This window comes from Brachyistius frenatus, unplaced genomic scaffold, assembly GCF_029030835.1.
Source record: "Brachyistius frenatus isolate BFR_SWC_R1_liver_20210118 unplaced genomic scaffold, ASM2903083v1 Contig_172, whole genome shotgun sequence".
In the NCBI taxonomy this organism is placed as follows: domain Eukaryota; kingdom Metazoa; phylum Chordata; class Actinopteri; family Embiotocidae; genus Brachyistius; species Brachyistius frenatus.
In genome coordinates, this window is record NW_027210771.1 from 1 (window position 1) to 140,000 (window position 140,000).

The 140,000-nt window shown below is 43.4% G+C and overlaps 7 protein-coding genes across 8 annotated transcripts in view; 6 read left to right on the forward strand and 1 right to left on the reverse strand.

Moving 5' to 3' along the window:
• The first annotated feature begins 346 nt into the window (after positions 1-346).
• Positions 347-8,513, forward strand: sptlc1 (serine palmitoyltransferase, long chain base subunit 1). The gene is made up of 15 exons (XM_069717298.1): positions 347-449; positions 1,420-1,527; positions 1,621-1,715; positions 3,568-3,661; positions 3,746-3,818; positions 4,454-4,586; positions 4,803-4,932; positions 5,027-5,116; positions 5,424-5,531; positions 5,660-5,755; positions 5,873-5,969; positions 6,062-6,116; positions 6,674-6,791; positions 6,961-7,034; positions 7,859-8,513. The coding sequence occupies exons 1-15, from the start codon at positions 396-398 to the stop codon at positions 7,950-7,952; spliced, it is 1,419 nt and encodes a 472-aa protein (XP_069573399.1). The 5' UTR covers positions 347-395; the 3' UTR covers positions 7,953-8,513.
• A 2,600-nt stretch (positions 8,514-11,113) lies between these two features.
• Positions 11,114-22,316, forward strand: LOC138632060 (rab9 effector protein with kelch motifs). The gene is made up of 18 exons (XM_069717333.1): positions 11,114-12,452; positions 13,339-13,408; positions 13,527-13,569; positions 14,030-14,108; positions 14,490-14,578; positions 15,332-15,478; positions 15,615-15,666; positions 15,913-16,013; positions 16,892-16,977; positions 17,827-17,908; positions 18,049-18,134; positions 18,223-18,310; positions 18,841-18,889; positions 19,036-19,126; positions 20,249-20,349; positions 20,554-20,638; positions 20,858-21,054; positions 22,229-22,316. The coding sequence occupies exons 1-18, from the start codon at positions 12,391-12,393 to the stop codon at positions 22,314-22,316; spliced, it is 1,596 nt and encodes a 531-aa protein (XP_069573434.1). The 5' UTR covers positions 11,114-12,390.
• A 985-nt stretch (positions 22,317-23,301) lies between these two features.
• On the forward strand, positions 23,302-35,204 carry LOC138632068 (spindlin-Z-like). Its single transcript, XM_069717343.1, has 7 exons — positions 23,302-23,480; positions 24,877-24,925; positions 25,147-25,282; positions 26,441-26,558; positions 27,015-27,248; positions 27,981-30,765; positions 34,568-35,204. The coding sequence occupies exons 2-6, from the start codon at positions 24,900-24,902 to the stop codon at positions 28,178-28,180; spliced, it is 714 nt and encodes a 237-aa protein (XP_069573444.1). The 5' UTR covers positions 23,302-23,480; positions 24,877-24,899; the 3' UTR covers positions 28,181-30,765; positions 34,568-35,204.
• Positions 35,205-36,830: 1,626 nt separating this feature from the next.
• slc27a6 (solute carrier family 27 member 6) lies at positions 36,831-66,430 on the forward strand. Its single transcript, XM_069717297.1, has 10 exons — positions 36,831-37,423; positions 42,306-42,515; positions 43,892-44,050; positions 49,829-49,953; positions 52,822-53,016; positions 56,708-56,798; positions 58,040-58,238; positions 59,850-59,947; positions 62,211-62,341; positions 66,042-66,430. The coding sequence occupies exons 1-10, from the start codon at positions 36,937-36,939 to the stop codon at positions 66,216-66,218; spliced, it is 1,872 nt and encodes a 623-aa protein (XP_069573398.1). The 5' UTR covers positions 36,831-36,936; the 3' UTR covers positions 66,219-66,430.
• An 18,876-nt stretch (positions 66,431-85,306) lies between these two features.
• On the forward strand, positions 85,307-130,980 carry LOC138632033 (solute carrier family 12 member 2-like). Of its 2 annotated transcripts, XM_069717293.1 has the most exons (27): positions 85,307-86,212; positions 102,222-102,341; positions 103,209-103,284; positions 104,400-104,495; positions 108,042-108,181; positions 108,277-108,387; positions 108,505-108,613; positions 108,695-108,819; positions 109,015-109,099; positions 109,184-109,332; positions 109,406-109,513; positions 109,602-109,725; positions 111,084-111,185; positions 114,340-114,495; positions 114,913-115,012; positions 116,682-116,793; positions 117,777-117,917; positions 118,225-118,331; positions 118,762-118,841; positions 119,561-119,704; positions 121,090-121,137; positions 121,936-122,058; positions 123,669-123,780; positions 125,289-125,375; positions 126,264-126,399; positions 126,683-126,750; positions 127,684-130,980. In XM_069717293.1, exons 1-27 carry the CDS (start codon positions 85,661-85,663, stop codon positions 127,817-127,819), a joined length of 3,447 nt encoding a protein of 1,148 aa, XP_069573394.1. In that variant the 5' UTR covers positions 85,307-85,660; the 3' UTR covers positions 127,820-130,980. The 2 variants fall into 2 exon arrangements, with proteins under 2 accessions (XP_069573394.1, XP_069573395.1); XM_069717294.1 differs by lacking the exon at positions 121,090-121,137.
• A 1,651-nt stretch (positions 130,981-132,631) lies between these two features.
• Positions 132,632-135,984, reverse strand: LOC138632040 (major intrinsically disordered NOTCH2-binding receptor 1-like). The gene is made up of 3 exons (XM_069717306.1): positions 135,792-135,984; positions 133,032-133,271; positions 132,632-132,937 (listed from the first exon to the last, which is right to left on the reverse strand). Exons 1-3 carry the CDS (start codon positions 135,936-135,938, stop codon positions 132,737-132,739), a joined length of 588 nt encoding a protein of 195 aa, XP_069573407.1. The 5' UTR covers positions 135,939-135,984; the 3' UTR covers positions 132,632-132,736.
• Positions 135,985-139,894: 3,910 nt separating this feature from the next.
• ajm1 (apical junction component 1 homolog) overlaps positions 139,895-140,000 on the forward strand; it is a 17,202-nt gene continuing 17,096 nt past the window's right edge. Inside the window, exon 1 of the mRNA XM_069717295.1 lies at positions 139,895-140,000. This exon is cut by the window's right edge and continues 120 nt beyond it. The gene's annotated coding sequence lies outside the window, so the exon portion shown is untranslated.

Sequence of the window (140,000 nt, forward strand, 5' to 3'; positions counted from 1 at the left end):
TGAATCTAACATGTTAGTCATCATATAAACACTGAATCTAACACGTTAGTCATCATATAAACACTGAATCTAACATGTTAGTCATCATATAAACACTGAATCTAACACGTTAGTCATCATATAAACACTGAATCTAACATGTTAGTCATCATATAAACACTGAATCTAACACATTAGTCATCACATAAATCGCTGCGGGGTCTCTTCCCGCCTCTCGGACGATCCTCCCGGTTGTTGACGGTCCACTGCTGCGGACGTACTTCTACTCGGAGGAGATACCTGGAGGAGATGGGCAGGGCCTGCTCACACAGCTGATGGTAGACACTGAGGTGTCCTACTTCTGTCGTCGACCGTGAATGCAGCACAGCTGATGACGTCGCAGCAGGGAGACAAACATGGCGTCCGGACAGCAGTGGGTGTTGGTGGAGATGGTGCAAGCCTTCTACGAGGTACGTGTTTCTCCTCCGAGGCTCTGTCGGCGGGAAATATGTCCCGACGAGTTCAGGCTCCTCGTGTGTTTACCTGCGTAGTGGTGTCGTCAGAGGTGTCCTGGGAAAGCTGTCCGGTGTGTCGGCGCTGAGGAGGAAGAACCCGGAAGTTGTCTGATTCCTGGACTTATTTGACACATTATAGGAGCTCCGCCAGTGTAATTAATCTGTAAAGTGTATTTTAATCCAGAGTCCTGCTGACGGATAAAACCACCGAAACACCAACATCAGGCTTTTATTTACCTTCAACATTACGTTATGTTCCGGGGAGCTGCCGGCAGGGGGCGCTCGGACCGCTCCGTCTGTTCACCGCTGACAGTAGAGCACTATGGAGCTCAGCACAGGTCCATCAGATCAGAACCAGGTTCCAGTGATCAGAACCTCCTGATTGATGGACAGGTGAACCGGTCTGATTGACACCTCTGCTCCTCTGTGCTACTGAAGTTGTGATGTCAGTGAGTCTGTCAGAGATTTTTAAAATATCTCCTGATAATTAAATAAATAAATAGTTAAACGATAAATAAATAGATAAATGATAGATAAATAGTTAAACGATAGATAAATAAATAAATAGATACATGATAAATAAATGATCCAGTGAGATGAACATCATCAGTAGATTCAGACGCTGTGATGCTCAAAGAGTCTGAAGAAGACAAACGTTGATCTGAGCTGCTGGGAGACAGGAAACAGACTTTCAAAATAAAACTGTCTGTCCATGATCATCCAAAAAAAAAAGGGGGGGGGGGTTATGTTATGACACTAACAGCTGTCAGACAGCGAGAGAACACCTGACAGGTGACAGGAAGTGTGCTCCTCACCTTCACCTGTGACTGCAGGTGTATTTGTAGACAGGAGTTCTACGTATGTTTCCGTTATATGTATATATGTTATATATTATATATAATTTGTGATCTGAACTCTTGGTCAGGCTCCTGCCTACCACCTGATCCTGGAGGGCATCCTCATTCTGTGGATCATCAGACTTCTGTTCTCCAAGACCTACAAACTCCACGAGACCTACCGACTGACCGAGAAGGTAGCGTCACACACAGCAGGGTGTGTGTGTGCATGCGTGTGCGTGTGTATGTGTGTGTCACTAATCAGCTGTCACATGGATCTATACTTACAGGAGAAGGAGGACCTGATAGAGGAGTGGCAGCCCGAGCCTCTGGTCCCCCCCGCCTCCAGAGACCACCCCCCCCTCAGCTATGATGTCGTTTCAGGGTAAAACACACAGGACATGTTTTTATATACAGTGGGTACAGAAAGTATTCAGACCCCTTTAAATTTTTCACTCTTTGTTTCATTGCAGCCATTTGCTAAAATCAAAAAAGTTCATTTTATTTCTCATTAATGTACACTCAGCACCCCATCTTGACAGAAAACAACAGAAATGTAGAAATTTGTGCAAATTTATTAAAAAAGAAAAACTGAAATATCACATGGTCATAAGTATTCAGACCCTTTGCTCAGTATTGAGTAGAAGCACCCTTTTGAGCTCGTACAGCCATGAGTCTTCTTGGGAATGATGCAACAAGCTTTTCACACCTGGATTTGGGGATCCTCTGCCATTCTTCCTTGCAGATCCTCTCCAGTTCCGTCAGGTTGGATGGTGAACGTTGGTGGACAGCCATTTTCAGGTCTCTCCAGAGATGCTCAATTGGGTTTAGGTCAGGGCTCTGGCTGGGCCGGTCAAGAATGGTCACAGAGTTGTTCTGAAGCCACGCCTTTGTTATTTTAGCTGTGTGCTTCGGGTCATTGTCTTGTTGGAAGGTGAACCTTCGGCCCAGTCTGAGGTCCAGAGCACTCTGGAAGAGGTTTTCTTCCAGGATATCTCTGTACTTGGCCGCATTCATCTTTCCTTCAATTGCAACCAGTCGTCCTGTCCCTGCAGCTGAAAAACACCCCCATAGCATGATGCTGCCACCACCATGTTTCACTGTTGGGATTGTATTGGGCAGGTGATGAGCAGTGCCTGGTTTTCTCCACACATACCGCTTAGAACTAATGCCAAAAAGTTCAATCTTGGTCACATCAGACCAGAGAATCTTATTTCTCATAGTCTGGGAGTCCTTCATGTGTTTTTTGTCAAACTCTATGCGGGCTTTCATATGTCTTGCACTGAGGAGAGGCTTCCGTCGGGCCACTCTGCCATAAAGCCCCGACTGGTGGAGGGCTGCAGTGATAGTTGACTTTGTGGAACGTTCTCCCATCTCCCTACTGCATCTCTGGAGCTCAGCCACAGTGATCTTTGGGTTCTTCTTTACCTCTCTCACCAAGGCTCTTCTCCCACGATTGCTCAGTTTGGCTGGACGGCCAGGTCTAGGAAGAGTTCTGGTCGTCCCAAACTTCTTCCATTTAAGGATTATGGAGGCCACTGTGCTCTTAGGAACCTTGAGTGCTGCAGAAATTATTTTGTAACCTTGGCCAGATCTGTGCCTTGCCACAACTCTGTCTCTGAGCTCCTTGGACAGTTCCTTCGACCTCATGATTCTCATTTGCTCTGACATGCACTGTGAGCTGTAAGGTCTTATATAGACAGGTGTGTGCCTTTCCTAATCAAGTCCAATCAGTTTAATTAAACACAGCTGGACTCCAATGAAGGAGTAGAACCATCTCAAGGAGGATCAGAAGAAATGGACAGCATGTGAGTTAAATATGAGTGTCACAGCAAAGGGTCTGAATACTTATGACCATGTGATATTTCAGTTTTTCCTTTTTAATAAATTTGCACAAATTTCTACATTCCTGTTTTTTTTCTGTCAACATGGGGTGCTGAGTGTACATTAATGAGAAATAAAATGAACTTTTTTGATTTTAGCAAATGGCTGCAACGAAACAGAGTGAAAAATTTAAAGGGGTCTGAATACTTTCCGTACCCACTGTACATATATATATATATATATATATACAGCTCAGTATATATACATAGACTTAAAACTGCTCTGTGTGTGTGTGTGTGTGTGTGTGTGTGTGTGTGTGTGTGTGTGTGTGTGTGTGTGTGTGTGTGTGTCTGTGTTTTATTAGACTGAAGCTCTACAGTAAAAACACACTGTTTCCATGGTTTCCATTGCAGACCTCCGAGCCACAAAATCATCATCAACGGAAAAGAGTGTGTCAACTTTGCATCGTTTAACTTCCTGGGTCTCCTTGACAACGAGCGGGTGAAGGTCAGGTGTTCGTCCAGCTGCTCTCTTAAGTGAATCGCTCTTCGATCGGACCTTTGACTGAATATTTCTTCTCTCCTCCTTCAGCAAAAGGCCCTGGCGTCGCTGAAGAAATACGGAGTGGGCACATGTGGACCGCGAGGGTTTTACGGGACGTTTGGTGGGTCAAAAGTTCAGCTTCTGATCTCCTACTAACGCTCCAGGTCCGGTTCTATTAACGCTCCAGGTCCGGTTCTATTAACGTTCCAGGTCCGGTTTCATTAACGCTCCAGGTCCGGTTCCACTAGCACTCCAGGTCCGGTTCTAAAAACGCTCCAGGTCCGATTCTATTAACGCTCCAGGTCCGAATCTACTAACGCTCCAGATCCGGTTCTACTAACGCTCCAGGTCCGGTTCTATTTGCGCTCCAGGTCCAGTTTTATTAACGCTTCAGGTCCGGTTCTATTAGCACTCCAGGTCCAGTTTTATTAACGCTCCAGGTCCGTATCTACTAACGCTCCAGATCCGGTTCTACTAACGCTCCAGGTCCGGTTCTATTAGCGCTCCAGGTCCAGTTTTATTAACGCTTCAGGTCCGGTTCTATTAGCGCTCCAGGTCCAGTTTTATTAACGCTCCAGGTCCGGTTCTATTAGCGCTCCAGGTCCAGTTTTATTAACGCTCCAGGTCCGTATCTACTAACGCTCCAGATCCGGTTCTACTAACGCTCCAGGTCCGGTTCTATTAGCGCTGTCTGGTTCCTCCAGAGATGGAGTCTCAGTCATGTTACGGCGGACTTACCGTCTGGTTCCTCCACAGATGTTCACCTGGAGCTCGAGAGTCGTCTGGCCAAATTCATGAAGACAGAAGAGGCCATCATCTACTCGTACGGCTTTGCGACCATCGCGAGCGCCATCCCGGCGTACTCCAAGAGGGGCGACATCATCTTTGTGTAAGAAACCCACATACATGTTGCATATGAACACATATGTTTACATAGAAGATGAACACACACACACACACACACACACACACACACACACACACACACACACACACACACACACACACACACACACACACACACACCGTCTGCAGCCTGCTGTTGTGAAACTGCTGGATGTGTGGTTCTGGCTCTGACGTCCGTGGTTCTGGTTCTGGTGTCCAGGGATGAAGCGGCCTGTTTCTCCATCCAGAAAGGCCTCCAGGCGTCCCGCAGCTTCATCAAGTACTTCAAACACAACGACCTGGAGGATCTGGAGCGGCTGCTGAAGGAGCAGCAGCAGGAGGACCAGAAGGTTAGTAGGAGCTGTTGGCTCTTCACCTGTTCAGGTAACCTCAGCGTTGTTGGAGAAACGCCACACGGACTCACACGCTGTGTCTCTGCCGCAGAATCCTCGTAAAGCTCGAGTGACCCGCAAGTTCATTGTGGTGGAGGGGCTGTACATGAACACGGCCGACATCTGTCCTCTGCCCGAGCTGGTACGTACAACGTGGTGGACTCCTCCTGGTGTCCAGCCGGCGGCGCTGTGGAGGTGGTCTGGGTGTACTGGTGATGTCCAGGCCTGTCTGTAACGGTTCTGACTGTGTTAGCAGAGTAAACATGAACACCACAGTGTGACGAACAGCCTCAGCTACTGATCTGAGAGACTGAAGCTGCTGTCAATCAAACACCTTTGACCTCAGTGTCTCTCTGTGACCTCAGTGTCTCTCTGTGACCTCAGTATCTCTGTGACCTCAGTGTCTCTCTGCTGTATTTGTTCACGTCCTGAGTGTTTGTGATCGGCAGGTGAAGCTCAAGTACAAGTACAAGGTGCGGATCTTCCTGGAGGAGAGCATGTCGTTCGGTGTGTTGGGAGATCATGGCCGCGGAGTCACAGAACACTTTGGAGTCAGTGTGAGTACGTTCGGCTTTAAAACCCACAGACGGTACCGACCAGTCTGCACATCCACGTAAAGAATAAATCCATGAGTGTGTGGCTCTGACCTGTACTCATGATGATCATGTATGAATCATACGTGCAGATCGATGACATCGACCTGATCAGTGCCAACATGGAGAACGCGGTGGCCTCCATCGGGGGCTTCTGCTGTGGACGCTCCTTCGTCATCGACCACCAGGTGAGAACAACCAACATCGGCTGTGGTTGGTCCCCACAGAGACAGGTGTCTCCGTCCACTCAGTGTCTCTCATCGGAGGACATCGGCTGATCCGGTAAACGGTCCTGTGTGTTTCAGCGCCTGTCGGGACAGGGCTACTGTTTCTCCGCCTCGCTGCCTCCCATGCTGGCTGCTGCTGCCATCGAGGCTCTGAACATCATGGAGGAGGATCCAGGTACGCCGTCTGTCTCCCTGCACACCTCTACACACCTGTCCAGGTGCACAGGGCTTTTTCATTTCTGACTCCTGCTGTCTTGTGTTCTGCAGATATTTTCACCGTGCTGAGAGAAAAGTGCCAACATGTCTACAAGGCCTTACAGGGGTGAGTTCATAAGCACCCTGTTGTTTTTTCCGTGGTTGGACTGTTTCTTTGTAACGACCTCATTTACCTGTGACTTTACCTGGAGGGTTGGATTTCACTGTGGAGGTACTGACTGAGGATGTGAGGTCCTTCTACTGAACACACGAACATCCTTTATTTCCTGAAGGACACAGAGAATGACAGTTTGGTGTCTCAGGTGTTTCTGGTACAGGTGCAAAATGAGAATCAATACGAACCTCCACTGGACCTGAATCAGTAAACAGCTGCTTTATAGACACAGTTCAGTCTGCAGTGAGTCTCTACTTCCTGTCCAGTTCAGTCTGCATTTTAGCTGAGCTCCAGGTGGGACAGACCACACCCACTTCATGAGGTAGACCCTGCTGATACCGGGTCGGACCTCCAGCACTCCTCAGATTGTGATCCACCTTCACACACAGCTGCTGCAGATGAGTTGTGTGTCCAGATTGTGTTGTTGAATGTGTGTGTGTGTGTGTGTGTGTGTGTGTGTGTGTGTGTGTGCGTGTGCGTGTGTGTGTGTGTGCGTGTGTGTGTGACAGAACTGCGGGTCTGAAGCTGGTGGGGGAACCGTTCGCTCCGGCTCTTCACCTGCAGCTGCAGAAAGGTTCAGGCTGCAGAGACGCCGACATGCAGCTGCTGCGCTCCGTCGTAGATTACGTAAGTCCACATCACATCCACACACATGTTGTTGGAGACACGCGTGTTCAGATGAGGAGACATGTTCAGAGAGGCAGGTCAGACTACAAAGAGGAAACAGCTGTTTGTCTCCTCCAGTTCACTGGTTGGTTGTTGCTCCGGGTCTCATCCACTCTGTGATGTGTTTCAGTGTTTGGAGAGACACGTGGCTCTGACCCTCGCACGCTACCTGGAGAAGGAGGAGCGCTTCCTCCCCCCGCCCAGGTAACGGACGAAAATAGTCCCAACAGGAACTCTGTTCTTCTGTTTAATGTTGACCAACTGTTTCAGGAACTAACTGCTCTGTAAAGATAAAAACCCTGCATCTGTGAGACATGTTGAATATTTTTTTATATTTCAGATGCAGTGTTGGTTGGACAATAAGACAAATAGAAATGAATACAAGACTTACGGTCCAACGGGGACAGTTAACTGTTTTATACTTAATCTGCATTTAAAGATGTAATTTCAAATGAAAGTTTTCTGTCTGGTCATAGTCTGATGATTACATTTAAACATCTGGAAGACTAGGAACTGAAGAGAGGAGTGGGAACTAAAGAGAGGAGAGTGGGAACTAAAGAGAGAAGGGTGGGAACTAAAAAGAGGAGAGTGGGAACTAAAGAGAAGAGGATGAGAACTAAAGATAGAAGGGTGGGAACTAAAGCGAGGAGGGTAGCAACTAAAGAGAGGAGGGTGGCAACTAAAGAGAGGAGGGTGGCAACTGATGAGAAAAGTGGGAACTAGAGAGAGGAGAGTGGGAACTAAAGAGAAGAGAGAGGGAACTAAAGCAAGGAGGGTGGGAACTAAAGAGACTAGGATGGGACCTAAAGCGAGTAGAGTGGGAACTAAAGAGAGGAGAGTGGGAACTGATGGTTTCCAGTTTATTAAATAGCAAACTGGGTGCAGAGCGACTTAGTGAACGTTGGTAGAACCTCATCAGAATGCAGGTGGACATGTGAAGTGAGAGGACTCCAGATGTTTGAATGGAGTTGCATGTGGAGAAGACGTCAGCCTTGACACTGTCCTGCTGCGTCTGTCTGTGTCCTCAGCGTCCGAGTGGTGGTGACCATCGAGCAAACTGCAGAGGACATCCAGAAGGCGGTGTCCTGCATCAGAGAGGCAGCTGCAGCCTTCCTGCAGTGACAGCAGCATCTGAGTCTCCACCACCGAGCAGCTGCTCTCCTCCAGACTGACCTCTGCTCTCACCGTCTCATCCAGCAGCCTGCTGCCATCTCAGTAACCCTCTGACGTCTTCTCGTGTCATACGACGGACATCTTCTCATGTGTCATACGACGTGGCGGACGTCTTCTCATGAATCATACGACGTGTGGACCTCCAGCAGGACTGTCAGCAGCCAATAAAAGGCCTCCTAACACGAACACAGAAGAAGTTGTAGATGTCCCGACCAATAGACTTTTCATGAACCGACCAAAGAAGACAGTTTGATTTAAGAAGCTGTCGTTCCTCAACTGAACTGATGGAGGGTTTTTATACGGCTTGGATTTTTACACCTGATTCTGTTCCAATGTTTTTGCTGTGTTCGAAGTCTCTGAGCTCGCTCACTGAACATTAATCAATCTTATTCAACTGAACATTAATCAATCTGATTCAACTGAACATTAATCAATCTTATTCAACTGAACATTAATCAATCTGATTCAACTGAACATCAATAAATCTGATTCAACTTAACATTATAGTTAGCTATATTTAGTCATAGTCATGGTTATTGTTATTGTTACATTTATAGTCATAGTTATAGTTGTAGTTATATTTATATTTATAGTCATAGTTGTGTATATAGTTATAGTTATAAACATAGTTATAGTATAACCTGTAACAGGCCAAGAAAAAAATATGTCTACAGACCCTCCTCCTCCTCTGTCTCCTCCACCATCTACAGACCCTCCTCCTCTGTCTCCTCCACCATCTACAGACCCTCCTCTGTTTCCTCCACCATCTACAGACCCTCCTCCTCCTGTCTTCTCCACCATCTACAGACCCTCCTCCTCCTCTGTCTCCTCCACCATCTACAGACCCTCCTCCTCTGTCTCCTCCACCATCTACAGACCCTCCTCCTCTGTCTCCTCCACCATCTACAGACCAGCCTCCTGTTTCCTCCACCATGTACAGATCCTCCTCCTCTGTCTCCTCCACCATCTACAGACCCTCCTCTTCCTCTGTCTCCTCTACCATCTACAGACCCTCCTCCTCCTCTACCTCCTCCACCATCTACAGACTCTCCTCCTCCTCTGTCTCCTCCACCATCTACAGACCCTCCTCCTCCGCTGTTTCCTCCACCATCTACAGACTCCTCCTCCACCATCTACAGACCCTCCTCCTCCTCTGTCTCCTCCACCATCTACAGACCCTCCTCCTCCTCTGTCTCCTCCACCATCCACAGACCCTCCTCCTCCTCTGTCTCCTCCACCATATACAGACCCTCCTCCTCCTCCTCTATCTCCTCCACCATCTACAGACCCTCCTCCTGTTTCCTCCACCATCTACAGACCCTCCTCCTCTGTCTCCTCCACCATCTACAGACCCTCCTCCTCCTCTGTCTCCTCCGCCATCTACATACCCTCCTTCTCTGTCTCCTCCGCCATCTACAGACCCTCCTTCTCTAACTCCTCCACCATCTACAGACCCTCCTCCTTTATCTCCTCCACCATCTACAGACCCTCCTCCTCTGTCTCCTCCACCATCTACAGACCCTCCTCCTCCTCTGTCTCCTCCACCATCTACAGACCCTCCTCCTCCTGTCTTCTCCACCATCTATAGACCCTCCTCCTCCTCTGTCTCCTCCACCATCTACAGACCCTCCTCCTCTGTCTCCTCCACCATCTACAGACCAGCCTCCTGTTTCCTCCACCATGTACAGATCCTCCTCCTCTGTCTCCTCCACCATCTACAGACCCTCTTCTTCCTCTGTCTCCTCTACCATCTACAGACCCTCCTCCTCCTCTACCTCCTCCACCATCTACAGACTCTCCTCCTCCTCTGTCTCCTCCACCATCTACAGACCCTCCTCCTCCGCTGTTTCCTCCACCATCTACAGACTCCTCCTCCACCATCTACAGACCCTCCTCCTCCTCTGTCTCCTCCACCATCTACAGACCCTCCTCCTCCTCTGTCTCCTCCACCATCCACAGACCCTCCTCCTCCTCTGTCTCCTCCACCATATACAGACCCTCCTCCTCCTCCTCTATCTCCTCCACCATCTACAGACCCTCCTCCTGTTTCCTCCACCATCTACAGACCCTCCTCCTCTGTCTCCTCCACCATCTACAGACCCTCCTCCTCCTCTGTCTCCTCCACCATCCACAGACCCTCCTCCTCCTCTGTCTCCTCCACCATATACAGACCCTCCTCCTCCTCCTCTATCTCCTCCACCATCTACAGACCCTCCTCCTGTTTCCTCCACCATCTACAGACCCTCCTCCTCTGTCTCCTCCACCATCTACAGACCCTCCTCCTCCTCTGTCTCCTCCGCCATCTACAGACCCTCCTTCTCTAACTCCTCCACCATCTACAGACCCTCCTCCTCCTCTGTCTCCTCCACCATCTACAGACCCTCCTCCTCCTCTGTCTCCTCCACCATCTAAAGACCCTCCTCCTTTATCTCCTCCACCATCTACAGACCCTCCTCCTCTGTCTCCTCCACCATCTACAGACCCTCCTCCTCCTCTGTCTCCTCCACCATCTACAGACCCTCCTCCTGTTTCCTCCACCATCTACAGACCCTCCTCCTCCTCTGTCTCCTCCACCATCTACAGACCCTCCTCCTCCTCTGTTTCCTCCACCATCTACAGACCCTCCTCCTCCTCTGTGTCCTCCACCATCTACAGACCCTCCTCCTCCTCTGTCTCCTCCACCATCTACAGACCCTCCTCCTGTTTCCTCCACCATCTATAGACCCTCCTCCTCCTCTGTCTCCTCCACCATCTACAGACCCTCCTCCTCCTCTGTCTCCTCCACCATCTAAAGACCCTCCTCCTTTATCTCCTCCACCATCTACAGACCCTCCTCCTCCTCTGTTTCCTCCACCATCTACAGACCCTCCTCCTCCTCTGTCTCCTCCACCATCTACAGACCCTCCTCCTGTTTCCTCCACCATCTACAGACCCTCCTCCTCCTCTGTCTCCTCCACCATCTACAGACCCTCCTCCTCCTCTCTCTCCTCCACCATCTACAGACCCTCCTCCTCCTCTCTCTCCTCCACCATCTACAGACCCTCCTCATCTTCTGTTTCCTCTACCATCTACAGACCCTCCTCCTGTTTCCTCCACCATCTACAGACCCTCCTCCTCCTCTCTCTCCTCCACCATCTACAGACCCTCCTCATCTTCTGTTTCCTCTACCATCTACAGACCCTCCTCCTCCTCTGTGTCCTCCACCATCTACAGACCCTCCTCATCTTCTGTTTCCTTCACCATCTACAGCACCATCTTTGAGTTTGTCGCCCTCTGTCTGTGTTGCTTTCAACTGCACCTCCTTTTCATGAAGTATCTCCATCCCAGCAGACTCTTTCATCCAACTCAAATACAAATTTAACAGCGAGGGATTATTTGAGGCTTTTTGATGAGAATTCCAGAAAACATGGTACTTATTCAGGAGTCTCTGCTACCTGTGAGGTCTTTCCTGAGTGACCCCAAAGTAAACACAAGAAAATGATGACTCATTATTATTATTAATATTTAATAATAGGAGAGATCCACGTGAAACTGTTGGAGCCCAGTCCCAGTTCGTCAGGGATGAGGCTTTTTGTTTGTTCCCACGATGTCTCCGGAGAAATGGACCACCTGGTGCTGCTGATACTGATCCTTCTTCTTTTCAATAGTTCTCACCGCTTCCTGATGCTGACTGGCTGCTCTGCAGCGTGTTTGGAGGCGTCGCTAAGCAACAGTGTACCTGCAGAGGGAAGGGTAGCTTACCTGTAAGGTGAGACTCAGTGGACATTTGTTGGACTGTGAGCTGAGGTGACTGCAGAAACCTGCACAGGTAGGTTTCACCCTGCTGATGTTGTTTGTTAAATGGAAGAGAACGTGTCCTTTATGGCCACACTTTCCTCTGCATTTCAACCTTTGTTATGTTTATAAGCCTGCTGTAGTGCCACCTACAGGGGAAAAATGGCATTCTGAAAGACGACCTCACTCTGGGGTTGAGATCTGTCTTCAGTTCCTGTTGCACAGAGTTGAGTTGCGGTAGATTATGTGCAACAGGTTGTCACTCCTACCAGACTTGAGCAACGAGAACAGCAGAAAAATCTAAAGAAAAAAAAAACTCGACTCCAAAACACAAAGCAGAAAGGATGAAATGTGTAGCAAGACATTTTCTTTATTTCTGGGTAAAATAATTAATGCTGCAGATGTGTTGGAGGGTGATGTGTTCACATGATGAGGTCATTTCCTGTCAGTGTGTCTATATTAAAGTACTGCACAGTAAGAGTCCTCACATGTACGAGTACTATGTGTTAGTGTACTGATGGAAGGATGTCATCTGGAACACAAACCCACAAAATATAATGTGCGTGTGTGCGTGTGTGTGTGATAGAGATAGAGAGAGACAGTAAATGTGAAGATGGCATTAGCCAGCGGTCACTGGCTGGAGAAAGAGGTGAGGGGAGAAACTCCAAGTCCCAGGTGAGTCCTCTGACCTAAATATATATGCATAAATATAAATTATATAAAATATGAAATAAATACTTTGGTAAAGTTAGAGGTCCTTTGTCTCATGGTTACAATAATTAACAGGCAATTAAGTTTATGGAGGAAACCTGATTAAAAGAAACAGGAAAAAAGCAGCAGTCTCACATTTTTATTTAGTGTTACACAACTTTTCCAGTCTTCTGTTGATCCTGTCCCAACGTTTTTGAGACGTGTTGCTGCCATCAAATTAAAAATGAACATATATTTTTAACGGTGAACGGTGGAGTGTGACTGACATTCCTGCATCAGTGTGCAGACGCTTTACATACACCTCCCTCTTCCGTTACCTCCTCATACATACATTTCAGTATTCACCGGTAATTTTCAGGTGTATTTGCAGGCGCTGCTGCTCGTCAAAAGATGTATTATGTTGAGATCAGAGATCCCGTCACCTCCTCTTCCTGTTACCCTCTCTTCCATCACCTCCTCTTTCTGTCACCTCCTCTTCCTGTCACCTCCTCTTCCTGTTACCCTCTCTTCCATCACCTCCTCTTTCTGTCACCTCCTCTTCCTGTCACCTCCTTTTCCCGTTACCTCCTCTTCCTGTTACCCTCTCTTCCATCACCTCCTCTTTCTGTCACCTCCTCTTCCCGTTACCTCCTCTTCCTGTTACCCTCTCTTCCATCACCTCCTCTTTCTGTCACCTCCTCTTCCCGTTACCTCCTCTTCCTGTTACCCTCTCTTCCATCACCTCCTCTTCCCGTCACCTCCTCTTCCCCTTACCTCCTCTTCCTGTCACCGCCTCTTCCCGTTCCCTCCTCTTTCTGTTACCCTCTCTTCCATCACCTCCTCTTCCCGTCACCTGTCTCCTCTTCCACAGACACGGCCACGCGTTAGCTGTGGCAGGAAACGTTGCCTTTGTCTTCGGAGGATCCGGCAGCATCGAGCAGGTGATGCTGCAGTTCGTTTTTCTCTCCGTGAGACATTTTGCTTTCAGCTGCAGTCCAACTGAAACGTGGAAGCTGGAGCTCCATGTTTCTGTTAACGTGTCTCTTCTGTTTGCTTCAGGACTCCCGTCCTGTTTACTTCAATGACTTCTACATGCTGACAGGTACAAATTAAAGTCGTACTCTGTGGAGGTTCGCTGGTGCTCTGGATGTTTTTTTAGAGTCATCCCATGTAAACATTGCGATTTAAAATGTATTCAAACATTTTATGAGACAGGAAATACATTGAACACGTTTTTTAGGGCTTAAGTTTACCCACAATGCAACTTGGTTGGAAGTAATGAATGAAAATAGAAATTAGTTTTCTACAGAGTGCCTTAAAATTCTGCCCCTAAAAACAACAAAAACAGTTTAAAAACAAGAAAAGTTCTCATTACTTTTAACTAAATATTTCCTATATTATTATTAAAAATAATTATATAATAATAATATTATCTGGAGAAAGCCAGGAGTCAGATGGTTTGGAATAATCCTCATGTTAATCATATAGGCTAATAATAATAATAATAATGATGATGATGATAATAATTGAATAATTTGAATATAAATGGTTGTTCTCTGTAGTTACTCCTGATGATGTGATGTGGGAGGAGATTCCTCAGAGTGGGGAAGTTCCCTCCACCAGACAAGGACACACTCTGTGGTAAGCTCCACAGCCCACTTCTAACACTTATCATACACCTATAATACATTTTAAAAATACTTATATTATAATACACAACATTTACTTATCATACACCTATAATACATTTTAAATACTTATATTATAATACACAACATTTACTTATCATACACCTATAATACATTTTAAATGTATTTGTATTATAATACACTTTGAATTTCAAAACCTGAAGCGGCTGAAGTTTATGATTTAAGACATGAGGCTCCAGAGATTCTTCTCTGAATGTGAATTAGTTTCATGTGAAGCATCGGTTCTTGTTCTGTTGAGACCCAGTTTCGGGTCCAGGTGTTGGTTCTGAGTGGGACCAGCAGGATGAACGGAGACTTTGTTTTGTCCTCTCAGTGTCGTCAAAGGGAGGCTGTATCTGTTTGGAGGAGCGTCCAGCCCTGATGCAGCTGAATGTCTCCCAGGGGTCCACAGCTTCGATATAGGTGAGCGTGTTGAACAGCAGGTGGCGCCCTTCAGCCCGCTTTGTGTTCATAGTTTCCTTTCATGAAGGTTAACAGTGCTGTGATGGAGTTTCCCTCCTCTAGTGTCTCTGACCTGGGAGTGTTTACCTGTCGGAGGTGTTTCCTTCCTCTAGTGTCTCTGACCTGGGAGTGTTTACCTGTCGAAGGTGTTTCCTTCCTCTAGTGTCTCTGACCTGGGAGTGTTTACCTGTCGGAGGTGTTTCCTCTCCTCTAGTGTCTCTGACCTGGGAGTGTTTACCTGTCGGAGGTGTTTCCTTCCTCTAGTGTCTCTGACCTGGGAGTGTTTACCTGTCGGAGGTGTTTCCTTCCTCTAGTGTCTCTGACCTGGGAGTGTTTACCTGTCGAAGGTGTTTCCTTCCTCTAGTGTCTCTGACCTGGGAGTGTTTACCTGTCGGAGGTGTTTCCTTCCTCTAGTGTCTCTGACCTGGGAGTGTTTACCTGTCGGAGGTGTTTCCTTCCTCTAGTGTCTCTGACCTGGGAGTGTTTACCTGTCGGAGGTGTTTCCTTCCTCTAGTGTCTCTGACCTGGGAGTGTTTACCTGTCGAAGGTGTTTCCTTCCTCTAGTGTCTCTGACCTGGGAGTGTTTACCTGTCGGAGGTGTTTCCTTCCTCTAGTGTCTCTGACCTGGGAGTGTTTACCTGTCGAAGGTGTTTCCTTCCTCTAGTGTCTCTGACCTGGGAGTGTTTACCTGTCGGAGGTGTTTCCTTCCTCTAGTGTCTCTGACCTGGGAGTGTTTACCTGTCGGAGGTGTTTCCCTCAGAGCCCTCAGACACAGCTCTGCTGTCATTGGAGACAACATCTATGTCTACGGAGGCCTTCTGGGACAAAATCCAACAGACGACCTCATGGTCTTCAACACAAGTAAAACAAACAAACAAACAAACAAACAAACAGAGAAACAAATCCGGTCATCAATACGTCAGTCAACATTTCTTTTTTAAGTGAAATAACTGGTGTTGGTTTGTAGAGATCAGATTTAGATCTTACTCTGTTTCAGTGTCCTTCACCTGGACGCCGGTCAGAACAGGTGGATCACCGCCTCCAGCCCTGTGAGACTTCTGTCTTCTTCTTAATAATGCAACTATATCATAGTTTCTGAAAAAGTAGTGACACTGTGTAAAATGTTTTTGTTTACATTTTACAGTTTCTCAACTCGGAAACGGGGTTGTAATTATTTGATTATTCTGTGTTTGAGACTCCTGTCTCCTTCTTAAAAATATAATAATATAATGCTTCTGTGTGTGTGTGTGTGTGTGTGTGTGTGTGTGTGTGTGTGTGTGTGTGTGTGTGTGTAGCTGGGGTCAGAGTGCTACTCTGGTTGGTGATCAGATGTTCCTGGTTGGAGGTTTTGGAGCAGGAGGAGACTTCAGTAAACACCTGTATGTTCTCAGCACAGGTGAATGCTGATTCAGTACATCAGTGAATAATCTGTTCTGGTTCCACTTCACCTGAACAAACTTCAGTCATCTGCATACAGGTGAAACAGGTAAACTGGTAAAACAAACATTAGGTGAGATCAATGATTAAATGTGGGGAAGTTGTTTTACTTGTTACAAAGTTGAAGTGTTGAGTTTAAAATTGCAACATTAACTGAACTTCAACGTCACGTGAAACAACAGCGTATCAATAGAATAAAAATGATCAAATAAATAAAATAATTATTATTTGTAACTTTGGAGGACCTTTACTTCTAATGGTCAGAAAACTCCATATCTAACCGTTACGAGCAAGTTAGAGCAAATTGACGTAATAAATACAGTGAAATGAATAGTGTTGAAAAATAGATACAAAATAATTAAATGCGCTTCAGAACTTTTTTCTGAATGTTATTTAAAACACTGGTAATACAGCCGTCAGTCCACTAGAGGACACTGTGCCGCTGTCGCATTCTGCCTGGTCAGAGCATGAAAAGACCAAGCTGGTATGTTCAGGGTCAAAGAAGGAGGTCATGTGAAGGAGGTGATTCAAAGTACAATAGGGACGACATCTTCGTGATGTGGATTTCGTCCCAAACTGAAGCGTGTGCTTTTTGGTGGCTAACCCAGAGACAGCTTACTGTTCACACCTGGGTGAGGTGAAACGTGACACTGACATGCCGAGCCGTGGTGGACTGACAGGTGTTTAGTTTTGTTGGTGTGATACCAGGTTGTATCTACAGCTTCAGAAAGTTGAATTAAATGTTGAATTAAACAAACTGTGACATCAGACCGGTTCCACCTCTGATTAAGTATTTATTAGCCTCTGACCTCTGACCTTTGACCTCTGTGTTTGAAGAAAACCTACTGTGGCAGAAATTTGAGGTGAAAGGAGAATCACCTGCCGCCTGCAGCGGACACACACTGACTGCACACCATGACAAGGTACACACATGCGCACACACAACTTCATCTGCAGTTGAAGTTTTCTTTTGTTATAGTTGTAAAAATACAAATAATGTATTAATATATTATACCATATATTGATAAACAAGTTGCTACCCTCTGATATGACTCGTAACATTTCTTGAATCAGTGGTCGTAATGGTAGAATAAAATACAGCACCTTAGTTGGTCAGGGTTCAGATTCAGGGAAAGATCGGGGTTTGGGTAGAAGAGGGGACCTTCGTTGTCATGGTTACTTTTATTTAAAAAAAACAATTTTTTTTTTATACACTTTATTAATCCCCGAGGGAAATTTCTTCGCTACAGCAGGGGGGCTCTCAGGGGGGAGATGCTGCAGCAGGCTGCCACTCGCGCGGCGCCAGGTAACCTGACCTGAGGTGCATGTTTGTGGATGATGGGAGGAAGCCGGAGAACCCGGAGAGAACCCACGCAAGCACAGGGAGAACATGCAAACTCCGCACAGAAAGGCCCAGGACCAGATTCGAACCCTGAACCTTTTAGCTGTGAAGTGACAGTGCTAACCACTGCACCACCGTGCCGCCGCTGGCCATGGTTGAAAGAAACCATGATTTTCGTTGTCTTAAGGTCCGATGTTTTGTGGACCACTCCGTCCGCCCTGACCTCCTCCCTACGATTTTGTGACTCGTGTTATTGCACGTCCTCTTTTTTCTGTCATATTTTTAATATTTGATATAGAATTTAATATTTGACAAATAAAATAAGGTAACGAATTATTTTTAAATTAGAAGACATGAAGAGTAGATGAGTAAAAGTAGTTTTAAAAAAAACAGAACAATGTTGTCTTCCTGTTTCCTGTGTTAAATGTAGGATATCTACCTGTTGGGTGGCAAAAGCACAAATGAGGATGGCATGGTGACATCATCCAATGAGATTCATAAACTTAGTATTGGTGAGTGAGATGCATTAAATTCACTCTGATGCATTATAAAGAACTTTAAGGGAGTTATTGTCTTTTCTTTAAAGGAGTTTTTGTCTTTTCTTTAAAGGAGTTATTCTCTTTTCTTTGTACTCTCCCATAATTCCCTCCAGGTAAGATGAAGTGGAAGGTCCCGCTGTATGTTGGGATTCCTCCGGCTCGTCGTCACGGACACACTGCCTTCATCCTCCACAGCCATGTCAGCAGGCCGCTCAATATTTAATTTTATTTATCTTCATCATCATTATTGTCATAAAATATGCTCTGTGTGTTTGTTTGATTGACAGCTGCATGTGTTCGGAGGGCAGAATGAAGAGCAGGACTTTAATGACCTGAAGGTTATGAAACTCATCAACCCGTCAGAGAGACAACCAGGTACACTGTGAACATGTACATTATTCTACTTGTGATTTTTCGAGCTGCTTTACCCAGCAGTAATAGAGCTACAGTGTAAAGTTTGTCCTGAAGGTGGCGCTAGAGGAGCGCTCAAAGGAAAAGACCAATGAATGAAATGAATTCAGAAAGGATTCAGACTCACTCACACTTTATTATTTTGTATATTTGTTTGAATGGATAAAATTGACTTTTTTTCCCCAACAATCTCAACACTCAATAATTCACAATGACAAAGAGAAGATGTGCTTTTAGAATTTCTGAAAATGTATTGAACTGAAACGTTCACTGTAGTGTTCACTTTGTCATTATGGGTTATTGAGTGTAAATGAATGGAAAACTGACGGTTTTATCCCTTTAAAATGAAAATACAATGGAATAAAGTGAACGGGTACTTTTCTGAATACTTGTCAATATCTGGACAGTTAGTTTCGTTCACAAGAACAGTTTTAACCTGAAGGCCACGTATGTCGCTGCACTGTGATGTAAACATGACACGACTGTCTCCACAGTGATGAAGGAGATTCTGTCAGAGTTCGGTCTCCAGGGAGTGAGTCACAGGTCAGCAGCTGCTGCACACACCTAGTTCTGGTTCAGGTTTCTATCTGGTTCAGGTTTCTATCTGGTTCAGGTTTCCGTCATGCTCAGTTTGACTCTCACTCTCAGTTTGAACACTCTGGTTTCATTCTTGTTCTGACTGTTAACAGCTTCACTCCAACAAAAGTTCCCAACGTGCGCTATGAGCTGAGTGAGTCGACTCCATCCAGCCAGCAGAGGAACACTGCAGCTAATGCACAGGTGATGACACACACACTCACACAAAAACATACACATAGAAACATAGAGAAATACACACACACACACACACACACACTGTGAAAGACAATCAGTGCAACAATCTAAGAATATTGTTCCTCAACGTAAAACTCCAAAGAATTAGTGGATTTCATCGTCTACGGTTCATAATATCATTAAAAGATTCAGAGAATCTGGAGAAATCTCTGAACACAAGGGACAAGGCTGGAAACTATTATTGGATGGTGGTGATCTTCGGCCCTCAGGCAGCACTGCATTAAAAACACACTATTCTGGAGTGGAAATCACTGCATGGGCTCAGGAACACTTGTGAAAACCATCGTCTGTGAACACAGTTCATTGCTGCGTCCACAAATGAAGGTTAAAACTCTCCAAAGAAGAAACCAGATAGAAACATGATCAGAAACACCGCCGCCTTCTCTGGACCTGAGATCATTGAAGATGGACTGAGGTGAAGTGGAAAACTGTCCTGAGGTCTGATGGATCACAATCTGAGATTCTGTTTGGAAATCATGGACGCTGCATCCTCCAGGCTAAAGAGGAGAGGGACCATCCAGCTTGTTATCAGCGCTCAGTTATATTACAACAGCATGGCTCTGTAGTAGAAGAGTCCGCTGATAAACTGGCCTCCTGCAGTCCAGACCTGTTAATCATTGAAAACATCTGGAGCATCATGACATGAAAAATACAACAAAGGAGACGCTGAACTGTTGAGCAGCTGAAATCCTACATCAGCCAAGAACGGGACCACATTTCACTTTCAAAACTCCAGAAACTGGTCTCCTCAGTTCCCAAATGTTTACGTTAACGTTGTTAAAAGGAGAGGTGATGCAGCTCAGTGGTGAACATGAACCTGGAAGAACTTTATAGAGACATGTTGCTGCCTTCAACTCAAAATGAGCATATATTCATATAAAACAAGATAAATGTTGTGTTTGGTCTATTTTCAACCAAATATGAGTTTAAGGGATTTTCAAATCATCACATTCTGTTTTTATCTACATTTTCCACAGTGTCACCACTATTTTAGAAACATGGTTGTACATCATATTAGCAGTCCTGGTTGCTACGTACTAACACAGATAACCTTATTTCCTGTTGCAGGTGTTGGTCCACAGAGACTTCAGTGCAGTACGAGATCAGGCCATGAAAATGATCCAGACAGCCTTCAGTCTGCTGGACCAGGAGTTCCAGAAACTGGACCAGTACATGACCATGTTTCACATCTTTATATCAGATCACAAGTTAATGCACAGAATATCGATGTGTCACCACCATTTGTAACTTCAGTAGAAAACGCATGGAGTCTCTGAAGAGATCACCATGGCAACAGATCAGATGCTCAACTCTGTTAGCATCGGTATATAAACGTTCACAAATGATCATTTTACTGTTGATTTTTTTTCCAGAGAGAAGTCAGAGTTGTCCAAAGCTGCTGCTGCTCTGCAAAGAGACAAAGATGCTCATGAAGCTCACAGACAAACACAGCAACAGGTTTACTATTAATCTAATCTAATCTAATCGGATCTGATCCGATTTGATCTCATCTCATCAAATCAAATCGAATCTGGTCTGATCTGATCTGAATTTAAAAACAATTAAAAAAAAGGAATCTAGCCTAATATTATGTCATGTCATACATTTACCTAATCTGATATATATGTGTGTGTGTGTGTGTGTGTGTGTGTGTGTGCGTGTGTGCGTGCGTGTCAGGAGGTCCAGGAGATGCTCGACAGGCATCGTTCTCAGAATGAGGCGTGGCTTCGTGCACGAGCTGAAGAGAACGACCGAGAGAGGAGGGAACTCTGCAGACTGAGAGTACACACACACACACACACACACACACACACACACACACACACACACACACACACACACACACACACACACACACACACACACACACACACACACACACACACACACACACACACACACACACGTGACACACACACACACACACACACACACACACACACACACACACACACACACACACACACACACACACACACACACACACACACACACACACACACACACACACACACACACACACACATACATACACACACATACACACACACATACAGGGGCTACACACACACAGGAGAGACACACACAGGACACACACACACACACACACACACAGCGAACACCTCCTGTCAATCATGCAGCAGTTCAAAGGGATGTGAGATGGACAGAGACAGACGGATGGACAGAGACAGACGGACGGACGGACAGACAGGCAGACGGACAGAGAGACGGACAGACAGGCAGACAGACAGGCAGACAGACAGGAGGAATCTCTGTTCTACAACCTTCCCATGCTGCTCGGCTCCAGTGGTTTCCGAGGATCCTCCTGACCGCTGGCCGGGAGTCCAGGTGTGTTCAGTGTGTTCTCCTCCCAGAGGCAGCTGGAGGTCCCGGTACAAACCTCCCATAGAGGAACACAGAGTGCTTCGTGAGGCTGTAGAAATGAACATCTGGCTCACGAGAAAGATCGAAATGAAGAGAAGCGGTCGGTGGAGGAGGAAGTCATGTTTCGTAAGATGGAGGATCTGCATGTGTTTTATGTTGATCAGGGTTCACTTGTAACTCTGTTATTAATCTTTTATTGTTGATGAGTTCAGTGACACCGTGGAAGGATGAGATGTAAATATATTCATCTCTTATAAAGACGAGAAGGGCTGGTTACAGGTCAAAGGTCTTCTCCTATCTCCTCCTCTGTCTCCTCCTCTGTCTCCTCCTGTCTCTTGCGCCTGTCTCCTCCTGTCTCCTCTTGTCCCCTTCTGTCTCCTCCTGCCTCCACCTGTCTCCGACTGTCTCCTGTCTCCTCTTGTCTCCTCCTCTGCCTCTTCCTGTCTCCTGCTCCTGTCTCCTCCTGTCTCTTCCTGTCTCCTGCTCCTATCTCCTCCTCTTGTCTCCTCCTCCTATCTCCTCTTGTCTCCTCCTGCCTCGTCCCGTCTCCTCCCGTCTCCTCCTGTCTCCTCCTTTGTCTCCTCCTCTGTCGCATTCAACAGAAGGAATGATCACTTTTCTGCAGCGTAATGTGTCTGTCGGTGTGCTTGTATTTCCTCTCAGTTGCACTATTTGGCAGAGCGAGGTAGGGGCGGAGGGAGCGTCAGGGCTGCGGCAACCACACCGGAAGTGTGGCAATAAAACAAAATAAAAGCCTCATCTTAATATGTTATAATCCTGTTTTATAACCCATATTTCTACTTTTTAAAATGATATTTGTCATAAATCTCATGCTACTTTTAAAATGAATGAATGTATAATACAATAGTTTACATTATCATGTGAATAAAAAGTTAATTATGAAGTTAAATATAAATAAATGAACAACTGAGGCACTCCAGAGGACAATCATTTAAAAAGCCTTTAATAACTTACGGCTGTTGGCTCACAGTAAATTAACAAACATTAAAGAAGGTTTATACCTTTTTAAAAATCAAAACGAATTTACATTTGGAGAATTTATACAATAGAATGACTGTAAAGTATCTTTTACACACCGTGTGTTTCCAAAGTAAAAGTTTTTACAGCGTCTCTGTCTCATTAAGCTGTGACAAAACGAGCCGTACATGCACTTTCTACCTCCCTGGAGAAGGTGGAGACAGGTGGAGGGAAGAGACAGGTGGACGGAGGAGACAGGTGAAGGGAGGAGACACAGGTAGCAGGAGGAGACTGGTGGAGGGAGGAGAAAGATGGAGGAGTGGACAGGTGGAGGGAGGAGACACAGGTGGAGGAGCAGACAGGTGGAGGGAGGAGAAAGGAGGAGGGAGAAGACAGGTGGAGGGAGGAGACACAGGTGGAGGGAGGAGACAGATGGAGGAGCAGACAGGTGGATGGAGGAGACAGGGGGAGGGAGGAGACACCTGGTTATAAACCATTAAACATTATATTTTCACTGTAACAGACTGAACTAACAGTTTTAAAACGTTCTCCTTATCTGGATGGAGAAAACCAGATGATTTCAGTAGATATTCCTGTTGTTAAACTTTAAAGGAAGTAGCTGACACAGCTTCCTCCTCTTCTTTCATAAAGTTTCATTTATTTTGTTACGAAGATTGTTATCGATCGTCTCCTCGCAGACACACGTGCTTTTATTTTGAAAGGCCGGACCGGACAGGTGTAGTCTCGTCGCGTGCAGCTTAACAAGTGGTGGCTAGATGTTCGTGGAGTGTCTGTGGTTCCTGTGAAGTCGGAACTGGTTCCGTGGACGGACAGCTGTAGGCCAGAACGCGCCTCGAACCTCCTCTTTTAAAAAATAAAAAACGGTCCGACAGAACCCGACGCTCACCTGTCCACTCGCGAGCCCGTCTTCCTGCAGGTAAACAAGAGAAAACACACTGAGTGTTCGTTTTGTTGGTGGTGATCTCCCGCCGAGGGGGAGGGGCGGGGGAGGCAGCAGACAGCCGGAGACCTGAGACCCAGTCTGACTGTCTGTCTGTCTGTCCCCCCATCTCCACCCCCACCCCAATCTGGACCTGTAAATAATAAAACACAGAGATTAACATGGCTGACTGTTATAATACATTATTATATATTATTTCAATACAGTCAGTTAGATGATGTTCACACTGATCCACTGACACCAGATCAGAACCAGCCGAGCATACATGGTGTAGACTGACACCAGAACAGAACCGGCCCAGCAGGTGCAGACTGAAGGTGTGGTTCTAGTAGGTGTGGTTATTGTGGGTGTGGTTACAGTAGGTGTTCGTTATTGTGGGTGTGGTTACAGTAGGTGTGGTTATTGTGGGTGTGGTTACAGTGGGTGTGTAGATAATAGGTTATAGATAACAAATTATAGATCATATATTATAGATAAAAAAATAACAGCTAATAGGTTATAGATAATAGGTTATATATTATAGATAATAGATAACATATAATAGGTTATAGATAATAGATTATATATTATAGATAATAGATAACAGGTAATAGGTTATAGATAATAGATTATATATTATAGATAATAGGTTATAGATAATAGATAATATCCTCCTCACAGCCTCAACCCATCAATAATGAAACAGTCATGTTCAGGACATTAAACCTTCAGAACCATCATCTGAACTGACTGTGATCTGTTCATCCACCAACAAACCACATCAGTTTGGTTTGTATGTGTTTTCATGTTTCACTTTGAAATATAAGATTCAGTGTTATAATATCTAAAGAAATATGTCAGATATTCAGAGTAAGGCAGAGAAAGGTGCCAGTGAGCAGGGCAGTCAGCCTCTGACTGGTTGTTGGGCCAATACCTAAACTGATGTACTGTGTCCTCCTCCGTCAGATTAAAAAGAGACTCGGGTTGAATAATGCAGCGTGCAGTCAGAGTTCAGGGCAGAACACACCACTGTCACCCAGAGGGGCTGTAGAGTCCAAAGCCATCAGACACCTTCACTGTCTCAGCAGACAGCACTCTGACGCCCCCTGCTGTTCACAACCAGGAACAGGGATCAGATTATTAGGCGTGTAAATACCTATAATTATGTTTGTGTAAATACATATAGATTATTATGTGTAAATACATATAATTATTATGTGTGTATAGTATGTATAGATAATAGATTATTACTAGACTTAGTTCACTGATCAGAACCAGAACACTGTGGATCTGATGTAGGCCAGAACCAGAACATTGTGGATCTGATGGAGACTATAACCAGAACCACTGATTCTGTCTTCGTATTCACTAAATGTTTTCTGACTGTTTTCAGGGTTTCCGGCTGTTTCTGTAAATATGATGAAGAAAAAAAATCCACACAAGTGAGTGAAGACACTGTATGTCTCTTTGTGTCTCTTTATGTCTTACATATGTCTCATTGTGTCTCTTTGTGTCTCATTATGTCTCTTTATGTCTCTTTATCTATCATTGTGTCTCTTTGTGTCTCTTTATGTATCATTGTGTCTCATTGTCCCTGGTTCCCCTTTAGGATGTCTAACAGATCCTATATAAGTACAGATGGTTCTTCTCTGTCTCCATATAGAAAACATAAGAGCAGTCTGGGCCCGACCTCTAAAGTTCTGACCCAGCCTCGACGCAACATTGTGGGCTGCAGGATCCAACATGTGTGGAAGGACGGAGCCGGACATGTGGTCTGGAAAGGAACTGTGCTGGACCAGGTAACCAGGGGCAACCAACTCCAGCTGACACCAAACCTGTTGTCACATGTTGATCCACTGTCCAATCATATGACGGCTCACTCTGTCTGTGGACACCTGCACTGATCTGAGTCAGCACTCATGTTCTGGTCCATCAGTCTGGTACTGGGGAACTGGACTGATCCTCAACGGGTTCACACTCACACTTTACCTCAGGAGCACACACACACACACACACACACACACACACACACACACACACACACACACACACACACACACACACACACACACACACACACACACACACACACACACACACACACACACACACACAAACACAAAAACATATCTATATATTTACACACACACACACACACTAACACAAAAACATCTATATATTTACATATACACACACACACATACACACTAACACAAAAACATATCTATATATTTACATATACACACACACATACACACTAACAAAAATATATCTATATATTTACATATACACACACACATACACACTAACAAAAACATATCTATATATTTACATATACACACACACATACACACTAACACAAAAACATATCTATATATTTACATATACACACACACATACACACTAACACATATATATTTACATATACACACACACATACACACTAACATCTATATATTTACATATACACACACACATACACACTAACACAAAAACATATCTATATATTTACATATACACACACACATACACACTAACAAAAATATATCTATATATTTACATATACACACACACATACACACTAACACATATATATTTACATATACACACAAACACACCAACACATATATATCTATATATTTACATATACGCACACACATACACACTAACACATACATCTATATATTTACATATATACATATACACCAACACATATATATCTATACATTTACATATACACCCATATATATATAATCACATACACACACATCCATTCTAGACGTATACGAGCATCATTAATTAATCGTGTCATCAGTCTTTCTGTCTCCTGCAACGTTTCCCTTCATGACCTGCAGCTTCCTGCTGCTTTCTGTCTAATACTGTTTATTTTAAATATTTTCTGTGATTCATATTTTCCATTTTTAACCTGTGTCCTCCCGTCCATCCTGATTGTCCAGGTGCCCGTCAACCCGTCTCTCTACCTGATCAAGTACGATGGCTTTGACTGTGTTTATGGTCTGGAGCTCCATCAGGATGAGAGGGTTCAGGGCCTGGAGGTGCTGCCGGACCGCCGAGGTGAGTCCTCAGCTAGTATTCAGTTTATTATATGTTCATGTTGGTACCACCGCCATCCCTTTAAACATGGCAGCATGACATGCTAATGTTTTACACATGTATGTATCATAGTATAAGCTAACAACTCGCTAACATGTTGCAGGTTAGTTACTTGTCAAGGTTTAGTTTATTTATAAATTAACACTAACATTTAGCATAGCGTAACATGTTAATGTTTGTATACTAATAACATTTACGTTTGTGAGGCGTTCACGTCTACGGTTAGCATACTTAGAGGAGCAGTTAGCACAGACAGCTGAAACCTAAACCTCTTAATTCAGATCTTCTTCTTTCAGGTGAAACAAGAACTCTCTTCTACTTTGTTTTCTAGTCATTTTATTTGTGGCTGCTAACCTGCTAACATTTAGCTAATGCTGACACAGCAAAGTGACGTGAACTGAAGCGTTTCCTCCGCAGCGAAGTCCCGTCTGGCGGACGTCCATCTGGCGGACACCATGATCGGGAAGGCGGTGGAGCACATGTTTGAGACGGAGGAGGGTCCGAAGGAGGAGTGGAGGGGGATGGTTCTGGCCCGGGCCCCCATCATGACCACCTGGTTCTACATCACCTACGAGAAGGACCCGGTCCTCTACATGTACCAGCTGCTGGACGACTACAAGGAGGGAGACCTGCGTGTCATGGCCGACTCCAGTTAGTTCTTCATTTCTTTTGAACGGAGAGTTTTATGATGTGATAGCTTGGAGGTTACTACTGTTAGAAATGGAACTGTTTCAATCACTTCAACACATCACATGTAATCAAATGTAATAAGTTAGATTAACTTATTGCATTTGATTACTTGATTATTTTTCTCACAGATGGTAACTAGTTTGTGTGAATTTTGCAGCAGAACTTTAACTTTAATTCAGACTTCTTCAGAACACCTTAAATTGAGTTTTATTTTTAAAGAAAATAACTTTTCATATTTTTGAATTTACTTTGGTATTATTCGAGGACGTGGTTGTTCAGAGCTGCATGCGCTGTTTTGATTGGCAGACGAGAGGCGGAGCGAATTCAGACAAGAGAACCAATCAGAAACCAGGATGAAGATGTCTGTACGTAGAGCGACGCGTCCTGCGCAGCGAGAAGATGCAAAGCAACAGAATACTTTTTTATTCTAAATATGAACATTTTACAAAGTATATATATTTTATGATCTCTGACTATAACTGTAATTTAATTACATATTTTTTATTGTAACTGTGGCCACATTTACTTTGTGTTACTCCCCAACACGCGATCTGAACACTGTTTGTTAAATAGTATATTTTGTGTCTTTCATCAAACATCTGCTTTAATTCTGTCTGTCGGTACGGACCCGATAGAGCAGAGGACATGTCCGTAGCAGCCAGTGCTAACGTCCGTCCTACTGTGTCTCCGTAGACGACGGTGTCCCGGCGGAGCGGGAGCCCGGCGAGGTAGTGGACAGCCTGGTGGGGAAACAGGTGGAGTACGCCAAGGAGGACGGCGGCAAACGAACAGGCATGGTCATCCACCAGGTGGAGGCCAAGCCCTCTGTCTACTTCATCAAGTTCGACGACGACTTCCTCATTTACGTGTACGATCTGGTGAAGACTTCGTAAGACTCTGGACGTCCTGAGGCCCGGCCGCGGGACGGGAGACAAAACGCAGCACATGTTGAGACATCTGAAGCACTTGTTCCTCAGACCATCACAGACTGTAGAAACGAGGACAGGAGAGGCAGCTCTGGTCTCTGGGAATCATCGAGAAGGAAAACAAACACCTTCTTTAAAGCCTTAAGACAGAAACAAAGAACTGTCCATGCTTTTATTTGACCTTGAACGAATCTTTGAGGTCCTTTGATACTTTTGTGAATGAATCCGAGGTGTCTGAAAAATAGAAAAGATTTTGAAGGAAACCAGAAGGAGGTTTTGTGATGTGACTTTCTAAACAGAACCGGATGCGTAGGATCCAGCTGATTACTGAATACGTCATCGAACAGATCAGCAGGAGCCACGTCTTTACAAAGGGAAGGAAATGTGCTCATTGTGATCGCAGAACATTTCTGGATTGGTGAATTCGACTTGGACTGAAACATGTGAGACACGATCAGACTCCCCTTGAAGACATGTGGCCCGGAGACGAGGGAGGACGCCGCTGCATTTAAAATGAGCAAATCAGAAAAAGAGTTGAGGAAGAGGAGGATTGTTAAAGTGGAACTTTTACTCCCACGATGAAGAAGCAGCTGGTGTTTGGTGGTAATCACTTCTGTTTCTGTCACTTCAAATGTATGGAAATCCATTTCTGCTAAACAAAGACCAATAATGATGAATAGTTTTGCAATGATAAAAAAACAGAAATACTCACATATTTGACTTTATGTTTAGTCCTAATGTTGACTGAAGTAAACCTCAGAATTTATGAATTAATGAGTCAAACATTTTACTTCTATCATGTTTTAAGTCAATTAATTTTATTTATTTATTACATCACTGTTTAATTCGGAGTATTTTGCCTCAGTAAGTCTTTATATCCACTTTTATCATAACTTATAAACAGGGTCATGTCTCATAATTCTGACAAATGTGGTTTTCCATTCTTAACATGTGATCTATTTTTTTTCTCAGTGTAAATAGGCTTCCATAAACAGAAAATTAGCTGGTCCCAGTTTACCACAGAAACATCCCAGTTTACCACTGAAACATCCCAGTTTACCACTGAAACGTCTCAGTTTACTAAAACGTCCCAGTTTACCACTGAAACGTCCCAGTTGGACAGAACAACCCTTTAACCAGCCGGATGGTTTGGTCTCATCTCTGGAAGAAGGACGAACATAAAATATGAAGAATATCTTTGTAAATGTCCAGAAACCTGAGCGACTGATTGTTGGTGACTGAAGTTCTTCACCATCATGAGTCAGAGACAGATTTTAAAAAGACATGCTGGTTTTACACCTTTCTTCTTTCTCTCGTCCTGTTGTGACGATCTTTGATGTTAAAGATGAGCGGACACCTTCTTTGGATTTATACTGTGTTGTCTTTTCTAAGTGGTCAGTGAATACTAATGGGACAGACAACCGAACTGAAACCTGGCCAAAGCCTTTCTGTCCTTCGACCGTTTGTTTTAAAACCTGGTTACAGAAGGAGGACGAACTCCTGGATGCACCGATGGTCAGAGAGCGGGAGGCGTGGCTTAATTCTCCTAAAATCCTGCGGGACAGACCAGAAGAAGAGTCTCTGGACAGTTTGTGAGCTTGTTGGACGTTAAAGTCTCCAGAACTTCGACTGTGTGGTGAAACAGTCAGGTGTCTGTCTCCAAGACACCTGTGAGACACTTTGTCAAGAAGCCTGTCAGTGGTTCACTTCCACGTTAAATTATAACTCGGACAGAAATATACCAACACAAAAGATCCCAGACTGCTGGAGGGGACGGTCAGGTGTCCTTCTTGACATCCGAAGAGGCGCTGGTTTGTGTCCATGAGATGACGCGGTCTGTCCCTCAGCATGAATGCAGTAAGACAGAACGCGGTCTGTCCCTCAACGTGAATGCAGTAAGACAGAACGCAGTCTGTCCCTCAGTATGTATGCAGTAAGACAGGAGATGTCCTGTGTTGGTTAAAGAGATTAAAACACAGTGAAGGGTTATACTTCCTGTTTCATTAATGTACTTTTTATATTTTCTGTGGATTTACTTCAGACTGACTGAGACATCTGTCCTCTGACTGAGACATCTGTCCAACGTCCACCATGATGGCAGCCAGGTGACGGTTTCCTGAATTTAAATTCTGTTTTGGGAGTTTTCGGCACTTATTTTGACTCTTTTTCCTCCCAAACAAATACAAATTAAAATTAAAAAAAGAAACCAGTAAAAGGTTTTCGGGCTATTTTTTTATGTCTTTAACCAATCAGATGCTTTGGCTGAATGGACCTACAGAACACAGTCACGTATGTAAAACCTTCAGTGTGTGTACTTCCTGTGATGTACTTAGTTGCCGGGCATATTACAAAGCTTATTATAACCACTCTTAAAAAGAAAAGAGGGACTCTGAGATCTGCAGGTCTCTTGTGCCCTTTGTGGAGTGAGACAGTCCTCTGTGGAGTGAGACAGTCCTCTGTGGAGTGAGACGGTCCTTTGTGGAGTGAGAGAGTGAGGCGGTCCTCTGTGGAGTGAGACAGTGAGACAGTCCTCTGTGGAGTGAGAGTTCTCTGTGGAGTGAGACAGTCCTCTGGAATGAGACAGTCAATATAAGAATCTACGAAATATTCTGAGTTTATTTGCACTGAAACTATCTTTTCGAGTATCTTACTAATAAATGGAAGGTTGGATATTTGGCCTGTAGCTGGTCAACGCGTTGACATCGAGGTTGAGTTTCTTTAGTAACGGTTTCACAACAGCTTTTTAAGGCATCTGGGAAAATGCCGTTTTGAAGAGATCTGTTTATAATCTGAAGGACATGACTTGAAATGCTGTTGAATACCTGCTTAAAAAAATGCTGTTGGTATCGGGTCAATACAGGAAGTGGAGGAGTTACATCCAGTGACAGTCTTACAAAGCTCAGTTCATGGGATGGAGGGGAATGTTTCCATGGTTGCATCTGTGTTACAAGATTTTTGGAGTTCATCTGTGTTAAGATAAGCAGCAACACTGGCTCTGATTGAAATGCCTTCGTCTCTGAAGGACAGTGCCAGTCCTCTTTCATCAAGGACTCTCTTTTGAACCAGAATCTCCCTTTTAGTCTTTGGCGTGGTTACAATCACATCATCAAATATGCACTGATGGTCAGAGGTACTGAAACATGATCCATGTGTAACCCTCTTGTTATCACCAAGTCCAGGGTTTTACCCTGCTGGTGGGCGGCTTCCTTTACATGTTGGGTCACTTCAAAGCTGTCAAGTAAATTCATCAGCTCTGTAGCTTTGTGGTCGTTCTTGTTATTTACATGGATATTAAAGTCTCCATTCAGAATGAACCTGTCATATCTGGTGATACCTGGTGAGATCGACTCTGAGAGTTCCTGCAGAAATAATGCCGAGTACGTTGGTGGCCGATAAACTGTGATGATCAGTACTGTTGATTTACCTTTCAGCTCAAGAGCAAGATGTTCAAATGATGTAAATTCACCTCGGTCGATGTCATTACACCCAAACTGTGGTGAAGATGACTGCGATCCTCCTCCTCTCTTGTTTTGTCTGACTGACTGATAGAATTCATAGTTAGGAGGAGAAGCCTCTATCAGTGCTGCTTCACCAGTAGTGTTGTTCAGCCATGTTTCAAATATACAGTTCAAACTCGTATTAATTATTAGATCATTAACCAGAAAAGATTTCTTGACATCAAGATGTGACATTGAAAGGAGCTCATTTCAACTGCAGGGACTCTGAGACAGGAGAAGAGGCCGGTTGTGGCTGAACATGACTGAAACAGGTACCAGATGGTCTGTGATTATGATGAGTGCAACTGGCTGTTTAAAATCACCGGTATGTTGGAAGAAGTGGCATCTGAATCCTTTCTGTCATAAGATGGGCGGGTGATGTTCCCGTTTCTTGTGTCTGATAAGGTCGAAATTTCATTGAGCTTCTGTGTTGCAATTTTAACCAACTCCTTGATAGGTAATGGGTGGAGGGAGGGGTGTAGGCTGTGTGCATGTAAGAGGGGAATGGGGGGGAGGAGTGGTGTGTGCTGCCATGGTTGTTACTCCGTCCTGTGGGTGCTTCGTGGGGGGAGAGATCAAGCTGTCCTTTGCCCTTATCTTGTTTTGGTCAGGCACTCCGAGGGCACGACGTAGGTCGGCGCCGAGGAGTCTGGATCCAGTGAAGTTCAGATGAACACCATCAGGTTGAAACACTGTTCACAGCTCCAGAAAGGGTTCAAATTGTCGATAAAACGTATCCCAAGCTGAGACATGATGATGTCAGCACGTATTCAGGATCAGGAGTCGACTGGATGATTCATTTCTCTTTCACATCTCTTTCGCAGGATGTCAGAAGAACCTGTGTGGATCAGAACCCTCAGACTTCTTGGACGAGTCCAGAGGATAACTGGGAGTAGCTCCGTTAACTCCTCGACAGTTGTATTATCCAAGCACAGATTTTAGGTCGTAGCAATTTCAACATGCTTGGTTATGGCGCCCCCTATCAGAATACTGCTGCTTCCTGTGTGACTGTACCCATGTCTCTTCTGGCTCTCCAACCAGCAGCGATTTGTTTTTCCTGCTTCGATGAGCCTTATTGCTGGTAATGTAATGTCCAGTTTCCACATACTTAGTGTTATCACATTCACTGTGAGTCAGTGGCTCGTCCCTGTTGTTCAGGAAGAGTTCCAGTGGTGGAGGGAGCGTTGGAGCTGTTCCTCATCATCACACTGAGCCCTGACTGGAGTTGATGTTTTGGGCCTCGCTCCGGTACGATGTGTCACCAGGGCGGCACGGTGGTGCAGTGGTTAGCATTGTCGCCTCACAGCAAAAAGGTTCTGGGTTCGAATCCGGTCCTGGGCCTTTCTGTGCGGAGTTTGCATGTTCTGCCTGTGCTTGCGTGGGTTCTCTCCGGCTTCTCCGGCTTCCTCCCATCACCCAAAAAACATGCACCTTAGATTAGTTGGCGCCGCGGTCGTGGCAGCCTGTTGATGCAGCTCCCCCTCAGGATGCTGCTGTAGCGAAAGAATTTCCCCTCGGGGATTAATAGAGTACAATAAAAAAATAAAAATAAAACAGCTGCACCAGCCTTGGCTGCTAACCCAGAGTTTCGGACAAAGTCAGAATAAGTCCTGGGAGCCGGCCCAGCTTCTCCAGAGACATGAGGACGTGTCCAGTCAGCCAGATCTGTGGCAGGAAGCTCCAACTATAAAAATCTGTCTTCGTTTTGTATGTCGGCTGCTACGAGCTGATGAATCGCTCCCTCTCAAGTATGTGATGCATCTTGTCATGCAGTCGTTTACATTCCATCCGGCGTACCGGTTCTGTGTTTCCTTCAGTGTCAGCCGGCTCGTCTCAGCTCCACTCAACACGAAAAAATGATTCAAAATCCTGTTGGTAGCGAGAAAAGTTTCTCTCCCCCTGTGCTTGATAATAACTCTTAGAAGCAATATTTTAAAACTAGCAGATTGGACAAAAAACGCAAAGCAGAGCTGAAGACAACATGTCTGCACTGCAGCGCTGCCGGAAGTTTCTTTTCTTTTATACAGAATATAATGGTCCACTTGCTCTGTGGATTCACTATCAATTCTCAAACACCACAATAATAATCAAGACACGTCTGTCTGTAAGTACTTATGCGAGATTTTACCGGTTTACACCTTGATTAACTCTGTAATTCCTGATAACAGCACTATCAGTCACTTCTCACTGGTTCTTTTCCTCAAATTCCAGGATAGAGTGAAGACCAGGACTCCGTCTGAGGACGGCGTCTGACCCGCAGGGAGGAATCCTCTCTGGATGCCGGCTTCTGTTCTCCAACTGAGTCCAGGATCAAACGTCCATCTTGCCGACGCCAAACTGTTGTGGAAATGATGTGTTTCACAATGATACAACAAGCTCTCGTTTGTCAATGTAACAAAACAAGATGATATAAGAGCTGATATAAGAATCAATAAGAATCATTAAGAAATATTCTGATGATGATCACCAAGAATTACTAAGTATTAATAAGAATTATTAAGAAGTACAGAGTCAATCTATTTCATGTGAAGGGACAGACTCGTGCACACAGAGCCTTCATGGAGTCTGACAGAACTTACAGATACAGACACGCATTCATAGGAAACATGTAGTGAAAACAAAGCAGGAGGACATCTTCCACCGTGACATGGAATGTTTCCCTCTTCACTAGACAGCTAAGCTCCTCCTACACTGGTAGAAGGGCTGGAGGTCAGCTGGAAAATTACTGGCAATCATAATAGCACATAGGTTATTAAATACATAAGGTAATGTTTCATTTTGCTCTGACAATGGTCCTCTGTGGAGTGAGACGGTGAGACATTCCTCTGTGGAGTGACACAGTTCTCTGTGGAGTGAGATGGTCTTCTGTGGAGTGAGACAGTCCTCTGTGGAGAGAGACAGTGAGACAGTCTTCTGTGGGGTGATACAGTCCTTTGCAGAGGGAGATGGTCCTCTGTGGAGTGAGACAGTCTTCTGTGGGGTGAGACAGTCCTCTGTGAAGTGAGACTGTGAGACATTCCTCTGTGGAGTGAGATGGTCCTCTGTGGAGTGAGACAGTGAGACAGTCTTCTGTGGGGTGATACAGTCCTTTGCAGAGGGAGATGGTCCTCTGTGGAGTGAGACAGTCTTCTGTGGGGTGAGACAGTCCTCTGTGAAGTGAGACTGTGAGACATTCCTCTGTGGAGTGAGATGGTCCTCTGTGGAGGTAGACGGTGCTCTGTGGAGTGAGACAGTACTCTGTGGAGTGAGACGGTCCTCTGTGGAGTGAGACAGTTCTCTGTGGAGTGAGACGGTCCTCTGTGGAGTGAGACAGTTCTCTGTTGAGTGAGACAGTTCTCTGTGGAGTGAGACGGTCCTCTGTGGAGTGAGACAGCGAAACAGTTCTCTGTGGAGTGAGACGGTTCTCTGTGGAGTGAGACTGGAGACTGTCCAGATTTAACACGGCTTTGACTCAAGTAATAATATAACTAAGTGTGTGTGTGTGGGTGGGGGTGTGGGTGGGGGTGTGGGTGGGGGTGGGGGGGTCGTAGTAACCACGGTAAGAGTTTGATCTTGTGAGAAGTTTATTGTGTTGAAGGAAAATAATAAATACAGAAATACAGAAAATAATCACATTATTAATTATCCAAATCCAATTTATGTAAGTTATGAGTATATATTTACATTCACAGTGAGTTAATAGGATTATTATTAATATTAATACATATTATTATTATTATTGTTAATATATATGACTAATATATAATAATCATATTTTACTTTGTAACTTTATTTATTTATTTTACAGCTAGTTCCATTCATCCTCCTCCATCTTTCACTTTTTATTTTTACTCCTGAAATATTTGTTCTTAAGAAACAACAAATGTGTAACACAAACAACAACAAACAACAACAAACAAAATCCCCCCCCCGCCCCCCCACACACACACACACTCTCTTTCTTTTCCAGAACAGCCACCTTGTTGTCTGAAGTTTGAAATGAGAGGGGCCTCTTCCTCCAGCCCTCCTCATCTCAACTGTCACGAGTTCACTTCACGTGTCAAGGTGCCCTCAGGAAGTCATACAGGAAATGAAGAGAGTTTTACTTTCAAAATAAAATAAGTTGCTTTTAAAGCAGTAATATCTGTGGAAGTTTCTCTCCCTGTGAGATGACTTCATAATTTCAGGACATATAAACTACTTTAATCTCAACTATCTAAAAAGATAATTTTTTTATTTATTTTGTACCGACTGTGATCGTGTTGTCGTGACGATGACTGAAACTTGTCCTGTTTACATCCCAGTGGAGGAGACATGTTGTCTTCATCAGTCTTCTCTGAGGTTACAGTTTTATTTCTAATGACCACAGATGGTTAAGGTCAGTATGTTTTGACAGTGACATTGATATTCTGTCTAATAATCTGCTCAGTATTATTAAACTGTGATTTCTGATGTGATTCATTTGTGTAACAGTTGGATTCTGGGATCTGTAGATAAAACATCACATCAGGAGGGATCTCGGAGTAGAGCCACTATTCCTTCACATCAAAAGGAGTCAGCTGAGGTGGTTCAGCATCTGATCAGGATCCTCCTGGCCCCTCCCACTGGAGGTTTTACAGCACGCCCACCTGGAAGGAGACCTCGGGGAAGACCCCGAACATCTGGAGGGATTATATATCCCAGGTGGCCTGGGAACGCTTCGGGATCCTCCAGGATGAGCTGGAAGATGTTGCAGGAGAGAGGGAAGTCTGGGTCAACCTGCTCGGCCTGCTGCCACCGCGACCCGATCCCAGATAAGGGGAAGAAGAAGAAATTTCCCCTCGGGGATTAATAAAGTGAATAAAATTTAAAAAAAATTAAAAAAAAAAAAAAAGAAGATGGATGGATGGATGGATGGATAAAACATCCACAGAATAAATCAGATAAATCTGAATAAATCAGATCAATCAGGAACAGTTCCCTAAAAAAAATTTTTTAATCTCTCCTATTCTGTCATTACTTCATTTTTATGTCTGTTTTCATCATACCTCTCAGGGTGTCTCCTTTTATTTTGAAGGCAGCCTTCGTCACGCTCCACTCTTATTTTTGTGATTTGACGTTTGTGGGATCGTGTTTATCTGACGTCACTTAACTGGTTGACTTTAATTATCAGCAGCATGCAGCCGTGTGTGCAGTGGACAGCTCCTCCCGGTCCTTGGTGGTGTCCGTTGTCGCGCTGTGTCCTCGCGCTGTGTCCCGGCCGCAGACATGCTGGTGTCTCTGGGATGTGTCTCCGCTCTGGCTGCAGGTATCCTTGCCCTCCATGTCCTGCAGAGACTCTGGTTCCCATACTTCTGGGGGGACGTGGGCTTCATGCTGAGGGTCCTCTCTTACGGCTCCAAGCTACAGGTGTTCAAGTGGACGTCCCGCGTGCGCTCGGTCCTGGACCGGTTCGTCCAGCAGGCGCAGCTGCAGCCCGACAAGCCGTTCGTCATCTACGACGGAACCGTCCACACGTACCGGGACATCGACCGACGCAGCAACCGGTTGGCCAACGTCTTCCTCCGGGACGTGGGGCTGCAGAAGGGAGACTGTGTGGCGCTGCTCATGAACAACGAGCCCGACTTCGTGAGCGTCTGGTTCGGGTTGACGAAGGTGGGCTGCTCGGTGGCGTTCCTCAACACCAACATCAAGTCCCGGTCCCTGCTGCACTGCGTGGAGTCCTGCGGAGCCAGAACCCTCATCGTCGGGTCAGGTACGCAGCTTCCCTCACTCTGGTCTACTTACACCGACCAATACAAGAGAATATAGCTTTAATTAATCTATAGTATTTCATGTTAATGTTTCCAGAAATGATCATGATAATTGACTTTTATTTTGAAGTTGAATTTAATTCAATAGTTCTGTGTGATGTCATCAACAAGTTTATTCTCAATGAGCAGCTGTCATGATTCTGGTAGCTCACCTCACTGGGTCTGCTTCACACCGCAGAATCTATATAATATAACATCAATGAATTCATCATTTATTTAAATGTTTCTAGAAAGTAGGGTATCATTATAATTGAAGACTTTTGAATTCTCTCGGTGAGCAGCAGTCATGGTTCCGGTACACAGCTCACCTCTCTGGTCTCGTTACTCTTCCGAGGCTTCAGGGAGGTACTACTTTACCCCCCACACACCTGTGCAGCTCACCTGTGCTGATTAGACTGAACTTTAATTTCAAATATCAAATCATTTCACGTTTTCAACTGTTGAGTAGAAACTAGAACTAGAATTTAGATTTAAACATGAATGTAACAATACAAATATTTATTCAGATGTCAAACAGGCTCTTATCATGAACCATAAGAGCCTAACATTAAACATTAAACCACATTTAACAACGTGCTGTATTAAAAATCTCACTGTTGAAGGTATGACTGACAGACAGACAGTCTTCCTGTTTTCACATCATTCAGTTACATTGAGTTTCTGCAGTTAATAAAAGATACCAGGAAATATTATAAAATCCATTTAATTAATTAGAGGTACAACTTTAAACTATCAAAGTAATGTGAATATTTCACAATAAATGTTTGTCTGGGCTGTATGAAACATTAAAGGGCTTTTAACTTGAAGGGAGGGCTTTTATTTTGACAGCCAATGATGGGATGCAGCAGTGTTCTCATATTTAGGTTGTATCATGATTGCACATTTGATGGAGGCTTTAATTCAGCCTGCTGGAGACATTATTAATGAATCTGATGTTTACATCCAGTCTGAACACTAAACAGATGTTTTAAACCAACGTTAGCCTGCTGCTCCTGACTCCATCCAGATGTTAGCTGTGATAACGTTAGCCTGCTGCTCTTTATATTTAACACTTACAGAAGACTTAAAATGACAAACAAAAGAAATACAAATATTAATAAATGAAATACAACCACGTATATTTAATGTCATGTGTTTCTTTTTTATAAATATAGATTTATTTAGTATTCAATGCTAATGTGCTGTTGGTATTTTGAGAAAACTGTGAAAACTTTAGAGCTGGTTAAAGTCCAGAAAACACTGATCATCCTGCTGCAGCATCACTTTAATGTCCTCTATAATAATCATCATCATCATCATAATATGTGAGATGTTGTTGAAGCATGTTCAGCTGGCAGCTGTGTTTCTGAGGACGAGTCCTGTTTGTGAACTTAATAAGATTCATCACGCTGTACCATGTGACGGCAGCACAGATCATTTACTCAAGCAAACAACCACCATGTGTTCAGGGACACAGTCCTCACGGAGACCTCCGGGACAGGGACAGCCAATCACAAGTCAGGATGTGGGGCCTCATGTACACACTGCTCCTAAAGGATTTACTGATTGAATATTGAACTTGTTTTTTTTTCATGATATTGTGGAGAAAAGCACAGATCATCATTTATCTCTGGAGATGGAGAGCACTGTCGCCGTGGAAACGCTCCTTTTCGAGCTCTCTGATGAGACCTCAGAAAATTCGCCCCGAGTGTTTTCAGACAATGATTTAGATCTAAAGCTGAGCTTATCTTTTATATTAGCCGTGTAAGATTTAAAAAAAAAATAAAAAAATAAAAAAGGGTTTGTGAACAAAAACTGTTTTTCAGGATTATTGAACAAATCGGATTTTAAAGTTTCAGACTGTCGTTGAATATAAAATTATTTTAGAGTTAAAATAAAGGAGACTGAGCTGAAAAGGTTTAAAAGGAGAATCAATGTTCCTCCGCACGGTCTGAACACGCATGTTTTTTATCAGCTCCAGCTTTCAGCACAGATCTCTGAATGACTGAGTGTATGACCGAGTACTGAAGCTAACATACAACATGTCTTTTGAAACGTACAATCAGAAAACACGCGTGTATATTTTACAAAGTCACAGCCGCTGCTTTATGGTGAAATACTTGTTATTATGATACAGTGCATCCGGAAAGTATTCACAGCACTTCACTTTTCCACATTTTGTTATGCTACAGCTTTATTCCAAAATGGATTAAATTAATTTTTTTCCTTAAAATTCTACACACAATACCCCATAATGAGAACGTGAAAAATTGTTTTTTTACATTTTTGCAAATCTATTAAAAAAATAAAAAAATAAAATCACATGTACATAAGTATTCACAGCCTTTGCCATGACACTCAAAATTGAGCTCAGGTGCATCCTGTTTCCACTGATCATCCTTGAGATGTTTCTACAACTTGATTGGAGTCCACCTGGTAAATTCAGTTGATTGGACATGATTTGGAAAGACACACATCGTCTATATAAGGTCCAACAGTTGACATGTCAGAGCACAAACCAAGACATGAAGTCCAAAGAATTGTCTGTAGACCTCCGAGACAGGATTGTATCGAGGCACAGATCTGGGGAAGGGTACAGAAACGTTTCTGCAGCATTGAAGGTCCCAATGAGCACAGTGGCCTCCATCATCTGTAAATGGAAGAAGTTTGGAACCACCAGGACTCTTCATAGAGTCGGCCGCCCGGCCAAACTGAGCGATCGGGGGAGAAGGGCCTTAGTCAGGGAGGTGACCAAGAACCCGATGGTCACTCTGACAGAGCTCCAGCGTTGCTCTGTGAAGAGAGGAGAACCTTCCAGAAGGACAACTATCTCTGCAGCACTCCACCAAGCAGCCTGTATGGTAGAGTGGCCAGACGGAAGACACTCCTCAGTAAAAGGCTCATGACAGCCCACCTGGAGTTTGACAAAAGGCACCTGAAGGACTCTCAGACCATGAGAAACTAAATTCTCTGGTCTGATGAAACAAAGATTGAACTCTGGCCTGAATGCCAAGCGTCATGTCTGGAGGAAACCAGGCACCGCTCATCACCTGACCAATACCATCTCTACGGTGAAGCATGGTGGTGGCAGCATCATGCTGTGGGGATGTTTTTCAGCGGCAGGAACTGGGAGACGAGTCAGGATGGAGGGAAAGATGAATGCAGCAATGTAGAGACATCCTTGATGAAAACCTTCTCCAGAGCGCTCTGGACCTCAGACTGGGGCGAAGGTTCAACAGGACAACGACCCGAAGCACACAGCCAAGATAACAAAGGAGTGGCTTCGGGACAACTCTGTGAATGTCCTTAGTATCCCAACCAGAGCCCAGACTTGAACATCTCTGGAGATCTGAAAATGGCTGTGCACCGACACTCCCCATCCAACCCGACGGAGCTTGAAAGGTTCTGCAAAGAAGAATGGGAGAAACTGGCCAAGAATAGGTGTGCCAAGCTTGTAGCATCATACTCAAAAAGACTTGAGGCTGTAATTACTTCCAAAGGTGCTTCAACAAAGGCTGTGAATACTTATGTACGTGTTATATTTCTTCTTTATTTTTAATAGATTTACAAAAAATTTAAACAAACTTTTTTCACTTTATCATTATGGGGTGTTTAGAATTTTGAGGAAAAAAGTGAATTTAATCCATTTTGGAATAAAGCTGTAACATAACAAAATGTGGAAAAAGTGAAGAGCTGTGAATACTTTCTGGATGTACTGTCCTCTGCAGAGTCACCATGAAAATAAACAAAAACAAAATAATTTTTAATTCAATTATGACCTTCTGATGTTTATTCGTCACGTTCAGAAGACGTATTTGTTTCAGCTCCAATATTAAAATTCAAACTTCATGTGGACAATCATTCTCTGAAATGTGTGTTGGAAGTGGATGAATTAAAATGTTTAGTAACACAAAGTCTGACCTCATCATCATTATCATCATCATCATGATCACTTTCATCGTCATCGTCACCATCATCATCATCGCCATCATTATCACCACCATCATCATTATTACCACCATTATCATCATCATAGTAACCATCACCATCTTCACCATCATCATCATCATCACCACCATAATCACCATCTTCACCATCATCACTACCATCATCATCATCTCACGACCATCATAATCATCATCATCATCATGACCACCATAATCACATCTTCATCATCACTACCATCATCATCATCATCATCACTACCATAATCACCATCATTACCATCATTATCATCATCACCATCGTCATCCTCTCTGAAATAGGGTGAAGAAGGAAATCAAATAGTTTTCTTGCTGTCTGAAGATGTTTATAGAAATGATAATAATTAAAGGTTCAGGACTGATAAACTGTATAAAGTAGAATAAAGATGACCTCTGTTGTAACAGAAGATCTTTATATTAGTTATTATTAATTAAGATGACCTCAGTGTTGTAACAGAAGATCTTTGTTAGTTATTATTAATAAAGATGACCTCAGTGTTGTAACAGAATATCTTTATATTAGTTATTATAAATAAAGATGACCTCAGTGTTGTAACAGAAGATCTTTATGTTGGATATTATTAATAAAGATGACCTCAGTGTTGGAACAGAAGATCTTTATGTTGGATATTATTAATAAAGATGACCTCAGTGTTGGAACAGAAGATCTTTATTTTAGATATAATTAATACAGGTGACCTCAGAAGATCTTATCTGGTAGGTTTGGTGGTGCAGGTCTCTCCTCAGCAGGTATTAATATCTTCATGTCTAATGTATTGGGGCTTATTTTGGTAATTAAATAGAATAAATGCAACTGCAGGTTGGTATTGAGTGTCCTCACTACTGTGTCACCATCCTCCAGATCTAATGGAGTGTCTGGACGGCATCCTGAGCCCTCTGCTGGAGGACAACATCCAGGTGTGGACCATGAAGACTCGGTGTGAGCACACGCAGGTCAACTCTCTGCTGGATAAAGTGGACACTGCATCTGACGGGCCGGTACCAGCAGAACTACGCAGAACCACCTCCCTCAAATCTGCCACGCTGTACATCTTCACCTCCGGAACCACTGGTGAGTCGCAGCTGTCTGTTCTTCATCAGTAAGGACACGTTGTAGGAACCAAAGCCGGTCCGTTTACAGGTGTGGAAGATGTGATGAAGGTGAGGTCTTCTTCCAGACCTCCGTCCCTCAGAGGTACCGGCAGGTGTTTGACATGAGGATATTGGACATAGTCTTTCTCTCGTCTTCATGGAGCTGTGTGGACGTCCCTGAGTCTTTCGCTTGTCTTTATGGACCTGGGTGGATGTTCCTTAGTCTTTCTCACGTCTTCACAGAGTTCTGTGGACGTTCCTGAGTCTTTCTCTTGTCTTCATGAGTCTTTCTGTTGTCTTCACGGAGCTCTGTGGACGTTCCTGAGTCTTTCTTTGTCTTCACAGAGCTCTGTGGACGTTCCTGAGTCTTTGTGTTGGTCGTTTCAATGAGTCAAACAACCTTTGGATGTTCCATCAGATCAGCCGTCTCCATCACCTGCAGGCCGTTCGGAGCAGTTTAAACCATGTTGCACAGTCAGATTTACTGAAACATCTGTTCCTACTTTTTAATATGAATTAGTCCTGATTCATCAGTTTGTAGTCGTATTGTCTCTTCTTATTAATTGTTAATAATAATTATAAATATTCTGAAAATAAATATTAAGAGAAACATCCAGTAATTTTAGATAACATGAGCCGGGTTCTGATAGATGAAGGTTCTGGTGGATGAAAGTTCTGATGGATGAAGGTTCTGATAGATGAATGTTCTGATGGATGGAAGTTCTGATGGATAAAGGTTCTGGTAGATGATGGTTCTGATGGATGAAGGTTCTGATGGATGATGGTTCTGATGAATGAAGGTTCTGATTGATGAAGGTTCTGGTAGATGATGGTTCTGATGGATGAAGGTTCTAGTGGATGAAGGTTCTGATGGATGAAGGTTCTGGTGGATAAAGGTTCTGCTGGATGAAGGTTCTGGTGTATGAAGGTTCTGGTACATGATGGTTCTGATGGATGAAGGTTCTGGTAGATGAAGGTTCTGGTAGATGATAGTTCTGATGGATGAAGGTTCTGGTGGATGAAGATTTGGCTGGATGAAAGTTCTGATGAATGAAGGTACTGATAGATGAATGTTCTGATGGATGAAAGTTCTGGTGGATGAAGGTTCTGGTGGATGAAGGTTCTGGTAGATGATGGTTCGGATGGATGAAGGTTCTGATGGATGAAGGTTCTGGTTCTGGTTGTACTGTTACTGTGTTGTACTGTTACTGTTGTACTGTGTTGTACTGTTACCGCATTGTACAGTCCTCTAGGCAGCATGTGTGTCGTACTTCCCTGTCCTCATAATGTTTTTAACAGCATAACAGAATAAAATGTTCATTTTCCACTGAGATGTAATTTACATTTTTTTCCTAGGTCTCCCGAAGGCAGCAGTGATCACTCACATGCAGAGCTTGAAGGCAGCAGCAGGTTTCTGGGCGTTCGGAGCCTCTAAAGATGAAGTGATCTACATCTCTCTGCCTCTCTATCACAGCGCCGCCTCCCTGATCGGGATCGGAGGAACCATCGAGCTCGGTAGGCTCAAAATATCAAAACTCACCCTTTAATTCAGCTGAGTCATTAAATCAGCTGGGTCCAACTGGTAGACCTGGACTGGGTCCGACTGGTAGACCTGGACCGGGTCCGACCAGTAGATCTGAACCGGTTCCGACCGGTAGATCAGGTCTTTAGTCTGTGTTTGTTTACATGTTGATAAATCGTCTTCACCTTAATGAGATATTTTCAGTGAACTCGTGGATGAACAGACAACCATCTCTGGATTAATTTAATCTGGAATAAATGATTTTTATATGATTCATGAACAATTCTTCAGTAACATACGTGTTTCTGTAAATTCACATTGACCTTTGACCTTTGGATCAGTTCAGTTTGAGATCGAGTGAATATTTGTGTCATATTTGAATAAACGCCGTCAGTGTTCCTGAGATGTTTGAGTTCATAACAAACAGACTGATGATCTGATCACTTTGATCACTGTGAAATTATTTCAGAGATTTTGTGTTTTTCTTTTTTTTAATAGGAGATACCAACAAATTCATCCACAACTGCAAATGTCCATCATGAATCAGACGTTAGTGATGCTGATCCTCTCTGATCAGGAGTATTGATCGGTGGTTCCAGCTGGAATCAGATGAACTGTGGCTGTGAGCCTTCAGAAGATCTTCAGGGGTTCTTTTACAGTGGTGTGATGATTTTGGGGGCATGTCCTCGTTGCATGGATGTATCCTAGCAACATGGCTAGAGGTCTGTGATGGACACAGAGACTCTGTTGTGTATTCAGAGCGTCCAGTGACCTCGGTGTTACTGGCAAACTGAGTGAGGACCTTCAGTTCCACTCCAGCGAGCAGCTTAATGAGAGGCTTCACAGCAAAGACCGCACTCTGGAGGTTATTGTTGTTGTTGTTCTGTCATTGTTGTTGTTGTTGAGTCATCATTATTGTTGTTCAGTCATTATCGTTGCTGTTGAGTGGTCGTTATTGTTGTTGTTCAGTCATGATTGTTGTTAAGTAATCATTATTGTTGAGTCGTTGTTGTCAAGATGTCGTTGTTGTCAAGACGTCGTTGTTGTCGTCGAGTCCTTGTTGTTGTTGAGTCGTCGTTGTTGTATTTGTTGAGTCTTAGTCATTGCTGTTGTTGTCGAGTCATTGTTGTTGAGTCGTCTTTGTCGAGTTGTTGTTGTTGCTGTCGAGGCAAAGTTGTTGTTTTAGTCATTGTTGTTGTCGAGTCGTTGAGTGGTCATTCTTGTTGTTGTTCAGTCGTCGTTGTCGAGTCGCTGTTGTTGTTCAGTTGTTGTTGTAATATTATTTTGTTTGTTGTTACAAACAAATGAAAACGCAGCCAATGGAGACATGCCTGTGCTGGAGATACAACACCAGCGCCGGAATGTTTCAGAGTTTCAGTGTTTCAGAGTTTGATCAGCTGTTTGAACAGAAGGTAAACATGGAGCCGGACTTGAACCTCTGATAACACTGACACATGAACTTGTACCATCCAATAACATGAGGACACCCTGTTCCTGTTCCACATCAGTTTAGTAGGACAAAGGGGACGCTGCACTTTGTCCTCCAGTGCAGTTTGTCCCTCAGTGCAGTTTGTCCTTCAGTACAGTTTGTCCTCCAGTGCAGTTTGTCCCTCAGTGCAGTTTGTCCACTGGTGTTTTTAAGGACATCAGTGGGACACCATGTCCTGTTTACGATCTCTGTTTGTGTACAGTTCAGGTCCATTCCGATGTTCACGCTTCAAGTAAAATGTTTTATCAAATTTGAAGAAAATACCTCGACGTGTTCCTGCAATAACACAGTAACGAAAGTGGGACAGACGTGTAGGAGGATCCGTTTAATCTCGAGTCTGGGTGAACGTTTGTGTTGCGTTTGAAGAGATTCCCGCCAGGTGTTGCTGAGATATTAATTTATAATAACGGGATTGATACAAACACACAAACACAAACACAACTCCTCCAGATACACAAATCATCCTTCAGTTTGTGGTGCAACAGCAAAGACGAGCTGCTCCAGCTGGATACCAGGTCCATATTCTCAGTCTGCATCCTCCACGTGTCACATCCCTGAGAATCATTCATTTATTCTACTTTAATAAATATTCCTCAGTAAGAAAAGACCTTTTTAACATTTCATTCTTTGGTGGTGGTTGTTTGGTTGTTGTCCTCTGTAGTATGTCATGATTAAGTCAGCAGGTGAGGTGTGCATCACCTCGTGAAGTCCCAGCTCCTCCCCAGACACCTGCAGGTCAGGTGTGACACTTTATCATGAATATAGGTGTGTTACATTTGCTCACCTGTGGTCGAAACATTTCCTTCAGTGATGTCCACAGAGAATAATTATTAGTATTATTTTTATTGTTATAATAATAATAATAATCCTAATCTGTCATGCTGAATGAAGCAGTTTAAAGGTTAACACAGAGACATCAGCTCAAGTATTTATTACATTATTACAGGAAGAGTCTCAATATATTTATATATTGTATTTAAACTTATGAACATCAACACAAAAGACTGTTTGTGGTTCCATTGTGTCGTCTGATGTAGTGAACGCACACAGTTAACTCTTCTACTGTAGCTTTACTCAGTTTTCTGCATGAATATTTGATTATTTTTACAGATTTATTATATTTAACTGACATAAATGCATGAAATCACAACAAATAAAAGTAGCACAAATGGTGTTCAAATGTAAAAATGTGAAAGAGATTTTGTCCAAAACTTAAAACTACTTCATAAAGTGTTATTAATTCAGAACAATTATTTAAATGGTTATGAAGCATTGGATGCAAGTCTGATAACCAGGTTACTGTAACTCTGGTAACCAGCTGACTGTAACTCTGATAACCAGGTTACTGTAACTCTAACAACCAGCTGACTAACTCCGATAACCAGGTTACTGTAACTCTGATAACCAGCTGACTGTAACTCTGATAACCAGCTGACTGTAACTCTAATAACCAGGTTACTGTAACTCTGGTAACCAGGTCACTGTAAATATGATAACCAGGTTACTGTAACTCCGATAACCAGCTGACTGCAACTCTGATAACCAGGTTACTGTAACTCTGATAACCAGCTGACTGTAACTATGATAACCAGGTGTTAGAAAAATGACTCAGAGGCTAGATTCAAAATCAAACATATCGGACATTTATTCTTGCAAGAAGGAGCAAATACATGTTCACTCAAAGAAAGGTGTCCAGCATTGCTCAACGTCTCTCCTCCGTAGGTCAGCTTTTACACAGTGTGACAAACAGTTGACAGTCACCCCCATTCCCTCTGTATCTGATTGCGTAGATAATACTGAGTTTGGTTGTAGGTCACAAGATAAGGACACAGAGATGTCGTAAATTAGACGTCGTAAATGTGACAATAGAAACATTCTTGATCAACAGGCAGATAAGTACATCTTTTTTTTTTTTTTTTTCCATCACAAGGTCACAGTCAGCTGACTCCTTCAGTGTCAGGAAGAGGAGAACCTGTTGACTTCATCAGAGTGAAGGAGGAGACATCTGCCTTCAGAAAGTAGAGTAAATTCATAAATACTCCTGAACTGTCTGTCAACACACACACAGTTGGACATCCAGTAAACACAGATAACAGTTCTCAGGTGGCTTCAGTTCATGTAAACATGTTCTGCAATCAGTCATGTGACCTGCTGGTTCTGAATGTTCTGCTGGTTCTCAATGTTCTGCTGGTTCTGAATAACCCGGTGACTTGAGTTCATTGAAATGCTGTGATTGACAACAACAACAACAGAGAAGAACTACTAAAGTCATGTATTGTTTTTATTGTTTTAAAACTGAGTCCTGAATTCATATTTGATTTGTTTACACTGAGCTGGTGTTAAATAGCTAGCAGCTAGCCTGTTAGCCTTCTAGTCTGTTAACCTACTAGCCTGCTAGCTGTGATGGTTGAAGTGGAGAGCTGATGGTTTGATTAAATAATGGTTTGAAGTCAGTTTCTCTCAGAGTGAATGAATCTTTATGTTTAACCCTCTGCTGTCCTGTCAGGGTTCAACTCTCCTACATGTACAGAGTAGATATAGCTATATACAGTGGGTACGGAAAGTATTCAGACCCCTTTAAATGTTTCACTCTTTGTTTCATTGCAGCCATTTGCTAAAATCAAAAAAGTTCATTTTATTTCTCATGAATGTACACTCAGCACCCCATCTTGACAGAAAAAAACAGAAATGTAGAAATTTGTGCAAATTTATTAAAAAAGAAAAACTGAAATATCACATGGTCATAAGTATTCAGACCCTTTGCTGTGACACTCATATTTAACTCACATGCTGTCCATTTCTTCTGATCCTCCTTGAGATGGTTCTACTCCTTCATTGGAGTCCAGCTGTGTTTAATTAAACTGATTGGACTTGATTAGGAAAGGCACACACCTGTCTATATAAGACCTTACAGCTCACAGTGCATGTCAGAGCAAATGAGAATCATGAGGTCGAAGGAACTGTCCAAGGAGCTCAGAGACAGAATTGTGGCAAGGCACAGATCTGGCCAAGGTTACAAAATAATTTCTGCAGCACTCAAGGTTCCTAAGAGCACAGTGGCCTCCATAATCCTTAAATGGAAGAAGTTTGGGATGACCAGAACTCTTCCTAGACCTGGCCGTCCAGCCAAACTGAGCAATCGTGGGAGAAGAGCCTTGGTGAGAGAGGTAAAGAAGAACCCAAAGATCACTGTGGCTGAGCTCCAGAGATGCAGTAGGGAGATGGGAGAACGTTCCACAAAGTCAACTATCACTGCAGCCCTCCACCAGTCGGGGCTTTATGGCAGAGTGGCCCGACGGAAGCCTCTCCTCAGTGCAAGACATATGAAAGCCCGCATAGAGTTTGACAAAAAACACACGAAGGACTCCCAGACTATGAGAAATAAGATTCTCTGGTCTGATGAGACCAAGATTGAACTTGTTGGCGTTAATTCTAAGCGGTATGTGTGGAGAAAACCAGGCACTGCTCATCACCTGCCCAATACAATCCCAACAGTGAAACATGGTGGTGGCAGCATCATGCTATGGGGGTGTTTTTCAGCTGCAGGGACAGGACGACCGGTTGCAATTGAAGAAAAGATGAATGCGGCCAAGTACAGAGATATCCTGGAAGAAAACCTCTTCCAGAGTGCTCTGGACCTCAGACTGGGCCAAAGGTTCACCTTCCAACAAGACAATGACCCGAAGCACACAGCTAAAATAACAAAGGAGTGGCTTCGGAACAACTCTGTGACCATTCTTGACTGGCCCAGCCAGAGCCCTGACCTAAACCCAATGGAGCATCTCTGGAGAGACCTGAAAATGGCTGTCCACCAACGTTCACCATCCAACCTGACGGAACTGGAGAGGATCTGCAAGGAAGAATGGCAGAGGATCCCCAAATCCAGGTGTGAAAAGCTTGTTGCATTGTTCCCAAGAAGACTCATGGCTGTACGAGCTCAAAAGGGTGCTTCTACTCAATACTGAGCAAAGGGTCTGAATACTTATGACCATGTGATATTTCAGTTTTTCTTTTTTAATAAATTTGCACAAATTTCTACATTTCTGTTTTTTTCTGTCAAGATGGGGTGCTGAGTGTACATTCATGAGAAATAAAATGGACTTTTTTGATTTTAGCAAATGGCTGCAATGAAACAAAGAGTGAAAAATGTAAAAGGGTCTGAATACTTTCCGTACCCACTGTATATATATAATGCTACTACTGTCTGTTGTGTCTCTATATTTAAATGTAACATGTACAGAGTAGATCCAGTGTCATATGTGTATTTGTTGTCCGTTCTCAGGGGCCACGTGTGTGTTGAAGAAGAAGTTTTCAGCCTCTCAGTTCTGGAACGACTGCAGGAAACATGAAGTGACTATTTTCCAGTACATTGGTGAACTGTGCCGATACCTCTGCAACCAGCCCAAGGTAACATCCAGAGGAGCGGTGATAACACACATATTATGGTCTGTTAACCATCTCTGAATGCAGGAAAACTGTTTATTTATGGAATATTGTGGTGTAAAATTTAAAAAAGAAATTATATCAAAAAACACACTTCTGAATACTTTATGATGTACTATGAAACTAGTGGAACTTTAGAAGTTTTTTTCATATTCTCAAAACACATTTTTAATTCAGAATAATTTAATTCTGTGATGGTCTAAGTATCTTTATATTTGTTATATTTCTTTATGTATCTTTATATTTTCTATATTTCTTTATACATCTTTATATGTTCTATATTTCTTTATACAGTGGAGGAAATAATTATTTGATCCCTTGCCGATTTTGTAAGTTTGCCCAGTGGCAAAGAAATGAACGGTCTATAATTGTAATGGTAGGTTTATTTTAACACTGAGAGACAGAATATCAAAAAGAAAATGCAGAAAATCACGTCATATAAAAGTTATAAATTTATTTGCATTTGATTGTGTGAAATAAGTATTTGATCTCCTACCAACCAGCAAGAATTCTGGCTTCCACAGACCGGTTAGATTCGTCCTCTCGCTTTAAGAAAGTACTCCAAATCTCAACTCGTCACCTGTATGAAAGACACCTGTCTCAACTCATTACCTGTATGAAAGACATGTCTCAACTCATTACCTGTATAAAAGACACCTGTCCACAGAATCAATCAATCAGATTCGAACCTCTCCACTATGGAGACCAAAGAGCTGTCTAAGGATGTCAGGGACGAGATTGTAGACCTGCACAAGGCTGGAATGGACTACAAGACCATCGGCAAGCAGATCGGTGAGGAGGAGACAACTGTTGGTGCGATTATTCAGAAATGGAAGAAACACAAAATGACCAATGCGCTTCAAGGTCCCTCTGCTTAAGAAGACACATGTACAAGCCCCGTCTAAAGTTTACCAATGAACACCTGAATGATTCAGAGAAGGTGATGTGGTCAGATGAGACCAAAATCGAGCTCTTTGGCATCAACTGGACTCGCTGTGTTTGGAGGAAGAGAAATGCTGACAATAACCCAGAGAACACCGTTCCCACCATCCAGCATGGCGGTAGAAACATTCTGCTTTGGGGGTGTTTCTCTGCTCAGGGGACAGGACGACTTCACCGCATCGAGGGGAGGACGGACGAGGCCACGTACCGGGACATCTTTGGTGACAACCTCCTTCCCTCAGCCAGGACACTGAAGATGGGCCGTGGACGGGTCTTCCAGCACGACAATGACCCCAAAACAGACGGCCAAAGCAACAAAGGAGTGGCTCAAGAAGAAGCACATTAAGGTCACGGAGTGGCCGAGCCAGTCTCCGGACCTTAATCCCATAGAAAATCTGTAGAGGGACCCGAAGCTTCCAGTTGCTAAGCGACAGCCTGGAAACCTGAAGGATTTGGAGGATCTGCAAAGAGGAGTCGACCAAAATCCCTCCCGAGATGTTCAAACCTGGAGACCAGCTACAAGAAACGTCTGAGTCATGTTTTGCTACGGGATCAAATGTGATTTTCTGGATTTTTTGTTTTGTTTTTATATATTCTGTCCCTCACTGTTAAAATAAACCTACCATTACAATTACAGACCGTTCATTTCTTTGTCAGTGGGCAAACTTACAGGATCAACAAGGGATCAAATTATTATTTCCTCCACTGTATATCTTTATATTTTCCATATTTCATTATATATCTTTTTACTTTCTATATTTCTTTCTATATCTTTATATTTTCTTCTCTTTTATTCCATTGTGCTTCTTTTATTTTCTTCCATGACTTGTCATGTTTTTACTCAGATCCAACATGTTATCCTCACCAGGCTGGAAACATCATCAACATACAGTACACGTACTTTGTAACTTTAACACGTGAACTGTCTGCAGATATTTTTCTTCATGTTCTCTGAATCATTGAAGGAACACCAGGATTGTGGACAGACAGCAGGTCTTTGTGTCCTCTGTCCTCTGATGGTGGACAGACAGCAGGTGTGTGTGTGGACTCAGAGGCGTGTAGACACAGACAGTGTGTCTCTGCTGAAGACTGCTGCTCTTTGTCTCCTCGGTCATGTGACTGTGTGGGTGGAGGACGTCCCCACTGACCGGACATTCACACTGAATGTGTGCACACAACTGTGAAGAGAAGCTGTAATTATGTACAGATATCAAAGACCACCGAGGACCCCACCGAGGACCCCACAGAGGACACAGTTTGTCTCTGTAGGGCTCAGATTTTTGGACAAATATTAAAATAATATCCATATTTCCACCCTTAGTCTGAGACGCTGTGGTAGAAATGATAACTGGTGCTTTTAAAAGATATTTACACAGCAGGTTTGTGAGAAATAATCATTAATGAACTCTTTTACATCCAGTCTGTGTTTAAAACCAGGAACATTGTTCAGGATAATAATGTCAAATATTAGACGAGTCTGATATGTTTATCAATGTTCTGCTTGCTGTATGTTCGTGGTTTTTACCAGGTCATGTTCTTTGTGAGCTGTTAGGACCTTTTTGCGCTGTTTTCTACTGTTTAGGGCTTCATGCGTCTCTGCAGTCACAGAAAGGACGGAAAAAGTCCTCCATCAACAACAGGCCGTCTGCTGCTGGACACAAGAATCAGTGTGTTAAACAGAGGACACAAAAACATGTTGATTTCTGGGTTTAATAGTCCTGAAATAAATACACATACTTTCAGAGTGTGAATGTTTGTTATAAGGAGGCTTACGTTGTGACAGAATCCCCAGATCACCATCAAACACACACACACACACTACAGACACACACACTACACACACACACACGCACGCTGTCCTGATGTCCTCTCATGTCATCCGTCCCTCAGACCGACCTGGATAAGGTCCACGCCGTGCGGATGGCAGTGGGCAACGGGCTACGGCCGGACGTGTGGTGGGAATTCCAGAGTCGCTTCGGGAATGTGAAGATGTGTGAAGTGTACGGATCCACAGAGGGAAACCTGTGTATCATGAACCACGTCGGAAAGATCGGAGCTGTGGGCCGCTCCAACTTCCTCTACAAGGTCAGTGTTCACGTGCTGTGGAGTGGTGGGAAGAGCTTCATACAGGTGTTCACGTGCTGTGGAGCAGTGGGAGGAGCTTCAGACAGGTGGTCATCATTAGTAACAGGAAGGACAGAAACACACGCTAATTAAATGTCAACCTCCATGTTATACCTCCATGTTTAACCACCATGTTTAACCTCCGTGTTTAACCGCCATGTTTAACCTCCGTGTTTAACCTCCGTGTTTAACCGCCGTGTTTAACATCCATGTTTAACCGCCATGTTTAACCTCCGTGTTTAACCTCCGTATTTAACCTCCATGTTTAACCACCATGTTTAACCTCTGTGTTTAACCTCCGTGTTTAACCTCCGTATTTAACCTCCATGTTTAACCTCCATGTTTAACCTCTGTGTTTCTACGTTAGCCTGAATAGTTGACCAGTTCTGCAGAGAGCTTTCACATACTGTGATTTGAAAGTGAGAGTCTGCAGATCTACCGGTGAATACCACAAACATGGAGTAAACTGGTCATGTTATCATGGAGTAAACTTGTTGTGTTATCATGGAGTAAACTAGTCGTGTTATCATAGAGTAAACTAGTCGTATTATCATGGAGTAGACTAGTTGTGTTATCATGTTATCTTGGAGTAAGCTAGTTGTGTTATCATGGAGTAAACTTGTCGTGTTATCATGGAGTAAACTAATGGTGTTATCATGGAGTAAACTAATGGTGTTATCATGGAGTAAACTAGTCATATTATCATGGAGTAAACTAGTCATGTTATCATGGAGTAAACTAGTTGTGTTCATGGAGTAAACTAATGTTATCTTGGAGTAAACTAGTCATGTTATCATGGAGTAAACTAGTTGTGTTTTCATGTTATCTTGGAGTAAACTAGTCGTGTTATCATGGAGTAAACTAGTCGTATTATCATGGAGTAAACTAGTCATGTTATCATGGAGTAAACTAGTTGTGTTATCATGTTATCATAGAGTAAACTAGTCATGTTATCATGGAGTAAACTAGTCGTGTTATCATGGAGTAAACTAGTTGTGTTATCATGTTATCTTGGAGTAAGCTAGTTGTGTTATCATGGAGTAAACTAGTCACATTATCATGGAGTAAACTAATTGTGTTATCATGGAGTAAACTAGTCGCGTTATCATGGAGTAAACTAATGGTGTTATCATGGAGTAAACTAGTCGCGTTATCTTGGAGTAAACTAGTCGTGTTATCATGGCGTAAACTAGTTGTGTTATCATGTTATCTTGGAGTAAACTAGTCGTGTTATCATGGAGTAAACTAGTCGCGTTATCATGGAGTAAACTAATGGTGTTATCATGGAGTAAACTAGTCGTGTTATCATGGAGTAAACTAATCGTGTTATCATGGAGTAAACTTGTCGTGTTATCATGGAGTAAACTAATGGTGTTATCATGGAGTAAACTAGTCGTATTATCATGGAGTAAACTAGTCATGTTATCATGGAGTAAACTAGTTGTGTTATCATGTTATCTTGGAGTAAACTAGTCGTGTTATCATGGAGTAAACTAATGGTGTTATGGAGTAAACTAGTCGTGTTATCATGTTATCATAGAGTAAACTAGTCACATTATCATGGAGTAAACTAATCGTGTTATCATGGAGTAAACTAGTCGTGTTATCATGGAGTAAACTAATGGTGTTATCATGGAGTAAACTAGTTGTGTTATCATGTTATCTTGGAGTAAACTAGTCGCGTTATCATGGAGTAAACTAGTCATGTTATCATAGAGTAAACTAGTCGTGTTATCATGGAGTAAACTAGTCATGTTATCATGGAGTAAACTAGTGTTTCTTTCACTTTCATGGTAATATCATAATTAATTTCCTGTGTCTCTCAGTAAACAGTAAACTAGTCACTTCTCTTTAAGTTTCTGTCCTTCCTCAGTCTTTCCTACACTTTGTTCTGTCGTCCTTCCTCCAGCCTCCTCTTCTGCCGTGCCCTCCTCCTCCACATGCTGCAGGTTTAATCCTGCTGCAGTCACTTACACCACATACTGTCACATACTAAGTATTCATGACTGATACACACTCCCACTGTTTTATATCCTGATATGTGTCTATGTTTCAGCAGGATTTTCAGGCAGCCTTCAGTGCACTATAAATATACAACAGGGATGATGGCAGACTGTACATCCACAACTCACAGCAGCATGTACCAGCTCAGTTTGTGTACAAATACAAGTGTACACGAGGTGGATTGATTTGTTTTAGAGCTGCTCAATAGACGTTCACTTCTGCAGCAGTGATGAAGCTCATCTCTAATCTGTGAGAGGCAGCGGGCAAGAAAGAAGCGCACATAGGTAACTGCCTGCAGGGGGTTGGGAGGGACGGTATGGGGGGTGGGTACACGAATAAGGTGGGGGAAATGGGGTCAGCTGCCAGGACATATGTCAGATTATGTTCTACCCAGGAAACAGCACGTGGCCACACGGGGTGAAACAATATGTAAGTAAATACAATGGAGCCCCATATAATAGGTAACACAATAATAACAAGAATAATATCCATCCATCCATTATCTATACCCCACTTTATCCTCACACAATAATCAAATTAATAATAATATTAATAATAATGAGTTGTAATACAACAGTTATAAATCATCTGCTCTTTATAAGATTAATATAACTTATCTCTTTAAATTGACAGAATACAAAACAATACAAAGGTCTAAAAGTTTAATTTTATTTAATATAAAACACTGTTTATTATTTGTCCACTTGGAGATCAATTATAATACAATTATGATCATTTGTATATCTGTTACATAACACAAGATAAACATCTTTGAATGTAATTTAACACAGTCTAGTATAAATTGTTACAACATAATAATACCTTACAGAATAAACTGCAAGGTATTATTATCAAAGACGCCTCCTGTTTGAAAGTGTTTCAGGACATTAAATTGTAACTGAAAGGTGATCAGAGACTGTTTTGTAACGTCTGACTGAAACAAGAGTTTTAAAGCGAGTCAGTCAGATTCATTCTGTTCAGTGTGAAGGATGAACTGTGAGCGGCTCCCCTGTGGCAGCTACAGGTATTACCCTCACTACATTCAGGTTCTTAGACAGTCTGAAGAATAAACTCGAGCTGTTGTAGGTATTAGCCTCACTAATGCCTAAACTACTGTTATGAAGAGGAGTTACAGAAGAGTGGCTTTATGTCTAATCCCTGACCTCAGCTATTCTTAGCTCTGTCTGCCTGCCGGCCCACTGACTTGTTCTATTTCAGGTAACGGGATTGTTAGTTCTGTAACATGCAGCTAAAACCTATTTTTAGATGGTTACCTGAAGAAAAGCTGTGAATTATTTCATTTAGCTGTTTTTGTGTTAATGCAGCAGACTGTCAGTGAACCAGTTAAACCACAGCAGATTACATTTTATAATGTTTATAATAATATGATGTGTAACAGCACCTGCAGTGGAGAGGGAGGAGCTACTGAGATCCAGGAAGAACAACAATACAATATAGAAAATACTCTTTTGAAATAAAACTGAGCATAAACAGATCAGCTTTTTTTCTTTCATGATATTTGTTTCCTTGCTGTGAACATCTGATGTTAAACCTGAAGTTGGTCTGTGGCTCATCGGTCCACTCATTAGTAGCTCACTGTATTTTGATATAAATATTCTAATAACATGCTTTCTAACTTTTTGTGTAGCTTGTGTTTAAGTATGACCTGGTGAAGTATGACATGGTGAAAGATGAGCCGGTGAAGGATCAGTACGGTTTCTGTCAGCGTGTGAAAACAGGTGAGGTGGTAACTCTTTTATAACTTCACCTGTGTTCATCTGAGACGTATGTTGATGTGTGTCCCGTGTTTGTTGTCGGTTGAGACGTGTGTTGATTGTGTCCTGTTGTCGTCGTCAGGTGAGACGTGTGTTGATTGTGTCCTGTTGTTGTTGTCAGGTGAGACGTGTGTTGATTGTTTCCCGTTGTTGTTGTCAAGTGAGACGTGTTTGTTGATTGTGTCCCGTTGTTGTTGTCAGGTGAGACGTGTGTTGCTTGTTTCCCATTGTTGTTGTCAGGTGAGACGTGTGTTGATTGTTTCCCGTTGTTGTTGTCAGGTGAGACGTGTTTGTTGATTGTGTCCCATTGTTGTTGTCAGGTGAGATGTGTGTTGATTGTTTCCCGTTGTTGTTGTCAGGTGAGACGTGTTTGTTGATTGTGTCCCGTTGTTGTTGTCAGGTGAGATGTGTGTTGATTGTGTCCCGTTGTTGTTGTCAGGTGAGACGTGTTTGTTGATTGTGTCCCGTTGTTGTTGTCAGGTGAGACGTGTTTATTGATTGTGTCCCGTGTGTTGATTGTGTCAGGTGTTGTCACGTGTTTGTTGATTGTTTTCCGTTGTTGTTGTCAGGTGAGACGTGTGTTGATTGTTTCCCGTTGTTGTTGTCAGGTGAGACGTGTGTTGATTGTTTCCTTTTGTTGTTGTCAGGTGAGATGTGTGTTGATTGTGTTCTGTTGTTGTTGTCAGGTGAGACGTGTTTGTTGATTGTGTCCCGTCGTTGTTGTCAGGTGAGACGTGTGTTGATTGTTTCCTTTTGTTGTTGTCAGGTGAGATGTGTGTTCATTGTGTCCCGTTGTTGTTGTCAGGTGAGACATTTTTGTTGATTGTGTCCAATTGTTGTTTTCAGGTGAGACGTGTGTTGATTGTTTCCGATTGTTGTTGTCAGGTGAGACGTGTTTGTTGATTGTGTCCCGTTGTTGTTGTCAGGTCAGACGTGTTTTGATTGTGTCCCGTTGTTGTTGTCAGGTCAGACGTGTTTTGATTGTGTCCTGTTGTTGTCATCAGGTGAGACGTGTTTGTTGATTGTGTCCCGTTGTTGTTGTCAGGTCAGACGTGTTTTGATTGTGTCCTGTTGTTGTCATCAGGTGAGACGTGTTTGTTGATTGTGTCCCGTTGTTGTTGTCAGGTCAGACGTGTTTTGATTGTGTCCTGTTGTTGTCATCAGGTGAGACGTGTTTGTTGATTGTGTCCTGTTGTTGTTGTCAGGTGAGACGGGGCTCTTACTCTCCAAGGTGAGCTCCATCACCCCGTTCTTTGGATACGCTGGAAGCAAGCAGCTGACGGAGAAGAAGGTTCTGAGGAACGTGTTTGTGAAGGGCGACGCCTACGTGAACACAGGCGACCTCATGGCTGAAGACCATCAGGGCTTCATCAGCTTCAGGGACCGAGTGGGGGACACCTTCAGGTACTGTGTGACGGTGGACAAACCAGAACCTGTGACCTGTGAGGATAACGCTTCATGTAATAAATGTAGTTTATTAGCTCAGTGAACTGGACCATGAACACCTCATCATTAGTAACTATAGTTAGCCAGACTCCAGTGGTGGACACAATCTGAACTGGAGGCTTCATAACATTCACAAACCAACGGCTGATGTCACTAATGGATGATGACCTCACTGATGGTTGATTACATCACTGATGGATGATAACATCACTGATGGTTGATGACCTCTGATGGTTGAGGACCTCACTTATGGTTGATAACCTCTCTAATGGTTGAGGACCTCACTGATGGTTGATAACCTCTCTAATGGTTGAGGACCTCACTGATGGTTGATGACCTTTCTGATGGTTGATGACCTCTGATGGTTGAGGACCTCACTTATGGTTGATAACCTCTCTAATGCTTGAGGACCTCACTTATGGTTGAGGAACTCACTTATGGTTGATGACCTCTCTGATGGTTGATGACATCACTGATGGTTGATGACATCACTGATGGTTGAGGACCTCACTGATGAATAATGACATCACTGATGGATGATGACCTCTGATGGTTGATGACATCACTGATGGTTGATGACCTCTCTGATGGTTGATGACATCACTGATGGTTGATGACCTCTCTGATGGTTGATGACATCACTGATGGTTGATGACCTCTCTGATGGTTGATGACATCACTGATGGTTGAGGACCTCACTGATGAATAATGACATCACTGATGGATGATGACCTCTGATGGTTGATGACCTCTCTGATGGTTGATGACATCACTGATGGTTGATGACCTCTCTGATGGTTGATGACATCACTGATGGTTGATGACATCACTGATGGTTGAGGACCTCACTGATGAATAATGACGTCACTGATGGATGATGACCTCTGATGGTTGATGACCTCTCTGATGGTTGATGACATCACTGATGGTTGATGGCTGGTAGAAACCATCGACTGATCCACAGACAGCTTGTAGAGATACAGAGAGGAGAGATGCTACACTAACAGAGAAACTGGTTACATAACACAGAACTATAAGGATACAGACAGTATGAAAATATGTCGATGTACCTTAAAGTTGATATACAGCCCAACCTGGGACACTCTAATAAGAAACAGAGAGAACATGTGAGACACGTTGACCTCCTCCAGGATGTTTTATGAAGACTCTCCTCATAATGTTTTAATGAATAATGGTGTGGTACAGTCTATGTCCTGGACAACATGATGTTTAATAGTGTGATACAGTCTATATCCTGGATAACATGATGTTTAATGGTGTGATACAGTCTATATCCTGGATAACATGATATTTAATGGTGTGATACAGTCTATATATCCTGGATAACATGATGTTTAATGGTGTGATACAGTCTATATCCTGGATAGCATGATGTTTAATGGTGTGATACAGTCTGTATCGTGGATAACATGATGTTCAATGGTGTGATACAGTCTATATCCTGGATAACATGATATTTAATGGTGTGATACAGTCTATATATCCTGGATAACATGTTTAATGGTGTGATACAGTATATCCTGGATAACAGGATGTTTCCTCTTGCAGGTGGAAAGGTGAGAATGTTGCGACAACAGAAGTGTCAGAGACTCTTGGACTGATGGACTTTATCCAGGAAGTCAACGTGTACGGAGTGGAAGTACCAGGTACCTGTCCTCATACTGTCCTCATACTGTCCTGATAGTGTCCTCATACTGTCCTCAGACTGTCCTCATACCATCCTCATATTGTCCTCATAGTGTCATCATATCTGTCCTCATACCTGTCCTCATAGATTCCTCATACTGTCCTCATACTGTCTTTATAGTGCTCTCATACTGTGCTCATATCTGTCCTCATACTGTCCTCAAAGTGTTCTCAAACTGTCCTCATATGGTTCTCATATCTGTCCTCATATCTGTCTTCATACTGTCCTCATACTGTCCTCATATCTGTCCTCGTAGTGTCCTCATATCTGTCCTCATATTGTCCTCATACCTGTCCTCATAGAGTCCTCATACTGTCCTCATACTGTCCTCAAAGTGTTCTCAAACTGTCCTCATATGGTCCTCATATCTGTCCTCATACTGTCTTCATAGTGTCCTCATACTGTTCTCATACTGTTCTCATACTGTCCTCATATCTGTCCTCATATCTGTCCTCATATCTGTCCTCATACCTGTCCTCATAGAGTCCTCATACTGTCCTCATACTGTCTTTATAGTGCTCTCATATTGTGCTCATATCTGTCCTCATACTGTCCTCAAAGTGTTCTCAAACTGTCCTCATATGGTCCTCATATCTGTCCTCATATCTGTCTTCATACTGTCCTCATAGTGTCCTCATACTGTTCTCATACTGTCCTCATATCTGTCCTCGTAGTGTCCTCATATCTGTCTTCACACTGTCCTCATATCTGTCCTCATATCAGTCGTCATAGTGTCCTCATACTGCCCTCATAATATCCTCATACTGTCCTCAGTGTTCTCAAACTGTCCTCATATCTGTCTTCATACTGTCCTCATAGTGTACTTATACTGTTCTCATACTGTCCTCATATCTGCCCGCATAGTGTCCTCATACTGTCCTCATATCTGTCCTCATAGTGTTCTCATACTGTCCTCATTCTGTCCTCATACTATTCTCATATCTGTCCTCATACTATCCTCATACTGTCCTCATATCTGTCCTCATACTGTCCTCATAGTGTCCTCATACTGTCCTCATACTGTCCTCATATCTGTCCTCATACTGTCCTCAAAGTGCCCTCATACTGTCCTCAAAGTGCCCTCATACTGTCTTCATATCTGTCCTCATATCTGTCCTTATACTGTCCTCATATCTGTCTTCATACTGTCCTCATATATGTCCTCATACTGTCCTCATATCGTCCTTATACTGTCCTCATACTGTTCTCATACCAGTACCAGTTCTGTATCATTTCGTTCAGAAACCCTCCCTCTACTTCTTCTGCAGATGTTCAGATTTTTGTGGTTAAAATTATATGTTGAGCCTGATTATTTCGATTTTTTTATATGATTATTTTGTATAAAGTGTGACAGAATTATTAGTGTGGATGTTTTTAAATAATGATAATGATGGTGGTGTTGCATCCCAGCCCGCTCCCTCCGCTCTGCTTCTACCAATCGGCTTGTTGCTCCTCACTGAGCTAAACACTCTACAAAATCACAACTGTTTGCTGTCCTGGCTCCTAAATGGTGGAATGAGCTCCCCAACGACATCAGGACAGCTGAAACTCTGTACATCTTCCCCCGCAAACTAAAAACACACCTCTTCCGACTTTACCTTGAACAGTAGAACTTTAGTAGCTTAACATGGAACTTACTGATAAAACTTTGTAGATTGGCTTCCTTGAAGAAATTGTATTTTCTTGATTCCTGTTGTTCTGGGTTTTGTACCCTCATGGTTGAAATGCACTTATTGTAAGTTGCTTTGGATAAAAGCATCAGCTAAATGAAATGTAATGTAATGTAATGTGATGATGGTGGTGATGATGGTGGTGGTGGTGATGATGGTGGTGGTGATGATGATGATGATGATGATGGTGGTGATGGTGGTGGTGGTGATGATGGTGGTGGTGGTGTGGGTGATTGAATAGTAGAACTTTAGTAGCGCTTAAAATGGCACTTACTGATGGCACTTTGTAGTTTGGCTTTCTTGAAGAAATTGTATTTTCTTGATTCCTGTTGTTCTGGTTTTGTACCCTCATGGTTGAAATGCACTTATTGTAAGTCGCTTTGGATAAAAGCGTCAGCTAAATGAAATGTAATGTCATGTAATGTAATGTAATGATGATGGTGATGATGATGGTGATGATGATGGTGGTGAAATTGATGATTGTGATAATGATGAAGACTCTGCAAGGAGTCTCTGCGTGGTAACAGAAGTGACTCTGAACCTGCTCCTCAGGAAATGAAGGCAGGGCAGGGATGGCCGCCATCATCCTGAGACCCGACCAGACGTTTGAAGGGAGGAAGCTGTTCGAGCTGGTGGAGAGAGACCTTCCCCCGTATGCTCGGCCACTCTTCGTACGGCTGCAGGTAACCAGAGACCCACTGAGTGCTCTTCTTCTACCACAGTGTGTACTCATCCTTTAAACTTCACCAACAGTGTTTCTGCTGCTTCATCAGGAACAGACCATGGAGTGTTGTTGAAGTGTTCAACCATGTAATTTAAAAAGCAGCTCCACTGATCTCATCATTTAGCTTCAGCCCTTTCATCAAGAGTCTCCTTTCGTCGTTGGCATCGTTACAATCACGTCATCAAATATCCAGTGATGTCAGAGATACTGAAACATGATCCATGTGTAACCCTCTGTTACCACCAAGTCCAGAGTGGTACCATGCTGGTGGGCGGGTGGGAGCCAGCTGTTCTTGGCCCTTATCTTGTTTTGGTCGGGCACTCCAAGGGCATGACGAAGGTCGGCGCTGGGAAGTCTGGATCCGATAAAGTTGAGATGAACCCCATCAGGTTGAAACAGTCCCCACAGCTCCAGAAAGAGTTAATATACCATCTCTGCATGTATTTAGGATCAGGATTCGACTGAAGGACTCACTTCCTGTCTTAAAAGTAGGAATTGGTCTAAAAATAAACACATCTTGAGATTGATGGTCACTCAGTGTTTTCAGTTTAAAATAAAGGCGTGGCTTGTCTGTGTTTAAAATGAAGGCAGGGCTTGTCTGTGTTTAAAATGAAGGCAGGGCCTGTCTGTGTTTCAAATGAAGGTGGGGCCTGTCTGTGTTTCAAATGAAGGTGGGGCCTGTCTGTGTTTCAAATGAAGGTGGGGCCTGTCTGTGTTTCAAATGAAGGTGGGGTCTGTCTGTGTTTCAAATGAAGTGTTTCAAATGGGGCCTGTCTGTGTTTCAAATGAAGGCAGGGCCTGTCTGTGTTTCAAATGAAGGTGGGGTCTGTCTGTGTTTCAAATGAAGGTGGGGCCTGTCTGTGTTTCAAATGAAGGCGGGGCCTGTCTGTGTTTCAAATGAAGGTGGGGTCTGTCTGTGTTTCAAATGAAGGTGGGGTCTGTCTGTGTTTCAAATGAAGGCGAGGCCTGTCTGTGTTTCAAATGAAGGTGGGGCCTGTCTGTGTTTCAAATGAAGGTGGGGTCTGTCTGTGTTTCAAATGAAGGCGGGGCCTGTCTGTGTTTCAAATGAAGGTGGGGCCTGTCTGTGTTTCAAATGAAGGCGGGGCCTGTCTGTGTTTCAAATGAAGGTGGGGTCTGTCTGTGTTTCAAATGAAGGCGAGGCCTGTCTGTGTTTCAAATGAAGGCGGGGCCTGTCTGTGTTTCAAATGAAGGTGGGGTCTGTCTGTGTTTCAAATGAAGGCGAGGCCTGTCTGTATTTCAAATGAAGGTGGGGTCTGTCTGTGTTTCAAATGAAGGTGGGGTCTGTCTGTGTTTCAAATGAAGGCGAGGCCTGTCTGTGTTTCAAATGAAGGCGGGGCCTGTCTGTGTTTCAAATGAAGGTGGGGTCTGTCTGTGTTTCAAATGAAGGCGGGGCCTGTCTGTGTTTCAAATGAAGGCGAGGCCTGTCTGTATTTCAAATGAAGGTGGGGTCTGTCTGTGTTTCAAATGAAGGTGGGGTCTGTCTGTGTTTCAAATGAAGGCGAGGCCTGTCTGTGTTTCAAATGAAGGCGAGGCCTGTCTGTATTTCAAATGAAGGTGGGGTCTGTCTGTGTTTCAAATGAAGGTGGGGTCTGTCTGTGTTTCAAATGAAGGTGGGGTCTGTCTGTGTTTCAAATGAAGGCGAGGCCTGTCTGTATTTCAAATGAAGGCGGGGCCTGTCTGTGTTTCAAATGAAGGTGGGGCCTGTCTGTGTTTCAAATGAAGGCGAGGCCTGTCTGTATTTCAAATGAAGGTGGGGTCTGTCTGTGTTTCAAATGAAGGTGGGGTCTGTCTGTGTTTCAAATGAAGGTGGGGCCTGTCTGTGTTTCAAATGAAGGTGGGGCCTGTCTGTGTTTCAAATGAAGGCGAGGCCTGTCTGTATTTCAAATGAAGGTGGGGTCTGTCTGTGTTTCAAATGAAGGTGGGGTCTGTCTGTGTTTCAAATGAAGGTGGGGTCTGTCTGTGTTTCAAATGAAGGCGAGGCCTGTCTGTATTTCAAATGAAGGCGGGGCCTGTCTGTGTTTCAAATGAAGGTGGGGTCTGTCTGTGTTTCAAATGAAGGTGGGGTCTGTCTGTGTTTCAAATGAAGGTGGGGTCTGTCTGTGTTTCAAATGAAGGTGGGGTCTGTCTGTGTTTCAAATGAAAGGTGGGGCCTGTCTGTGTTTCAAATGAAGGCGGGGCCTGTCTGTGTTTCAAATGAAGGTGGGGTCTGTCTGTGTTTCAAATGAAGGTGGGGTCTGTCTGTGTTTCAAATGAAGGCGGGGCCTGTCTGTGTTTCAAATGAAGGCGGGGTCTGTCTGTGTTTCAAATGAAGGCGGGGCCTGTCTGTGTTTCAAATGAAGGCGGGGCCTGTCTGTGTTTCAAATGAAGGCGGGGCCTGTCTGTGTTTCAAATGAAGGCGGGGCCTGTCTGTGTGCATTCTGCATGTTCTTCCTGTGACTCAGAGCTCCTCCTGTCCACATGTCCAAGTGTCTACAGAAAGACGGTGGTCTCTGCAGATCAGTGGATAAAAATCCACTAAACTTTAACCTGACCTTTGACCCACATGAAGACCCTACATGTTGGTGAACTTCTCCTTTAACACAGTGTGTGATGATTAGTCAGCAGGCAGCATCAGAGACATCCTGTTGTTTTCTAAGACTCCTGACTGCCAATCAAACAACAGGTCTCTGAGAGTGACAGGAGGAGACGGGGATACAAGATGTCTAAAATAAAAAACTATAAAAAAAAATGTAAAAAACACTATAAAATACTACAAAATAACATACTATGAAATAGAATACTATAAAATAAAATAACAAAGTAACATACTATAAAATAAAATACAATAAGATAAAATACTATAAAATAGAATACTATAAGATAACATACTTTATAACATACTACAAAATACTATAAAATATAATACTATAAGATAACATACTTTATAACATACTATAAAATATAATACTATAAAATAACATACTAAAAAATAAAATATAATACTATAAGATAACATACTGAAGTGAAACTTTAAACAGCTGATTTTAAAAACAACCTTCAAGTGTGAAGCTACAATAGTATTGTAGCTGAAACAATCAAGATAAGCATCAACAGAAACCTTTTGTAGAAAAGGAGAATTTAAAGAGGGTGTTTGTACAAAAGATTTATAGATTAAATATTATCCAATATTGTAAACAGGTTAAATATTATCAGCTGTTGCTCCTTGTGCTCTGATAGGATCAGAGATGAGGTGCATGTATGAAAGAGACAGACTCACTTCAGGACCTGTGTTTGGTCAGCAGGTGTATTCCTCCATCCAGTGGCCACTTGGTGTCAGTGCACTGATCCCTGAAACAATGATTATGATTTACAGCTGTATTAATATATATACAGAACTGTTTGAAGGTTTTACTTATCAAGAGTAAAATAAGAATACATGTTATTAGTGATATTGTTGCTTTTTAATGTTTGTTAAACTCATCAGAGCTGTTAGTGATCAATATGTAGTTCATTTAAATTGTCAATGATTCAGATCTGTTGAGTAGTAGTGTGTTGGTAAACCTAAAGTATCACATTAAGACATTAATCAGTGAAATGTTTTAGTTTGATTTATTTGCTGATTCTCTGAACTAACAGCCTCTATCTGTCGTTCCCTTCAGGAGGTGATGGAGATGACAAGCACCTTGAAGCAGCAGAAGTTCCAGCTGGTACAGAGCGGCTTCAACCCCTCCACCATCTCAGATCTTCTGTACGTGTTGGACGGCCAGCAGAGGAGCTACGTTCCTCTGACTTATCCGATCTACCGGAGCATCATCGACGGACAGCGCAAACTGTAGAACTCACCATGTAGGAGTACGACGACATGTCTGGAGACACGGAGACATGAGCTCATACCTTAATGGGGACCAGGCTGCAGTCAGTCGATGGGTCACCTCAGTGCGAATGAAGAGCTGCTGATTGGTCGGATCACGACCGGCTGACTGGAGACACAGGAACAGGGATGTCTGATTTATTTTTGTTAAATAAAAATTCTAATAAATAATTTTAACCTGAATTTATCACTTAGAAGCAATCCTTTCAATTAACCTGATTTCAGACATTATTATTATTGTCATTATTATTATTATTAATATTAATATTATTATCTATTCCCTCTTAAAGCCCTCTTAAAGGAAACTTAGATTTTTTTTGTTCAGGTGCAAGCTGAAGAGATCATCAAATATTTGGTACATATATATGTATATATATACAGTATATATATATATATATATACAGTATATATATATATATATATATATATATATATATATATATGTATATATATATATATATATATACACATGTGTATATATTAGGAATATTTATTTGATTATGTGCACAGTTTACACGTTTGTTTGTTAAAACTAACCAATTAACAGAAATGAAAATTCATGATTTCACTTTAAATGTGGGATCCATTGAAGAATAACTGGATTATAATCAGACTATATATAAAGGTGGATGTTAAAGTGCAGTACCATTTAGGGCCAATAGGGGGGACTCCAATCCACTCCCATTGAACTTCTCTCCTGAAATACAAAGTCAGTAGATTCTTTCCACATCATGGTGTCATTAATTAGATTCCCTCCTTCTGATCAGTGCTCTGATGATCCTTCTGAATATACTTCCATAATTCATTCATTATTAGGTCTCAAAGTGACGCATGTTATAATAATAATAGTAATAACTTTATTTATATAGCACCTTTAAAAACAGAGTTTACAAAGTGCTCTACAGAGAAGCAAAGCATAGTCATACATAACGTCAATACCGGTAAACATTTAAGAAAACAGTGTTAAGTGCCGTGAAATAACCTATGTTGTGATTTGGCGCTATATAAATAAATTTGAATTGAATTGAATTGAGGCAAAAAAGACCATACCATAAAGGTAATGAATACAAGAAAACCAAACAAATAACCAAAATGAGCAAATGGAATAGAAAACAAACAAATAAATAAATGAATAAAATAAACAAACAAAAACAGGGGAACAAAAGAACTGCATAAAAGGACGACATCACTTAAAAGCAATTCTATAAAAATGGGTTTTAAGAAGTGATTTAAAAGATGTCAATGATTCTGCAAGCCTTATCTCCCAGGTAGGTCGTTCCAAAGTCGAGGGGCCCTAATGGAAAAAGCACGGTCACCCTTTGATTTAAGTCTCGACTTTGGAACGGCCAGAAGAGCCCCACCGGAGGATCTAAGGCTGCGAGTTGGCTCATACGGGGCTAACATTTCAATAATGTAGCTCGGGGCCAGACCGAGGCGGGCCTTAAAAGTGATCAACAAAATCTTAAAATCAATTCTAAAACCAATCAGGAGCCAGTGGAGAGAGGCCAGAGCTGGAGTAATGTGATGTCGTCTGTTAAAACCAGTAAGAAGCCGAGCTGCTGCATTCTGGACTAGTTGGAGGCGGGAGAGAGATTTTTGGTTTATGCTAGAAAGGAGGGAGTTGCAGTAGTCGTGTCGAGAGAAAGTGAGTGCATGAATTACTTTTTCCAGGTCAGAGTGTGACAGTATGGGTTTGATTCTGGAAATGGTTCTTAATTGAAGGAAGCAGGACTGGACAATTTTTTTGATCTGTGTTTCAAAGCTTAACTGAGAGTCAAACATTACCCCCAAGTTTCTGGCAACAGGTTTTAAATAAGCAGACAGAGGACCAAGTTGACTCTCAATGAGACTGGTGTTATTGTTTGGGGAATTGAACAATATGACTTCTGATTTTGAGTTGTTGAGCTGAAGAAAGTTTTGAACCATCAAAACATCGTTAATGTCAGAGAGACAATCTAAGACAGCATCCAGGCTCTTTGGGTCACCAGATCTCAGCGGAAGGTATATCTGTCATTTCTTGAACCATAAACCAGGAAGTGACTTTATGACTGGAGAATATTAAGAAACCACAGAAAAATGATCAGTGACTGTTCATATGTGTTTGAGTGGAATTAACTTTATTTTTTTATTCTCCAAACTACAACAACATTCATCTCAAACTCCACATGAAGAATATTTTCATTTAGAGTATTCAGTTGCAGAAAATAGAAAATGGTTAAAGATTTTTTTTTTTAAACTTGCAAAACAGGTTTATATAAATGTTTAGCAGCACGGTACCCATATGTTCAGTTTAAGGGAGCTTTAACCTTCTGCTCCATCACCATCCAGAGGTTTTACTGGTCCAGGTGCGGAGGTTGCTCTGGGTCTGGATGTGGTGGTTCTTCATCACTTACCTGGGTGGGCTTAATAGAGCATCCTGCTGGATAAACCATATTTAGACTTGAGAAAGCTCAGAAGGAATCAGGTTTTCTTTAGGTTAACGTTGGACACGGCTCGACTCATACATCCTTCACTAATATAAATGTCTTTCATCCTTCAGCACCACCTGAAAAAACACCATCAAATTACAAAATAACTTCATGATACTTATTAATACTTCCATTAAAATCCCATTAAAGTGCCTTAATTCCATCTGGACTGATGATAAATGTTCTTCATAATGTTTCCAACGAGAATTAAAGATTTTATCTGCTGGGAATCATCATCATCATCACCATCACCGTCATCATCATCATCATCATCATCATCATGATCATGATCATGATCATCATCATCATCATCATCATCATCCCCATCATCCACATCATCATCATCATTATTATCATCATCATCATCATCACCACCATCATCATCATCCATCATCATCATCATCATCATCATCATCATCATTACCATCATCACCATCATCACCACCATCATCATCCCCACCATCATCACCATCACCACCATCATGATCAACATTATCTTCACCATTGTCATCACCATGAGTACCATCATCACTATCTTCATCATCATCACCATCATCATCATCATTATCCTCACCATTATTACCATCATCATCACCATCACCATCCCCACCATCATCATCATCACCATCATCATCACTACCATCATCACCATCATCACCATCATAATCATTATCTTCACCATTATTACCATCATCACCATCAGCATCACCCTCACTATTATTATCACCATCATCATCACAATCGTCATCACCACCATAATCATCATCACCACCATCATCACCATCATCATCAACATCACCATCATCACCATCATCATCACCACCATAATCATCATCACCATCATCGTCAACATTATCTTCACCATCGTCAACACCATTATTACCTTCATCAACATTCACATCATCACCATCATCACCAACAACACCATCATCATCACCATCCTCACCATCATCATCACCATCACCATCATCATTTGGGCAGCACGGTGGTGCAGTGGTTAGCACTGTCACCTCACAGCAAAAAAAAAGGTTCTGGGTTTGAATCCGGTCCTGGGCCTTTCTGTGCGGAGTTTGCATGTTCTCCCTGTGCTTGCGTGGGTTCTCTCCGGGTTCTCCGGCTTCCTCCCATCATCCAAAAACATGCACCTCAGGTCAGGTTACCTGGCGCCGCGCTAGTGGCAGCCTGCTGCAGCATCTCCCCCCTGAGAGCCCCCCTGCTGTAGTGAAGACATTTCCCCTCGGGGAGTAATAAAGTGTATAAAATTAAAAAAAAAATTGAAAAATCATCACCACCATAATCATCATCATGACCACCATCATCACCATCATCATCAACATTATGTTCACCATCCTCATCACCATCATCAACATCATCATCAACATTATCTTCACCATCGTCAACACCATTATTACCTTCATCAACATTCACATCATCACCATCACCACCATCATCCTCACCATCACCATCATCACCATCATTATCATCACCACCACCATCAACATCCATCATCATCACCATCCTCACCACCATCATCCTCACCATCACCATCCTCACCATCACCATCATCATCACCACCATCATCCTCACCACCATCATCATCACCATCACCATCATTATCATCACCACCATCATCATCACCATCACCATCCTCACCATCACCATCAGCAGCTGACCAACGCTGACTGAATGTTTGTTCAACTCATATCATGTATTGATGTAAAATAATCACACACGTGTTGATGGTGTTTTTGACTGTAAAAGTATGTTTTTCATTTCAAAGGTCTGATTTTATAATTCATTGATTTATTTCAGCACTAATCTTTCTTTGTGTTTTTTCTGTCTGTGTTTTACAGACATTCAGGAGGAACATACCTGTTTCCGGCTGAGTAAGCAGAACTTCTGCCTGAACAGTGGATCAGAGGACAGCTGGCATTTGAACCTTCAACCACGACAAATTTGTCTTCCACCGACTTTAGTGTTCATGTTAACACGACATGTGTGACGTCTCAGGATGCTTTCAGGACAACACCAGACAGGTACAGGACCATAAACAGGACACAGCTGTGTGTGTGTTCTGTGTGTGTGTTCAGTGTGTGTGTTCAGTGTGTGTGTGTGTGTGTGTGTCTGCTGGGATGGAACATGCCTTCAGGACATTTGACTGTTCAGAGATGAGTGTTTCCATCCATAATGTTTACACTGATGTAAAGTGCAGCTCTGATCGAATTGGTCCAGCTGGAGGAGAAATGCTGCTGAGTGTCAGCTGACAACAAGCAGCTCAGAGGAGACGAGGAGACGCTCTGCAGGAAACTTTCCACTGCAGCCCGTCAGGAAACCTTCCACTGCAGCCACAGCTGTGATCAATAATGTTATGTTTATCAATGAGACTCTCACTGCGTTCTGAATCTCAGACTATTTCTTTTAACTTTCAGTACTATACTATACTGCAGCAATTCTTACAAAGTATCTACTGCTGCATGTAGTATGTGTACAACTGGGACATACTACTTCATTATAAACATGCATCTTAAACTTTGACCCTCTTGGTCGTAACCGTGACGGGACGTAGCGTGACGTTTGAAGTAAAAAGAAAAAAGATGTGATTTGGAATTAGTGCGCTTCTTCTTCTTCCTCCTCCTCCTCCTCTTCCTTTTGTGGGCGGAGCCTCAGCACCACCTACTGTCTCTGCACCTCAGTCGATGTGATGCATCTTCTGCTGCAGATGATTGTGGGTCAGAACATCCAGAGTATCACGCTGACCTGCAGACTGTAGAATATGACCGGATGTAGAAGAACATCCTGGTACTTTTGGAATGAATAAAAATTTAAAGAACAATGAAAAGAAAAAGTTTTTTTAACAGCGAATATCAGAACTCTTCATCGTCTTCGATAAGGCTACAATCAAACTGAAAAGAAACAACACAACAGAAACGAAATCTGTTGGATAGAATATAAAATTAGAAATATAGAAATTGTAAGTACATATATGTATATAACAGTACTGTTGAGGAAACACCATGTTTTCAGTCTTTTTGTATGTCTGTAGATTTAAAATGTAAATTTTCTGTAAAATATGTCATATTTTCATGAAATGCAATTTCACCCAACATTTATTTTGGCCCTTCACATAAATAGATCTCATGAAAGAGGTATTAATTCAGTACAGGACTTTTTTACCATTAACTTTGTATTGTAAAAGTGATTCTGACATGTTTGATCATCCAAAATAGTAATAGCGCTTTAGTCCATTTTTACGGTCCTTTAATCCGTTTACAGTCCTTTAATCCATTTTTACGGTCCTTTAGTCCGTTTACGGTCCTTTAGTCCGTTTTTACGGTCCTTTAGTCTGTTTACGGTCCTTTAATCCGTTTTTACGGTCCTTTAGTCCGTTTACGGTCCTTTAATCCGTTTTTACGGTCCTTTAATCCGTTTACCGTCCTTTAGTCCATTTTTACGGTCCTTTAATCCGTTTACCGTCCTTTAGTCCATTTAGTACTAACCAGGCCCAACCCTGCTTAGCTTCCGAGATCAGACAAGACGGGGAGCACTGACTGATATTTCAGACTGAGAGCACTGACTGAGAGCGCTTACTGAGAGCACTGACCGGATTGCAGAATGAGAGCAGAAACAGGAACAGGAACAAATGGACGGACTGGTATGATTGGCCGTGACTTCCAGTGACTAGCAGGAACTCGCAGTATGGACCGACACCCGATGACTGCAGGGCCAGGGTAGATATAGTCTGGTGAGGTGATCAGTGGAATCAGCCACCTTCAGGTGGTGATTGGGGAGAGTGGTAGCAGCTGCTGAGACCGGTGAGGGGTGTGGCCATGGGAAGTGACAGGAGGCAGGGAGAGGAGGACACAGAACACATGGGGACACAATAACAAACAGACAGGGGAAAGACAGAAAACATGAGGAGAGGTGATTGGGGACAAAACAGAGGAGCAAACAGTAGGAGCAGACAGGAATCCTGACAGATGCAATTTTCAATATAATTTTATTCCCCACTGGCCTATCTGGCTACTGTGGAAACGTATGCATGTTACTGATGTGCATGCAGAGATTCATGCATTTAGAATGGGAGAGTATAACCTGTATTTAGTGTAACCTGTATTTAGAGGGGGAGAGTGTAACCTGTATTTAGAGGGGGAGAGTATAACCTGTATTTCGAGGGGGAGAGTGTAACCTGTATTTAGAGGAGGAGAGTATAACCTGTATTTAGAGGGGGAGAGTGCAACCTGTATTTGGAGGGGGAGAATGTAACCTGTATGTAGTGTAACCTCTATTTAGAGGAGGAGAGTATAACCTGTATTTAGAGGAGGAGAGTATAACCTGTATTTAGAAGAGGAGAGTATAACCTGTATTTAGAGGGGGAGAGTATAACCTGTATTTAGAGGGGGAGAGTGTAACCCTTATTTAGTGTAACCTGTATTCAGAGGGGGGAGTGTAACATGTATTTAGAGGGGGAGAGTATAAGCTGTATTTAGTGTAACCTGTATTTAGAGGGGGAGAGTATAACCTGTATTTAGTGTAACCTGTATTTAGAGGGGGAGAGTATAACCTGTATTTAGTGTAACCTGTATTTAGAGGGGGAGAATCTTTCCACAAGGCACTAGTCCGTCACATTGCGTTAGTGCTGCTGTTGTATTGTGGGGTTTTTTGTTTTTTTACTCGTCAAATGTTTCTTTTCCTTTTTGTCTGTTTTGGGTATCTTGTTATTTATTACTTTGTGATGGAGCCAACAGACTAAACTGATACAACTTGTTTGTTTTACTGATTAAATAATTGTTCATACTCCTAATTATTTTGTAACTATCTCACATACAGTGTGTGAAGCAGGAGGGGAATGCACTTCTTGTTGGATTGGAAAGACTGTGGACAAAGACACCGATGTTGTGATGAGATGTGATCAGGAGTCTGCATCAGGGTGTTTAATTCATAAAACTTACCAGAACTCTGATTCTGATCTCTGACTTCCTGCCCGGTGGATCTTCTCTATTTTGACTGATGATCTTTTTCCGTCAGAATAGACTCTGCTCCTTTTTCTCCATAGAACTCCATTCAACTTGAGAGGAAATATACAGTCAACAAAGACATAATAGCTTCATTTGCTAGATTCACTCTTCCTGATCAGAGCTTTGGCTGAAAATACATCCATAACTATTTAGAAATTAGGCCTCAGAAAGAGGTACATTACGGGGTTTGTGTGGTTCGACTGGCATTCCCAGAGTACTGTCCTCTGATTGTCAGTCAGACTGCTTTCTCCCTGCTTCATCTTCTGGCATCAAAGATACAAGATGCGGGCAGCTGAACTACGAGACTCTGGGCTTTAAACCAGCAGCTCCCCGCTGGTTGCAGCTTGGTCACCTCTCAGTTACTGCTCAGTTAATTCTTACAAATCAGATTTATCTTATGGTGGTGAAATTAACATTCACTTCCTGGACAACAGCTCTGCTGGACATCCAACCGGCCTCACAACCACAGACAGCGTGTAACCAAGCCAGCCTCACATCACCTGGAAGATGGTCTGAGACCATCCAGTCAGTCACCTGAAGAGTTTCTGTCAGAAACCTCACAGAAGCTCTGAGTGCCCGCCGTCCTCAATTTGGGTCTTAATTTGACCGCAGTTCCTCGTCGTGCCCAACGACAGCGGGCAAACGGTCATCTTTAACGGGGTCTGGACTCTGGAGAGGTCTTCTTTTCCCTGATGAGTCCCACATCAGACAGAGACACCGGCTGATTACATCAGGACGATGGAGCCCTCAGTTTTAATTAAAGGTTATCAAATCAACCTGTTTAATTAACATCCAGTCTGTTTCCATCAGATTATCTTGTTCCAGTTCAGACTGTGTCCCTGCTTCCTCTCTAAACTATCTGAAGGAGTTTCATGGCTCAGCGACCTCAGCGTGGTGCAGCAGGGGATTGTGGGAATGTAAGCTGCCGCCCTGTGAGGCTCAGCTACGTGCTAACAGTGTGACACTGCTGTGAGAGGTCAGAGTGACACCTGAGGCTGAAGTTTCTGTCCTCCCTGAAACTCAACTCTTCTCCACATACTGCACTTTCTCTGTCAGGTCACTGTTAGGAACCACCAGAGGTCTCAGAACCAGTCAGGGAAATCACTGTTTACACTGTAATATCAGAGGGAGGAGTCTGATCTTTATGACCTTAAATCATCAGATCATGTTGAACACAAAGACTGCAGATGACCAATGATTGTGATGTCAGTGTGCATGTAGTTGATATATTTAAAAAGTATATGTTTGTAAATGTGTTACTTCAGTCCACTACTACAGTCCACCGCATTGTCAGAGTGTGTCATTAAAAATATTTCCACCTGCATGCTGTTTGTGATGGTAACCCTCTTGTTTTGTGTTTGCAGTGTATCAGCACACAGTGAGAGTTAACGCTCACAGCTCAATACGTTCAACGCGCTGTGGGATTTGTTTTTATCATGGAGGTTGTAACAGTGAAATATATTTATTTTTTTGGAGTCAGAGTTTGGAGTTTGGACTTCAGTCTCAGAACGAGGTGCTATGAATCATTTTGAATACAACAGTACAGTAGTGATGCTGTGTAAAATGTAAATAAAAACAAAATGCAATAATTGGCAAATCCCATAAACCAAAATTTTATTGCCGATAGACCAAAGACAACATATCAAATGTTAAGACTGAGAAATTTTATTGTTTTATGAAAAATGTATTTTCTCATTTTGAATTTGATGGCAGCAACACGTTTCTATAAAGTTGGGACAGGTTCATGTTCACCACTGTGTTGCATCATCTCTTCTTTTAACAACACTCTGTAAACGTCTGGGAACTGAGGAGAGCAGTTTCTGGAGTTTTAAAAGTGAAATGTTGTCCCATTCTTGCCTGATATAGGATTTCACCTGCTAAACAGTTCAGGGTCTCCTTAGTTGTATTTTTCATGTCACGATGCTCCAGATGTTTTCAATGATTGACAGGTCTGGACTGCAGGAGGCCAGTTTATCAGCGGACTCTTCTACTACGGAGCCATGCTGTTGGAATACGTACAGAATGTGGTTGGACGTTGTTCTGCTGAAATAAACAAGACCTTCCCTGAAAGAGACGTTGTCTGGATGGCAGCATATGTTGCTCCAAAACCTGAATATATCATTCAGCATTAATGCTTCCTTCCAGATGTTCAAGCTACCCATGCCATGTGCACTAATGCATCCCTGTACCATCACAGATGCTGGCTTTTTAACTGAGCACTGATAACAAGCTGGATGGTCCGTCTCCTCTTTAACCTGGAGGACGCAGTGTCCATGATTTCCAAACAGAATCTCAGATTGTGATCCATCAGACCTCAGGACAGTTTTCCACTTCACCTCAGTCCATCTTCAATGATCTCGGTCCAGAGAAGGCGGCGGTGTTTCTGATCATGTTTCTATCTGGTTTCTTCTTTGGAGAGTTTTAACCTGCATTTGTGGACGCAGCGATGAACTGTGTTCACAGACAATGGTTTTCACAAGTGTTCCTGAGCCCGTGCAGTGATTTCCACTCCAGAATAGTGTCTGTTTTTAATCCAGTGCTGCCTGAGGGCCCGAAGATCACCACCATCCAATATTGGTTTTCAGCCTTGTCCCTTGTGTTCAGAGATTTCTCCAGATTCTCTGCCAGTCTCCTCATCAGCTCACCTCCATGACCTTTGACCTCCATCCAGCATGACCTTCCTCACCTACACAGCCCTCCACTACCACCACACCCTCACACAGATTAACCCAAACATGAATGTGACAGAGCTGTGACTCCTCCCTCTGAAGGTTTAGATGTTGGCAGGAAGTGAGGTCGTCCTCAGTGAAAGTCACCGTACCCTGTTAACTGAAAGGCCACAAATATGGTCAAAACAAACGAAACACTGATGATACATAAACTGCACCACACCACCATGTGACACAACTCAGCTGGGAACTACAACACTCCTCCTCCACCCACCTGAAGAGATGTACTGAAGACTTCCTTTATTTAACATGAGTTCAACACGTCATCACAGACTCACCTGTAAAATCCCTTTATATACAGCAGGCTGGAGACACACAACCACTACAGACACACAACCACTGCAGACACACAAAGTTGGAGTCATTGTTCTGACTGTTTGGTTCCATCAGGTCACTTCGAGGTAGAAGTTCTTCATTTATGTGTTTGAATGATGGACAACCCTGTTTCTGAAAAAGTTATGACGCTGTGTACAATGTAAATAAAAACAGAATGTGATGATTTATAAATCATGTAAACTCATTAAATTGCATATAGAGCAACGACAACATATCAAATGTTGAAACTGAGACATTTTAATTGTTTTATGAAAAATATCTGTTCATTTTGAATTTGATGGCCACAACACATCTCTAAAAAGTTGGGACAGAGTCAACAAAAACTGGAAAAGTTGCGTAAAGATAAGAAAAAAACACCTCGTGAAACATCTGACAACTAATCAGGTTACCATGGCAACAGAACAGTAACATATCATTAAAAGATTCAGAGAATCTGGAGAAATCTCTGAACACAAGGGACAAGGATGGAAACCAATATTGGATGGTGGTGAAAACCATCGTCTGTGAACACAGTTCATCGCTGCGTCCACAAATTCCATATCAGACAAAAATGGGACAACATTTCACTTCGAAAACTCCAGCGACTGGTCTCCTCCAGTGAAGATCTTTTCATTTCAGCAGAACAACATCCAACCACATTCTGCACATATTCCAACAGCATGGGTCCATCGTAGAAGAGTCCACTGATAAACTGGCCTCCTGCAGTCCAGACCTGTCAATCATTGAAAACATCTGGAGCATCATGAAATGAAAAATACAACAAAGGAGACCATTAACTATTTATACCTGAAATCTTACATCAGGCAAGAATGGGACCACATTTCACTTTCAAAACTCCAGAAACTGGTCTCCTCAGTTCCCAAACGTTTACAGAGTGTTGTTAAAAGAAGAGGTGATGCAGCTCAGTGGTGAACATGAACCTGTTCCAACTTTATAGAGACGTGTTGCTGCCATCAAATTCAAAATGATCACATATTTTTATAAAACAATCAAATTTCTCAGTTTCAACATTTGATATGTTGTCTTTGGTCTATCTGCAATAAAATATTGGTTTATGGTATTTGCCAATTATTGCATTTTGTTTTTATTTACATTTTACACAGCCTCCCTAATTTTTGGGATTTGAGGTTGTACAACCTGCAGTCCTACAGGCAGCAACAGTTTCATACATGTTTCCAGAATAACTGAAGCAACCTCTTACAGCTGAATGAACTCGGATTGGTTTCCTCTCCTTGAATTCTAGTTTTATTACTCAGATTATCATTTCAGCGTGTTTTCAGCTCTCATGTCGGTGTTGAAGCGTGTGAACCTTGTTTTAAACAGAGTGTGTGTGTGATGATCTACAGGTGTGTGTGAAGGGACCCTGTGAGTGTTGAAGTGTCTCAGGCTGGTGTGGGTGACACAGCAGGGGTCCATCTGCAGACCTGTGGAGTCCGACCTAGCCACAGCAGAAATAACCTGGGGGGGGGGGTGTTCTCATTTTACAATGAACTGAGCTCACAGAGCAGTGTGTGTGTGTGTGTGTGTGTGTGTGTGTGTGTGTGTGTGTGTGTGTGTGTGTGTGTGTGTGTGTGTGTGTGTGTGTTGGGAGGGGGGGGGGCAACGGACAACACACGGACACACAACTACTCAGCTGCAGCCAGTTTCCAGTCAGCAGTCAACACTCCCTCTGGGAGGAAGTCAGATCACCATGAAGGAGAAAATAATCCTGCAGGAGCATTTAATTGGGTCCAGAACAAACATAGAACAACAGACAGTAGAAAGTCTAGAGAAATAATTCAAAAGAACTTTTTTTTACAGTCTCCTTGTCACATTATTCATTTTAAAAATACACTGTGAAATAAAGAAACCCCAAAGGGTCACAGAGACAAGTTCTTTAAAAAAAAAAAAAAAGACTTTTGGGTTCTCTCACAGTATGTTCAGCATTACCTCTAAATATTTTGTGTTCCTTTAATATATGTGTAAAGTATTTAAAGTGTGACCTCCTCCTCACCAGGCTGACACGTGATGAAGCAGAAGAAGGTCAGAGAGCTGATCAGCTGTGATGTTCCTCAGGAGAACATCCAGGCTCCTAACAAGTCTAGTAGTTCATGTTTTTCTATTCATGAACATTTTAGAGAACTTTCTATGTGTCTGCATGAAGAGAAGATCTGAGCTGAAACTCAAATCAAAGAATCTCCAGGGACCCATGAAGAGCTCTGTGAGCTGAAACTCAATCATTTATAAGATTTATTTTCCTCCTGGTCACAGTGTGTCTTTATAACTCACCTGCAGCAGTATTTGTCTCCAGGTGGAGGTATAGAGGAGTGAAAGTGGGCGGGGCAAACAGGTGCGCGTGGCTGTATTATAAATGACAACAGCTTCGGGTGAACACTGATTGGTTGTTTATGATTCTAACTTCACAGGTGGACAATGTGTCTGATGTCATTTAATGACTGATTGTTCAGCATGTCTGTCATGAGTTTTTATATTGTGACATCATACACACTTTTATGACTATTAGACAAACTTATCTCTTTAATCTGCTACTTTTGGTAATTTTAGATCCTGGCTCTACCTACTTCCTGCTCACATCTATAGTATCATTTAACCATAGAAAGATCCATGACTGATACCTGAACATTAATAAACACATGATGTTTCAAATGCTGCATATTCTGTATTTTTATTCTTACCATCAAACTCCATGAACAGAAACCAGAAATGAATAAATGTCTCCTACTGATAAGTATATCTGAATATAAAAGTACACATATATTAGTATCATAAGTATATATGAATGTGGAAGTACACAAATATTAGTATAATAAGTATATATGAATATAGAAGCACACACACACACACACACACACACACACACACACACACACACACACACACACACACACACACACACACACACACACACACACACACACTATAAGGACTTTCTGACTCCTACAGTCGTTGTTCAAACACATCATTAACAACACACCGTTAATAAACACATCGATAATAAACACATCATTAATAAACACATCGATAATAAACACATCATTAATAAACACATCCTGAATAAACACATCATAATAAACACATAATTAATAAAGACATCGATAATAAAGACATCGTTAACAAACACATTGTTAACTAACTCATCTTTAATAAACACATGGTTAATAAACACACCATTAATAAATACTCTCTGCTGTTTCTGGTTTCATGTGGTCATGTGACTCCATCATACAGCTGTCTGGTCATGTGACTAGATACAGTGAGTGTGGTGATGATGAGATGAACAGGAAACAAACTTTTTTTTACAGTTACCTGAACATCCTCAGCCCTCTGCTCCAGAGAGGAAAGATACAAAAAATTCAACAAAAACTGTGTGTGTGTGTGTGTGTGTGTGTGTGTGTGTGTGTGTGTGTGTGTGCGTGCGTGCGTGTGTGTGTGTGTGTGTGTGTGTGTGTGTGTGTGTGTGTGTGTGTGTGCCCTTTAAAGCGGAGCAAATGTGTTTAAAGTCCAGTTTCCAGTGACGTACTATTTCATTATATTATTACTATAATATTATCATCTGAACTGTTTGGTTTCACAGAGCAGAGTTAGAGTGAATTCACAAGACTGACCTCATGAACAGAGACACATAACTGGATTACAACCAGGAGACCAGTGTGTGTGTGTGCGTGTGCGTGCGTGTGTGTGTGTGTGTGTGTGTGTGTGTGTGTGTGTGTGTGTGTGTGTGTGTGTGTGTGTGTGTGTGTGTGTGTGTGTGTGTGTGTTACATTCAGGCCAACATTCCCCTAAGTCATGCTGTTTTGTTAAGTCCATTCTCCTATATTTAGATAAACTTTATCTAATAAAAGTTCTCCAGTGTTCAGGTCGTATTTCTACCACAGCTGCTCTCAGAGCAGATCAGGCAGTTTACAGTGTGTTTACTGTGTGTTTACAGTTTATTTACAGTTTATTTACCATTTACAGTTTATTTATAGTATATTTACAGTATGTTTAGTTTATTTACAGTGTACTTACAGTTTATTTACAGCATGTTTTCAGTGTGTTTGCAGTTTATTTAAAGTGTGTTTACAGTTTATTTACAGTGTACTTACAGTTTATTTACAGTATGTTTACAGTTTATTTACAGTGTATTTACTGTGTGTTTACAGTTTATTTAAAGTGTTTTACAGTTTTTACAGTGTATTTACTGTGTGTTTACAATGTTTTTATAGTGTGTTTCCAGTTTATTTACAGTGTGTTTACAGTTTATTTACAGTGCATTTATTGTGTGTTTACAGTTTATTTACTGTTTACAGTTCATTTACAGTGTATTTACTATGTGTTTACAGTTTATTTAAAGTGTGTTTTATTGTTTTTTTTTACAGTGTATTTACTGTGTGTTTACAGTGTTTTTATAGTGTGTTTACAGTTTATTTGCAGTTTATTTACAGTTCATTTACAGTGTCTTTACAGGGTGTTTACAGTTTAATTACAGTGTGTTTACAGCTTATTTAGTTTTTCAGGTAAAACTGCAGATGAATGCAGTGGATCAGCCAATCACAGACAGATAAACTTAACCTCCACAGCTTCTGCATGTTGTTGCGTCTGTTCCTGTTTTTGAGGAAGCACGGAGAGAAAGCTTCAGATCATCCTGTAACGAAACTCACCCGTCTTAATGTGCAGGAGGTCCAATCAGTGACATCACCTCCTGAGTTACAATCAAATTGTAATTGATGAATGCAGCATACCTGTATGCTTCTTGGGAAGCTTTGTTTTATGTTGCAGAGTTGTGTCTATCAGAAAAAGAGTGGGCTGTGATGAATGCTGAGGTCCGGAGGTGGACCGGTGATGAAGAGTTCTCCTGTACTGACCTGGACCGGAACCAGAGGAGCAGCTCACACACCACAGCATCTTACTCACTAGTGTTTCTGTGTTTCTCAACAGACCTTGAAAAGTGTCACTCTGAAAGAAATCCCCTTTAAAATGTACACCTTCATATTGAACTTTCCATTTTCAATAAAATGATTGAAAGTGCTCTTTTCCAACATCTGAATCATTTGGACCTGAAACTGCTGATGTTTGGATCTCAGCCGGCTCCAATTAAAGTCATGAAACAGTAATTAGCTCTCAGGAGGATTCAACAGCCTGCAGCTATGTGGGAGGAGTTCCAGTTACAACCCTGTTTACGCCACACAAACTGCTTATTTGGGTTCATTAATATTATTATATTATTAATATTATTGGTGGGACACGTGTGAGTTCTTCAAGGCTCCGTTTTCTGTTTAATATCTACTTGTGTATATATACTCACCGGTCACTTTATTAGGCACACCTGTTCAACTGCACGTTAATGCAAATATCTAGGTAGGTAGGTAGGTAGGTATATACTTTATTAATCCCCGAGGGGAAATTTTTTCGCCACAGCAGCATACATACAGGAGCAATAATAGAAACAATAGAATAAAATAATAATAGAATAGAATAATATAATAGAAAAAATCTAATTAGCCAATCACATGGCAGCAGCTCAATGCATTGAGGCATGTAGACACGGTGAAGACGACCTGCTGTATTTCACAAACTACTGATCTACTGTGATTTTCACCCACAACCATCTCTAGGTTTACAGAGAATGGTCCGACAAAGAGAAAATATCCAGTGAGCCGCAGTTCTCTGGGCGAAGATGCAACATTCAGATGGTCGGGTCAGAATTTGGCATCAACAACATGAAAGCATTGATCCATCCTGCTTCGTATCAGCGGTTAAGGCTGGTGGTGGTGGTGGTGGTGGTGTGGTGGAGGGGGGGATATTTTCTTGGCCCACTTAGTACTAACTGAGCATCATTTAAACACCACAGCCTACCTGAGTATTGCTGCTGACCGTGTCCGTCCCTTTATGACCACAGTGGACCGTCTTCTGATGGCTGCTTTCAGCAGGATAACACACCACGTCACGAAGCTCAAATCATCTCAAACTGGTTTCTGGAACATGACGATGAGTTCACTGGACTCCAACCGCCTCCACAGTCATCACATCTCCGTCCAATAGAAGCTTTGGGATGTGGTGGAACGGGAGATTCGCATCACAGATGTGCAGCCGACAAATCTGCAGCAACTGTGTGATGCTATCATGTGAATATGGACCGAAATCTCTGAGGAATGTTTCCAGCAGCTTGTTGAATCTGTGACACCAAGAATTAAGAATTAAGGCAGTTCTGAAGGCAAAAGGGGTCCAATCGGTACTAGCGAGGTGTACCTAATAAAGTGGCCGCAGAGTGTATGTATATATATATATATAATCCATATTATTTAACTTTCACTGCTGCACAGATATGACGTGCTGGTTTCTGTCCCAGAGGTTTGTGTTGGTGAGACAGACGTGAGGTCAAAGGTCGTGGTGTGTCCCTGTCCTCCTCCAATGGACTGTTGGTAATTTCATGTTAATTAGACCTCCAGTTCCTCCAGCAACAGAAACATCAGCGACTCCCTCTGAGAAGAGATTCTTGTCGGCACACAAACAAACCTGTTATTTACATGAATAACACTGACGTGATGCAGCGGGGGAAGAAGAAGAAGAAGAGTAGAAGTGTAGTTTCTTTATTTCAGTTAAACATCATAACTGCTTCTAATAAACAGGATTCACACAAACAGGACAAATATTTATAAAGTTAAATTAAAGATCAGCTTGAAGATTAATCAGCATGTGTCCAGCAGAGGACAAACAAAGGAACAACCCAGTAAACAATGAGCCAGTCGACACCCACAACAAAGCGAGACTGAAGAAGAGGTCGTCAGGAAGAAGATCTCGTGAAGGAAACAGAACTCGTCCAGATCGTCTCCATCAACCATCTCCATCGAACGTCTCCATGAAACGTCTCCATGAAACGTCTCCATCGAACCGCCTCCATCGAACCGCCTCCATCGAACCGTCTCCATAAAACGTCTCCATCGAACCGTCTCCATAAAACGCCTCTATCGAACCGTCTCCATCGAACCGTCTCCATAAAACGTCTCCATCGAACCGTCTCCATAAAACGCCTCTATCGAACCGCCTCCATCGAACCGTCTCCATAAAACGTCTCCATCGAACCGTCTCCATAAAACGCCTCTATCGAACCGTCTCCATCGAACCGTCTCCATGAACCGTCTCCATCGAACCGCCTCCATAAAACGCCTCCATTGAACCGCCTCCATCGAACCGTCTCCATGAACCGTCTCCATCGAACCGTCTCCATAAAACGCCTCCATCGAACCGTCTCCATCGAACCGTCTCCATGAACCGTCTCCATCGAACCGCCTCCATAAAACGCCTCCATCGAACCGTCTCCATCGAACCGTCTCCATGAACCGTCTCCATCGAACCGCCTCCATAAAACGCCTCCATTGAACCGCCTCCATCGAACCGTCTCCATCGAACCGTCTTCATCGAACCGTCTCCATCGAACCGTCTCCATCAAACCGTCTCCATCAAACCGTCTCCATAAAACGTCTCCATCGAACCGTCTCCATAAAACGCCTCCATTGAACCGCCTCCATCGAACCGTCTCCATCGAACCGTCTTCATCGAACCGTCTCCATCGAACCGTCTCCATCAAACCGCCTCCATTGAACCGTCTCCATTGAACCGCCTCCATCGAACCGTCTCCATCGAACCATCTCCATAAAATGCCTCCATCAAACCGTCTTCATCGAACCGTCTCCATGAACTGTCTCCATCGAACCGTCTTCATCGAACCGTCTCCATGAACTGTCTCCATCGAACCGTCTTCATCGAACCATCTCCATAAAATGCCTCCATCAAACCGTCTTCATCGAACCGTCTCCATGAACTGTCTCCATCGAACCGCCTCCATCGAACCGTCTCCATAAAACGCCTCCATCAATCGTCTCCATCGAACCGTCCTGTTTCCACCACAGGAGTCCTACAAATTCTGGTTCAGGTTCAACTGATTCTTTAGACGCTGTCCTGTCCTCTGTCCCTCCTCGTCCCTGCTGCTGCCTGAAGGATGGAGGAGACAGACAACCACCACTTGTCTCCTTCAGGGTCGCTGTGATCACGTTATATCTGTGACATGTTATATCTTTGATCACGTTATATGTTACATGTTATATCTTTGATCACATGTTATATCTGTGACATGTTTTCATAAGTGTGTAACTCTCAGATCTATGACTGCTGGAATTGTTGATGTTTTTCATCTCTTATAGAGAATAGAGTCAATGAATGTTCTCACAACTGTAGAGAGACGTGTGTGTGTGTGTGTGTGTGTGTGTGTGTGTGTGTGTGTGTGTGTGTGTGTGTGTGTGTGTGTGTGTGTGTGTGTTTTGCAGGCCTGTTAGTGCAGTTTCGCCTCCTCCTCTCTCCCTCTTCCCCCCTCCCCTCATAGGAACCGTATCACGTCACGCCTACTGTTTAGGTATTGTGATGTCCTCTCGCGACATTTCCTTCCCGATGAAACGTGATCGCTGAGATCTCGCGAGACCCCCTGCAGCGGGCGCCCCCCTCTCTCCACCCACCGCCCCCCTCCAGTGATGCCGTCTGCAGTGTGTATAACAGCAGCAGGAGCAGCTCCGGGAGTCTAGGAGGAGCTGCGGCAAGGTCGACACCAGCATCCCGCCCCGAACACCAACAGTGGACCGAACCCAGTCCTGAGGCTCCGACCCAGGTAACAGAACCGAAGGAAGTCTGGATTTACTGCCGCGGAGGAGGAGAAAGTTCCCCGCCTGTCGCCGCACGTTCCGCCGAAGCTAAGCTATCCTCCGGAGCAGCGTGTTGGTCCCGGTTCTTCACTCCGCCAGGAGTTTGTCAAGGGCGCGACTCCCCGGTACCTCCGGTTCCTTCTGTTTCTACCGTTAAGACTCCACGTTCCTCGGTGCTCTTTCTGCCATGTCAGCACCGTCCTCCGCGCCCTCCGCACCGGCGGACGGCGCCGCGGCGGAGAGTGATTTTCTCGCTCCAGATGCGGGGCAGAGGCCGCCCGGTCCGACACCGAGCCAGAGCCGCTTCCAGGTGGACCTGGTAGCTGAGGCTGCGGGCCACACCGAGGACAAGTCCCCGTGCTCCGACGCCTCCGGCACCGTGCCAGAGGGTCCCGGTACCGACTCGGGGATCGGCGGAGAGGAAGCCAAAGGCCGGTTTCGGGTGGTGAACTTTGCGGATCCGAGCGCAGCGGGCAGCCCGGCCTCCCCGGAGGCGGCACCGGCGGACGGGCTGCAGAACGGGGACACGGTGATGAGCGAGACCAGCCTGCAGTCGTCCACAGGAGGCCAGCACCACTATCACTACGACACCCACACCAACACCTACTACCTGCGGACCTTCGGACACAACACCATCGACGCGGTGCCAAACATCGACTTCTATCGGCAGACGGCGGCGCCGCTCGGGGAGAAGCTCATCAGACCCACCCTGTCAGAGCTGCACGACGAGCTGGACAAGGTAGGACATCATCACCCCCTCCCCTCCCCTCCCCTCCCGATATACAGCACTACACACTACATCACATTACTACACACTATACAGTACTACACACTACATCACATCACTACACCTACATCCTGGTGACTCCATCCTCAGCTGCTGTTCAGGTAACACAGACCTCCTCGTGTCACGTCTGGTCATGTATGTGCAGATACACACACGTTCTGGTTGGATGTGAGTCCTGTTTGTGTTTCATTAACTTATTAAACCGAAGAGGCAGACGGTGTTTGTAGTTTCTCCGTTACGTCTTTTACATTAAGAACCACAACCTAATAAAGTTAACAGAGATGACTGAAGTGACCGTGTCTGTCCTCTGGTCGTCCACCATGTCCACATGTCTGCCATCTTTAATGTCATGGTAGAGATTACGGCATGTGTTGTGATGGTTCTGATGAAAGCTGGTTCTGGTGAAGGTACCACAGTCTCCCTGGTCTCTGATGTTAAAGACTCACTTCCTGTCCAGTCATGTGTTTTTACTTCCTGTTCAGTTGTGTGTTGACTTCCTGTCCAGTCGTGTGTGTTTACTTCCTGTCTCGTTGTGCGTGTTTACTTCCTGTCCAGTCGTGTGTGTTCATTTCCTGTCTAATTGTATGTTCACTTCCTGTCTAATTGTCCAGTCATGTGTGTTCACTTCTTTTTCTGTCCAGTCGTGTGTTCTCTTCAGTCAGACTGGATGCACCAATCAGGGGATAGTTTACGTTATAGCCTGTTTATTTAACTTTTTAGTAGAACAAAGTAAAAACGAGGACATCATGTACCCTCAGTAAATAGCGTAGCCACCATTAGCATCAACAGCTGTTTCTTCCTTTCCTCTGTGGCGGAGGATGTTAACCGTGTTTCACCAACACATTCAGTTATAATATAAACCAAATGCATTTTGTTCCAGCAGGTTTTCTACTAGAAGCTGTTGATCAGACGGTTTAATGGCCGGATGTTTATTCATTTATTTATTTGTTTGTTTATTTATTTCTTCCTATTGTTGTGTATGTTGGCCTCAAACCTTTGTTTTACAGAACATGATACAGAACAACATGCTCGGGGTGAATTAGAAATGTTCTGTTTGGGTTTTTAACTATGAGTTCCCAGTTAAAGTTTAGTGTTTAGTTGGTTGATGTCTGTATATAAATCATCTGATATATGAACTGCATTTTTTGCACCATAAAATCAGGTTCAGACTCTTGATATTGAACCATCGGCTCCTCTTGAGGCCCGGCGCTGTAGGTCACCCAGTCTGTGTCTTTGTCCAGTCAGTACATGAGAGAGACCCCCCCCCCCCACACACACACACACACACACACATACATATGCGCGCACACACACACACACACACACACACACACACACACACACACACACACACACACACACACACACACACACACACACACACACACACACACACACACACACACACACACAAGCTGATGATCAAGTTCAGAGTAGCTTGTGTTGAAAAGTGAGTGTTGTGTTGTCTGAAGGTTGTGTAGCTTGAAGAGGGCTCCTATTGTGTCCCAGAGTGAGTGTACCGGGTCACATACTGGGTCACATACCGGGTCATAATGTCTAATATCTGCTGCAGTATCCGCCGCGTTTCACCACCACTGAATTACTGCTGCTACGATGCAGTGACAGACGGCAGAGTTAATGAACTCGCTGACATTCAGCCTGCTGCACTCTGGATGTGTTGGAGCTGTTTGAAGGTCGTTTCGGGCCGTTTGAAGGTCATTGGATGTGGACCGTGTACATTAGTGAGGCGCTCTTCCTCTTAGTGGAAACTCCACCGGACGGATCGACTGCTGCTTATGGATGTTTTCTGCAGCGATCAATGATGCCTTCATGGTCCTGTTGGGAGTTTGTAACGTCTGTAGGGAACAGTGATGGTGAGCTCCACCTGTACATACCTGATGGGGGGAGCGGGTGTCAGGGCACCTGAGCAGCAGGAACAGACAGGACAGTATCCCTGTCCTCCTCTGGACCTAAATGAGACGGACCCACAGCAGTGTGTGTTGCAGGTCCGTATCGATGAGCCAACAGGAAACGGTGACAGGACACATTTATTGTGTCCGGAGCAGCAGAGCATGAAGGCAGCGCTTAAATATTGATGTCAGCCTGAGTGTTGTTAGAGAGGTGGTGTGAAGAGAGACCGGACCATCATCCATCATCCAGGTACCTGGACCATCATATAACTCATTAACAATTCCTTTTTATGAGTTTATAAAATCAAAAAGAATCTTTTCATGCAGGTTAGAGGGTCAGAGAGTGTAAATATATGTAAAACAACACACAATGAACCCTCTGTACGCCCCCCCACCCACCCACACACACACACACACACACACACACACACACACACACACACACACACACACACACACACACACACACACACACACCCCTCCTGTTTTGACTGTACAAGTTGTACACAGAAACAGGAAGTGCAGGACGCCCTGGGCTGCTGCTGCTGTGGCCTTTAAAAACAGAGGGAGTCCCTTTGTCTCAGCAAACAGTTGTAGCTGATGACCTTACAGCTGTTGTAGCGCACACACACACACACACACACACACACACACACACACACACACACACACACACACACACACACACACACACACACACACACACACACACACACACACACACACACACACACAGAGGACCTGGCTTCCTTGCGTCACTCGGAGACTGGTGTCAGAAATAGCCGTGTAGCTCCCCCACCCCTCCCTCCCCCTCCTGAGACCCTGACTTGTACAGTAATTAAAGAGGGTGTACAACACGAGGTACCAGGGGCACTAGCACACATCCACAGTTACTATATTATTATAATATTGTTATATGAGCATTACACAGTTAATAGTTATATAAGCCCTGTAACTCCTGACACACCTGGAAATCCTTATTATCTGATATTTGGTGAAAGAATGTTTCTCTTGGTTGTTGCTGCAGTCGGTGGGTTTAATGACGGTTTCTTTCTCGATGTGTGTGCGGTCAGTTCAAACATGTTGGCCCACTGTGTGTCGGTGCTGGCTGGTGTACTGGTTCTAAATACTGGACTGGATCCAGTGTTCAGACAACCGCTATAACTTTACATCATTATCCTTCCTCATAGAACCGGAGTTACATCCAGGTGACCACCATAGGTTACACAGCTGAGATTAAAATTCTCTGTAGATGGCACAAACATTCTGCATTTCAAAATAAAAGCATGCTGGTGCCACAGAAGAACCAGAGTCCAGTACCAGCCCTGGTTCTGACGATGTACTCCTTCATGTTGAAACATGGACAGATGTTTAAAGCGACCTGATTCAGCGTTGGGCTTTTCAGCGATGAGAACTGTCTACGCGTTCTCTGATAATGCTGCTGTCAGCTGATGTTCAGGCCGGGCTGATTTATTTCTGACCCATTTGACCCTCCGGCTGATTCTGTTTCCTCTCTCTGTGATCTCTGAGCTCTTCTACTGACCATTGGGATCATCAAAGTTATAAATGAGTCGACCTTCCAGACTTTCATGTTTAACTGAAGCAGGAAGTGAACTATAAGGAACTTTGGTGTCTTTTGCCTTCGTTGCCTCTGGGGGTTGAAAACCTGTTTAAAGCTGGTAAACTCTCCAACCTGGTGATGAATGTTTGTGTGTATTTGCTGCCAGTAAGTTCATTCCAGGCTGTTACTAAGAGGAGGAGATCTGATTTGTCCTCTGGAGACATCAGACATAAAGACATATTTAAAATATTTCTTGTTTTATGAAAAACTTTCTCATTTTGAATTTGATGGAAGCAAAACTAAAGTTGAATTCTTTTAATGACGCCCTGTAAACGTTTGGAAACTGAGGAGACTGGTTGCTGGAGTTTAGAAAGTCAAGTGTTGTCCCATTCTAGGATTCATTCTAGGGTTTCAGCTGTTCAACAGTTCAGGGTCTCCTTTGTTGTATTTTCTCATTTCATGATGCTCCAAATGCTTTCAATGCCATGTGCACCAATGCATCCCTGTACCATCACAGATGCTGGATTTTGAACTGAGAGCTTATTCAAGCTGGATGGTCCCTCTCCTCTTTAACCTGGAGGATGCAGCGTCCATGATTTCCAAACAGAATCTCAGATTGTGATCCATCAGACCTCAGGACAGTTTTCCACTTCACCTCAGTCCATCTTCAATGATCTCGGTCAAGAGAAGGCGGCGGTGTTTCTGATCATCTGGTTTCTTCTTTGGAGAGTTTTAATGTTCATTTGTGGATGCAGCGATGAACTGTGTTCACTGACGATGGTTTTCAGAAGTGTTCCTGAGCCCAAGCAGTGATTTCCACTACAGAATTGTCCGTTTTTAATGCAAAAAAAGTTCAGTTTCAACATCCGATATGTTGTTTTTGGTCTATTTTAAATTAAATGAGTTTGAGATTTACAAATCATCACATTCAGTTTTTATTTACATTTTATACAGCGTCACTACTGTTTAGGAAACGGGTTGTAGTTAAAACCATGTCTGTTTCTTACTGATCAATACAGCTTGACTGATAGTGGATTTTTGTTTGAGTAATGTAATAAAGGGACTAATGTGAGCAGCTGCTCTGACACATTAAAATCTGTAAATGTAATTGTAAATGGTGTCAGAGCTTCAGATGGAGAACAGATCATCCTGTTACATGAACTCCAATTTACAAACACTGTGCTGTATTGACTCAATCAGACATGCCAGCTTTGAACAATATTGGTTGGCTGATGGCCTGAGGCCAGCAGAAATGCATTCTGGGATGCACCTCACTGTACCAGTTGGACCATTGCTGAGAAATGAATGAAAGCTAAACAAGCTAATGTGAAGAACATATTTAGTCTGTGTTTGTAGCTCGATCCACACCCAGTCAGACTCACAGCGCCGACACGGGTCTGGAGGGTCAGAGTGGGTCTGGAACCAGGAGGTCCAGATCAACCTGGTGGATCAGGGATGTCTGAGAGAGAAACGGTCTGTGGTAGAGAGGAGCTGCTGGATAAAGTCCATCTAATGATCTTTAATGGTTGAATGTTTGATGGGTATGTACAGTTTAGTTGTTTTTAATAATTCAGTAATAAACACGTCCCTTCCGCTGATCCATTCTGTTGTTTCGCTGCACCAGCTGGAACGTTGTGGTCAAACATCACTCAACGTTTATTACTACTTAATTTTATGACTGACAAGCTGCAGAGGCTTCTTCAAATTAATGGAAAAATAATTTGGGTTACACAAATATCCCTTCTTGGAGAAACACCACAAACGACCTTCATGGTCCACTTCCTGTCGCCTACAGCTCTGCACGCATATCGACTGTCCGCTCGCACTCTGCCGACCTCAGCACTTCTCACAGCACATGTCCCACTCAGGGCCTCAGTCACAGTATGAGGCCTGAATGGAGACTTCAGTTTCTCACATGATATACACACACACACACACACACACACACACACACACACACACACACACACACACACACACACACACACACACACACACACACACACACACACACACACACACACTCCTGCAGAGGGCTCCAACAGACGTGGTGTGGCTGCTGTCAGTGGGTCCGACCGTGTTAAACCCTGAGACTGCCTCTGATCAGTGGACATTAAGTGTGTCTGTGTGTGACTGTGTACAAGAGGTAACAGCTGGTTAAACACATCTGAATGTTGGACAAGAAACAGATTTCAGTAAAAATGATATTCCTGTTTTACTGGATATTTAAAATGTGAAACCATGCGAGCCCTGAACATAACAACGACTGTACAACCTGTAGCTCCGCTCCCAGAGATGTGATTGGTCAACTGAACATTCGGAACAAATCATCATGACATCACACCCTGCTCATCACTAGAAATATCACTCCACCTCCTAAATGGGAACATAGAATTAGAATAGAGTTTCATATAATATGTAATATAATGTAGTTTCTACTTGTTATAGTTCTATTAAATGACCCATTTGGTGAAGTCGGGTCTCTTTTGGTCCTTTTTGGTCGCTCCGAGCACCACGGATAGTCACGCACTTACAATCCTAGCGCCGGCTAGCTGGACCGGTTTGGTTTGAAAACACGAGTCCATGGATATCTTTTGTTCATCAGATATCTTTGTTACATAATAATGGTATCAATAATGATGATGATGATGATAATATTAATAATAATAATAATAATAATAACTCAACTTGACCCGAGGACACTCAGGTTTGATGGACAGGGCAGAGATGTTTGGAGGGCAGTCTCATGTGAACCCCTCTCCCTCCTCCGTTTCAGAAGGATGCAGATGAAATCCACTTCCTGTCAGACTGTGGTCAGCTTCATGGAAGAATGTTTACAAGCTGTTGTGTGTGTGTGTGTGTGTGTGTGTGTGTGTGTGTGTGTGTGTGTGTGTGTGTGTGTGTGTGTGTGTGTGTGTGTGTGTGTGTGTGTGTGTGTGTGTGTGTGTGTGTGTGTGTGTGTGTGTACACAATCTGCTTCATTTGCATCTAATTGTACTGAAGTGGTTCCTGGTGGTGATCTGACGTCTAAACACAGAAAAATGTGGTGGAAAGTTAACGGAGCTGGAACCTCCAAGAGTTGGACATCAGAGAGTCTCCATGATTCAGATGTAAAGAGTTGGACATCAGAGAGTCTCCATGATTCTCCAGCAGTCAGGTTGTGACTCTCTGTTAGCATCATGTGACCTGCAGACTGATGAGAGAAAATGAAATATCAAAATATTTCTGGTATAATAGCTTCACATCAATATTTCAACAATATTGTAGGGATCACTTTAATATATTTACACCAGATGTTTGATAATGTGGATTTAACCTGATGACTCAGGGTGGAAGAGTTCATGAAACTCATTGAACTTGAAGTCCAATGAGTTTCATTGAAAAGAGCATAATTAATGCTGCATGTTATAACTATATCTTAAAGTGATGCATGTTCCCATATCTCAGTATCCATGTTAAATATGATGCAGAGGGAGTTCTGCTGTTATTGTTCCACAGCCTGCATTAATACATGAACATATATCAACCATCAGTGATGTCATCGTTGGTTTGTGAACGTTATGAATCCTCCAGTTCAGATTCTGTCCGTCACCATCTTTACTAGTTCAGAGCGTTTTGGAGCAGGAAGTGACCATATTTGGATGAGCTGGGGGAGGAGCCAGCGGTGGATCTGACCAATCTGATTGAAAACCTGACAATACTACGCCCCGCCCACCGCTAGCTGTAACCTGACTGCACCACAGGCCTGTCAATCAAACAGACACGCCCTCAAAAACAGGTCTTCTTGAATCTTCTTTTCTAATGAATGAGGGATTATTTTCAGATGGACCTCCAGAAAACTAAGAAGAAGGAGTGACTTTAGCTAACAACACCGAGATAACTGATGGACACATTTTACTCACTTTGGAGAGAAGTTGAATGGGAGTCTATGGAGCCGGAGGCTTTTTGGAGCCGACCTCTAGTGGCACTCGCTGGTATTGCAGCTGAAGACACTTCTGCATCGGAACCATTTTTCAGACCTGGAAGCTACGAACACTTTTATATCCAGTCTGTGGTTTTATATAATTTTATATCCAGTAGTCTGTGGGTTAAACACCTGAATGTTAGAAGTTTGATTGAATTCATGTGAAGTCGAAGAACCAGCCTGAGTGGATTCAACATCAATGTATTTAACGTTTTCATGAGTCTTTTCACTGTTTGTTCACCACAGTTTGTGAAGTTATTCTTTTTATAATTAAACTATAGTTTATCATTATTTGTGGTCACAGTGATGACAGCCTGTAAACCTGCCCCCTCCTACTCCTCCCTCTGACTGATGGGAGGAGTCTGGTCCTGTCTTGTGACTGGCCCCTTCCTGCCGCCGCCCTCCCGCCCCTCTACCTCACTGAGAACAAAGCTCCTCTCTGTGTGCCGGCAGCTCACTGGACACCTCTTTCACACTCGGATAGTAACCCAACACACTTGCAAACAGAACTGGTCCTGTCCGGTTACATTAGCAGGGAGTCCCTCTGTGGGAGAGTTTGTGACAGAACAATGCAGAGAGGGCTGAGAGGTTTTTACACACAATGGCGGGACATCTGAGACGCCATCAGCAGGTGTAATCTAACATGGACTGAACAGAACACTCACATTAATGAATGCTTTAAACACTCAGAGGACCACATGACGGTCCAGACCTCCCGCAGACCAGCAGTTTAATTCAGAAATCCTCCACAAACAGCTCCGTTCTCTGCTCAGTACAACTAACTTGGTACAACTAACTCTGTTGTCTGGGTACAACTTTGTAAATGCCAGTGAAACCAGCTGCCTGCAGTGATGTCATATTTTCCAGGCTGTGGAGCCAGTTGAGACGAAGCTGCCAGGTCCAGCTGCTCCGACACAAACAGGAGGCTGCTTTTCATTCTCGGAGACACTTCAGAACTGCTGCTGTTAGTCAGCTTAAAGGATTCTAACTGGACATGTCCAGGGCATCCAGGGCATCCAGGGCATCCATGGCGCAGAGCTCAGCTTTATGTAGAAAATGTTCAGGAACTCCTCCTGTTGTCTGCACTGCTGTCTGCAGTCTGACCGCCAGTGTGTGATATAGTTCTTCCTTTTCTCGGTGTTTCAGGCGTCCTGCTGCGTCTCCGACCTCCTGCTTCCCATGAACACTCTGATTCTACTGCTGCACTGATTAGGATCATTGATGCTGCAGCAGCAAGTCAGACATCCAACAACAACCAAAAATCCACTGTTTCTACATGAAACATGTTCAAACCCACCTGGTTCAGATGTTCATGTCACTCATCTGCTGCTTTTCTCAACTGTAATCCGACTAAAAGTTAAAAAGTGGAAGCTGACTGCAATGAAAACTTAATGAGAGCTGATATTTCCATGAAAACTAGTGAAACCATGAGAAGCAGCTGACTGTCAGAAGTGTCAATCATCCCATTGAAGCACCCTCCAGTGTCATACTGAGATTATACAACAAGCTACCAACTAAATAAACGGTCAAAACAGTCACGTCAGTAGAATCTTATGTAACGTATGCAATGTTTACTACTCCAGGAAGTAGTCCAACCCCTTAGCAACCACAGAGGATTTCTAGTCTCCAACTGAATAAATACAGAACATAGAAACACTAAACTGATCAGCTAGCTCAGTCTGGTTGGAACAAAGATATCTGATGAACAAAAGATATCCATGGACTCATGTTTTTAACATTTTAGCACTGTGTCGTGTGTTCAAACCAAACCGGTCCAGCTAGCCGCCGCTAGGATTGTAAGTGCGTGACTATCCGTGGTGTTACGGTACGGGTGCTCGGAGCGACCAAAAAGGACCAAAAGAGACCCGACTTCACCAAATGGGTCATTTAATAGAACTATAACAAGTAGAAACTACATTTTATTACATATTATATGAAACTCTATTCTAATTCTATGTTCCCATTGAGGAGGTGGAGTGATATTTCTAGTGAGGAGCAGGGTGTGATGTCATGATGATTTGTTCCAGATGTTCAGTTGACCAATCAGATCTCTGGGGGAGGAACTACTGGTCATTTAACACAGATTTTAACTTCACAGATAAATGATTGACACGCACACGCGCACACACACACACAGACACAGTGCACAGCTGGCATCAGGAACAGTTCTCAGCTCAGTGTGTTGCCCCCCCCCCCCCACTTGGACATGAGGACACTTGGACATGATGACATGAGGAGGTGGGGATGGAACCAGCGACCCGATGATCAGTATTAAACCTGCTAAACTTTTTCACTTCCTGTTGTTGTCCTTGGCTGTCCCTGGCTGATTGTCCCTGGTTTTCTCTGGTTGTCCCCGGTTGTTCCTTCATTCACTGTTTCATAATGACATCATCATGACATCACTAAGACGGTCTGTCCCAGTGAACAGCTGTTTGACAGATTAAATATCTCAAAATAATACTTAAACTGCAAGATTAAACAGTCACAGCTGTTTTCAGCAATTATACATACATAACTTTCATGGAAACACATTTTCAGCCAATCAGCAACCATCATTGACGTCCCTGTTGGATTGTGAACCTAGAACCACCAAGATAAGTGCTGGAGACATTTTGGAGCCAACCTCTAGTGGCACTCGGGGGTATTGCAGCTTAAGATACTTCTGCATCGGAATCATTTTTCAGACCTGGAAGCTACGAACACTTTTATATCCAGTCTGTGGTTTTATATAGTTTTATATCCAGTCTGTGGTTTTATATAGCTTTATATCCAGTCTGTGGTTTTATATAGCTTTATATCCAGTCTGTGGTTTTACATAGCTTTATATCCAGTCTGTGGTTTTACATAGTTATATATCCAGTCTGTGGTTTTATATAATTTTATATCCAGTCTGTGGTTTTACATAGTTTTATATCCACTCTGTAGTTTTATATCCAGTATGTGGTTTTATATAGTTTTATATCCACTCTGTAGGTGTATATAGTTTTATATCCAGTATGTGGTTTTATATAGTTTTATATCCACTCTAGGTGTATATAGTTTTATATCCAGTATGTGGTTTTATATAGTTTTATATCCACTCTGTAGGTGTATATAGTTTTATATCCAGTATGTGGTTTTATATAGTTTTATATCCACTCTGTAGGTGTATATAGTTTTATATCCAGTATGTGGTTTTATATAGTTTTATATCCACTCTAGGTGTATATAGTTTTATATCCAGTATGTGGTTTTATATAGTTTTATATCCACTCTGTAGGTGTATATAGTTTTATATCCAGTATGTGGTTTTATATAGTTTTATATCCACTCTGTAGTTTTATATAGTTTTATATCCAGTCTGTGGTTTTATATAGTTTTATATCCACTCTGTAGTTTTATATAGTTTTATATCCAGTCTGTGGTTTTATATAGTTTTATATCCACTCTGTAGGTGTATATAGTTTTATATCCAGTATGTGGTTTTATATAGTTTTATATCCACTCTGTAGGTGTATATAGTTTTATATCCAGTCTGTGGTTTTATATACACTGGTGTGATTTCCTGATTTCTTATTTTTTTTGCATGTTTGTCACACTTAAATGTTTCAGATCATCAAACAAATTTAAATATTAGTCAAAGATAACACAAGTAAACACAAAATGCAGTTTTTAAATGAAGGTTTTTATTGTTAAGGGAGAAAAAAAAAATCCAAACCCACATGGCCCTGTGTGAAAAAGTGTTTGCCCCCTCCTGTTAAAACATAACTTAACTGGTTTATCACACCTGAGTTCAATTTCTCGAGCCACACCCAGGCCTGATTACTGACACACCTGTTCTCAATCAAGAAATCACTTCAATAGGACCTGCCTGACAAAGTGAAGTAGACCAAAAGATAGACATCATGCTGAGATCCAAAGACATTCAGGAACAAATGAGAAAGAAAGTAATTGAGATCTATCAGTCTGGAAAAGGTTCTAAAGCCATTTCTAAAGCTTTGGGACTCCAGCGAACCACAGTGAGAACCATTATCCACAAATGGAGAAAACATGGAACAGTGGTGAACCTTCCCAGGAGTGGCCGGCCGACCAAAATTATCCCAAGAGCGCAGCGACGACTCATCCGAGAGGTCACAAAAGACCCCATAACAACATCCAAAGAACTGCAGGCCTCACTTGCCTCAGTTCAGGTCAGTGTTCATGACTCCACCATAAGAAAGAGACGGGGCAAAAATGGCTGCATGGCAGAGCTCCAAGACCAAAACCACCGCTGAGCAAAAAGAACATTAAGGCTCGTCTCATTTTGCCAGAAAACATCTTGATGATCCCCAAGACTTTTGGGAAAATACTCTGTGGACTGATGAGACAAAAGTAGAACTTTTTGGAAGGTGTAAGTCCCATTACATCTGGCGTAAAAGTAACACCGCATTTCAGAAAAAGAACAGTAAAATATGGTGGTGGTAGTGTGATGGTCTGGGGCTGTTTTGCTGCTTCAGGACCTGGAAGACTTGCTGTGATAAATGGAACCATGAATTCTACTGTCTACCAAAAACTCCTGAAGGAGAACGTCCGGCCATCTGTTCGTGACCTCAAGCTGAAGTGAACTTGGGTTCTGCAGCAGGACAATGATCCAAAACACACCAGCAAGTCCACCTCTGAATGGATGAAGAAAAACAAAATGAAGACTTTGGAGTGGCCGAGTCAAAGTCCTGACCTGAATCCTATTGAGATGCTGTGGCATGACCTTAAAAAGGAGGTTGGTGCTGGAAAACCCTCCAATGTGTCTGAATTACAACAACTCTGTAAAGACGAGTCGGCCAAAATTCCTCCACAGCTGGAAAAGACTCATTGCAAGTTATCGCAAACGCTTGATTGCAGTTGTTGCTGCTGAGGGTGGCCCAACCAGTTATTAGGTTTAGGGGGCAAACACTTTTTCATACAGGGCCATGTGGGTTTGGATTTTTTTTTTCTCCTTGAATAATAAAAACCTTCATTTAAAAACTGCATTTTGTGTTTACTTGTGTTATCTTTGACTAATATTTAAATTTGTTTGATGATCTGAAACATTTAAGTGTGACAAACATGCAAAAAAAAAAAGAAATCAGGAAGGGGGCAGTGTAGTTTTATATCCAGGTTGTGGTTTTATATAATTTTATATCCACTCTGTGGTTTTATATAGTTTCATATCCAGTCTGAGGTTTGGACCCTTCTTGTTCTGGTTGGTGGGAATCTGTTCTGTGAGCTTCTATTTATCTTGTTCTTCTTCTGTTTCACCATCTGCAGGAGAATAAAGCTGTATGTTGTTATTCTCCCTGAGACATCCTCAGTATTATATTATATATTATGATATTATATTATTACATAACAAGATATCAGATCCATGTGATTTACTACTGACAGTGAACATCACATGTTCATTCAGTGTTTGTCTGTTTCATCATTCAGTTCCTGATTCAAACTTTAGATCTTATTATTGAAGCAGTTATTGGTGTACCCCCCAAAACCCCCTCCCACACACACACACACACACACACACACACACACACACACACACACACACACACACACACACACACACACACACACACACACACACACACACACACACACACACAGCGGTCCACTTCTGATGGCAGGTGTAAACTGTTATAGAGCTCCTGAGGCTTTGCTTCCAGGCTCCGTATTTTGCGACAGTCCTCATGGTCAGCGTGGGAAGGGCATGCTGGGAAATCTTTAGAATAAGCACAAAGGATTGGTGTGTTCAGCGCAAGGTTAACCGGAGCTCTGTAACTGCAGGAAGGACCTACAGAGACCCAGCAGGGAGGCTGTGACGTCACAGTGCTCTCTGCACAGGAGGAGGTTTCCTGTGTTTCAACTGTGTCGTAACAAAAGGACACACATGTGTGTGTGTGTGTGTGTGTGTGTGTGTGTGTGTGTGTGTGTGTGTGTGTGTGTGTGTGTGTGTGCGTGTGTGTGCGTGTGTGTGCGTGTGTGTGTGCGTGTGTGTGCGTGTGTGTGTGTGTGTGTGTGTGTGTGTGTGAATGAGACGTCAATGAGATCTGTCAGACACAGTTTATTACATTTATTATAATCTCTTAATTTCCTTTCAGGTCAGTTTAGCTTTCAAAGAACATTTGTACACGTCACACATGGAACAAAGTACTACACAACTAAAACACAAAGTCGGACACAATTAAAACCCTGTTTCCAAAAAAGCTGTTTAAAATGTTGATTAAAAACGGAATGCAGTGATTTTCAAATCACAAACTCGTGTTTAATTGCAAATAGACCAAAGACAACATATCAAATGTTGAAACTGAGAAATGTTATTGTTTTATGAAAAATACCTGCTCATTTTGAATTTGATGGCAGCAACACGTCTCTAAACAATTGTAACAGGATCAACAAAAGACTGGAAATGTTGTGCAAAGATAAAAAGAAAAAAAAACCTGGTGGAACATCTGACAACTAATCCGGTTACCATGGCAACAGATCAGTAACATGATTTGATATAAAAAGATAATTTCAGAGAGGCACAGTCTCTCAGCAGAGAAGATTGAGGTTAAAGAGAAGAGGGACCATCCAACTTGTTATCAGTCCTCAGTTAAAAAGCCAGCATCTGTGATGGTACAGGGATGCATTAGTGCATATGGCATGGGTAGATTGAACATCTGGAAGGAACCATTAATGCTGAATGATATATTCAGGTTTTGGAGCAACATATGCTGCCATCCAGACAACGTCTCTTTCAGGGAAGGTCTTGTTTATTTCAGCAGAACAACATCCAACCACATTCTGTACGTATTCCAACAGCATGGCTCCGTAGTAGAAGAGTCCGCTGATAAACTGACCTCCTGCAGTCCAGACCTGTCAATCATTTAAAACATCTGGAGCATCATGACATGAAAAATACAACAAAGGAAACGCTGAACTGTTGAGCAGCTGAAATCCTCTATCAGGCAAGAATGGGACCACATTTCACTTTCAAAACTCCAGAAACTGGTCTCCTCAGTTACAGTTTACAGAGTGTTGTTAAAAGAAGAGATGATGCAGCTCAGTGGTGAACATGAACCTGGACCAACTTTATAGAGACGTGTTGCTGACATCAAATTCAAAATGATAAAATATTATTATAAAACAATAACGTGTCTTAGTTTCAACATTTGATACGTTAGAATCAGGATGTTAGAACCGGTCCCTCTGACTTATGAAGGTCTGCAGTGATTAAAGCACCAGTGACCTTCTGAAGGTCTCTGAAAGAAAAGAAGGTCTTAAAATGAACCATCTTCTTTCAGACCACAGACCGGATCTGCTGCTGCAATTTAATAGGCACACTAATAAAGAGCTGTCTGGTTCTTTTACATGAGGTTTACACCAGGACGTCACAGAACCCAGACAGAACATTATGGAGGCAGCTGAGACGGACGGAGGTCCAAAATCTACCGACAGATTAAAGAAAGTACAGAGCTGTTAACGATCCAGTGTCAGTAATAAGTTCTGTGTCTCAGTATCACAAGTAATCTTATGTCTTTTATGAATGGACCCTGGAGATTCAGCTCAGCTGTCAGGGAGTCTAATGTGTGTTAATTAAAAGGAACAGCTGTGATGTCTTTATATTTGATCTTCAGAGGATTCTTCTGAACACTCCCTGAAGAAGTCTTTACTGTGTTTCAAGCTCAGTTTTAGATCTGGACCTGAAAACTCTGAACCAGCTCGACTTAAAAAAGCCAACATGAAGGAAAAACATCTCAAAGTTTTACTTTTCTGTGGAAAAACAAAAGCACTTTCTGTACAGTTTACAGTTTGAACCGGTCCGGTTCAGTCAGTAAAGGTCCAGTACAGTATTCAGTCCAGAACACGATTACATCCAGAATACACACAATCTGCTGCTGTATCATCCCAAACTTCCCAGCAGGCCGCCTTCATTTTCTACATTGTGAGCAGTAAAGTCAGATACCGTCTTCACACTGCCGGTTTCATTGACATCTCAATGAGCCAATAGGAGCTTCATATCCTGTCCTCAGCCTACAACAGCCAACCAGAGTCTGTATGGAGGGGAGTGTCAGATCGTTGGCGATGATTGACACTTTGTAGAGCCATTGAGATTCTGAACACGAGTGTATGCATCTTCAGTGGGCGGGGCCTATACCAGAAAGAAAGAGTATCTTGTTGATGTTGAAGAGGTGCATTAATAACTGCTGTGGGGTCTATTCTGATGTAAACATTGATAATTTTAATAATGAACTATGTCAAGGGATCTTTGTAGAATTTACAGAATCACTTCTCTTAGACTCAATTTCATATCCAAGAAAACTGGTGCTGTACCTGAAACATCACCAACAGAATCAATATCAGATCCGATTGGGTCGGGACCTTGTGAATGGGAGTTGAATGTATTTGTGAAATCTGTGGTGATACTGAGCCGTACTACTTCTGGACCATGAGAAACACTGTTGTGTTCAGGAGCTGTTGTGTTCTCCACTCTGCACATGTATGAACTACATATGTTCCACATGTAGCCATGACCTTATTGTTTGTGCTTTGTAGGAACCGTTTGAGGATGGATTTGCCAACGGAGATGAGCTGTCGCCGGCTGAGGAGGCTGCAGCTAAAGAGGCAGCCGAGTCCAAAGGAGTGGTGAAGTTTGGCTGGATAAAGGGGGTGCTGGTGAGTTTCCTGTCTTAATCCTCTCTTGCTGTTTATATAGAGATTTATTCTTTTTATAGATGGTCTCCCTCAGGGACTGCTGTGTGTCACTGAACTTCAGGCAGGATGTAAAGTGTCAGAATCAGCTCAGCTTCACGTCCTAATAAAACGTAACATTTTACTGTCATAACAGTTTTAATGTGTCGCCGCTGCAGCTGTAGCTGTCCTCCTGTTTCAGCTGGACAGTAGTACAGTGATAAAGGGACGCAGTGAGACAATGATGCAACAAAACAGGGAATCAGTGATGCAGTGGAACATGCAGTGATGCAGTGATACAGCTGTGTTCAGTCCACATGTATCCCAGAGGTCAGTCAGACTCAGTGAAGAGGATCACAGCTGATCACTGTGTAGTCTGAACAGTGTGTGAAGTAGATGACACTCTGTTCAGGATTTTGGGCCGTCGATGTGAATTACACTTCACTGTGCTGGTTTGGTTGATTGGTTGGTTGCTCTGGCGGTCGGTCGGTTGTTTAGTTGGTTGGTCGGTCGGTCGGTCTGAACCACCAGGAGAGAAATGACTCTCAGCAACTGACTGTCCGGTCTGCAGAGGACGTTTATTTTCCTGGAGGAGTTCCTCTCTAATATAAACTTCACACTGACTTTCATGACAAGTGGTGCAGGATGTTTTCTTCATAATATTCTCATAATTTGATCTTTCGGAGTGGGGTGGGAGGGGGAGGGGGTAGATCAGGGTCAGCTGAAGATCTGTGCATGACTTCTATCTGAACACTTAGCACGCTCTGTGCACCTCACGTTGTCTTGTATTTTTAATATTGTATTTCACCACTGGGACATGAAATGTGACGGTACCGGTCCTCCTCTCTGCAGGTCCGCTGCATGCTGAACATTTGGGGAGTCATGCTCTTCATCCGCATGTCGTGGATCGTTGGCCAGGCCGGCATTGGTGAGTCGACTCTGTACCAACATGTCTTTGACTCTCCTCAGCTCAGTGTGTTCCAGCCTGAAGTGTGTGTGTGTGTGCGTGTGCGTGATCTGCCCACAATGATGTGACAACACTGTTGCTGCACAGGAAGGACGATATGATGGAACACTGGTTCCTTTTATTTCTCGAAATCATGATTTCTACATCACAGAGAGGAACAACTACAACAACATCATCAACAACAACAACAACAACATGTGTACAGCTCCACCATCACACTATTAAAGCTCCTCTGATGGGCCGCTGAGTCCTTACACATCAACATTAAACCACCTACAGTTTAAAAGGCTTGAAGTGGAAACGGTCTGCATCACATTGGTGTTTTCACAGTTTTCACAAACAAAGTTTCAAAGTGTTTTACACCCGGCAGCAAATTACAACAACTGATACATAACCTAAGAAACGCTGAAGGAAGAGAAGACTTGAAGTGAAGTCAGACAGAGGTCACACTGATCAAAGGTCACAGAAGTATGGAGATAAAACTAGTTTTAACAAATGTCCCATTCAGTCGTACTCAGACACAGAAACCAAAACCTAGAGACGGAAATCAATAAATCTGGACACACAGACCCCAAGAAACATGTCTAGTGTCCAGAGAGCTGAACCAGGAGGAGGAAGGACACCAGCGTCTGGTTGCTCAGGTCCAGTGAGCCGGTACTGCCTGCCTAGATCTGTTCCTGTTAGTGAGGTTAGATGAGAGATGCGGTCAGCAGCCTGTTTCATCCTCAGCCCACATTTTTACTTTGATGTGACACCAACTGCAGATGGCTGATAGATTCAGACACACTATCAGAGTGGAGTGCCCTCCCCCCCTCCACACACACACACACACACACACACACACACACACACACACACACACACACACACACACACACACACACACACACACACACACACACACACACTCTCACACTCTCACACTCACACTCCACCCTGATGTGAAATACCGACACACAACGACACATGTGGCAGACGTGTGGCTCGTCTTCATGGATGTTACTTGTCACACGGCTCTCTCGCTGATTGGAAGTGCTGCTACAAAACAAAGTTCATTCTGTGTTTTTCCTCTGCAGCCCTCTCCTGTCTGATCGTTGCCATGGCGACCGTAGTGACCACCATCACCGGGCTCTCCACGTCGGCCATCGCCACCAACGGATTTGTACGAGGAGGTAAACATGACTTTGTTCTGCAGACTGAGAAGAAGAGAATCAGGCACATCAGCAGCAGTGACCCATTAACTGTCACACTCATAACTACTAACCATATGATAGTATAAACCTCATCAAAACACACGCACGTGCGCACACACACACACACACACACACACACACACACACACACACACACACACACACACACACACACACACACACACACACACACACACACACCTGATGAAGAAGAATATCTATTTATTGGTTGGCACAACGAGACAATAGACAAACAAAGGCATCCCTGAAATGTGCATTACAGCATATATAATGTACCATGGCAATAGTTCTTCACTCCTATGTCATTAAATGACAGCAGATGAAGAAGCTGTAATAAGATGATGTCATCAAAAGAGTGACGGTAAGAAACCTGACCTTTCTGTTAGTTTCATTCAGCTGGTTTTATACACATCAAAGAAAGTGATAGTAATGATAACCCTGGTACCAAAAAAGGTGTTCATGAATGTAAATAAAAACAGAATGTAATGATTTGTAAATCATGTAAACCAGTATTTTATAGAAAATAGACCAAAGACCACATATTGAATGTTGAAATGGAGAAATTTGATTGTTTTATGAAAAATGTATGTTCATTTTGAATTTGATGGCAGCAACACGTCTCTAAAAAGTTGAAAGTGGGTCAACAAAAGACTGGAAAAGTTGTGTAAAGATAAAAACAGACACTATTCTGTAGTGGAAATCACTGCATGGGCTCAGGAAGCTGTGACAGTCACAATGAGCTATTGAACAACATCTGGCCTCCTCCTGCTGCTGGTTGTAAACCTGTGTGGTTTGAACTGACATGAGCAGCTGTCAATCATCACAGTGTGGAGTCAGATGAAGGAAAATCTTTGTGGTGTCTGAGTGGAGGCTCAGACTGGGTGGTCTCTGATGGGTTCATAGCCCACTCTGACACTTTCTGAGAGTTGAACTGCTGACTTGCAGAGTGAAGTGGGAGAGTTTGGCGTTGACCCTGAAAACGAAGCGACCCTGAATTAATGCACACTGATTAACTTTATCTGGAGCTTTCAGCTGTACTTCGTGGTCTTTATCAGCAGAAGGAATTTACTTTTAATATCAAGACGGACCAGAAGTGGCAAATCATGCCAGCTACCGAGTTCCCATATCAACAGATTTATCTCCATGACAACGGAGCACACATTTCCTCTGCAGATCAGGACCATGTGATGTGGGTGAAAGGTCAGCGGCGTGTGGACCTGGAGGGCTGTTATGTCTGCTGTGAAGGTTCAGCTCTGAAGCAGCATTCACACTTTACACAGCTGGGACTCACCGAGAGTCGCTGCTCGGTGTTCAGGGTGTCGTGGTGCGTTCAAAGACACCAGGCCCTGTTTTCATCAGCGGAGCACACTTCACACCTGCGCTGGTGGTGCAGGGGGGCGGGGCTAATGGGTTTGGTGTTTTGATGAACACAGAGGCAGAGCGCACTGGTGGTGTAGGAGGAGGAGGAAATGTCACAGCTGACTTCAATCAGCCAATCAGATCCTCTCCTCCTTTAACCCTCTGCTGCAGCGTGTTGTCAGTTTGTAGTGAGTGAAGAAGCAGACCGACTCCACTATCCAGACTAACCAGCTTCAGGCTCTAACCTCTGACCTCTGAGTTTATGCTGCTACAGTCTCCTCCTCCTGATGATGTGAAACCAACTGTGAGGAGGTGACTAATATTATAAATAAATCTTCTGTTGTGAGAACTGCTGCCCAGTGGAGGTAGAGCTTCAATGACAGAAGACTAAAATCTGCTTCTTATAAACACTAACATGAAGTCCAATGACATCAGCAGCTGTAACCATGGTGAGGAGAAGTCATCCAGTGTCTGACCTCGACGTAACAGCCGCAGCTCCCCAGTTCAACAGTCATTTTTAATATGATTAACTGAATCTGAAGGTTTCATTAAACCCGATTTAGTTGTTATGTAAGTGGATTAAACGGGTGGAACATCTGTTAAAGCTGTCTGTGATGTTGGATCAGTCTGAACACTGAAGACATTAAGCAGCTGTCTGCAGGTTGTTCTAGGTTTAGACCTGGTCTGAGCTGACAGAGATGTTGGACACAAGTTCACTTGGAAATCGACGCCTAGATATCCCTGCAACGGAGCATCTCTGTCGTCTTGGTGACCCCCAGGTTTAGAGGAAGATTCCAGCAGCGCTCTGACTCGGATGGTAGTTTTCAGTTTCTTATTTTATGTTTCTGTAGTTCAGGAGGTCACCGTGTCCTCAGGTCCCTTTACAACAGTCCTCTGAGACCTGCTGGTAGATCTACAGGAACCATTCAGTCCTCTGAGAGTCCCGAGACATTTATAGACGGATTATAATCCACTTTAATATTTATTGAATTTATTGGAGTTTTAATTGGAACAGGGAGTTTAATCTAATGTCTCCTCTGACCCTCTGTTTTTAATATCAAAGTCTACTTCCTGGTATAAACACGTGGTCCTGTCAAACATCCGTGTGCTGTTTTTAATACATGACGCATGTAGTCAGCAACACGGTTGCTGACTTCATTCATCACATTTGTGACCAAACAGTCCCATCAACCTGTGGAGGAGCTGCCGCACCAGAGGGTGGGCGGAGACAGAGACTATTTGCATATTCTCCGCAGGCTTGGAGGAAGGTGTCGGGTTACATCTGAGCCACTGAAAGGAATTATGGGACTTTTTCTTGTGAAAACAGCCTGTAAATGTTCTGTCAGATGAACTGAGAGGAGTTTTAGAAGTGAAATCAGAACCAGCACAGATGCTGTTTAAAGGAACATCAGCTGTCTTCAGATGGACACGCCCACGAAACGGCTCATTTACATAAAGAGACTCTTCTCACCTGTAAAGTAGGTGAAAGGTCGGTTCGCGTGCAGGAATAGCCTGCAGGACACAAACGTCTTCAACCTGATGTTCAGTGGGACGTGTCTGGACAGGGACCTGCTCTGTCCTCACTTGTCCACACCTGGACACATAAACCCTTCATGGCCAGTCAGTCTTCATTCCTCCATCAGACTTGTGTGTGTGATTCTGGACCTGATATCACTCTGATGTGGAGACCTCTCACTTGAGGTTTTATTATCAGAAATAGGTAACATTATCAAAATATAAGCAATCATACACAGGAAACTATTTACATAAGTACCCACCCACTGATAGCTGTAACCTGACTGCACCACAGGCCTGTCAATCAAACAGACACGCCCCCAAAAACAGGTCTTCTTGAATCTTCTTTTCTAATGAATGAGGGCTTATTTTCAGATGGACCTCCAGAAAACTAAGAAGAAGGAGTGACTTTAGCTAACAACACCGAGATAACTGATGGACACATTTGATTCACTTTGGATTTGATGAGAGAAGTTGAATGGGAGTCTGTGGAGCCGAAGGCTTTTTGGAGCCGGGTCAGGAAGTTATCAGATTTGACTGACAGTTTGGACCGTCTACTGTATCTGCTGGTTCTGTTCTGAGTCCCTCCTGACTGCTCCAGGTTTGTCTAACGTGTCCCGGTACCTCCAGGTGGAGCGTACTACCTGATCTCCAGGAGTCTGGGGCCGGAGTTCGGAGGCTCCATCGGGCTCATCTTTGCCTTCGCCAACGCGGTGGCTGTCGCCATGTACGTGGTGGGCTTCGCTGAGACGGTCGTGCAACTTCTCAATGTAAGTGTCCTCCACACTTTATTTATATATTATAGTGTTCACTCATCACCAACAGACCATAATAATTATTCCTTTAACAACAACCCGTCTCTCAGGGTGTCGACGCCATCATGACTGATGAGACTAACGACATCCGGATCATCGGAACCATCACAGTCATCCTCCTCTTGGGAATCTCTGTGGCTGGGATGGAGTGGGAGGCCAAGGTAGGCACACCCTGTCTGTCCCACCCAGACTGTCCCACCCTGTGCGTCCTGCACCGTCTGTCCCACACCGTCTGTCCCACCCTGACTGCTGACTGACGTCCTCTCTGCTCCCTGCAGGCTCAGATCTTTCTGCTCATCGTCCTCATCACAGCCATCATCAACTACTTCATCGGCAGCTTCATTCCTGTTAAAGCTAAGGAGTCTCGGGGCTTCTTCGGCTACGACGGTACGACTCCGTTCCAGAAGATTTAACAGCAGTCCTTCCTCTGTCAGCGTGACTGTCAGCTGCTGTTGTTTCTCTCAACAGGTTCCATCATGTGGGAGAACATGGGTCCGGACTTCAGAGGACAGACCTTCTTCTCGGTGTTCTCCATCTTCTTCCCTGCAGCCACCGGCATCCTGGCTGGAGCCAACATCTCAGGAGACCTGGCTGTAAGTACTAGTAGTAGTAATAATAATAATGATTTTAAATAATATTAACAATGATAAATAATAATAAATAAATAACATTAATAATAAATATAATAATACATATTAATAAAATAATACATAATTTTAACAATAATAATAGATCATATTACAAATAATAATAATAATAGTAGTAGTAATAATAATAATGTGTTGCAGGACCCTCAGCTGGCCATCCCCAGAGGAACCCTGCTGGCCATCGTCATCACAGGGATCGTCTACCTTGGTGTCGCTGTCTCTACAGGTGCAGTACAACCTGCTGGCTGTAGAGTTCATTACATGACTGACTGACTGACTAAATGACTGGCTGAATGCGTCCTGCCTCCAGGCTCCTGCATCGTGAGAGATGCCAGTGGGAACGACACCATCACCTCTCAGTTCTTGAACTGCTCTGATGCTGCCTGCAAGTTCGGATACGACTTCACCTGCAAGAGCGAGAAAGATGGCTGCCCCTTGGGACTCCACAACGACTTCCAGGTACGAGGAGGAGGAGGAAGAAGAGGAGGAGGAGATTACAGTAGCTGTAACATGTTGTCTGATGTCCGTCCAGGTGATGAGCATGGTGTCGGGCTTCGGGCCCATCATCACCGCTGGGATCTTCTCAGCCACTCTGTCCTCTGCTCTGGCCTCGCTGGTCAGCGCTCCCAAGGTTTTCCAGGTAACACTCAGGAGTCACACGTTAACTTCACACCTCTGGTTAGTGTTTAAAGCTCTGACGGGACGAGATGATGTTTTCCTTTTCACAGGCGTTATGTAAAGACAACATCTACCCCGGCCTGGGGATGTTCGCCAAAGGATACGGCAAGAACAACGAGCCCCTGAGAGGCTACATCCTGACCTTCTTCATCGCGCTGGCCTTCATCCTCATCGGTACGCTCACACATACATACACACACACACACACACACACAGCTCACTGGTACACACACACACACACACACACACTGCTCACTGGTATACACACAACCAGTCAGTGGATGATACTACAGTATGGAAACACCTGTTCAGTATCACTGCAGTCACATGACTCAGCGTTGCATCACCACCAATGACTGCAGTATTTCGCAAGAGAATATTTCCTCTTCTAGACGATCGAACACAAACAGACATATGAGTGTTAAAGCAGAGACTCTACAACAGGAAGTGAACTTAACTGAACCATTAAAATAAGAGTGAGGACAACCTGACTGTATGAACACTGAAATGATGTGTGAACACCTGAAGTCTGTGTTCATCTGCACGTGTGCATCATAACTCCACATGGAAGAGATAAAGCAGGTAAATAAAACATGTGATTGGATATCATGAAGATGGATGACAAACTTCAAGAAACTAAAAAAAAAACGTAATAACAGTTCCAGCAGTGATCAGAAGTTCGAGAACAGACCATAATACACCAAGCAGCCCTCCTTCAAACCGCACAATCTGTCTCTGACAACAGACTTCTGATGTTATCAGCAGGAGGAAAAGAAGAGTTTGTGTGGCAGCTCAGTGTTGCGTAACGTCAGCCTCTATCAACACTTCCTGTTTGGCACAAAGCTGTAAAATGAAACATATTAAAGAAGATGGCAGAAGCCTGATGATGTCCGATGGACCTCCAGCTAAAACAGGTCTCTGAAGAACAGCATGTTGTCTCTCCAGAGGGGGCGGAGTCTTCATCAACATAATCGTCGAACTGACAAGCAGCTAACAATGCTAACAAACAGCTAATAAAGTTAACAAACAGCTAACAAGGCTAACCCTGACACGCCTTCTTCGGTCTTGGACGGTGAAGCTCCGCCCCCTCTTGAAACGTGATATCATCCGATCACCTCGCCCTGCTCGTCGCTTCATCGACGTAGACTTTCTGAACATTTCAAGGGTCTCTGTTGACCTTTTACACAGTTTGACCCATAAAAAAGCCCCAATTCTGTCGTGGAAATTACTGCATGGGCTCAGGAACATTTAGCAACAGCGGACATGTTGAATATTTTCTGCTCCTCGCTCTGTTTCTCAGCTCCAGTTTGTTGACATAGCAGCGGTCACGCTAACGTGTGATGAAGAGACGTAACCTTCTTGAAGTAATTCCAAACTATTCGTTTATTTTAATTCTTAATAGCTGCCATGTTAGAAGCCGATTCAGTGGAGGATGACGTGATGCTGCCAACGTCTCTGTGTCTGCAGTCTGAATGAAAGCAGGTGTTTGCAGGATGTTTTCTCAGCTGACTGCCTCTGTTCTCTTCTTCCAGCCGAGTTGAACACCATCGCTCCCATCATCTCCAACTTCTTCTTGTCATCCTACGCCTTGATCAACTTCTCGGTGTTCCATGCCTCCCTGGCTAACTCCCCAGGTAAGACCCCCACGAGGAGGTGATCCCGAGTGCACCAAGCTGCAGGTCAGCAGAGTCACGAGTTTCTGGTTGAACAGTGAGCATGATGGGAACTGATGCGGTCTCAAATTGAATTACTGGAGGAACTCAGGACACGTCTAAGAGCCTCTGACAGTTTACAGCTCACAAGACCGGCCAATCAGAGGTCAGGTGTACGACAGCAGAGATCATGTGATCACTTAAATGATCTTTAACAGGGACACCAGTCAGCTGGAAATGCCTGTTGAAGCTGAGTGGCTAATTTAGCATTTTAACCCTGCAGACATCAACTGGACAAAAGTGTGTGTGTGTGTGTGTGTGTGTGTGTGTGTGTGTGTGTGTGTGTGTGTGTGTGTGTGTGTGTGTGTGTGTGTGTGTGTGTGTGTGTGTGTGTGTGTGTGTGTGTGTGTGTGTGTGGGTGTGTGGACTGTCGGACTGCGCAGTGATGATCACAGATGAACAGAACCGGGCCTTTGTTTCTCTTTGTGCTGACCTGGTCCACATGTTCACTGTGATGACACCTGATGTTCAGCAGAACGAACCGAAGGAAGAGAAGCGGTAGATGTGCAGTGAATGGTGATGCTGTTGATGACTTCATCATTAGTGTGAAGGTGTGTGTGTGTGACAGGGTGATGTCTTCTCAGTCTGTGATGAACACTGGATGGAAAAGTGAAACAGAAATGTTGAGAACCTCCAGGTAACATGGCAAGTTAGTTCAGACTGCAGCGTTACCGGCCGTCGTTATGAGTCATCAGAGCAGACTGATGACATCATCTTAACTTTCATATCAAAATTTTAACCCAAGCTCCTTCCTCTCTGTGTTCGATCAGGTAGCTGACAGGATGTGAAGGTAATAGTGAATATTGTATGTGTCAGATAACTTCCATCCTTCTACATGTTACTGACATTAGAGTGTCCTCCAGTTAACAGGAGATGATACCAGGTCCAACTGCGGCTCTGAGGTTCACTCATTAAATGCTGACTCGCTCATTAAACATTGACTCGCTCATTAAACGCTGACTCACTAAACATTGACTCGCTCATTAAACCCTGACTCACTCATTAAACGTTGACTCGCTCATTAAACGTTGACTCGCTCATTAAACCCTGACTCGCTCATTAAACGCTGACTCTGTCATTAAACGCTGACTCTGTGATTAAACGCTGCCTCGCTCATTAAACGCTGACTCGCTCATTAAACGTTGACTCGCTCATTAAACGCTGACTCACTAAACATTGACTCGCTCATTAAACGCTGAATCAGTGATTAAACACTGACTCGGTCACTAAACGCTGACTCGCTCATTAAACGCTGACTCGCTCATTAAACGCTGACGCGCTCATTAAACGCTGACTCACTAAACATTGACTCGCTCATTAAACCCTGACTCGCTCATTAAACGTTGACTCGCTCATTAAACGCTGAATCAGTGATTAAACACTGACTTGGTCATTAAACGCTGACTCGCTCATTAAACGCTGACTCAGTGATTAAACACTGACTCGGTCATTAAACGCTGACTCGCTCATTCGCTCATTAAACGCTGACTCACTAAACATTGACTCGCTCATTAAACTCTGTCTCGCTCATTAAACGTTGACTCGCTCATTAAACGCTGAATGATTAAACACTGACTCGGTCATTAAACGCTGACTCGCTCATTAAACGCTGACTCACTAAACCCTGACTCGCTCATTAAACGTTGACTCGCTCATTAAACGCTAACTCTGTGATTAAACGCTGACTGGCTCATTAAACGCTGCCTCGCTCATTAAACGCTGACTCAGTGATTAAACGTTGACTCAGTGATTAAACACTGACTCGCTCATTAAACGCAGACTCGGTGATTAAACACTGACTCGCTCATTAAACACTGACTCGCTCATTAAACGCTTACTCGCTCATTAAACGCTTACTCACTCATTAAACGCTTACTCACTCATTAAACGCTTACTCACTCATTAAACGTTGACTCAGTGATTAAACGCTGACTCACTCATTAAATGCTGACTAGGTCATTAATCGCTTACTCACTCATTAAACGCTGACTTGGTCATTAAACGTTGACTTGCTCATTAAACGCCGATTCGCTCATTAAACGCGGACTCATTGATTAAACGCTGACTTGTTAATTTTATCTCAGTTTGACCTCACTAACATGTAGTACAGGTACACTGTGATAAGAAACTGTTCTGGATGTAGATTCAGTCAAAGATCTTCATTAAAACAAGAAAATCCAGATGATTTAATGATGATTGTAGAAACATGAGACTGAATGTGTCAGACAGAGATGAGACTCTGACACACACCTGTACAGGTGAGTGAGAAGAACACGCGCTTGGTTGAGGTGAGCCTTCAGAGTTCAGACTGACGAAGAGCTCGGTGAATCCACAGCTCCTGAATACCAAAGATGTAGCAGAGCTGCAGGTACAGATTGTCTGTCTGGTCCTCCTGCAGCAGAAAACACCGACCTGAACGGTACATTCATCACGTAGAGACACACCTGCGCTTAAATAACGTCACAACCATCATGTAGAGACACACGGTCACAGAGACGGTTAAATAACGTGATGGATGTCTCCTCTAGATATATAAACTAAAAACCAGCTGATCGTCTCTGGGACACGTATGACCCTAAACACACTTTAATGTACCGTTTACGTCCTGTGGTTTCTATAGACTCTGTCATTGTGTAACACACACACACACACACACACACACACACACACACACACACACACACACACACACACACACACACACACACACACACACACACACACACACACACACACACACACACACACATTGTGTCCATGACTAAACCTGCTGTAGTGTGTGGTTCAGTGAATCGGAGGTTTCTCTAACAGCTGGATCTCCGTCAGTCTAACCGGCTGCTAACTGACATCATGTAACATGTTGACTCTCCGTCCCTCCATGTTCTCTAACTGAAGCCATGACTCGGATAAAACTCTTGATGACTCAGCGGTCTGATGTCATTTACCTTCTGCTCTCCACCTAACAGGAAGCGCATCTTGTCACCACCCATAGCGTACATGACTTACCGCTCTTGTGCTTAACGTGTTCCGTGACCGTCTGCCTGCGTGTTGTGATGCGTGTTCTGTGGCACTGCAGGTTGGCGTCCCAGTTTCAAATACTACAACATGTGGGTGTCTCTGGCCGGAGCCGTGCTGTGCTGCGTGGTGATGTTCATCATCAACTGGGCCGCCGCCCTCCTCACCAACGTCATCGTCCTTGGACTCTACATCTACGTCAGCTACAAGAAGCCCGGTGAGACACCCAGAGACACCTTGACCCCCAGGGACACCGCATGTAGAGACAGACACGTCCATCCACACCGTATGCAGAGACAGACATCATCCTGTCATGTGTATCTTCTGAGTTGTTAAACTTGACTGTGACACCAGTTGGTGCTCCAGATGAACCACCACGTTCACGTCAACACGGCCCACAGCACCTCTCAGTTTGACATGCAGCTACACACACACATCAGAGGCCCGTCCGCTCTCTCTGACACCACTCGGGTCAGGAGCGGGCCGACCCGTAAACACAGCACTGAGTGTGTGTGTGTGTGTGTGTGTGTGTGTGTGTGTGTGTGTGTGTGTGTGTGTGTGTGTGTGTGTGTGTGTGTGTGTGTGTGTGTGTGTGTGTGTGTGTGTGTGTGTGTGTGTGTGTGTGTTCCTCCAGATGTGAACTGGGGCTCGTCGACCCAGGCTCTGACCTACCACCAGGCCCTGACCCACACACTGCACCTCAGCGGGGTGGAGGACCACATCAAGAACTTCAGGTACCAAAAACGGTGTCGCTCAGAGGGTTCTGACCGGAAACTCACCTGCAGCAGGTTCTGCTGTTTAACCGGTTCTATTACATATGTGCACTGTGAGGTTCGTGTCCGTTAGTGAAGAGCTTGTAGCACACTGTTCAGTGGTGTTTCTGAGACCTGACTGGTGACGGCGTGCCTTCAGATCATTACCATGGCAACGAACCCGGCAGGAGGATAAAAATCATCTGATCGTGTCTTCAGAACAACTCGTGTTCCTCTGAACTCTGAGTCTCCTGCTTTACATCCCACGGAGCTTAACGTGTGTGTGACCACTGTAAAAAGTCAGAAAAAAATGGCTGCAGATTTACAGTTCTTATGTTTTACAACTTTGTTTCTAAAAAAAAAAAAAAAAAAAAAAAAAGCTGTGACGCTGAGTCAAATGTAAATAAAAATGATTTTTTGAAAATTACATACACTCATTTAATAGAAAATAGACCAAAGACAACATATCAAATGTTGAAACTGAGAAATGATGTTGTTTTATGTCAACTATTTGCTCATTTTGAATTTGATGGAAGTAACATGTTTTTAAAAAGTTGGGACAGGGTCAACAACAGACTGGAAAAGTTGTGTAAAATTTTGGATTTCATCTACGGTTCAAAATATCATTAAAAGATTCAGAGAATCTGCAGAAATCTCTGAACACAAGTGACAAGGATGAAAACCAATATTAGATGGTGGTGATCTTTGGCCCTCAGGCAGCACTGCATTAAAAACACACTATTCTGGAGTGGAAATCACAGCATGGGCTCAGGAACACTTGTGAAAACCATTGTCTGTGAACACAGTTCATCGCTGCGTCCACAAATGAAGGTTAAAACTCTCCAAAGAAGAAACCAGATAGAAACATGATCAGAAACACCACCGCCTTCTCTGGACTGAGATCATTGAAGATGGACTGAGGTGAAGTGGACAACTGTCCTGAGGTCTGATGGATCACAATCTGAGATTCTGTTTGGAAATCATGGACGCTGCATCCTCCAGGTTAAAGAGGAAAGGGACCATCCAGCTTGTTATCAGCGCTCGGGTAAAAAGCCAGCATCTGTGATGGTACAGGGATGCATTAGTGCACATGGCATGGGTTGCTTGTACATCTGGAAGGAAGCATTAATGCTGAATGATATATTCAGGTTTTGGAGCAACATATGCTGCCATCCAGACAACATCTCTTTCAGGGAAGGTCTTGTTTATTTCAGCAGAACAACGTCCAACCACATTCTGCACGTATTCCAACAGCATGGCTCCGTAGTAGAAGAGTCCGGACGTTTACAGAGTGTTGTTAAAAGAAGAGATGATACAACACAGTGGTGAACATGAACCTGTCCCAACTTTTTAGAGACGTGTTGCTGACATCAAATTCAAAATGAGGAGATTTTTATAAAACAATAAAAATTTCTCCGTTTCAACATTTGATATGTTGTCTTTGGTATATTTACAATTAAATATGATTTTATGTGATTTTCAAATCATCAAATTCAGTTTTTAGTTACATTTTATACAACGTCACTACATTTTTAGAAACGGGTTGTAAATGTTGTAGGTGACGTCCATGAAATACAGATTGAAACATGATGATGATGATGATGATGATGTGGTGGTGGTGGTGATGATGATGTTTTGTATTTGTCTGTAGACCCCAGTGTCTGGTGATGACCGGTTACCCGAACTCCCGGCCTGCCCTCATGGACCTGGTTTACAGCTTCACGAAGAACGTTGGTCTGATGATCTGCGGCCACGTCAGGACGGTGAGATGAAGATTGTAAAGATGTGGTAACAACCATCTAATGTCCTGAAAGGCTTCAGAGAATCCTGATGTCTCAGATTAATACTCTATTATTGACGAAAGGATGTAATTATTCCAGAAGCTGAGTCACACACTCTGCACTCATCTTTATCTGAACTCTGTGCTGATACACCAGCTGTCAATCACTGCTTTCACAATAGATCAGTGCAGCAGCTGATGGTTGGGATGAAGGAGAGCCTGGCACAGAACATACGGACGTGTTTACACCTCGGTCACGTGTTTACCGGTTGCTAGGAAACGTTTGTAGAACAGTCCAATCAGAAAACAAGTCCAGATGTAAACATGGACCACACCTGAGTCCCAGGTGTGAAGGAGGCTGAGGGTACATGACAGGGAGCTGAACAGTTACTGGTCCTCTGAGGTTTCTTCCTCCACGTAGGACCAATTTGTTGTGTGAGTGCTACACAGATTAGGTACATATTAGTGCTGACTATATATCATCCACGTTTTCTCTCCTGGCTCTGAGTTAATAACTTCCCTCCATGTGGAGCAGATTGTCCCTCAGGACTTCTTGTCCTGTGACTCACACCTGTGTTTTGTCTAGCCCGGTAGAACTCCGTGAGTCACATCAGAACCGGCGTGATCCTGAGTGATGATGTGGTTCCGCTCAGTGTAAAGAGCCTTAATAAATCCCCTGCTGCTCGTAAACCCTGCGTGATGGATGAAAGAGTCTCTGTGTGGACTTCTATGGAACATGTTTCTATTGGACTGAAGGAGCTCAGAGAGGTCACATGGTGTAAACAGCACACGCTAATGTTTCCTGTCTGAGACAGTCTGTTCAGTTTATTCAGTGTCATCTCAGGACTGTTACACAGCAACATGAAGACGTTCCAAGTTATAGTTCTAGAGAGGAAGATAACCGGTCCTCCTGAGGACACCTACTGACGGCTTTATGTCTCTGTGTCTGTGTCTCTGTGTCCGCAGGGCTACCGAAGACCAAACTTCAAGGAGCTCGCCACAGATCAGTCGAGGTATCAGCGCTGGCTGCTGAAGAACGAGACGAAGGCCTTCTACACGCCAGTGTTTGCAGAGGACCTGAGACAAGGATCCCAGTACCTGCTGCAGGTGAGACACCGCTGAATGAACAGGAGACACCTGTGAATGGACAGGAAGACACCTGTGTGTTCAGACCTCCTGTAGATGGCAGCACTGTTGGATCACTGTGTTTTATGAATGATATATTCTTCTGGTGGTCCATAAACAGAACCAACCGTATGAAGTTCTGATCCAGTCTATTACAATTTATCGTGTTACTGACTTATTATAAGATTAGAATTGATATGTATCACAACTTTAAACTGCCTTCAGTGAAATGATCAGTCAGCCCTTAAGAAGTGAGTGATTCCTGTTTGTCCGTGTGGTCCCTCTCCAGGCTGCCGGACTGGGCCGCCTGAAACCCAACACCCTGGTTCTGGGCTTCAAGAACGACTGGAGGGACGGAGACATGATGAATGTGGAGACGTACATCAGTATGATCCAGTAAGTAGAGCTGCTTCGTGTAAACACACTCATCCTGATTACGGTACCACACGGTACCGGACCCGGAGAAGGTATTGTTCAGGTCCACAGTGCAGTTGCACCTTTGCATGTTGTTAGGATGTAGATGGGTTTCCTGCTAACTGTGCAGCAGTCATGTGAGACGGAGTGACGGACTTAAGCTGAACGGCTTTATTGTAAAGTTGTGGATTAAAGAGGTCACGGACGGTTCTGACCCACAATATTAAAACCACCACTAATACTCTCAGAAATGTGCCCTTTAGTTTCCATGGAGGAAGCAGCTGTGGTCACATGGTGTAAACACACACTCACAACCTCAGTGTGTCTGTGCGTGTTTCTTTTTTCACGCGTTTCTTTCTTCATGCGTGTTTCTTTCTTCATCTGTATTCTTTCTTCATGTGTTTCCTCTCAGTGACGCTTTCGACTTCCAGTTCGGTGCCGTCATTCTGAGACTGAAGGAGGGTTTGGACGTGTCCCACATCCAAGGACAAGGTACAACACACAACCACAGACACACAACATGCTTCCACCAAAGGGTCTAGTTAATATGGCTGAATATTCATATACATACATAACAAAATATTACAGATGTAGACTAATAAAATCAAGCTCGCACAGTAAAGTAGAAACTTTGAAGAGAGAACTAATAGTTGAACTATTCCATCAGCAACATGGAGGAAAAACTGCCTTTTAACAGGAAGAAACTTCAGACAGAAGCAGTCAGAGATGTGAGGGGAGAGCAGAGAGAAAAGGGGAGCAGAGAGAGAAAAGGGGAGCCAGAGAGAGAGAGAGAGAGAGAGAAAAAAGAGGAGCAGAGTCCCAAGTTCTCATTTCTGATCACTTTCAGCGTCACGTCTGTAAAACATCTCATCATTGATTACAACTTATTCTTCCTCCTGTTAACACTGATTAAAGTTCCTAACTGCCTCCAACTTATTGTCTCCTCCTCTCTTCCTCCTCCTCCTCACTCCTCTTTCTTCCTCCCTCTTCTTCATCCTCCTCTTCATCCCTCCTTCTCCCTCCTCCCCTTCGTTCCTCCTCCATCCTCTTCCTCCTCCTCCCTCCTCTTGCTCCTTCCTCCTCTGCATCCCTCCTCTTCTATCTCCGCCCTCCTCCTCCCTCCTCCTCTTCGTTCCTCCTCCCTACTGTTCCTCCTCCTCCTCTTCCTCCTCCCTCTTCTCTGTCCGTCCTGTCCTTCCGTGTCATTACAGACGAGGTGTTGTCCTCCCAGGAGAAATCTTCAGTGATGAAGGATGTGATCGTTTCCATAGATACCAGCAAAGACTCTGATGCTGACTCGTCCAAACTGTCCTCGAAGGCCACCAGCCTCCAGAACAGTCCGGCCATCCAGAAAGGTGAGAACTTCCTGTTCTCACTCTGTCCACCAGAGGACAGACACTCTTTACAGGGACACCATGTGGGACAGTGATGACACAGCAGGAGGGAGACGGATCAATGATTCAAATCAATACAATCCCATTAAAACTCCATTAAAACACTAACAGACCATCTTATTTCTGCATCATTCACGTTACTTATGTTACAGTCATGACAGGGGTGAGGAGTTTCATACAGGCAGTCACTTATTCTGTCTCCACACACACACACACACACACACACACACACACACACACACACACACACACACACACACACACACACACACACACACACACACACACACACACACACTGCCGTGACAGGAAGTGGCCTCGGTGACTTCTGACCCCGGTCGTCCCACTGGGCCCAGTTTGTTAGTCCACAGATGTTTTTGGCCACACTGTTTGTGTGTGTGGGACAGAGTTGAGTGTGTCAGTTACACACACACACACACACGCACACACACACACACACACACACACACACACACACACACACACACACACACACACACACACACACACACACACACACACACACACAGAACAAATGTTCCCACAGAACCAGACGTTCGGATCCATACAGGCGGCTGATGTTCGGTGTAGATTCTGTTCCCGCTACATGTTTCTACCGTCTCTGTTCATCTGGACCAGCTTTATACTCCCTTTTTGAGAAGTGGATTCGTGAGTCCCCACATTGTAATGTGGAACCAGACCGTGTGACGTCCTGTCAGCAGATGTATTAAAAACGTGAGCACCTTCCCCCTCTGTACGGGAGCAGTTGCAGTGAAGGTACCAGAGGGAGTAAAGATGGTTTATAATCCTCTTAGTCCTCAGTGCCAACCTGAGTGCTCATTAACTCAGAGTCTGTGGAAGGTTCACCTCCACTCTGCATCACATTCCTCCCAGAGAAAGGTTTTAATCTGAGTACAGTCTCAGTGGAAGAGTCTGAAACATGCAGCTGCTTCATGTTGTGTAGCAGAGGCCCGTGTGAGACTCTGATTGGACCAGAGTGTTGCGGCTCCGAGCTGCTGCTTTTATTCCTCTTCTTTAAATTCTAGAACAAAAAAAACTCCTGCAGAGGTTCTTCTAATCAACCCAGAGCAGCAGGATGTTAGCATGAAGCTCACAGCTGACCTCAGTCAGGACACAGTCAGGACACAGTCAGGACAGAGCAGCAGGTGACGGTCCAGTCAGAACAGGCTCTCTGCTCTGCTCCACTCTGAATATCTTTTATAAGTGCACCCTTCTGTTGTCTTTCATCTTCATCGTCTTCATCACAGAGTAACTTCGTTTGTGTCGATGACTCATCAGATCAACATTTCATCCAAGATTGTTTTTTTTCTCCTTTTTATCTCCAGATGACGAAGATGATGGCAAAGCTACAACTCAGCCCCTATTGATAAAAGGCAGGAGATCCTCTTCATCCTCTTTTGCTTCCTTCTCTCCTCCTCTGCGTGCTTCCTTCCTCTCAACCTCACCTCCTTCTCTCTGTCGCCTCCTTCTTCACAGTATATTTAGATTCCTGTCCTCCTGTCTCTGACTCGTCCTTCCTACTTCTTGACTCCAGATGATAACAGTCAGTGTTTCGTCCTGCTGTGTGTTGAGTCTCCATCCTGGATTCAGACCTGCTCTGTTCTCATGCCTTTAACTTCACTTCACTTTCCTCCAGCTGTGTCTGACCTGCTGCTTCTTCTTCTCTGGACAGTTTGTCTGCAGCTTTCTTTTCTTTCCAGGATGAAAAACGCTTCCTGTTTTCATGTTTCAGCCTCTCAGCTTCTGTCTCTATTTGCTTTCAGCAGTGATGGTGTTTCTTCATTACAAATTTCATTCAGCTGAATAAAATCATATTTTATTTACAAGTATAGTAATTCAACACGTATACATATACATATGTGTATATATGGATCCAGATATATTGATAAATATATTTTAGTTTTATGTAAAATGTTAATAACTGAGAGTCGGTCCAGATGTTTGGTTTCTGTCCTACCTGCAGAGCTTCACTCTCAGGAATCTACAGACAAACGTTAGAGCTGCAATCACATTTTTATCATCATCTGAATGAGCTTCTTCTCTGTGTGTGTGTGTGTGTGTGTGTGTGTGTGTGTGTGTGTGTGTGTGTGTGTGTGTGTGTGTGTGTGTGTGTGTGTGTGTGTGTGTGTGTGTGTGTGTGTGTGTCTCTGTCTCTGTCTCTGTCTCTATAGATAAGAGGAGCCCGTCGGCCCCTCTCAATGTGTCTGACCAGAGGTTGCTGGAGGCGAGTCAGCAGTTCCAGAAGAAGCAGGGGAAGGGGACGGTGGACGTGTGGTGGCTGTTTGATGATGGAGGTCAGTCAGAGGTTTGACTTTAAATGGTGAATTGTTCCACAGCTATCTGACATACAGAGAGGAAGTTTACTACGTCCCTGTTGATGTTAAAACACAGCAACGCTTCAGGTGGAGAGATTATCAGCAGCCATCACCTTTTTATTCTACAGTCAAATATTCATTCTGTTGGGAGGTCGTTTATTTTGCTAAAAACAACAGTTTGAATAAGATGGACTTCTATTTTTTTTTTCTATATATTTTAAGTTATTCTGACTGTCTCATAATTATGAGATTTGTATCAATGAAAATAAAAAAGTACAACTTTAAATTTGAACCATTATAAAACAAAGTATTATCACACAAGCGTGTTAATAACAAACGGACTCCGACATCATGTGAGCAGAGACCTGAGATAAGCAACATGAAATAATAAATCGGTGTCATGTTGGATCACATCCATCCGTCCTCACGGCTGCAGGGACACGCTGCTCCTTCAGCTGCCTGTTAACACGTGAACACGACTCCACATGTGTTCCGCACTGTGAACGACACTTCACATCATCGTCATCCTGACAGCGTCTTCATTAGCGACAGCAGAGACACCGACACTCAGACTGGCTCAGCGTCCAGACCGCGGTCACGTCTGCTGCGACTCAGTGGAACCAGGATATACTCACACCTTAACTTTTTAAACTCTTCATCTGACCTTTTATTTTGAAAGAATAAATTGAACAAGTCTCTGACAGCGTGTCTGTGGAGAGACATGAAGACGTCACTCTACAGATCAGTGAGGGAGACGGGGACAAACTGTGATGATGCTTTCTGAGTGTAGACTGCAGCAGCGTTTAAACTAGTCCGAGGCCTTCCTGAATCCTGCTGAGTTTATGTGTTGAAGCCACAGACTGGATATAAAAGTGTTCGTAGCTTCAGGTCTGTAAAATGGTTCCGATGCAGAAGTGTCTTCAGCTGCAATACCATCGAGTGCCACTAGAGGTCGGCTCCAAAAAGCCTCCGGCTCCATAGACTCCCATTCAACTTCTCTCATCAAATCCAAAGTGAATAAAATGTGTCCATCAGTTATCTCGGTGTTGTTAGCTAAAGTCACTCCTTCTTATTAGTTTTCTGGAGGTCCATCTGAAAATAATCCCTCATTCATTAGAAAAGAAGATTCAAGAAGACCTGTTTTTGGGGGCGTGTCTGTTTGATTGACAGGCCTGTGGTGCAGTCAGGTTACAACTGTCGGTGGGCGGGATGAAGTATAGTCAGGTTTCCAGTCAGATCCACCGCTGGCTCCTCCCCCAGCTCGTCCAAATATGGTCACTTCCTGCTCCAAACCACTCCGACTAGCAAGATGGTGACGGACAGAATCTGAACTGGAGGCTTCATAACGTTCACAAACCAACAATGACATCACTGATGGGTGATGGTTGGATGACATGTTTAACCTTTAAATGTTCGAGTCATGTGACTAGCAGTCGGTGAACTCCATCACGTGAAGCTCAGAGTTAGCGTGTGCTGAAGTCAGTGTTCTGCGTTGCTGTTGCAGCAGTGACTGATGCTCAGGGTGTGAAACCTGGAGAGGTTTTCTCTGTAACTTCCAGCAGATGTTCAGTGATATTTGTGGCCTCCAGGTCTGACACTGCTCATCCCCTACCTGCTGACCAACAAGAAGCGGTGGAAGGACTGTAAGATCCGCGTCTTCATTGGCGGGAAAATCAACCGGATCGATCACGACCGCCGAGCGTAAGTACATCTGACGGAAGGAGAGGTTACTCACGAATTCTAACGGAGTCGGCAGATATGAACTCTTATTGAGTCTTATTAGTATTTATTATTATTATTAAGCATTGAAGCGGACCAGATGCAGCCCTCCATCAGCCAGGTGTTCCTGTATGTTTTGATCATCATGTATGTACATGCAGACATGAGAAGCAGTGTTGTGAACAGTGCAGGAACTTTGACCCCATGTACCGATGGTCCACGTCACCTCCTGAAATATTAATCTATTGTTTACTACTATTCATTTATTCATTTAAATAATTAGTTTTTCCAATATTAATTCATTTTGTGTCAAAGTCTGTGACAGAATCTGTTTTAGGAACAAAACAATCTCTGCTGCTCTATCAATACACACACACACACACACACACACACACACACACTGCCTCTCTCTGTCTCTCATTGTCCTCTACAGCTGCTTCCTGCCTCCTTTGTTGGATAAAATTAGCTCGGTGCTCGTAGACCTTTTATCTGCACTTGGAGATCCCGTTTGTTTACTATGAAACTAGTACTACTATAAAAGTTGTTGTTTTTTCCTCCAACATGATTAATTTTTACTCCCCTTGTTTTCACCTGTTGAGGAGTCTCCTTCATGTTAAACCTGCAGCTGGTGTTTCCTGGGTTAGAGGTAGAGGTAGAGCTAAGGTTAGAGGTGGAGGTAAGGTTAGGGTTAGAGGTAGAGGAAGGGTCAGAGGTAGAGGTTAGAGGTACAGGTAAGGTTAGAGGTAGGGTTAGAGTTAGAGGTAGAGGTAAGGTTAGGGGTAGAGGAAGGGACAGAGGTAGTGGTTAGGTTTATATCTTCACCCTGTTTATATGATGAATTTATTCCACAGAACTTCCTGCATTAGTTGTCATGGTGAGTGTTTCTGGGGACGAGGCACATGTTAGACACAGTTGACCTATGATCTTAAAAGCTGAGGTCCAGTTACTGCTGAGTCCATCAGGACAGTATGTGTTTCTGTGTCCAGCAGCTCGTCTCTTACCGTCAATCTGCTGTCTGAGGCTGAGCAGGTCGTCCTGAGAGTCTATCGGAGGTGTTTTACTGGACACCGTTAGAGAGTTAGAGCTCTGACTCTAAAAGAGATCAGACACCTGAGAGGGGAAAATAAATCGTTTGAACCGATGTTGATGTGAAATACTGAAAGGCTCAGCACCAGATTTAGTTTCTGGGAACATGACAATAGTACAAAAACAGCATAATATGAAGAGCTGCCATGATGTAAAGCTCAGATCTGACACACAAAGCTCTGAGGCACTGAGCTCCTTTGAAGTTGAAGCTACAGGAAATGACTCCTCCACCGAAGGCCGGGGTGTGCTGACTGTCTCCACCCGGCCGGCTGCGTGACGCAGCCTCCCTCACTCACAGGACGACCCGGTGCTCTTATCTCTGTCCACAGATCCTCTACTGAAAATACCTCGCACATACTTTCCTCTATTTCTCCCTAAGCTCTTGTTCTGCTGTTTCTGTGCAGGATGGCAACTCTGCTCAGCAAGTTCAGGATAGACTTCTCCGACATCACCGTGCTGGGAGACATCAACACCAAGCCCAAGAAAGAGCAGTAAGTCCTGTTCTATAGATCTGAGAGAGTCTCTGAGCTCAGTGAGGTGTGAGGTGACCCTCCCCGACTGTTTGCCGCCGTATCTCATTTATATGTCATATATTACATATCGTTTGAAATCAAATAGAGGCATTATTATATGAATAATGATGAAATCTGGCTTCAGTTCACCACCTCACTGCCTTAACTACTAAAATCAGTCCCACATTTATAATCACTGTGTTTCACTTGGAACGACACAGAAATATAATTATTGAATTATTGAACAGAAATGTTTCCATCTGTCAGAATGAAACATCCTGGACCCTCCTGAGGTATCATGTTTGTTGGAGAACCTCTGGAGGAGGTTTGAAGTACCTCTGTCATCACCTAGTTGATAATGATAGTCTGTGTGATGATTCAGAGGAAGAGTGAATCACTGCCGCCCTCTAGTGGTTTCGTTATGTAAACACATGACATCAGGAAGAGACATTCAGTGACCTCTACTGTCGACACACTTATGTTCCTCTTTGATTTTTACATCTTCTTATTATCATATCAGATATATCAGGTGACTGACCTTAATAAAGTAATACATGTTGAGTCAGAGAGAACAGATAGTAAACACTGAGTGGGTGGAGACAGTGACCACACATCACAAACATGCAGCTTCAGAGACAGAAAATACACTGCTGCAGAGGAGCAGTGCATCCTGGGAGATGTTCTGTTCACACAACACACCGATCACACAACACAACTATCTAGTTTGTCGCATCAGCAGCGAGGACAGTTTGTCTCATCAGGATGGACAGATTCCGTCCCCGTCTTCTGTCTCTGCTCCTCTGATGCCTCAGCAGAACTTCCTGTTGTCAGCTGACTGTGTAACCATGACGATGTGTTGTTGTGCAGTGTGGCAGCCTTCGAGGAGCTGATTGAGCCGTATCGGTTGAAGGAGGACGACATGGAGCAGGAGGCAGCGGAGAGGCTGAAGAACAGCGAGCCGTGGAGGATCACCGACAACGAGCTGGAGCTGTACCGCGCCAAGGTGAACGCCTGATCATATATAATACACAGAATACTGGATCATATACTGAATACTGGATCCTGTACACTGTAGTGTCACATCACAAGTTTGGACACTTGGTTCTATGTGATATCTTCCAAAGCCTTAATGTCAGAGGACTGAATGCCTTTCCAGCCTGATTGAACTTCTATAAACAGATCGTTTCAGATAACAGTGTGAATCAGTCGTGCAGCCTCAGAGAGCAGCACATATATTATAATTATCTGATATCTTAAATGTTTAAATGTTGTTTTTTGCTCTTCAGACCAATCGTCAGATCAGACTGAACGAGCTGCTGAAGGAGCACTCGAGCACAGCCAACCTCATCGTCATGTAAGTTCAACAGGAATACAAACCTGTTTCTGAAGAAGTAGTGATAGTGTATAAAATGTAAATAAAAACTGAATATGATTATTTAGAAATCATGTAAACACATATTTAATTGTAAATAGACCAAAGACAACATATCAAATGTTGAAACTGAGCAATTTTTTTGATGAACTGTGTTCACAGATGATGGTTTTCAGAAGTGTTCCTGAGCCCATGCAGTGATTTCCACTCCAGTATAGTGTGTTTTTAATGCAGTGCTGCCTGAGGGCCCGAAGATCACCACCATCCAATAATAATTTCCATCCTTGTCCCTTGTGTTCAGAGATTTCTCCAGATTCTCTGAATCTTTTAATGATATTATGAACCGTAGAATATTAAATCCACTAATTCTTTGTAGTTTTATGTTGAGGAACATTATTCTTTGATTGTTGCACTATTTTCTCACTCAGTCTTTCACAGAGTGGTGAACCTCTCCTCATCCTCACTGCTGAGAGACTCTGCCTCTCTGAAATCATATTTTTATATGTTTCGTGTCACTGGTCTGTTGCCATGGTAACCAAATTAGATGTCAGATGTTCCACCAGGTGTTTTTTTAATCTTTACACAATTGTTTGAGTGTATTGTTGAACCCGTCTCAACCTTTTTGAAAAGTGTTGCTGCATCAAATTCAATATTATATATTTTTTTATAAAACAATGATATTTCTCAGTTTCAACATTTGATATGTTGTCTTTGGGTCAGTTTCTGTTAAATGTGAGTTTACATGATTTACAAATTATTGCATTCTGTTTTTATTTACATTTTAAAAAGCATCCCAACTTTTTTGGAAACAGGTTTGTAGTCGTGATTTCAGTTTGACCTGTGTTTCACTGAAAACCTTCACATGTAACATTTGTTCTCTCTCCTCTGTCTCCTCCGTCTCCTCCGTCTCTGCAGGAGTCTGCCGTTGGCCAGGAAGGGAGCGGTGTCCAGCGCCCTCTACATGGCCTGGCTGGAGGTTCTGTCCAAGGACCTGCCTCCCATCCTCCTGGTGCGCGGCAACCACCAGAGCGTCCTCACCTTCTACTCTTAGACATCCACCTCCAGACGAAGATTCACCTTTTTAAGTCTCACATCCACCTCTGGGAGCAGAGACACATCCAGTCCAACCTACCGGAGCACACATCCACTCCAGAGACACCAAACCAGCCACTGATGGAAACAATACTGCTAACATGAGAAGGAAGGTGTGAGAGCCCTGCTGGAGGAGGAGCTGGAGGAGGAAAAGGAGGAGCTGGAGGGGAGGAGGAGGAGGAGGAGCAGCAGCAGCAGCAGGAGGAAGAGTTCCTCCTGGTTCCTGTAGTTCCTTGTACTCCTCCTCGGCTCCATGTTGTCAGTATTGTTTTCAGGATGTGGAACACGTTGCTGTCAGACTTGAGTTCATCGGACCGGTTGATGTTCCTGTTGTCCAGGTGGAGAACGCCTCCTGAAGCCTTATGGATGTGCCTTCAGCTGAATCAGATCAAATCAGATTGACCATATGAAATATTATATTGGTGGATGATAGTTAGTTTAGAGTTTTTCTTCCTTCTTGGTTGCAGCGGTGTGTTGGTGCAGGTGGATCAGGGGAGTTGGATGAAGTCCACTTGACTGCATGAAGCCTTTCTTCTCTTTGATTTTGTTTTTACCGAATCAGCATGTTTCTATCGGGCCGTAGCTTTCTCCATCTTTTCACTTTGAGTCTTCCTTTGTAAAGCTGTTGAATATGTTGGGTAGGGAAGATGTTCTGGAGCTGCTTTCTGTTACATGTTTGTGTTTCTGTGTTTGTCCCCCGGAAAGAAAAGCTCCAATAAGCTCGTTCAAACTTTTGCCTTAAAGCTCCTCCCACTCGTCCTGAGTTCCTTTCTTATGAGCCATACTGGCTGGATGTGAGTGGAGGATGCAGACGCTGGTCCATTAGAGGTGAGCTCCAAGTCTCAGCATCCTCGTTTCCTTCCTGTCCTCCTCCTGCATCAGTTCATCACAGTGATTTGAGGAGTGTGTTGTGTTGTGTTGTGTTGTGTTGTGTTGTGTTGTGTTGTGTTGCTGCAGACCTGAGAGCAGCACTCCTGTCAGTCTGTTTGATTGACAGCCGGTTCGCTGAGCACAGACTGAGAACTCTGACAGGAAGCATGGTCATCCTCCTTCCTGTAAATCTTCCATCACCTGTCGGCTCTTTATCGGTTCCACAGAAAGCCAAAAACACTCCTCAGTCCCTCTGCTGCTCTGAGCAGGTCGCCTGTTCCCTGGTCCGCTGTGGTGGGACGGTCCTGCAGCAGAACCGGCTGTGGTTCTAGTGGTTCTGAAGGTGTGCTGTGTCTCAGTCTGCTGGATGATAATCAACCCTGCAGAGCACAAGAGGAGGAAAAGATTCTTCCACTAAATCTACAAAATAAAACTAGTTTAAATCTTAAAGACATGAAGTCTGAACAGCTGTAGGTTCCTGAATCCAGTTTAACAGCAGATAGAACCGCAGGGTTCGGATAGAAGAAGGAGGTTTTCTGTCCGGCTCATCATCAGACCGGTGGCGGTCCGTGATGATGCTCCTGATTGTCGATGACATCACCGCTCTGTGACGGCTGCAGGTTCCTGATGACAAACTGTCTCTCAGCTGATTGGATGAAACATGGTGGTTCTGACGGATCGGATCTAACGTCTCAATCTCTACATTCTTTACTGTATGCAACTTCACCAGAGGAATGTGACCCGGCTTAGTTTAGTTGAATGTAATATAATAATGAACACTAGCGGTTAGCATCCTTTGGTTTCCTGTTCTGTGCTCTTCAAGGTCGCCTGGTGATCACCTGCATCACCCACCTGGGGAACACCTGCATCACCCACCTGGGGAACACCTGCATCACCCACCTGGGGAACACCTGCATCACCCACCTGGGGAACACCTGCATCACCCACCTGGGGAACACCTGCACATACTGAGTGTGTGAGTGTGTCTGCAGATGCATCCAGTACATCAACTATCCTGACTCAGCAGTCTGTAAAGTCATTGAAGACTCACTCAGACACAGAAACGCTCCTCAGATGGTCTCATGTCCTCCGAGCTCACTGGTTCTGGTAGCACTTGGACCCGCTCCACCTGACCTTTGACCTTTCGGTCTCAACTGTAGAAATACAAGACAACAACTACAACAAAACTACAACAAGTACAACACAACAACTACAACACACTAAATTTAGTCATACGTGTCCTTCAGATGTGGATAACGGATCCAAACATCCATGAGCCTGGAGGACATTGAGCATGAGGACGTTTCTGAGGACGTAACTGAGGACGTAACTGAGGACGTAACTGAACCAGCGAGTGAATCTCGTCTGTGTTCCTGGTTCTGAAGCATCGACGCTCCCTCACTGTTACCGAGCAACAGCATCACAACAAGACACGGGTTCTTCTATATTTGTATATTAAAGACAATATATATGCCCATATATATATATCCATATATACACACTTATATAAATGTATCAGTCCAACCTGGAGGGTTTTCTTCGATCACATTAACTGTCCTGTTATTATTATTCTTTTTATTTTTATTATTACTTCATGATACTGTTGGAGTGGTTCTTATTGGACAGATGGAGGTGGAACCAGAACACTCTTCCTGTCTCTCTTTTTTTAACCCCGCCCCCTCCAGTCTGTAGCACCATGATGATGGAGGATGCTAGTGGATCGTATACAATCATAAAGTGGTCCTGACCCGTCATGGTGGTGGACGTCCTGTCCACGTCTCAAACACCAACTAATCTGTGAATAAACTTTGTAGTCTGAATGAAGGGAGACAAATAATTCTGTCTAATTTCAAAGGAGAAAGATATTTATTTAAACTCCACTTTCTTTCTTTCATATTTTGGTTTTGGTTGTAAGTTAATTTGCATGTTGATGTTTTTTTTTCTTTCTTTTATTGTTTTGTTGCCTTTTGATTTTAGTAATTGATCTTTTTTTTTTTTTTTTTTTTTTTTGGAGTCTTGTTTATTTCAATCTCTGAATGCCTTTTGATGCGACGATGACGAACCGATGAGATTGGAGCTGCTTCCTCCGGCTCTCACCGACACCGAGGGAATCGAGCGAGCGTGGAGTCGTCGTGTTTTGATACGCTGTACTGTTAACAGTCACAGATATGCTTTTTCTAACATTTTAACATTTATGATTACCAGTACTTTGTACATCTTTATTGCAATAAATAAATCAAATTAAATCAGTTCCATCTTTGTCTTCGTTTGTGCTCCAGTTATTAATGTCACGGTAATATTCAGCTTTAATATGTTGAACTGAGGACGTTACAACACACTTCTTTCATCTCTAATGTTGCAGTTGCAGTAAAAGCTGCATTTTTAATTAGAATCATGAATTCTGTTCAGGAATCTTTGCTCTCAGTTTCAGTTCCTCTGTTTTGGTGAATGATTGAATGTTTTTATTATTGTTTAGTCTGTCAACACACAAGTTTAGAGTTGCACTTTATACTGCTCACCATACTTTTTATTATTATATAAGCATAATTTTTCTGTGTAAAATTTTTTTTGCAAACAATCCATCTTATTGTGTGTCTTGTTCAGGGTGCTCTGTGTTCACATGTACCTGAAGTTTAAGAGAATGAGCGCTCAATTTTAACTAGTTATGTCTCAGAAAACTACTGCTGACATCAGCGTTTTTGCCGACTCAGCGGGGAGTGTGACACACCTGCTGTTACCTGCCAGGTGACATTACAGGTAGACACTCGTGGTTCTAATGGAAATTAGAACTTTAGTTAATATTTTCTGTCTGTATTTGTGAGTTTTATCTCATCCAAGATTTTTTTGTTTTTGTTAATTTTCTCTTATTTAGCTTCTTTTAATTTTTTTATGCTTTTATTTTCTTATGCCTCTACTTCCTGTTTACTGGGAAAGTGTCATTGCTGCGCACCACCTTTATTTACCTCCTAGGCTCCCGTAGCTCCTCCCTCACATCGATGAAGTAACTGCAGGTGCTTCAGTATTATTTTGGTTCTAAATGGACTCGTTTACCGACAATATAATAAACTTATTGAAAGTTTTTATTGTTGTTGTGACACTGTCATGCACTCCTATTCTGGCCACCAGGCGGCAGTGGTTTCCTTGTTTAGGATTTTTTAGGATTTTATACACTTTATTAATCCCCGAGGGGAAATGTCTTCACTACAGCAGTGGGGCTCTCAGGGGGGAGATGCTGCAGCAGGCTGCCACTAGCGTGGTGCCAGGTAACCTGACCTGAGGTGCATGTTTTTGGATGATGGGAGGAAGCCGGAGAACCCGGAGAGAACCCACGCAAGCACAGGGAGAACATGCAAACTCCGCACAGAAAGGCCCAGGACCGGATTCGAACCCGGAACCTTTTTTGCTGTGAGGTGACGGTGCTAACCACTGCACCACCGTGCCGCTGAGTTGGTCTGGATTTGGTACATTATATCAACCAGATAAGAAACAGATAATTATTTTCTATATGTTTTCCTGGTGATTTTTGATGTATAAAGTTTGTAGCTTTAAAATAAAATATGACCAGAACATCACATGATGTGATTACTTCAATAATACTGATCACCTACGACATCCAGAATAATCTGAGGTCCACAAAGTGTCATCCAAAACAAAGACCCATTTATTTGAAATTAATACAAAGTTAAAATGTTCAAAACTTTAGTAAAAACAAGGAGTGCAAAGATAAATGAAGGATTTTCTGTAACAAAGCAGCAGCCTTGACGAGATCATCATCATCACCTGCCTACACCTTCCACAGGCTCCTCCCATCTGTTCACAGGCCCCTCCCTCTGTTCACAGGCCCCTCCCTCTGTTCACAGATTCCTCCCCTCTGTTCAGAGGCTCCTCCCTCTGTTCACAGACTCCTCCCATCTGTCCACAGCATCCCTTTAAAAAGGATGGAGACACTGACTACATATTCATCACTTTGGCTCCAACAGCCACCGACGAAGAGACGACGTCCCCGTTAGTGTTTCTTCTGTAGAACAACAACCGGCACGATGACGACAACAAGAACCGCACAGACACACAACAGGACCAAAGACAGGATTTTACAGAGTCTTCTCCTCCTGAGTTCTGCTTCCTTCCTCTTCAGCAGAGAGTCAAATCCTGGTGTGTAGAGATCCTCCAGCCAGAAGTCCAGATCTCTGGGAGTGTTCTCCTCCTCCTGCAGACACAACCACAACATCAACGTCTAAAAAAATAATACAAAATAACATTACCTTTAAAGAACAACATTACCTTTCCAATAATAACTTTACCTTTAGATAATCTGCCAGGTGGCCGTGGACGGTCTGTGTGTCGTACTCCTTGACAGTCCAGGACGGCCCGGACTTGTCGGTGTCCATCAGGCGGATGTCTGAGTACAGAGGGTTCCTTTTGATGTTGGACGTCAGAGTGATGGGAGTGATGTGCTTCTCCAGGTATCTGTCCACAAACACCACAGGACGTCCCTCTGGGGACGGAGGAAACCTGCTGTCAGTCTTCACCCACTGCTCCCTCTGTGGAGACACATTTCAGTCAGCATCATGTCCAGCTTGCCTGTCAGGTTTCTCTGCAACCACTTTTAAAAATAACTAAGTGATCTAAGTTTAGAAGGAGGCCTCAGTCCAGCAGGGACATTTCTCTCTTCCTTCTGTTACAGTTATAAACTGTAACACAAATCATATTTACTACAACACAATTTCCCAAAAAGTTGGGACACTGTGTAAAATGTAAATAAAAACAAAATGCAATGGTTTGCAAATCTCATAAACCCATATTTAACTGAAAATAGACCAAAGACAACAAACCAAATGTTGAAACTAAGAAATGCTATTGTTTTATAAAAAATATATGATTATTTTGAATTTGATGTCAGCAACACGTCTCTATAAAGTTGTTCCAGGTTCATGTTCACCACTGAGCTGCATCAACTCTTCTTTTAACAACACTCTGTAAACGTTTGGGAACTGAGGAGACCAGTTTCTGGAGTTTGGAAAGTGAAATGTGGTCCCGTTCTTGCCTGATGTAGGATTTCAGCTGCTCAACAGTTCAGGGTCTCCTTTGTTGTATTTTTCATGTCATGATGCTCCAGATGTTTTCAATGATTGACAGGTCTGGACTGCAGGAGGTCAGTTTATCAGCGGACTCTTCTACTAGAGAACCATGCTGTTGGAATACGTACAGAATGTGGTTGGACGTTGTTCTGCTGAAATAAACAAGACCTTCCCTGAAAGAGACGTTGTCTGGATGGCAGCATATGTTGCTCCAAAACCTGAATATATCATTCAGCATTAATGGTTCCTTCCAGATGTTCAAGCTACCCATGCCATGTGCACTAATGCATCCCTATACCATCACAGATGCTGGCTTTAGAACTGAGCTGATAACAAGCTGGATGGTCCCTCTCCTCTTTAACCTCAATCTTCACTGCTGAGAAACTCTACCTCTCTGAAATGATCATTTTATACCCAATAATGTTACTGATCTGTTGCCATGGTTACCTGATTAGTTGTCAGATGCTCCACCAGGTTTTGTTTATTTTATCTTTACACAACATTTCCAGTCTTTTGTTGATCCTGTCACAACTTTATAGAGACGTGTTGCTGACATCAAATTCTAAATGAGCAGATATTTTTATAAAACAATAACATTTCTCAGTTTAAATATTTTATATGTTGTCTTTGGTCTATTTGCAGTTAAATATGGGTTTACAGAGTTGTACTTTATATATGCTTCTGACAATGTTTCTGTGTTGAAGAAATTTTCAGTTGAGTGAACACAGACAGTTAATGTCAGCAGTGATCCAGGTCTTATCAAAGATGTTCGGCTCACAGAGACTCAGATTCTGTTCAAGCTGCTCTGTGACCTTCATATGTGTTGAAAATGATCAGATTCTTGAACTGTGTTTCAGGAAGAGAAGCACTTTGTGTGTTGTTTTGTTTTTGTGATGTAAGGGCTAAGTTCATGATCTTTAATGTCCTGTGAGTTCATGATCTTTAGTGTCCTGTGAGTTCATGATCTTTAGTGTCCTGTGAGTTCATGATCTTTAGTGTCCTGTGAGTTCATGATCTTTAGTGTCCTGGTAGTTCATGATCTTTAATGTCCTGTGAGTTCATGATCTTTAGTGTCCTGTGAGTTCATGATCCTTAGTGTCCTGTGAGTTCATGATCTTTAGTGTCCTGGTAGTTCATGATCTTTAATGTCCTGTGAGTTCATGATCTTTAGTGTCCTGTGAGTTCATGATCCTTAGTGTCCTGGTAGTTCATGATCTTTAGTGTCCTGTGAGTTCATGATCCTTAGTGTCCTGGTAGTTCATGATCCTTAGTGTCCTGGTAGTTCATGATCTTTAGTGTCCTGGTAGTTCATGATCCTTAGTGTCCTGGTAGTTCATGATCTTTAGTGTCCTGTGAGTTCATGATCCTTAGTGTCCTGGTAGTTCATGATCCTTAGTGTCCTGGTAGTTCATGATCTTTAGTGTCCTGGTAGTTCATGATCTTTAGTGTCCTGTGAGTTCATGATCCTTAGTGTCCTGGTAGTTCATGATCCTTAGTGTCCTGGTAGTTCATGATCTTTAGTGTCCTGGTAGTTCATGATCTTTAGTGTCCTGGTAGTTCATGATCTTTAGTGTCCTGGTAGTTCATGATCTTTAGTGTCCTGTGAGTTCATGATCCTTAGTGTCCTGGTAGTTCATGATCTTTAGTGTCCTGTGAGTTCATGATCTTTAGTGTCCTGGTAGTTCATGATCCTTAGTGTCCTGGTAGTTCATGATCTTTAGTGTCCTGGTAGTTCATGATCTTTAGTGTCCTGTTATGTCCTGAGGGGACAGCAGGATACTGCTGCTCCTCTGTTTCAGACCACGGAGCTCCGGCTGCGATGACGAGCTCGTCTTATTATCATTTTCACACATCATAAATATTTGATGTGGAGTATCTGTATTAATGAAAAACATTAACTGAGGAAAGACCTTTTTATTCTGGGAGAGAAGTTCTCAGAGGCAGAAACACACACACAGGTGAGGCCACGCCGCCGGTCCGTACCTGGGAGTAGACCCGGTTCTGCCACTGTCTCTGACTGGACATGAGCGCCCCGACCTGGAACATGCCGTGTGTCGCCGGCAGCATCCCCACGTCCAGCTGGAGGAACTTCTCCGGGTGGTTGTTGTTGGGCAGGACAGAGATGTCCATCCTGCTGCTGCGTCCACACTGGCTTCTTCACCTGCCGGCAGCCGGATGGACGACATCACCTGAAATAATTCATGAGAAGCAGATATTCAGGAGGAGGATCACTTTCAGGTGAGTGAAACCCAACCGGACCATTAACAGGCCGACGCCAGGAAGCAGGAGGAGGTGGAGAGAGAGAGACAGAGAGACACATGGACAGACAGAGAGACAGACCGACAGAGACAGAAATTATAGTATGACATTTTTATGACATACTATAGTAAAACATATTTTTTTACATTCTGTACCACATACTATAGTTTGACCTTTTTTTTTTACATTTTGGACGATATACTTTAGTATATTTTTTTTTACAATATGGATGACTATCGTATGACCTTTTTTTGACACACACATACATATATATATATGTGTCAAAAATGTGTGTCGTATGACACAATAGTATCTCGTCCTTATTGTCAAAAAATATCATGCTTTAATATGTCGTCCATATTGTAAAAAAAATATACTAAAGTACATTTAGGTTTGTCACACTTAAATGTTTCAGATCATCAAACAAATTTAAATATTAGTCAAAGATAACACAAGTAAACACAAAACGCAGTTTTTAAATGAAGGTTTTTATTGTTAAGGGAGAAAAAAAAATCCAAACCCACATGGCCCTGTGTGAAAAAGTGTTTGCCCCTAAACCTAATAACTGGTTGGGCCACCCTTAGCAGCAACAACTGCAATCAAGCGTTTGCGATAACTTGCAATGAGTCTTTTACAGCTGTGGAGGAATTTTGGCCCACTCGTCTTTACAGAGTTGTTGTAATTCAGCCACATTGGAGGGTTTTCCAGCCTTTTTAAGGTCATGCCACAGCATCTCAACAGGATTCAGGTCAAGACTTTGACTAGGCCACTCCAAAGTCTTCATTTTGTTTTTCTTCATCCATTCAGAGGTGGACTTGCTGGTGTGTTTTGGATCATCGTCCTGCTGCAGAACCCAAGTTCACTTCAGCTTGAGGTCACGAACAGACGGCTGGACGTTCTCCTTCAGGAGTTTTTGGTAGACAGTAGAATTCATGGTTCCATTTATCACAGCAAGTCTTCCAGGTCCTGAAGCAGTAAAACAGCCCCAGACCATCACACTACCATCACCATATTTTACTGTTCTTTTTCTGAAATGCGGTGTTACTTTTACGCCAGATGTAACGGGACACACACCTTCCACAAAGTTCAACTTTGGTCTCGTCAGTCCACAGAGTATTTTCCCAAAAGTCTTGCGGATCATCAAGATGTTTTCTGGAAAAAATGAGACGAGCCTTAATGTTCTTTTTGTTCAGCGGTGGTTTTGGTCTTGGAACTCTGCCATGCAGCCATTTCTGCCGAGTCTCTTTCTTATGGTGGAGTCATGAACACTGACCTTAACTGAGGCAAGTGAGGCCTGCAGTTCTTTGGATGTTGGATGGGGTCTTTTGTGACCTCTCGGATGAGTCGTCGCTGCTCTCTTGGGGTAATTTTGGTCGGCCGGCCGCTCCTGAGAAGGTTCACCACTGTTCCATGTTTTCTCCATTTGTGGATAATGGCTCTCACTGTGGTTCTTTGGAGTCCCAAAGCTTTAGAAATGGCTTTATAATAGTGATGTTACGAGATGTGCCGACGCTTCGAAGTGTGTGTCAAGGCTTGCTTCATTTAGGGGAGGAGCCAAAAATGATGACGTCCGAAGCCTCGCTGCCGGCTGTACCACGTGACTGCTTCGGGAAATGGTTCAGATTTTGCCGGGAGGTTTGACGGCAATATAAACCTCTCAGGCTCCATTCAAAATGTGGGTTGTTGGTGGAGAGTTGAGGTCAGTTGAGAGTTTGGATAGTTTGGAGAGTTTAGAGAGAGAGAGAGAGAGAGAGAGAGAGATAGTTTGGATAGTTTGGAGAGTTTAGAGAGAGAGAGAGAGAGAGAGATAGTTAGGAGATTTAGGAGAGTGAGGAGAGAAGGAGGTGATAAGATGGAGCCAGCCAGGAAGAGGAGGATTTCCCCTGTGGGAACACTTTGATTTAATAACTCCTAATAAGGTAAATCTAACTCTATTTCAGACACTTTAGGTTTGCTTATCAAGAACTGTATTTTCCACAGTTTCTTATTTGATTCAAAGGTGAGGTGTTTATTGTGCTCCAAGGAGTTGGGGTACAATAACAACACCTCATCCATGCTGAGGCGTTACCGTGCCTTGCATGAGAATAAGGAGGAAACTGGAGCTTCACCCAGCCAAGGTAAGTCATTACAATATTACAAATGCACCATCATAATTTTTCCCTGTTCACTTTTGTTTATTGTGCAAATAAAGACAGGTAACAGACACTGTATTTATTCTCTTTTAACCAGCCACCAGAAAACAAGAGCTGGATGAAGCCCTCGTCTCCATGATAGTGAAGGACACACAGCCCTTCAGTATTGTGGATGATGTTGGATTCAGGGCATTTGTGTCCAAACTGGATCCTAATTATGTCCTCCCTACAAGGCAGGTATGTATGGGTGCATGCATGAAACAAATGAGTACTTTATTGTGTCTCACAGTTCAGCACTATATGTTTTTTCCTTGAGGCTCTGAAGGCCATGGTGGAGGCCAAGTATGAGTCAGCTAAGGAGAAGGAGAAGGCTAAAGGTGAAAAGGTGGCTGCTGTTAGCCTTACTTCTGACATGTGGACATCCACAAAACCAAAAACTGTTGAGAAACTGTTATTTCTCAATAAAAATGAATAAAATGTCCCCTGTCCTGTACATCATTGTCCAAGTTACACAAGCATATTCAGTCCCCTCTTCCTAGTTACACAAGCACTTCCACTGTCCTCTGCCTGCTTAAGCCCATGCCATTTTCCTAAAGTGACAGAAAAACATGATTACACAACCTGCCATATCATATGATACTACCATTTTGGGAAAATTTACACACAGAATACATTCAAAAGATATTTTATTATGCACATATGTGATCATTTATGTACAGAAATTATTTGGTCATACATTTTTGTAATTCATAGTCATTCCCAACAGCCATAACAGACACAAACATTCAATGCATCACATGATGTGGTTCAGATCCAGCTGCCTGTCATTATACACTTGGCCAGTAGGTGGTTTCGTGTGCACATGAAGCTTCGAGTAATGAACCCTTTCTGGAACCAATTGGCTGAAGTGGTTCGATGCCTCATGAGGCTTCATCTCACCATCACTACTTTATAACCTTTTCCAGACTGATAGATCTCAATTACTTTCTTTCTAATTTGTTCCTGAATTTCTTTGGATCTCAGCATGATGTCTATCTTTTGAGGATCTTTTGGTCTACTTCACTTTGTCAGGCAGGTCCTATTTAAATGATTTCTTGATTGAGAACAGGTGTGGCAGTAATCAGGCCTGGGTGTGGCTCGAGAAATTGAACTCTGGTGTGATAAACCACAGTTAAGTTATGATTTAACAGGAGGGGGCAAACACTTTTTCACAGGGCCATGTGGGTTTGGATTTTTTTTTCCTCCCTTAATAATAAAAACCTTCATTTAAAAACTGCATTTTGTGTTTACTTGTGTTATCTTTGACTAATATTTAAATTTGTTTGATGATCTGAAACATTTAAGTGTGACAGACATGCAAAAAAATTGGAAATCAGGAAGGGGGCAAACACTTTTTCACATCACTGTATATATATATATAATCACAATGGGGCAAATGTCATTTGGACACCCCAATGTCGATACCATGGTTACGCCCTTGTACTGATATCATTGGTATTGTGGCACCAAGGTCACAGGGAGGTCAACAAACGGATCCAGGTTCCCTCCTGATGACAGCAGGAATGTGTGAGAAAGGTTTTTAGTTTAGTTTTATGGAAATATGCTGAAATATGCTGATGACAGGCAGGTGGAGACCGGAGGCTGAGCAAGGGGGGGGGGGGGAAGCGAGAGAGAGAGAGTGGGGAGGAGGTGGGGTGGTTGTGGCTGCGGCTGCGTAGCTCGGATGAGGATGGTGCAGCGAGGTTGCGCAGCAAACGTCAGGAAGAAAAAATGTGCGGAGTCTGAGCAGAGGGGCGCATAT

Coding starts and splice junctions, on each gene's coding strand:
- sptlc1 (XM_069717298.1), top strand. CDS start 396: ATGGCGTCCGGACAGCAGTGGGTGTTGGTGGAGATGGTGCAAGCCTTC. Junction 3,662..3,745: donor TTGACAACGAGCGGGTGAAG/GTCAGGTGTTCG, acceptor CTCCTCCTTCAG/CAAAAGGCCCTGGCGTCGCT. Junction 6,117..6,673: donor GTCTACAAGGCCTTACAGGG/GTGAGTTCATAA, acceptor TGTGTGTGACAG/AACTGCGGGTCTGAAGCTGG.
- LOC138632060 (XM_069717333.1), top strand. CDS start 12,391: ATGGCATTAGCCAGCGGTCACTGGCTGGAGAAAGAGGTGAGGGGAGAA. Junction 13,409..13,526: donor GATCCGGCAGCATCGAGCAG/GTGATGCTGCAG, acceptor TGTTTGCTTCAG/GACTCCCGTCCTGTTTACTT. Junction 14,579..15,331: donor GGTCCACAGCTTCGATATAG/GTGAGCGTGTTG, acceptor TCCTTCCTCTAG/TGTCTCTGACCTGGGAGTGT.
- LOC138632068 (XM_069717343.1), top strand. CDS start 24,900: ATGATGAAGAAAAAAAATCCACACAA. Junction 25,283..26,440: donor AAGGAACTGTGCTGGACCAG/GTAACCAGGGGC, acceptor CTGATTGTCCAG/GTGCCCGTCAACCCGTCTCT. Junction 27,249..27,980: donor GCGTGTCATGGCCGACTCCA/GTTAGTTCTTCA, acceptor GTGTCTCCGTAG/ACGACGGTGTCCCGGCGGAG.
- slc27a6 (XM_069717297.1), top strand. CDS start 36,937: ATGCTGGTGTCTCTGGGATGTGTCTCCGCTCTGGCTGCAGGTATCCTT. Junction 37,424..42,305: donor AACCCTCATCGTCGGGTCAG/GTACGCAGCTTC, acceptor ACCATCCTCCAG/ATCTAATGGAGTGTCTGGAC. Junction 44,051..49,828: donor CGGAGGAACCATCGAGCTCG/GTAGGCTCAAAA, acceptor GTCCGTTCTCAG/GGGCCACGTGTGTGTTGAAG.
- LOC138632033 (XM_069717293.1), top strand. CDS start 85,661: ATGTCAGCACCGTCCTCCGCGCCCTCCGCACCGGCGGACGGCGCCGCG. Junction 103,285..104,399: donor CGTTGGCCAGGCCGGCATTG/GTGAGTCGACTC, acceptor TTTCCTCTGCAG/CCCTCTCCTGTCTGATCGTT. Junction 118,842..119,560: donor GTCCCACATCCAAGGACAAG/GTACAACACACA, acceptor GTGTCATTACAG/ACGAGGTGTTGTCCTCCCAG.
- LOC138632040 (XM_069717306.1), bottom strand. CDS start 135,938: ATGGACATCTCTGTCCTGCCCAACAACAACCACCCGGAGAAGTTCCTC. Junction 133,272..135,791: donor AGAACCGGGTCTACTCCCAG/GTACGGACCGGC, acceptor GTGTCTCCACAG/AGGGAGCAGTGGGTGAAGAC. Junction 132,938..133,031: donor ACCTGGCAGATTATCTAAAG/GTAAAGTTATTA, acceptor TTGTGTCTGCAG/GAGGAGGAGAACACTCCCAG.